Source organism: Scyliorhinus canicula, chromosome 16, assembly GCF_902713615.1.
Source record: "Scyliorhinus canicula chromosome 16, sScyCan1.1, whole genome shotgun sequence".
Lineage (NCBI taxonomy): Eukaryota > Metazoa > Chordata > Chondrichthyes > Carcharhiniformes > Scyliorhinidae > Scyliorhinus > Scyliorhinus canicula.
Genome location: NC_052161.1, coordinates 9,423,097 through 9,544,044, shown reverse-complemented (window position 1 = coordinate 9,544,044; position 120,948 = coordinate 9,423,097). Strand labels below are relative to the sequence as shown.

Genomic DNA, 120,948 nt, shown 5'->3' with positions numbered 1-120,948 from the left:
ATACAATTCACTGCACGTGACACCAAGAAACGGCTGAAGACACTGCAAAGACCCTGACAATATGGAGCTCCAGAACTAGGTGCACCCCTAGCCAAGCTGTTCCAGTACAACTACAAAAACTGACATCTCTCTGGCAATGTGGAATGTGTTGAATCTTTTTGGAACGTGTCCACAAAAAGCAGGTCAATTCCAACCCAGCTAATTACCGTTCCATCAATCATCAGCACACTGATTGGGGGGGGGGGGCTATGAAGCAGAAATACCCTGTTCACTGACGCTCATTTTGGGTTCTGCACGGCCAACTAACTCCGCACTTCGTTACAGCGTAGGGTCAAAAAATGGACAAAGAGCTGAAGGCCAGAGGTGAGGTGAGAGTGACTGCCCTTGATAGCGGGGTAGCATTTGACTGAGTATGGCAACGAGGAGCCTGAGCAAAACTGAAGTCAATGGGAATCAGGGGGGAAACTCTCCGCTGGTTGGAGTCATACCCAGCACAAAGGAAGTTGGAGTTGTCAGAAGTCAAACATGCTCAGCCCCAGGAGGGAGATAGAGAACCTAGTGGAGTGGTGCAGCGACAACAATCTCTCCCTCAATGCCAGCAAAACTAAAGAGCTGGTCATTGACTTCAGGAAGCAAAGTACTGTACACACCCCTGTCAGCATCAACTGGGTGGAGATAGTTAGCAGCTTCAAATTCCTGGGGGGTGCACATCTCCAAAAATCTGTCCTGGCCCACCCACGTTGCGCTACCACCAAGAAAACACAACAGCGCCTATACTTCCTCAGGAAACTAAGGAAATTTGGCATGTCCACATTAACTCTTACCAACTTTTACAGATGCACCATAGAAAGCATCCTATCGGGCTGCATCACAGCCTGGTATGGCAACTGCTCGGCTCAGGACCGCAAGGAACTTCAGAGAGTCGTGAATACCGCCCAGTCCATCACACGAACCTGCCTCCCATCCATTGACTCCATCTACACCTCCTGCTGCCTGGGGAAAGCAGGCAGCATAATCAAGGATCCCTCCCACCCGCTTACTCACTCTTCCAACTTCTTCCATCGGGCAGGAGATACAGAAGTCTGAGAACACGCACGAACAGGTTCAAAAACAGCTTCTTCCCCACTGCAACCAGACTCCGAAATGACCCTCTTATGGGCTGACCTCGTTAATACTACACCCCTGTAAGCTTCATCCGATGCCGGTGCTTATGTAGTTACATTGTATACCTTGTGTTGCCCTATTATGTATTTTCTTTTATTCCCATGTACTTAATGATCTATTGAGCTGCTTGCAGAAAAATACTATTCACTGTACCTCGGTACACGTGACAATAAACAAATCCAATCCAAGACACCACTGCAGGGGCTCCTCAGGTTAGTGTCCTTGGCCTCGTGATCTTCAGCTGCTTCATCAATTACCATGCCTTCATCGCAAGGTCAGAAATGGAGGATGTTCACTGCTGATTACACAATGTTCACTCCTCAGAACCTGAAGCAGTCCACGTCCATATGCAGCAAGATGTGGATAACATCCAGGCTTAGGCTGATATGTGGCAAGTAACATTTGCGTCACAAAAGTGCCAGGCAATGACCATCTCCAACAAGCGAGAATCCAACCATGCCCCTGGACATTCAATGGCATTACCATTGCTGAATCCCCCATTATGAACATCCTGGGGGGGTTGTCATTGACCAGAAACTGAACTGGAGTAACATATAAATATTGTGGCTACAAGAGCAGGTCAGAGATTGGGAATTGTGCAAAGAGTAACTCACCTCCTGACTCCCCAAAGCCTGTCCATCACCTACAAGACAGAGGCCAGGAGTATGATGGAATATTCTCCACTTGCCTGGATGAGTGCAGCTCCAACAACATTCAATAAGTTGACACCATCCAGGACAAAACAGCCTTGCTTGATTGGCACCTCATCATCCACTACCATCAACATTCACTCCCTCTACCACCGATGAACAGTAGCTGCAGTGTTTGTCAACTATAAGATGCACTGAAGCAACTCGCTAAGGCTCCTTCAACAGCACCTTCCAAAGCTGTGACCTCTACCACCTCGTAAGACACGGGCAGGAGATGCAAGGGAACACCACCATCTTCATGTTCCCTCCCCAAGCCACTCAACGTTGTGATTCGGAACTATAATCGCCATTCCTTCTCTGTCATCGAGTCAATATCCTGGAGCTCCCTCCCCAACAGCACTGTGCAGGTACCCATATCACAGAGACTGCAGCAGTTCAAGAAGGCAGGTCACCACCCACCTTCCCAAGGGAATTTAGAAAATTAAACAATGTATGAGATTTGGTCAAGATATTAAAAATCATAAGGGGTCTGGAGAGAGTGGATAGAGTGAAAATGTTCCTTTGTGAAGGGTTGGAGATACAGACGGCACAGATTTAAGATAATTAGCAAAAGAAACCCTTGCATCTCCTGACCTTGTCCCTGCCAGAGAAGGAACACTTTTCATGCAGGGTGTTGTTAGGATCTGGAATTCACTGCTTGAGTGTGGTAGAGGCAGATTCAATCAAAAAGGGAATGAAATTGTTATCTGTAAAAGTAAATATTTGCAGGGCTACAGCAACAAGGCAGGGGACAGGCTCTTCCGGAGAACTGGCACAGCTATGATGGGCCAAATGGCCTCTCTGTGTGTAATCTTTCTATGATTCCATCCTATTTCAGATTGACAGAGAATTGATTCTTGAAATGGATCTTCAATTCCCAAATTTCAAACAACAAAAACCTGTAATATTTACCTACAACCTACAAAAGTCTGAAAACATGCAACCAACAGATTCAAAAACAGCTTTTCCCCCTGCTGTTACCAGGCTCCTGAATGACCTTCTTATGGACTGAACTGATCTCTCTACGCATCTTCTCTCCTGTGTAAGCACTGTACTCCGTATGCTTCACCCGATGTCTACGTCTATGTACTTACATTGTGTATTTATCGTATGTCCTATGTTTTTTTTATGTATGGAATGAACTGTCCGGACTGGACACAGAACAATACTTTTCACCGTATCTCAGTACACGCGACAATAAATCTAAATCTAGTTAGGTTTGTCAAACACCACACAACTTTCTAATTAAAATATTTAGTTTTAATGTGTATTTATCGTATGTCCTATGTTTTTCATGAATGGAATGATCTGCCTGGACTGGAAGTAGAACAATACTTTTCACTGTACCTCGGTACACGTGACAATAAATCTAAACCTAGTTAAGTTTGTCAAACACCGCACAGCTTTCTAATTAAAAGATTTAGTTTTAATCAAGACTGAATTCTGACTGACAACTTTTAAAACATTTTTTCAAAAAGTCACAATGCCTGTTTTTTTCCCCCAGCGAACTAGGCACAAATTGGTTCCGACCTTCAAATAGTATTTTGCAGCTGCAAGTTCCTTAGTTTAATATTAAACTAAGTACCATTCTGATTAATGCATCCTGAATAGTGAAATTTTAAGTTACATATTTATAAACCATTGCAGATTATTTTATTTACAAATCAACCTATTTAAATAAAAACAGAATATGCTGAAAAAAGCTCAGCCGGTCTGGCAGCATCTGTAGAGAGAGAAACAGCTAACATTTCAAGTCCTCTTTTTCAGAACTGTCCCAGAGGGTGATCTTGTTTTTCTTTACCTATTTAAATATACATTAGACGCCAACCCCACAAATATGGGGCAGCGTTCAAACATCCCACAATCAAATGTTCATTTCTGGCATGGAACTGGAGTAGGAAGGCTCATTTAAAAAAAATATTGGAGCATACACATAATTAAAATCATGGTTTGTTGTTTTATACCAAAATTCATAGGTGGGTCAATTGAGATTTTGTATCTCGTTACAGATTAAATTCATCCTCTCCCTTCAGTTTATATACATCCCCAAAAGGTGAATTAAGGAATTGGTTTAGAAAGGGGTTGAAAGATTATGGGCAGGATTCTCCCATCCCGTGGCAGAGTGTCCACGCCATCATAAACACCATCGCGTTTTACGACGGCGTGAACGGGCCGCTGCCAGGAGTAATTCTGGCCCTACAGGGGGCCAGCAAGTCACTGGAGTAGTTTACGCTGCTCCAGCGGCCGATCCCGGCACGAACTGGGCACCACAGGATCCGCACATGCGCAGTGGTGCCAGCGCCAATGCGCGCATGCGCTCTGGCCTCCTCCAACGCGTCGGCCCCGACGCAACATGGCGCAGGAGTACAGGGGCCGGCGCGGAAGAAAAGAGGCCGGGGGACAGAGAGGCCGGCCAGCCGATCGGTGAGCCCCGATTGCGGGCCAGGCCGCATCGGCGGCCCCATCCCAGGATCAGACCTCCTTCCCCCCCCCCCCCCCCCCCACACAGGCCGCCACCCGACCCTTCCACGCAGAGTGCCCACCGGCTACGAGCAGGTGTGGACGGCGTCGGTGGGACTCAAGTGTTTTCGCTATGGCCGCTCGGCCCATCCCGGATCAAGGATTGGCAGGCTGGCGTAGAGCGGGCCGCGATCACTGCCGCGCCAAACACGCCAGCACCAATGGCGCCGATTCTCCGCTCTGCTTCAGGTACTTGCTTCAGGATATCTGTAGCTCAGGGGTGGGCAAACTACGGCCCACGGGCCGCATGCGGCCCGCCAAAGGTCTTTATGCGGCCCACCAAGATCAAGTCATAAAAAATTTTTTTTAAAATAAAATTAAAATTTTTTTATTTTTTTTTAATTTTAAGATTAATGGGGGGGGGGGCTGTTGGGTTACTGGTATAGGGTGGATATGTTGACTTGAGTAGGGTGATCATTGCTCGGCACAACATGTGTTTCATGTGAAGTTTCTACTTTAAAATATTAATTAATAAAAATTAATTGCTTTTTTTTCCTTTAAAAACCTTTTATTTTGGCTATTTTAAATATTAATTATTTTATAGAATAGAATAGAACAGTACAGTACAGAACAGGCCCTTCGGCCCTCGATGTTGTGCCGAGCAATGATCACCCTACTCAAACCCACATATCCACCCTATACCCGTAACCCAACAACCCCCCCCCCCCTTAACTTTACTTTTTAGGACACTACGGGCAATTTAGCATGGCCAATCCACCTAACCCGCACATCTTTGGACTGTGGGAGGAAACCGGAGCACCCGGAGGAAACCCACGCACACACGGGGAGGACGTGCAGACTCCGCACAGACAGTGAACCAGCCGGGAATCGAACCTGGGACCCTGGAGCTGTGAACCATTTATGCTAACCACCATGTTACCGTGCTGCCCTATTTTACTTAATATACTATGCGGCCCTTTAAAATTGTGAATTTCTGAATGTGGCCCTTGCACGGAAAAGTTTGCCCACCCCTGCTGTAGCTGCACAGACCAAGATGTGGCATAACAAGAACAGGGGCCAGACAGGAAATTTAAACACTCATATCTAAAACAGCCAGCATTCTGGTTTGTTTTCTGTTATATATTTCCAGGAATTCTACGTCACTTTCATCCAGTCATGTACTCACTTGCATTTTCTGCTTGTGATACAGACTGACCTCAACCACAGAGGGCAAGCTGTACTTTTTCCTTTTGAGTAGACTAGGGGATTTTCACTGTAACTTCATTGCAGTGTTAATGTAAGCCCACTTGTGACAATAAAGATGATTATTATTATACAACAATAATACCTTATACAGCACCTTCAACATAATTAATTATATCCAGGTGCCTCACAGGAGAAGTCCTCAAACAAAGTTTGACACATGGCATATTAAAGGAGAGGGAGAGATACAAAGAACGAGGAGGGGAATTCCAGAATTTGGAGCTTAATCAGATTAGGGCACAGTAACCAATGGTGGAGCAATTAAAATCAGGAATGTTCAAGCGGCGGGAATTGGAGTGAAAAGATCTCAAAGGGTTGCAGAGCTGGGTGAGGTTGCAAGAGATAGGAAGGGTCAAGGCCGAGGATGATTTAAAACAAGGATCTTTTACTAGCGTCACAAGCAGGGTTACATTAACACTGCAATGAAGTTACTGTGAAAATCCCCTAGTCGCCACACTCCGGCGCCTGTTCGGGTACACTGAGGGAGAATTCAGAATGTCCAATTCACCAAGCAAGCACGTCTTTCGGGACTTGTGGGAGGAAACCAGTGCACCCGGAGGAAACCCACCCAGACTCCCCACAGACAGTGACCCAAGCGGGAATCCAATCTGGGTCCCTGGCGCAGTGAAGCAACAGTGCTACCCACTGTGCTACCGTGCCATAGAGAACCTTAAATATTGAGGCATTGCTCATTACGCCTAGGCTGATTGGCAAATGGTATCACTGTTTTGATGAGCTTGAGCTCAAGCTCACACTCTCTCTCTCTCCCCCTCATTTCCTGTTACCCAGACCACCCCCCCCCCCTTTTCCTTTCCCCAATATTGCCATAGGAACACAAGCTGCATGTTCCCCTCCAGATCACACACCATCCTGACTTGGAACTATATCGCTCTTCCTTCGCTGTCGCTGGGTCAAAGTCTTGGAACTCCCTCCCTAACAGCACAGTGGGTGTACCTACACCACATGGACTGCAGCGGTTCCAGAAGGCAGCTCACCATCACCATCTCAAGGGGCAATTAGGGATGGGCAATAAATGCTGGTCTAGCCAGTGATGCGCACGTCCTGTGAACAAATCAAGAAAAAAAGAGGTTTCCTCTCTCGGCTTTTTTCCAATCATTACCTGGAGATCTCGGTTTACCATTATGTTTATTTTTCGCTCAGCTGTCTAGCCATTATGCTGCCCTCTCTTTCTAAATTAACCAACTCCTCTCATCACGTCACACACACTTGCACCTGCAGACCATAACTCCCCACTCTCTAACTTTCCGCTTGCTATTACATCTGCAACGGTGGATCTACTTATTTACCTTCACCATTTTCCCCAGTACAACATTGAAGGTTTCTCCCATTCTGATTGATCTCTCCTGGTATGAAAATGAAATGAAAATCACTTATTGTCACAAGTAGGCTTCAAATGAAGTGACTGTGAAAAGCCCCTAGTCGCCACATTCCGGCGCCTGTTCGGGGAGGCTGATACGGGAATTGAACCGTGCTGCTGGCCTGCCCTTGGTCTGCTTTCAAAGCCAGCTATTTAGCCCTGTGCTAAACCAGCCCCGCTGTGCTCCAGCACTCCAATCCAACGGCCACAAGCTTCAGTATAACAGATGAACAAATCAGTGTTGAGCAGCCATCCTCTGATTTGATGGACCAACTTCAAGCAACAACAGCTTTCCCTCTCCTCTGCCAAGACGAGCAGTACTCCTCAGTACTGAGCCTCACCCCAAAGAGCTAAGACAACACCTGCTCTACTGCCGACAGTCATCTTAAATCCCATCATCCTGCCACACCCCCCTCATCTGCAGGTACGAGGAGCTCATGGACATTTTGTCACGGAGATCGAACACCATCCACTGAGCTGCCTCAGCTGATGCTCAGTAAGAAGTCTTACAACACCAGGTTAAAGTCCAACAGGCTTGTGAAATCCTACCAACTGTCCTGGCTGGAGACAATTCACAACCTGGGATTATCCCTCTCTCCAGATGCTCCGTCTGGACCTGTAAAGACTTAATTACCTGCAAAGACTCGCATTCAAAGTATCGTCTTGCATCTTTGACTTTGTGTGTATATATATATATATATATATATATATGTATGTATGTTTCTGGAACCTACCGCTTCATTCACCTGAGGAAGGAGCTGCGCTCCGAAAGCTAGTGATTCAAAACAAACCTGTTGGACTTTAACCTGGTGTTGTAAGACTTCTTACTGAGCTCACCCCAGTCCAACACCGGCATCTCCACCTCTCAGCTGATGCTGGCCCGACACTCCCCCAATTTCCCACCAAGCCACACCTCATGCCAATCTCCCCCATGCCTTACACTAGACCCTGTTTGTTGATCGCCATCTCCCCTCATGACCTCTCCAGGCTGATGTGATGTAGGAAACCCAGCTCCGGCACCCAATCAACCTCCTTTCCTGACCCCGCCCATACGAACTGACATGGAACTGGGACTGCCCATCAATGGCAACTTCTTCCTTCCTTTCAGAACTGATGTCGCCCCACTCCTCAAATCTCACTTTTTTATACCAACTATTCACCCATCTCCAGCCTCCCTTTTCTCCACAAAACCCTTCATCATACAATCAAATCCTCCAAAATATGTTCCCACAACTCCATGTCTAAATCTTTTGATCAGATTTCTGCTCCTGTTACAGCCCTAAATCAAAGTTAGAAATGAGATATTTCATGACTCTAACCCTTCCTCATGGGAGAAATGTCAACTCTATCATTCCCTTCACTGCCGCTCCTCCAGTGTCCAGTTTAGAGATTGCCCTTGTTTGGTTTCATTCCTATCCATCCAAACATAGCTAAAAGATCTGCCTGTTCCCACACCATTACCTCTGGACTCCTTCCTTGACCCACTCCTCTTCCTCATATACCTGCTAACCCTTTGGCGACATCCCCACAGACATGGGGTGAGTTTCCATTGGTACAACAATAGGAACATTTCAGAACCAAGCCATTGAGCCCCTCGCACTTGCTCCCCTATTCAATTTGGTCAGGATGAGCTGCAACTTAACTCTGTTGTCCTGTCTTTGCTTCATACCTTTTAATATCCCATATAACAGAGCTCCATAAATTTCAATAACATCCAACTTCTTCATCTCTGAACAACTTTCCTCGACCCCTGGCCAACTGCTGCATAACATTGAATCTTTGAAGACCACAAATTTCTTCAGTATGATACAATGTTAGACATATAATTTACAGTGCAGAAGGAGGCCATTTGGCCCATCGAGTCTGCATCAGAAAGACCAACCCACCTCAGACCGCATCTCCACACAACCCAGTAACCCCACCGAACGTTTTTGAACACTACAGGCAATTTAGGATGGCCAAACCACCTGCACATTTTGGACTGTGGGAGGAAACTGGAGCACCCGGAGGAAACCCACGCCGACACGGGGGAGAACATGAAGACTCCTCACAGACAGTGACCCAGCGGGGAATTGAACCTAGGACCCTGGAGCTGTGAAGCAACTGTGCTAACCACTATGCTACCGTGCTGCCCATGTTGGTTGGGAGTGTGAGCTGAGGAGGAGGATGCAGTGATGCTTCAGTGTGATTTGGACAAGCTGAGAGAGTGGACAGATGCACAGCAGATGCAGTATAATGTGGATAAATGGGAGGTTATCCACTTTGATAGCAAAAACAGAAAGGCAGATAATTACCTGAATGGCTATAGATTGAAAGATGGGAACGTACAATGGTACCTGGGTGTCCTTGTGCACCAGTCACTGAAAGTAAGCATGCAGGGGCAGCAAATGGTATAGCAACCTTCATAGCGAGAGGATTCGAGTACAAGAGCAGGGATGTCTTGCTGCAATTATACAGGGCCTTAGTGAGACCACACCTAGAACAGTGAGAGAACTTTTGGTCTCCTTCTCTGAGGAAGGATGTTCTTGTTGTAGAGAGAGTGCAGCGAAGATTCACCACAGATTTCTGGGATGGCAGGACCAACATACGAGGCGAGATTGAGTTGTCAGGTTTATATGTGCTGGAGTTTAGAAGAATGAGGGGCGGGGGAGGGGTTCATCGAGACCCATAAAATGCTAACAGGACTAGATAGGGTAGATGCAGGAAGGATGTTCCCGATGGTTGGGGGGGGGGGGGGGGGGGGGGGGGGGGGGGTGGTCTGGAACCAGGGTCACAGTTTGAGGATACAGGGTAGACCATTTGGGACTGAGATGAGTGATGAGCCTGTGGAATTCTCTATCACAGAACGCAGTTGAGGCCAAAACATTGTATGTTTACAAGAAGGAGTTAGAGAGGGTAAAGGATATGGGGGTGGTGGGGTGGGGGGGGGGGGGGGGGGGGGTGCAGGAACACGTTACTCTGGTGGATGAACAGCCACGATCATAACGAATGGTGGAGCAGGCTCATAGGGCCACATGCCCTATTTCTGCTCCTATTTTCTCTGTTTCAATCATTGCAAAGAACAAGGTCATTATCTTAGGACCAAAAATCCCATAGTCCTACTGATCCAATGCCTCTTCCCGGCCAATGTCACAGTCTCAACCAGATAGTTAGCAGCCTTAACATTCGCCTTGACCCTGAACTGAACATCCACATTCTCCACCACAAAGATCACCTACTTCCAACGCTCCAATGTTACCCTCCAAACCACTTCGGAAACTCTCAGCAACTGCCTGCTCAGATTCCAACCTTCTGCTGCCTGACCTCCCATTATTGGAACATGGACATTGCTAGATTTAAATAAGATCCAAGATCTGTCAAGATTGCATTCTATGGTCCTGGCCATCGCATGTTACTACCAGAATGGAGCTGTTTACCAATCATAACAATTAATCTTGATCCCGCACCTCTCCACTTCCTCTATATTCTAACCCTTCTCACCATCTCTATCTTCCTTCCTCAATCAATCATTCCTCTCATCCATATCTTCCAGTCAGTATCCTAATGTCCTTCCCTCTTTTCAATCATCTTGATCTTCTCTCCTTTGCACTCATTAACTTAGAAGACCATAAGACACAGGAGCAGAAGTAGGCCATTCGGCCCATCAAGTCTGCGCCGCCATTCAACGAGATCATTCTGAACTGATATGATCCTCAATTCCACTTTCCCGCCTTATCGCCATAACCTTCAATTCCCTTACTGATAAGACAGGGTCCTCTTACATAGAACTTACAGTGCAGAAGGAGGCAATTCAGCCCATCAAGTCTGCACCGATCCACTTAAGCCCTCACTTCCACCCTATCCCCGTAACCCAATAACCCCTCCTAACCTTTTTTTTGGACACCAAGGGTAATTTAGCATGGTCAATCCACCTCACCTACACGTCTTTGGACTGTGGGAGGAAACCGGAGCACCCGCAGGAAACCCACGCAGACATGGGGAGAATGTTCAGACTCCGCACAGACAGTGACCCAGCAGGGAATCGAACCTGGGACCCTGGTGCTGTGAAGCCACAGTGCTAGCCACTTGTGCTATCGTACTGCCCTAACACTCAAATGCACAGCCTCTACAGCTCTTAATGGTAATGAAATCCTCAGATTCACTACCCTCAAGAGAAAAAATTCCTCCTCATCCCCGTCTTAAATCGTGACCCCTTACTCTGAGATTATGCGGTCAGATCCTAGACTCTCTCACAAGGGGAAACAACCTCTCAGCATTTACTCTGTCAGGCTCCCTGAGAATCCATTGCCTCAATAAGGATGCCTCTCCTTCAAAACTCCCAATAGAACTTGATCTCTTTTTCTCCTCTTCTTTTTCCCGTTATCTAATCTCGCTCACTACAATTTAAAAAAAAACCATGATCCACATCGATCCTCCTCTTCTTTCTCCTGTCACCATCCTGAATTGACTTCCACCTCGTTCATGCATTTTTTGTTTTATAAATTTAGAGTGCCCAATTCATTTTTTCCAATTAAGGGCCAATTTAGCGTGGCCAATCCACCTACCCTGCACATCTTTGGGTTGTGGGAGCGAAACCCACGCAGACACGGGGAGAATGTGCAAACTCCACACGGACAGTGACCCAGAGCCAGGGATCGAACCTGGGATCTTGGCGCCGTGAGGCAGCAGTGCTAACCCACTGCGCCACCGTGCTGCCCCTCGTTCATGCATAATTCTCATTGTGAACTGCTTCCTCTATCATGACCTCACATTTCTGTATCTTTTCTTACCTCCTTTTCTATGACAGCACTGATCTTTCTCTCTCTCGCTAGCCCCAACATTAATTATCCTGATCCATTTTTCGATCCCCTTTTCAGTGCTTCACCATCCATCTCATCCTTTTCAGCCCAGTGCTGACCCATCACTCTCTCTCTCGCCTTTTCCCTGACTCACCACTTAACTATTAATGTTTTGTATTATAATCAATGACTTAAGTTTGCTTTTTTCAGGGTCATCTACTCAAAACCAGCACCCAGACTAACTCTTTGTAAGTGGGCCTCTGCAACACATTGGTGTCCCGAATAAAACACAAGTCGGCAACATCTTATAATTTATGGAATTAGGACCTGTCAAATCATAGATCATGGAATTTACAGTGCAGAAGGGGGCCATTCGGCCCATCGAGTCTGCATGGGCACTTTGGAAAGGGCGTCCCTAATCCATGCCTCACTCTATTCCCGTAACCCAGTAACACCACCTTACCTTTTGGACATGAAGGGTCAATTTATCATGGCCAATCCACCTAACTTGCACATCTTTGGACTGTGAGAAGAAACCGGAGCACCTGGAGGAAACCCATGCACACATGGGGAGAACATGCAAACTCCACACAGTCACCCGAGGCTGGAATTGAACCCGGGACCCTGAAGCTGTGAGCCACCAGCGCTAACTGTGCCACCCATATGAAATGGTGGCATGCTGAAGAAGAAAAACTTTAAAATTCAAACTGAAATACATCTTGGGTGATGATAAAGGCCAAGAAAAAAGCATTCTGCCGTTTTGCAAAAGGGCCCTTGTCTTCTTAAGGGACCAGTATTTGTGCATGTCTGTGGAAAAGGACGAGATTCTCTGGCTTCTCCGCGTGTTTCTCGGCAGTGGGTGGGATCTTCTGGTTCCCTCTCACTGTCAATGGGATTTCCCATTGAATCCACCCCACGCTGCCGGGAAGCCAGCCGCGGGCCCGGAAGATCTCGCCCCAAGTGAATGATTTGCCAAGAGCCACAATATTGCCAGCGACTAACTTGAAGCAGCCGGATGCAACCTTCAGGCGAGGTAACCCCCCCCCCCCCCCCCACCATGAGGCTGGTCCACAGCATCCAGGGCATGCAGATATTGACAAAATGTTACAAATAAAAAAAAGTGTCCACTTCAGTCTATATTAAAAAAAAGAAGAGGTCCTCAGCTAAACATTGGGGGTCGGGTTACAAACAGTTAAATCCCAAACCGCGGAGTAATCTGGCAAAGAGACCAGTTCAGCACTTCCTTAGAAAGAGTTAAACACTTTTTGAATGGCCTTGGGCTGGGTGGGAAGATTGAAGATTCTCTGGAATAATTCACGGGACGGTTCCATCAGGGAGCATCCGCTTCCCTGGCAGGTTGGATAAAATGGCCTCCCGGATTTGTAGTTTGCAATTTGGACTATTGCACTTTGCAAAGAGGACCGGAAAACCGAGAACGAACCCCCCCCCCCCCCCCCCCGCAATCGAGAAGGCGGTGAGTGGCCCTTTAAAAGCACTCCCGACCCAATGAAGGAAACTGAGTCCTTTGCACCTTAAACCTAATCTCAAACCGATTTCCGCCTCCCAGCCAGCCCCAAGCACAAACATATCTGAAGCTGAATGTCAGCTCAAAATTTAAAATAAAAAATACACAGCAGTGAATTTGACACCTTTCGGGATTTATTTTGGTGTTTTACAGGGCTTTAAAAAAAAGAATAATTGAAGAGTTTCCTATTTGCAACATTAGACAAGTGTGGAGACGAGTCCAATTGCGATTACAGGGAGGCAAAGCCTGAAACGGAACGGGGAGGGGAACAAACCCAGAGCGTCCGGCAGCACCGAGCCTTTAACAGAGGGGCTGATTCTGGGGGTGGGGGGACTGGAGTGCACCAACAGCCCTTACTCATGTCTGCAACCTATATATAGCGCGGCAGATCAGTGAGATTGCAACAACAACAAACACACACAAGTGGCAACATTGTAGCGATCCAGCCCCTTCCCTGAAACTGATCAGCCCGAAACTGACACATTTCGACACAATTCACTTACTTCTTGTTGCAGATTCCTGGAAGTTCGCTGCACCTAGGTCCTGAAATCAAACCTCGGCCCCCCTTCCCATTCCCATTCCTCAGTTTTGCTGCTGGGTTTGTTTTGATTCCGTGAAGCTGATCATATGACCCAATCCACAAACCCTCCCCCTCCCCCATCCCCCTGTCACATGCTCACACTTGTCATCTGCAGCTTTAAAGCGAGAATGTTGGGTGCGATTCATGGCAGCTCCCGTCATACAATTTGGTGTGGGTGGGGGTGGGGGTGGGGGTGGGTGGGGGGGGGGGGTGGGGGGTGGGGGGGGGGGGGGGGGTTAAATAAACGCAAATATTCCCAATTCTTTCTTTTCCATAAACCTCTCCCCAAAGGGCATCACCACCCCCCCCCCCCCCCCCCGCCCGGGTGATCGCCGCTGTCACTGGGAGAAGGCGGGACTGATACACTTCACCCCCTCTAGAGGAGAAAGGGAAATAAATGTCCCCCCCCCCCCCAAAATGCGCACGAAGCGGACATTTATTGGAGGGAAAGTGGGAATTGGCCAGCCCTGTGCTCAGATGTCACCATGTCAGCGGTGACTCTGCAGGAGGCTCTCTGCATTCACAGTCACAGCTTTGTGGGGTCACGGTCCCCCCCCCCCCCCCCCCCAGAGATTCTGAACACCACCCTGGGAACTGGGACTGGGAACACTTGCCCCCTCCCCCGAGATTGGGAACACCCCCCTTCACCCCGAGACTGGGAACACCCCCCCCCCCCCCCCAGACAGGGAACACAATCCCCCCCCCCCCCCCACCAGGGACTGGGAACACTCCCCCCCCCCCCCCGCCCCGAGATTGGGAACACCCCCCCCCTTCACCCCGAGACTGGGAACACTTCCTCCCCCCCCCCCCCAGAGACTGGAAACACCCCCCCTCCCCCAGAGACAGGGAACACCCTCCCCCCTCCCAGAGACCGGGAACACCCCTCCCTTCCCTCGAGACTGGGAACACAACCCCCCGACACTAGGAACACCCCCCCCCCCCCCGAGACCAGGAACACCCTCCCCTCCCCCAGACTGGGAACACTCCCACCCCTCCGCTGAGACCAGGAACCCCCCCCCCCCCCGAGACCAGGAACACCCCCACCCCCCGAGACCAGGAACACCCCCCCCCCCGAGACCAGGAACACCGCCCCCCTCCCCCAGAGACTGGGAATACTTCCCCCCCCCACCCCAAGACTGGGAACACGCCTCCCCACCCCCGAGACTGGGAACACTTCTGCCACCCCCTCCCCCAGAGACTAGGAACACCCCCCCCCTCCCAGAGACTGGGAACACTCTTCCCCCCCCCCCCCCAGAGACTGGGAACACTCTCCCCCCAGAGACTGGGAACACTCTCCCCCCCCCCAGAGACTGGGAACACCCCCCCCCCCCCCAGAGACTGGGAACACTCTTTCCCCAGCCCCCCAGAGACTGGGAACACTCCCCCCCCCCCCACCCCCGAAACTGGGAACACTTCCGTCGCCCCCTCCCCCAGAGACTGGGAACATCCCCCCCCCCCCCCCCCCCGGAGACTGGGTACACTCTTTCCCCCTCCCCCAGAGACTGGGAACACTCTTCCCCCCCCCCCCCCCCCCCGAGACTGGGAACACTTCCGCCGCCCCCTCCTCCTTCCCCTCCGGGGATGAGAATGGGGAGGCGGAAGGGGAGGCAGGGGAATGGGGAGGGGGTGATGGGGAAGGGGGAAGGGAAGAGGGAGGTGGGAGAGGGGGAAGGAAAGGGGGAGGTGGGGGAGGGGGAAGGGAAGGGGGGCGGGGGAGGTGGGGGAGGGGGAAGGGAAGGGGGGCGGGGGAGGTGGGGGAGGGGGAAGGGAAGGGGGGGGGGGAGGGGGGAGGCAGTGAAAGGAAGGGGAGGGGAGGTGGGAAAGGGGAGGCAGGGAAGGGGTTGGGCGGGGGTGGAAGGGAAGGTGGGGGGTTTGGGGAGGGAAGGTGGGGGGTTTGGGGAGGAAGGGTGGGGGGTTTGGGGAGAAAGGGTGGGGGGGTTTGGGGAGGAAGGGTGGGGGGGGTTTGGGGGAGGAAGGGTGGGGGGGTTTGGGGCGGAAGGGTGGGGGGGTATGGGGAGGAAGGGTGGGGGGGTTTGGGGAGGAAGGGTGGGGGGGGGTTTGGGGAGGAAGGGTGGGGGGGGTTTGGGGAGGAAGGGTGGGGGGGGTTTGGGGAGGAAGGGTGGGGGGGGTTTGGGGAGGAAGGGGGGGGGGGGGGGTTTGGGGAGGAAGGGGGGGGGTTGGGGAGGAAGGGGGGGGGGGGGGGTTGGGGAGGAAGGGTGGGGGGTTTGGGGAGGAAGGGTGGGGGGGTTTGGGGAGGAAGGGTGGGGGGGGTTTGGGGAGGAAGGGTGGGGGGGGGTTTGGGGAGGAAGGGTGGGGGGGGTTATGGGGAGGAAGGGTGGGGGGGTTTGGGGAGGAAGGGTGGGGGGGGGGGTTTGGGGAGGAAGGGTGGGGGGGTTTGGGGAGGAAGGGTGGGGGGGTCTGGGGATGGGGAGGCAGGGTGGGGGGTTGGAGAGGCAGGGTGGGGGGTTGGGGAGGCAGGGTGGGGGTGATGGGGAGGCAGGGTGTGGGGATGGGGAGGCAGGGTGGGGGGGGGGTGGGGATGCAGGGTGGGGGGATGGGGAGGCAGGGTGGGGGGATGGGGAGGCAGGGTGGGGGGATGGGGAGGCAGGGTGGGGGGATGGGGAGGCAGGGTGTGGGGGATAGGGAGGCAGGGTGGGGGGTAGGGAGGCAGGATGGGGAGGCAGGGTGGGGGGATAGGGAGGCAGGGTGGGGGGATGGGGAGGCAGGGTGGGGGGGGATAGGGAGGCAGGGTGGGGGGGATGGGGAGGCAGGATGGGGAGGCAGGGTGTGGGGGATAGGGAGGCAGGGTGGGGGGGATGGGGAGGCAGGGTGGGGGGGATGGGGAGGCAGGATGGGGAGGCAGGGTGTGGGGGATAGGGAGGCAGGGTGGGGGGATGGGGAGGCAGGGTGGGGGGATGGGGAGGCAGGGTGGGGGGATGGGGAGGCAGGGTGGGGGGGATGGGGAGGCAGGGTGGGCGGGATGGGGAGGCAGGGGTGGGGGGGATGGGGAGGCAGGGTGGGGGGTTGGGGAGGCAGGGTGGGGGGATAGGGAGGCAGGGTGGGGGGTTGGGAAGGCAGGGTGGGGGGTTGGGGAGGCAGGGTGGGGGGTTGGGGAGGCAGGGTGGGGGGATGGGGGGGCAGGGTGGGGGGATAGGGAGGCAGGGTGGGGGGGGATGGGGAGGCAGGGTGGGGGGATAGGGAGGCAGGGTGGGGGGGATGGGGAGGCGGGGTGGGGGATAGGGAGGCAGGGTGGGGGGGATGGGGAGGCGGGGTGGGGGGGATGGGGAGGCGGGGTGGGGGGATGGGGAGGCGGGGGTGGGGGGATGGGGAGGCGGGGTGGGGGGGATGGGGAGGCTGGGTGGGGGGGTTGGGGAGGCAGGGTGGGGGGTGGGGAGGCAGGGTGGGGGGGATGGGGAGGCAGGGTGGGGGGGATGGGGAGGCAGGGTGGGGGGGATGGGGAGGCAGGGTGGGGGGGATAGGGAGGCAGGGTGGGGGGGTATGGGGAGGCAGGGTGGGGGGGATAGGGAGGCAGGGTGGGGGGATAGGGAGGCAGGGTGGGGGGATGGGGAGGCAGGGTGGGGGGGATGGGGAGGCAGGGTGGGGGGGATAGGGAGGCAGGGTGGGGGGATGGGGAGGCAGGGTGGGGGGATAGGGAGGCAGGGTGGGGGGTTGGGGAGGCAGGGTGGGGTGGAGGGGAGGCAGGGTGGAGGGGATAGGGAGGCAGGGTGGGGGGGATGGGGAGGCAGGGTGGGGGGTGGTGGGGAGGCAGGGTGGGGGGGATGGGGAGGCAGGGTTGGGGGGGATGGGGAGGCAGGGTGGGGGGTTGGGGAGGCAGGGTGGGGGGATGGGCAGGGTGGGGGGGATGGGGAGGCAGAGTGGGGGGGATGGGGAGGCAGGGTGGGGGGTGTAGGGAGGCAGGGTGGGGGGGGATGGGGAGGCAGGGTGGGGGGTGTAGGGAGGCAGGGTGGGGGGGATGGGGAGGCAGGGTGGGGGGGGATAGGGAGGCAGGGTGGGGGATGGGGAGGCAGGGTGGGGGATAGGGAGGCAGGGTGGGGGGTTGGGGAGGCAGGGTGGGGGGATGGGGAGGCAGGGTGGGGGGTTGGGGAGGCAGGGTGGGGGGGGATGGGGAGGCGGGGGGGGGGGGATGGGGAGGCGGGGTGGGGGGGGTGGGGAGGCAGGGTGGGGGGGGTTGGGGAGGCAGGGTGGGGGGATGGGGAGGCAGGGTGGGGGGTTGGGGAGGCAGGGTGGGGGGATGGGGAGGCAGGGTGGGGGATAGGGAGGCAGGGTGGGGGGGGGATGGGGAGGCAGGGTGGGGGGGATAGGGAGGCAGGGTGGGGGGTTGGGGAGGCAGGGTGGGGGATAGGGAGGCAGGGTGGGGGGGATGGGGAGGCAGGGTGGGTGGGGTGTGGGGTGGCAGGGTGGGGGGATAGGGAGGCAGGGTGGGGGGGATGGGGAGGCAGGGTGGGGGGGATGGGGAGGCAGGGTGGGGGGATAGGGAGGCAGTGTGGGGGGGATGGGGAGGCAGGGTGGGGGGATGGGGAGGCAGGGTGGGGGGGATGGGGAGGCAGGGTGGGGGATAGGGAGGCAGGGTGGGGGGGATGGGGAGGCAGGGTGGGTGGGGGGTGGGGTGGCAGGGTGGGGGGATAGGGAGGCAGGGTGGGGGGGATGGGGAGGCAGGGTGGGGGGGATGGGGAGGCAGGGTGTGGGGATAGGGAGGCAGGGTGGGGGGGATGGGGAGGCAGGGTGGGGGGATGGGGAGGCAGGGTGGGGGGGATGGGGAGGCAGGGTGGCGGGGATGGGGAGGCGGGTGGGGGGTTGGGGAGGCAGGGTGGGGGGGATAGGGAGGCAGGGTGGGGGATGGGGAGGCAGGGTGGGGGATAGGGAGGCTGGGTGGGGGGGATAGGGAGGCAGGGTGGGGGGTGATGGGGAGGCTGGGTGGGGGGGATGGGGAGGCAGGGTGGGGGGATAGGGAGGCAGGGTGGGGGGGATGGGGAGGCAGGGTGGGGGGGATGGGGAGGCTGGGTGGGGGGGATGGGGAGGCAGGGTGGGGGGATAGGGAGGCAGGGTGGGGTGGATGGGGAGGCAGGGTGGGGGATAGGGAGGCTGGGTGGGGGGGATGGGGAGGCAGGGTGGGGGGTGATGGGGAGGCAGGGTGAGGGGGTGGGGAGGCAGGGTGGGGGGGATAGGGAGGCAGGGTGGGGGGTTGGGGCGGCAGGGTGGGGGGGATAGGGAGGCAGGGTGGGGGGGATAGGGAGGCAGGGTGGGGGGGATGGGGAGGCAGGGTGGGGGGGATAGGGAGGCAGGGTGGGGGGTTGGGGAGGCAGGGTGGGGGGTGGGGAGGCAGGGTGGGGGGTTGGGGAGGCAGTGTGGGGTGTTGGGGAGGCAGGGTGGGGGATAGGGAGGCTGGGTGGGGGGGATGGGGAGGCAGGGTGGGGGGGGGATAGGGTGGCAGGGTGGGGGGGATAGGGAGGCAGGGTGGGGGGGATGGGGAGGCAGGGTGGGGGGATAGGGAGGCAGGGTGGGGGGTTGGGGAGGCAGGGTGGGGGGATGGGAGGCAGGGTGGGGGGTTGGGGAGGCATTGTGGGGTGTTGGGGAGGCAGGGTAGGGGATAGGGGGGCTGGGTGGGGGGGATGGGGTGGCAGGGTGGGGGGATCGCAGAGGGCTGTGGACCTTGAGCTGGAAAGTAGGATTAGGCTGGACAGCTCTTTTTCAGCTGCCACAATGGGCTGAATGGCCTCTTGTGTTGTAAATGTTTGCTGGATGAGAACTTTAACTGAGATGATGATCTGTGTTGCACTTGTGAAGCAACGTAATTTTAAAAAAGATGTATTTTATGCTGCCATTTTCGACGGTTTCGGAAGTAAACCTGCCCGGCAACAGGAAGTAATCTTTCGCTTAACCTCAGGATCAATACAAAGGGCTCCAACTGATCACATGATGTGATTGTTTATACCAAGTAAACCTCATGGGCTCCAAAGGATAGACTTGGGAACCAACACACATTGGCACTGGAGTGATGCATTGTGCTGTTTATTTCTTTACATCTTCCACCCGATACGGGAAATGGACCGGAGATTCACATGTCTTACTGCAGTGCATCTTCCGTACTTTGCACCTCATTCTCCAATGTGGCAAAATTCTTGCTTCCAAATAAAGGTTAAAAAAAACCCTACAGGTTTTTCCCCAGACCTTCCTCGAAAGGCATGAGCCAGGAATTCACAAAATCCAAGGGAATTTCCCTCAACAGTTAGCCTCAGAGTGTTCCCGTCAACATCACTTCTCCCTCAATAAGTTGAGCAGTGGCCTTGAAGGCACAGGCCAGGTTCAACGTGGCCCCATCTCAGCAACTAAACATGCCAACTGCATTTCAGAACCCTGACTGCCTGTGCGCAATGTCATTGCTCTTTCCAAGGGCCGGTGCTGACTTGGTGGGCCGAATGGCCTCCTGCACTGTAAATTCTACGATCCTATGGACGGTCACCTATTCATTTATCTATCTTAGAAATCCTCAATATATTTTATCACAGGCAAGTTTAGAATACTGCATCAAAGACGAATGAAAGACTTGCATTTCCATAGCGCCTTTTATGAATCCAGTGCATCCCAAAACCACTTTACAGCCAATCAAGCACCTTTGTAAGTAGAGGCACTCTTGTCATGTAGAAAATATGACAGCCAAGTTGTACATAAAAAGCTCCCACAATAGTGATGTGTTAATGGTCAGACATTCTGATTTCAGTGATTTTGTGATATTCAGTGATATTTTGATAAATATTGACCATAACACCAGGGAGACCCCCCTCCCACCCCTCCCCTGCTATTCTTCAAAACAGTGCCATAAGATCTTGTACGACCACCTGGAGAGAGCGGATAGTGCCTCGGTCTAACGGCTCACCCGAAAGCCAGCACCTCTGACAGTGCTACACTTGAGTGTCAGCCCAGGTTTAGGAAATTGCAGCATCCAATTTGCCTACATCAAGTTCCACAAGGGGGTCGGCCAGCTTAGCTGGCTACCTGGCAGGGACTGGTGCAGAATGATGTGCCAGCTGTGGTAGTTCTTGGAGAGCTACCTACTCGCCCTGCCCCATGTTTGATGTTTGGGCAGCACGGTAGCATTGTGGATAGCACAATGGCTTCCCAGCTCCAGGGTCCCAGGTTCGATTCCGGCTTGGGTCACTGTCTGTGCGGAGTCCGCACATCCTCCCCGTGTGTGCGTGGGTTTCCTCCGGGTGCTCCGGTTTCCTCCCACAGTCCAAAGATGTGCAGGTTAGGTGGATTGGCCATGATAAATTGCCCTTAGTGTCCAAAATTGCCCTTAGTGTTGGGTGGGGTTACTGTGTTATGGGGATAGGGTGGAGGTGTTGACCTTGGGTAGGGTGCTCTTTCCAAGAGCCGGTGCAGACTTGATGGGCCGAATGGCCTCCTTCTGCACTGTAAATTCTATGATCTATGAAATGAAATGAAAATCACTTATTGTCACAAGTAGGCTTCAAATGAAGTTACTGTGAAAAGCCCCTAGTCGCCACATTCCGGCGCCTGTTCGGGGAAGCTGGTATGGGAATTGAACCTTGGTCTTCTTTAAAAGCCAGCTATTTAGCTCAGTGTGCTAAACCAGTTCCTGGAGGGTGACCCTCAAGCTATAGAAGGTTCATTAGATTGATTCCAGGGATGAAGGACTTGCAAGTTCGGCCTATATTTGTTGCAGTTTAGAAGAATGAGAGGAGATCGAATTGAGTTACATAGTCGACAAAAAGAATAATCAACACGGGACGTTTCGACTCAGGGGTGGTAGATTGATAACAGATACGAGGAGGAATTACTTCATTCAAAGGGTCGTGAATCTGTGGAATTCTCTACCCCAGAGAGCAGTGGACACTGGAACACTGAAGAAATTTAAGGAGGAGATAGATAGTTTTTAATTAGTAGCAGGACGAAGGCTTATGGGGAGACGGCAGGAAGGTGGAGATGAAACCGAGAGGAGATCAGCCATGATGGTATTGAATGGCGGAGCAGGCTCGAAGGGCTGAATTGCCCTACTCCTGCGTCCGGTTCTAATGGTCTTTTGGAGCCACTTCTCTCACTCTCCCTAAAGGGAGAGTTGCCTGTGGTCCCTCTTGTAGATAATTGGGTACCCAGCTCCCACTAACAACAACGCGACTATGGGTCACCAGTCAAAGAAAGGCTAGAGATCGCCCAGGCTTTATAGAGGTGTTAGAACTGATGCAAGAAAACTCTTCACGCAACATTTGGTAAAGACTACGCTTGTGCCAGCAAAGCTGTGAGGCCGAGAGTTATTAAAAGGAACTGATACACGTTCGGTTTCAAAGGTGAAAGGACAGTGTACTCACCATGTCTTTGGTCAGTGTGAATAATGTGATAATAAAACTAGACAACATTCAGATCCTGTGAACAAGTGGTGCACAGCCAAACATTTAATTTATTTATAACATTTGCATCCACCGTTTCATTCCTGACTGTTTCTAGTATCACACCATTTTTTAAAAATCCCCTTTTCAGCTGGCCAGCCCCCATGACAAACATGGGTTGTTTTCACTTTCAATACAAGATGTCAGACAACAAATACACAAATGAATATTAAACTAACCAGCAAGTCACTGCCATTGAGGCCAATGGTGCACAGGAAAGTAGATTATGGGGTGTGCCCATCAACGCCCAAATTCAGAATGTAATTTGGCCCAAAGCCAGAGTGTGAACCAAGAATCCAATCTAACTTATGTTTTCGGTTTCAAAATAAATCCGCACTTCAAGTTTGAGTCCTTTGTGAAACCTACACCAAGGAGTCAGACAAGAGTAGGGAAATTTGATAATAGAACAAAGTTAAAGGCTTTGTATCTGAATGCATGAAGTATTCAGAACAAAATGAATGAGTTAACAGTGTTAATTGAGTCAAAGGGGTATGATTTGGTGGCAATTACTGAGACATGGTTACAAGGAGACCAGGTCTGGGAATTTAATATCCAAGGGTACTCAGTATTTCAAAAGGATAGACAGAAAGGGAAAGGAGATAGAACATAGAACAGTACAGCACAGAACAGGCCCTTCGGCCCTCGATGTTGTGCCGAGCCATGATTACCCTACTCAAACCCACGTAACCCAACAACCCCCCGCTTGACCTTACATTTAGGACACTACGGGCAATTTAGCATGGCCAATCCACCTAACCCGCACATCTTTGGACTGTGGGAGGAAACCGGAGCACCCGGAGGAAACCCACGCACACACGGGGAGGACATGCACAGACTCCACACAGACAGTGACCCAGCCGGGAATCGAACCTGGGACCCTGGAGCTGTGAAGCATTTATGCTAACCACCATGCTACCATGCTTGCCATGGTATTTGCCTTGCCATAGCTTTGCTGGTAAAGAAAGGGACCAGTGCTGTAGTGAGAAATAATATAGACATATATAGATATATATATAGGCATAATATAGAGATCAAGATGTGGAATCAGTCTGGGTAGAAATAAGAAATAGCAGAGGAAAAAAGTCCCTGGTAGGAGTAATCTATAGGTCCCCAAGAAGTAGTTCCACAGTGGGGCACAGTATAAACCAGGAAATATTGGAGGTTTGTAAGAAAGGTACAACACTAGTCGTAGGTAATTTAAAGATATAGACTGGATTAATCAAATTGGCAAGGGTAGCCTCGAGGGAGAATTTATTGAATGTATTTGAGATTGTTTCTTGGAGCAATATGCTGTGAAACCAACCAAGGTCCAGACTATTCTGGATTTTGTATTGTGTAATGAGGAGGGGTTAATTAATTACCTCATAGTTAATGATCCTCTAGGGAAGAGTGATCATAGCATAGGATTTCAAATTCAGTTGGAGAGCGAGAAACTGGAGTCCCACACTTGCAATTTGGAATTAAACAAAGGTCCTAGTGGACTGGGCAAGAAGACTAAAAGGTAGAACAGTTGATGATCAGCAGTTGTTTCAGGAGATATTTAATTCCTCTCAACTAAAATATATTTCAGAGAGGAAGAAAGATTGTAAGACGGGGAAAAACATCCATGGCTAAGCAAGGAAGTTAAAGATAGCATAAAGACAAAAACTAAGCCATACCATATTGCAAAGGCAGGCTGGAAGATTGGGAAGATCTTTAAAGATCAACAAAGGGTTACTAAAAAAGTTATAAAAAGAGCAAAAGGTAAGTTATGAAAGGAAACTAGCGCAAAGTATAAAAAAGGATAGCATAAGCTACTATTTTTAAAAAATATATTTTTATTAGCAAAAGCTTCTATAAACATATAAAATGGAAGAGAGTAGCTAAAGTAAATATTGGTCCCTTGGAGGATGAGACTGGGGAGTTAATAGTTGGGAACACAGAAATGACATGGACACTCAATCAATATTTTGCCTCCGTTATCATGGTGGAGGACACTAGTAATTTATTGTGTGCAGTTCTGTTCACCTCATTATAGGAAGGATGTGGAAGCATTGGAAAAGGTGCAAAGGAGATTTACCAGGATGCTGCCTGGTTTGCAGGATAGGTCTTATGAAGAAAGATTGAGGGAGCTTGGGCTTTTCTCTTTAGAGCGGAGGAGGATGAGAGGCGACTTAATAGAGGTGTATAAGATGATGAGGGGGATAGATAGAGTGGATGTTCAGAGACTATTTCCTCGGGTGGATGTAGCTGTTACAAGGGGGGAGATATAGGATATTCAGGGTGGGAGATATAGGAGGGATGTCCGAAGTAGTTTCTTTACTCAGAGAGTGGTTAGGATGTGGAATGGACTGCCTGCTGTGATAGTGGAGTCGGACACTTTAGGAACTTTCAAGCGGTTATTGGATAGGTACATGGAGCACCCAGAATGACAGGGAGTGGGATAGCTTGATCTTGGTTTCGGACAATGCTCGGCACAACATCGAGGGCCGAAGGGCCTGTTCTGTGCTGTACTGTTCTATGTTCTATGATCCCAATAGTAACAGATAATGCAGAGGTGATAGAAAGGTAGGAACTCAGAACAATCATGATGAATAGGGAAAAAGTGCTAAACAAACTATTGGGATTGAAGGCAGACAAGGCCCCAGGGCCTGATGGCCTATATCCTAGGGTCTTAAAGGAAGTGGCAGTGGAGATAGTGGATCCATTGGTTATAATATTCCAAAATTCCCTGGATGAGGGAAAGGGTCCAGCGGATTGGAAAAATGTTAATGCAAGGAGCCAAAAAGTAGGAAATTATAGACTATAAATTATAGTTAATTTAACATCTGTCGTTGGAAAATTGTTAGGATCGATTATTAAGGAATTAATAACAGGACATTTGGAAAGTCAAAATGCAATCCAATAGAGTCAGCATGGTTTCATGAAGGGCTCATCGTGTTTGACTAATTTGCTAAAGTTTTTCAAAGATGAAACAAGTAAAGCGGATAATGGGGATCCTGTAGATGTAGTATATCTGGACTTCCAGAAGGCATATAATAAGGTGTCGCACAAAAGGTTAATACACAGGGTAAGGTCACATGGGATTAGGTTTAATTTATTAGCTTGGATAGAAGACTGGCTAATCGACAGAAGGCAGAGAGTCAGGAAAAATGGGCCTTTTTCTGGTTGGCAGGATGCAACTAATGATGTGCCACAGGGTTTGGTCCTCAGGCCCCAACTATCTACAATATATATTCCTGACTTGGATTCAGGGATAGAAGGTATCACAGCCAAATCTGCAGATGACACTAAAATAGTTGGGGTAGTAAGTTGCAATGAGGAAAAATGAAATGTACAAATGGATATAGAGAGGTTAGGGGAGTGGGTTAAAATTTAGCAGATGGAGTTGAATGTGGATAAGTGTGAGGTTAAAGCAGGGAATTGTTGCTGCAACTGTACAAGGCATTGGTGAGACCACAACTGGAGTACTGTGTACATTTTGGTCCCCTTATTTGAGGACCAAATTTGAGCTGTTGCCTTGGAGGCAGTTCAGAGGAGGTTCACTGAATTGATTCCAGAAATGAAGGGTTTGTCGTATGAAGGGAGATTGAGCAGTTTAGGCCGAGTCACCCTCGAGTTTAGCAGAACGAGAGGAGGTCTAATTGAGGTTTCTAAGATAATAAAAGTAGATGTGGAGCAGATTCTTCATCTTGTGAGGCAATCTAGAATGAGAGGTCATAGTTTTAGGAGAAGGGGGAGCAGATTTAAAACAGAGATGAGGAGAAATTACTTCTCTCAAAGGGTCGTGAATCTGTGGAATTCACTACAGAGTGCGGTGGATGCCGGGAATTTGAGTAAATTTGAGGAGGAAATAGACAGATTTTTATTTAGTAATGGGTTGAAGGATTATGGAGGATGAGCTGGAAAATGGAGCCGAGGCCTAGGTGAGATCAGCAATGATTGTATTGAATGGCAGAGCGGGCTCGAGGGACTGAATTGCCTAATCCTGCTCCTAAGAACAAAGAACAATACAGCACAGGAACAGGCCCTTAGGCCCTACAAACCTGTACCAGTCATGTTACCACCCTCAGCACCTCCTAGTGCCGTATCTCTCTACACCCATCCTATCCACGTATTTGTCGAGATGCCTTTCGAACGCCGTAAATATATCTGCTTTCACTACCTCCCCAGGCAACGCGTTCCAGGCACTCACCATCCTCTGTGTAAAAAACCTGCCTCAGGCATCTCCTCTAAACTTTGCCCCACGGACCTTAACCCTATGCCCCCTGTGACTGACTCCTCCACCCAGGGAAAGAGTGCCTGCCCATCCACTCTATCCGTGCCCCTCATAATCTTGTAGACCTCTATCAGGTCACCCCTCAATCTCTGTCGTTCTAATGAAAACAGTCCGAGTCTATTCAGCCTTTCTGCATATCTAACATCCTTCTAGTTATTATATAATCCTTTACCTTCTACAAACCACTAGACAGGACTGTGGTGGTTTTGCCAACTCTTGTTGGGCACATTCCTGGAAGTTTCAGCACATAACCTTCAGCCTCCAACCACCCCGCCCCCGTACTCCTACCATTGGCCGCTTGGCACGTTCATTCTCACTCTGTCCTGCCTTCCCACACTGGGAGACACTCTGTCGCCCAATTGGATGTTTCCTGATATCCCGATCTCTCGGATCTCTTGTAACCATAAAGAAAAGTATTCAAAGAATTTATGTTGCAAACACAATTTTTTCGCACCCCTTTGATGTTTCTCCTGGGTCGCTATTGGCATTGTAACTGGAGATTAGTGTTTCATTCCTGGAGACTCCAAGACAATCCCAGAGGATTGGCAACCCCTACTAGGAAGGAGGAAATCAATGGAGCCACTTTATTCAGGGTTAGAGTTTTACAAAGGCATCTATAAAGTAGATGAATGTAACAAATATGGCAAGAAGATGGGAACCTATGCAAGGATTCAGAGCAGGGGGGGATCAGGAACAAAAGAAAAAGACAGCAAGGAGAATATGAAAAGTAAAGAGAAAATGCTGGAAAATCTCAGCAGGTCTTTGATGATCAGCCGTGATCATAATGAATGGCGGTGCAGTCCTGAAGGGTCGAATGTGTTCCTCCTGCTTCTATTTTCTATGTATGTTTCTGTGTATGTAAAACAGAAATGCACAAAGCGGTAATTATGAACTTTTCAACATTAAGGGGTCAAAATGAGACCATGCCAACCATCGTACTGACTGCCATTTGTGTCATGGTGCAACACTGAATGATTTGTTATCTTGTTGGTAACACCCTGTTGTCTAAACCAACTTATCTTTTGAGTAAACCAGTCATCACTCATTGCCACAGTCTCCTAATTGTCCTCAGTACTCTGTCTAGAATCACCTTGCAAGAGTTTGGCATCTCCAATGCCTTTAGGATGGCCTGGCACATGTTTTTTTTTAGGAATAATCTGGGCCCTTTAAACGCATCTGTTGAACTAGACAGTTATCTTAGGGAATAATAGAACCATAGAATAACACAGCACAGGGAGTGCATTCAGTCCATTGTATCTGTAGCAGCTTTTAGAAAGAGCTCTCCAAATTATTCCCGCTCACCCTCCCACCATAACCTTCCTTTTTGAATATTAACTTAGGATCTGCTTCCATCAAACGTTCAGACAATGTATTCCAGATTGTAACAGCTCGCTGCATAAATGCCCCTCATTTCATTCCCTGGTCCTTTTGGCAATTACCTTGAATTGTCTCTTCTGGTGACGGAACCTACGGCCGATGGTAACAGTTTTCGCCTTATTTATTCAATCAAAACCCGTCACGATTTTAAAACCTCAAATAAAAACTTTTGCCGAAGACAAAGACATTGAATACTATGGAAGGAAAGCTCAGGCACATCAGAACGAGGAGCAGTTAATAGTTAATAGTACCATAGTGGTTATATCCAGGGACCCGAGTTCAAATCTCATCTTGACAGCTGGGGGAATTTAAATTCCATTAATTAAATGTGGAATTGAAAAGTTAGTTTGTGACTCCCGGCCAGATGTAGTTGACTCCGAACTACTTTCTGAAATGGTCGAGCGGGTCACTCAAGTGTCAGGAAGATGGCGCACCATCACCTCCTCAAGGGCACGCCAGCCATTCCCAAGTCCTAGGAATAAAGGAGCAGAAGCCATTTGGCATCTCAACTCTGCTCAGCCATTCTACATGACTGACCTTCTACCCCAAAATCGCTTTCTTTCCCCACGCTCGGTTCCACCACTGTTCAGAAATATAGCGATCTCAGATTCGAATATGTCTCTGGATAGTTACCAATGGTAGAGCGGTGACAGTGTGAAGGCTGTTGACCCTGTTTTCCCCCCTCTCCTCTTTGAAGATGCTCCTCAAGATCTGCCTCCAGTTGGAAGTTCAGTCACCTGCCCTGATATCTCCATATGTGAAGCACCATGGGATGTTTTGCAGTGTTGAAGGTGCTATTTAAATACCGTGTTGCATCTTTTCGTCCGACGTCACTTCGTCCAACGACACTTCGTCCACGTCTTTTGGTCCAACGTCTTTTTGTCCGCACGTCTTTTGGTCCAACGTCTTTTTGTCCAATTATCCAATTACAAATTAACTCCATATAAAATCATTTAATTGATAAAATGCAAGTACAATACAGCAAGTGAATTTAATTGCTAAAATGCAAGTAATTGATAAAATGCAAGTTGAAAAATGCAGTTAAAAAATCTAAAAGTGCAGTTAAAATCTAATCTAATTCCCGAAATTACTTAAAATTGATGTAAATTGTAAGCGACATTCCTCAAGAAATCAATTTTTGTTGTAGAATCATATTCAACGACCAATCTTTTGAGGCGTTCAGTTATTTTCTTATATCGCGTACATGAAGTCGACTGATCTCCCCGAAGAATTTGAGCCTTTTTGCCTATTATGAACCCTTCCTCGTCCTTCAGAGTTTTGATTAACCTCCAAATATTCAAATGAGCTCCACCCACCGAACGCTTTATCGCAGAATGAAACCCCTCAGCAGCATTATTTGTTCTCGGTAGATCTTGTAGAACACGCTGATTAACATTCCATACAGCTGTCGGGAATGTAGGCGTTTCTCTCCTTCGTCTGGCACTACGTCCTCTCACAATGCCTATGTAAGTCAAGTCGAAGTAAACGATGAATTCAGCAGGTATTTCTTCATCGTCTATCAAATCTTCATAAGCCTCTTCGACGTCTTCAACGGGGAGGAAAGCTAATGCTGAAAAACATCGAATTTTAAGACAGAATTCAGAGTCTGTATTGTATTTTTCTTTGAGGCCTAAATCGGTAATTTTTCGAAACACAGATTGGCTCAAATGAAACAAACATGCCACGACAGATGAATTAAGGAATGATGAATTAATTGCTTTGTGAACTGCAACTTTGAAATCTGCCATGATATCAATCGGATCTGCATTAGGTTGCATAATTTTCAATTGGTCAAAGAATAATTCGTATGTCTGCTTTCTTTTATTCGGCAGTAATGCAAAGACCCGTGGAAAACTGCTTCCTTTAACTTGTACATGAATGCAGAACAGTTGAAACCACTGTTGTGGCACAATCTTGAATGTCCCATCGCATGCCCAATGACGATATGATGCTAAATCCTGAAGAGCATTTTCTGATGCGAATACTAGTAAGCGCTGTTGATCCTCGGCGCCCGAATCGTATCTCAGAAACTGTTCGCCATTGTCAAGTTTACAATATTTGTCAGGTATTTCAAAACCGTGTCTAGCTGCTGGATTAGCGGGAAATCCAGAATTTTTTTGTCGGCACCTTTGAATAGTCCTTGAGACGACGGGCAACCCAGGGAGTTGAGAGCAGGTATTTTCTGATAGCTGCGTAAACTTGGCCGCTAGTATGCTACGCGAACTTGCTGCTATGTTTTCCACTGCTTCATGCTTTATTTCTGCAACTGCTTTTCTAGCATTTAACGAATCAACATCAGCTGGATGAAGGTGCTCATTAGAGAAATAAATAATTTTCGGCTCATTGTTTTCCGTTACCGTGTGAATCCGCACTGAGCACAGCCTTCTTTTCTCACATCTCCAGTATTCTTTTCCTAGGTTTGGACTGCTCGAATGAAAATCGTAGATATAGTTATTTCCATCAGCTACCTTCCTTTTACTCTTCGTTGACACAATGAACTTTGCCATTTCGGGATGGGCGAATTAAGAAAGAGAACGATAATATCTATCCTTTAACGAGGCTCGTTAAATGAAAGAGAACGAAAATAACTATCCTTTAACGAGCCTCGTTAAAGGAAAGAGACCGGTAATAAAAATCCTTTATTGCATATTATACCATGCTATGTGCATTAGAGATTTCTATTTACAAAAAGTTAATGTGGGGAGTGGAGTGGAGTGCTACTAAGCAAGTTACAAAAAGTCAAGTTACAAAAAGTCTTTGACAAAAAAAATCATCGGACAAAAAGACGTTGGACCAAAAGACGTGCGGACAAAAAGACGTTGGACCAAAAGACGTGGACGAAGTGTCGTTGGACGAAATGACGTCGGACGAAAAGACATAGCACCTTTAAATACAAGTTGTTGCTCTTCCCTCCTGTTTATTTGAAAGGGTTGGAGCAACATGTCAGCCAGAGATAGGAATCAACAGGGATACACAATAGCATACTCTTATTTCTCTCTCCAATGAATGGTGCACAACAGTAGTGCATCTCGCCATAGCCATCCTTTTGAAACGTTGGCAACATTTGTCTTGTTCACTTAATGGTATTTTCTATACATTGAGACCAGGTGGAATCGGAACTTAATTGCTCTGTTTTATTATGCGGGGACTATTTCATACTGAGCACACTTGGCATTAAAGTGAGCCTCGCTCTTCACCTTCCCCCCCCACCCTCCCTAGCCAAACAAAGGTATTCAATTCAATTTATAGCAAGGAGTAACATAATATTATACAAAAGACAGCTCAAAAGTAATTAGCAAACAGAAAGCCATCAAATTCTATCGCACTCCAGCATCACTCTTGCTACTGGCTGCAGTTAAGATATATAAACTGCCTGACCTCTGACCTGCCACGTTTTGGTGACTGCAGTTTATTCTCAGTAACACGATGAAAGAAATGGGCCAGCTTTATGGGGGTGGTATTGGTAGTCACGATTCCAAACCCAGCACTTGAGCATCAAGGTTTTTAATAAGGACACGGGGGGTCCACACCGAGTAAAATAAAGAAACGTAGTTTATTTACACACAATATTTTCACTGCCCGGTAGATCCCTACTGGGTTCCTGTTTTGCTCGGTGCCTTACTGGTTAATCTTTTATACAGAGGTTAATTGCGATCCCCCCTCTCTAGGTACAAGATGGTGCTTGTACTCCGCAAGGACGATGGGAGAGATTCCCACTCCGTAGGCCCGTGCGGGCTATTAGTGTCTTTTCTCAATGGCCTTAAACTCATCCAATCCCTCACTCAATAGCTGCTCTCTGAACTACAGCAATAAACTCTACCTTAGTGAAAAAATAGTGCTGTATTGAGCTTCTGATTTGCCATTTAGAGATAAGATGCTGGAATATTCTGTGTCTCGTGTCTGGATATGTTTAGATTCATTGGTCGGAATGAAAATAATCCTGTGCTATTATTTGAAGACCATCAGGGAGTTTTCCTAGTGGCCTGACTGCAGTTCCTCCCTCAATCACCACAACAGGAACCTTGCTGAGTGCAAATTGTTTAATGCGCTTATCCGCATAGTATCAGTGACACTTCAACAAGTAACCAGATCAGCTTTGAAGCATTTTGAGATGTCCCAAGGATGTGACTGCTGCTATGCCATGGCAACGTTTTCTTTGGAAGTGGCTGGATAGATTCAGAATCATTCAAACAGACTGCAATAGTCTCTTCTGCTCTCCTTGCTGCCCTGGTTGCTGCTTTGATGACCAGATAATGTATCCTTTTGAGTTGGCAATGAATTAACTACATGTACCTCTTTCACCAACACGGAACAGGTACAAGATGATGCAGAATAGAAAAAGTTGGCCATCCTTTGGTGGAGGGTCAAACAGGGTCAGGAGAAATTACCGTAAAGTCTGTGAATTAACTGCGGACAATCTCGACCCTGATTTAAACCAGATGAAAACACAAAGTGTTGGAATCAGAACATTCCAAGAATGTTTGTGAGCATCTGGAAGAGCCAACAAAACTCATGGAATCTTTGACATCTACACAAGAGCTGGCTTTAATGTCTCATCTGAAAAATTGGCACCTCCAATTTGCGCAGCGCTCCCTCACTACTGCGCAAATCTCTGGAAAGGGGCTTAAGCCTCGAACTGGTTTATCGGGGATGGAAGCAAATGGGAACATTTTAAAAGAAAAAAGATGGGAAAAAACGTGTAAACAAAACAGAATTTCACAAATCCACTGGTACAACTTAAAGAGCTGGTGCTGTCTCTGCTGTGGTGCTGATTAAAGCTCGTAGAGCAGCTTGACTGACCCAGATCGGGAAAGATGAACCTTCACTTCCAGCTCCAGACTGAGTTGGGTCAGTCACCTGCATCGGGACAACTACCAGTGGCTCCAATATTATAGGTACGTGACGGGTCAGATAAAATTCCTGGCTCCCCGTCTCTGCCCAGTGACCCTTGTGGGAAATGGAACCATCCCACATGCCAACAGGAATTAACTGAATGTGACGGAGGAGCTCACCATTACTCGAGCCAAGGCTCTCACTCGAGGGAAAGCTATTTCAGCATGACTCTGGACAGTTATCAAGTGACCAGGAAATTTGCTGCCCAAAAAGATCTTCAGGAGAAAAATAAGCTAGGAAGCAAAGCAAAAAAAGTGCCTATTTAAAAAAAACCCCACACAAAACTGGATGAAAGTAGAAAAGTGAGAGTTTTAAAATATTCATTCAAGGGATGCAAGCTCCACCAACTAGGTCAGCATTTATTGCCACTCATGGGACACCAAAGAGTGGGAGAAGAGGGTGGGAATCAGCATAGCCAGAAAGCAGTAGTTAGAACAACACTAAATTTAGATTAAGATCACTGCAGACTGCTGGAGTGGCGGGGATATCAGTTCAGAGGTAGAAAAAAAAGGGGTCACATCATGGGTGATGTTACTCAACTAGTAATGAAGAGACCTGGACAAATGATCTGGAGACAAGAGTTCAAATCCCATTTTGGCGACTAGAGAACATAAATCAATCTGGAATTAGTATCAGTAACGTACAATTACCAGTTTGCCATATAGAACCCATTCGATTCACTGGCCTCAGTGGGACCGATGTAGTTAATATTAACAGCTCTCCGAAATGGCCCAGCAAGCCATTCACAGTTAAACAAAATTAAGAATGGGCAATAAATAAATGCTGGCCTTGCCACCGATGCCCAGAATCGATCACAGTGAGGTTGTACAGAGACGGAAGACAGTCTTGGGATAGGACATATTTTGATTTTATTGCACTGTCAAGTTTATTTTTTTTTCTTTAAAGGTTACAGCATCGGACATCAATTCTTACTTCTAATATACTCCGATATAATGCTCAACAAAATAAATACTCCCTTGCAGACTTTGTTACATAATTTATCACAGTACAACTTAAATACAGTATCACAGTACAGCTACACTTCACAATGAATGAGAATTATCATCATCTACGAAAAAATACATTGAGACCTCTTAATAGGAGCAGGTTCCTGCAAGATATTTCAATTACACAGAAATAAAAACAACTGCAAGCTGTTTCTGAGGATTGCAAACAATTGAGCTAAAATCTTCTCCCACCAAAATTGCTAAAACCTTGACCCTGGTGGCTCCTTGCCGAGGCAGCAATCGTCACTTTACTTTGTTTGATGGACTTGACTCAGAAACAAATGTCAGACGCTGATTGTAGAACTTCTAGAGAGGGGAATTTTTAAAAACAATTGCGACTTAAAGTCTTATTAGACATGAGGTTTGTGGGGAATGAAGATACAACAGGAAGTTCTGGAAATGTTCAGATGGCCAGTCAGCATCTGTGGAGAGTAGAGATCATGTTTCAGATACAAACCCTTCATTAGAACGAGAAAAGGGTACAGATAGAAAGCAGTTGAGCAAAGGGAAGGGAAAGGAAAGGAAAAGAGCGAGAGCGAGAGCGAGAGAGTGAGCAGTTGAGCGAAGGGAAAGGAAAGACAAGCAGAGAGAGCGATGCAGAGAGAGAGAGAGAGGGAGAGAGAGAGAAAGAGAGGCAGAGAGAGAGAGAGAGAGGCAGAGAGAGAGAGAGGCAGAGAGAGAGAGAGGCAGAGAGAGAGAGAGAGAGAGAGGCAGAGAGAGAGAGAGAGAGGCAGAGAGAGAGAGAGAGAGAGAGGCAGAGAGAGAGAGAGGCAGAGAGAGAGAGAGAGAGAGAGGCAGAGGGAGAGAGAGAGAGAGGTAGAGAGAGAGATGAGCACAGAGAGAGAGGAGAGAGCAGTTGAGCGAAGGGAAAAGAGAGACAGAGAGAGAGAGAGGCAGAGAGAGAGAGAGAGAGAGGCAGAGAGAGAAATGAGCAGAGAGAGAGAGAGAGAGAGAGAGAGAGAGAGAGAGGAGAAAGCAGTTGAGCGAAGGGAAAGGAAAGAGGCAGAGAGAAGCAGAGAGAGAAGCAGACAGAGAGAGAGAGAAGGAGACAGAGAGAGAGAGAGAGAGAGAGAGAGAAGCAGAGAGAGGGCGAGAGAGAAGCAGAGAGAGAGCGAGGGAAGCAGAGGGAGAGAGAGAGAGATTGAGAGAAGAAGAGGCAGAGAGAACAAGAGGCCGATGTCATGTTCTGGCTGAAGTTAATGATGAACAACAGAACATGTAGTTCAAAATATTTATACAACAAACTGCATGGTAAAATCATAGAATTTACAAGGCAGAAGGAGGCCATTCAGTCCATCGTGTTTGCACCAGCCCTTGGAAAGAGCACCCCACTTAAACTCACGCTTCCAATCTGTCCTTGTGACCCAGTAACCCCACCTAGCCTTTTGGACACTAAGGGCAATTTATCATGGCCAGTCCACCTAACCTGCACATCTTTGGACTGTGGGAGGAAACTGGAGAGAGAGATAGACAGAGAGAGGGAGGGACAGAGATACAAAGGCAGAAAATCAGAACGACTAATAATATTCTTCTCCCCATCTCCTCATGCAGTCTCCTACCTCTGACGTCCTTCAGTTCTATAACTACATGGGTGAAACTGTTTGACTAACTAGTGTCAGGTGTCCAGCTTTGCTCAGTGAGTAGGAGACTTAGGACCAGTGCAGAGAGCCCTCAGCGTAGAGAGCACACTGTTGTATAATGATGGCTGGTGTAATTACCTAGGCCTAATGGGAAAGGCATTATAAAAATAAATTCAGTAAGGATTTGGGCTAAACTTCTTTATCAAAAAAGAATGGAGAGAATATGGAATTTAGCTGACAGAAGGAGTAGCTGAGGTGACAGAAGGATATGTTATCAAGTCAGAAGGAGGTTTGTGGAGGACATAAATACTGGAATAGATCAGTTGGGTTTAATGAGCCCTGTCTGTGTTGTAGGTTCTATGTAAAAGGAGCTGTGACTCTTCCAAGATGCTCTATGCAAGACTTTGAATAGATTACCGGCGTTTCTTCTTTCATTGCATCTCACTTATCTGTTACAGAATAAAAAGCTCAATTTCTATAGTACCTAATCTTATATCTGGATGTTTCCCCATGTCCTCATTTACATAGAAAATTCAGCATGTCAACAGTCCCCTTATCTCAACTGCCCTTGTTTATTTTCCACGAGTCTCCTCCTATCCCATCTGCCTCAACTCAGCCTTTCGCAGACCTTTGTTCTCATGCAAGCCCACAAGATGTAGGAGCAGAAGTAGGCCATTCGGCCCATCGAGTCTGACCCACCATTCAATGAGATCATGACTGATCTGATAATCCTCAACTCCACTTTCCCCTACTTGAAGTATTGAAGCTATTGGTTTCAACCACTTCCTGTGGCATGTTGCTTTGCTCAGATGTTAGTGCATGATGCCTCAACATTGAACATTCAGTCCCTGCACCAATCAAATATGCTGCTTTGTTCATTTATCTACTGCGCTTTTGCTTTGCGATTCGAACATTGCTTGACTTTTTTCCTCGACAGGTGATTGGCTGCGCTGTCAAAGTGCTGAATTAAGGTTACAAGTCCTGCGAGGACAGGGGTTTGAATCCCACCACTGCCATCATTTAAGGTGTTATGGGCCAGGGTTTAGGGAACCCCAAAGTGTATCATGGAGTTCACCTGACCCACAACTTTTAATAGATTGTGGTATGGGGAGCACACGGCCCACTCTACAGGTGTGGTACAGCAGAAATGGAAAAGTATTTTTTTAAAGCAAAACAATGTTTATTCTATGAACTCAAGTTAACCTTTTTAAAACATACAGTGAACATCTCAGCAACCATTAATTCAAATGCAACCCCCAAAGACTACAACACTAAGTAAACCTTTAAGCTTTCCTTTTTAACATCCACACGACTTAAAAACAAAACCTTTATCAGAAGCACATCAGGTTAAAGTCACTACTGAAAACATTTATAATTCTGAATTCACCAAATGATCAAGAGATAGTCTTTTGATGGCAGAGAGAACAGCAGTACCCCTGCTCTGTCTGGCTTCAGCTCCAACACTGAAAAGGAAACTGAAACACACCCTGCAGCCTGCTTAAAAACGAAAGTAAAAAGCTGACGGACAGCCCAGCTCCAACCACTCTCTGACATCACTGCAGTAGTAAACACCCATTTCTTAAAGGTACTCTCACTACAGATATTTATATACACACCCATTTATAAACACCCATTTCTTAAAGGTACTCTCACATGGCAACGGTCACAACTGGAGTACCGTGCTCAGGTTTGAACACCAAACCTCAGGAAAGATACACTTGGATGGAACACAGAGCACATTCATCGAACAGAACGATACCTGGGACTCCCAGGGTTCCTTTGCGAGGAGTGATAAGACAACAAGGGAAGAATTTTACAGTGGTGGGATTTTAGCTTTGAAGTCAATGAAGTTTTGAATAGATCGGCACCGCAGCCAGTGGGGGGGCTGTAAAATCCCAACCTCGGGCTGCTTTTCCTGAAATTTGGTTAAGGGCCAACGTGATTTAAATGTTAAATTTTTGAGATATTGATGGGAACAGAATGTAGATACTATTGGTGTGTCTACAACTAGGAGGTATAACTTAAAAACATTAAGCCAGATATTTCAGGAGTTTGTCACTTTCCTGATGGAATGGCAATTGATTCCAATTCCGTTGTTCATTTTAAAACTGTAATTCATAGATTTTTGTTAACTTTAGTTTATTGAGATACATTACAAATGTAGATAGATGGATGGCACAGCCATGATTTCATTGAATGGTGCAACAGGCTGGAGTGGTAAAATGGCCTTCTCATCATTTTCTAACCAATCAGCGTATGAGGAAATTTCTCCTTATTCCGCTATTGAATTTATTAATAACTTTAGTAACTTGAGGAAGCCAGCAGTGGTAGAACAGAGAGATTTATTGAATGATGTACAATATTCTGCTCAAGACAGGAACTAGTTCCCACTCCAGTCGTTGCTGAGAGAGCCAACCACACCAGGCCTGTGTAGCCACCACCAGCAAGGTATCCATAAAGTTGAGAGTTGCAACCACTTCATCCGCCACGGTGAGGATGGGATACTTACCGGGAACAGAAGATGACAGAGTGTCGTGTAGCCATCTGGGATGGCCACTTCCAACTAGGTACAGAGCAACTCGCAAAGGCTGACGGGTACAATGGACAAGCCAAGAATCAGGCAGGCTCAGAGCCTGAAACACATATTTGTCAGCAAAGTCCAGACGGCATTAAAACTCCATCCCAGTAGCATGTTATTCAGGCCGATTAGCAGGTGATGGCCCGTCTCCTCCAAAACAAAGGACTGGTACTCCAGCAGCCGGTACAGTCCCAGACATTTTGGCGCCACTCCCTGTCCAAGGGAAACGCAAACAATGCCAATGACCTCTTGGGACACGCCCAGGCATCCAGATCCCCGCCCACTTATTGGCTAAGGAATCGAACGGAGCGATCAGGGATCACCCAATCAGGAAGGCCCAAATCGAAGGACCGCCCAAAAGAGCGCGACCCCCCCCCCCCCCCCCCCCCCCCCCAGCCCGAGTTAGCCATATGTTCGCTCCCTTTTGGTCTTGGTACCCCGGTCACGGCCATCGCCAATCGCAGCAACACCAGAAGCGAGTTAGAGTTCAACGCCCACCAGCAGGCGGATGAGCCCAGCTGAGCAGCAGTTACCACTTTGAACCCAAGAGATCCAGAATTGAACAGTGCCCACTGTTTCCTGACCTAAACCAGGTGTCTGAAGTTAAGTACAGGTTGTCTTAGTAATAGGTGTAGTTAACTAGTAGTGTTTATGTTGCATGATTGATTGTCTGTAAATAAAGTACCCTTGATCTTGAACTAACTAACTGGTGTTTGGCTCTTTGATTGATAGCCGGTTGAAACTTGTGGTGGTATCATTCGATACCTGGCGACTCTAAGCATTCGGACATAGACAATATAGAAAGACGGCAAATCTACTGATTGCCCTAATTGGAACAGAGCCACAGAAAAGACCTAATAGTAGAGATAAATCGACAGTCGGCATGGGCAATCTGTGTACCCGGGCAAGGTTGAAATTAATATTCGTACACGGCGAGAAGAGCCCAACATTGAATTCTGGCCAATGTGATGGGTGGGACCCCCTTATCCTCCCTAAAAGGGCCAATCGGTGGCTTGTGATCAGTCACAATAGAGAAATGCCACCCGTAAACATATTGGTGACATTTCTAGACTCCAAATATTAACGCCAAGCCCTCCTTCTCGATTTGAGCACAGTGCCCTTCTGCGCCCTCAGGGTCCTCAAAGCGAGAACAAAGGGCTTACCGTGCCATCGTGGGTCAGCACAGCCCCAATGCCGGAGGGGGAGACATTGCACGTCAGGATTAGCGGCTGAGCTGGATCATAGCGCGCGAGGAGCTGTGTGGATTACAGCCACTTTTTTACTCCAGCAAATGCTTTTGTCTTGCGAGGCACACCAGAATCACTCACGATCCTTCTTCAACACTATGTGGAGTGGAGCCAATAAAGTGGCAAGGTTTGCAATGAACTTCCCATAGTAATTTACCAGGCATCGGAACAACTGGAGTTCAGTGGCGTTCCTTGGGGTTGGGGCGCCTTTTACAGCCCAAACATGATCTTTCACCGGGCGTAGACCATCCCTGTCCACCCTATAACCCAAGTAGGCCACCTCTCTCTCGTGCAGAACACACACTTGCTCCTCTTTAGTTTGGCGCCTACTTGGGAAAACTATGGGAGTACTTCTTGCAGTTGGTCCATATGCCCCTTCTCCATGGTGCCCGTGATGAGTGCATTCCAGAACGGCCACCTTCGGCAGGCCCTGCAAAATATCCTCCTTTACCTGCTGGAAAATCACCGGGCCGATAAAACTCCAAATGGGAGATGGGTATATTCAAATAACCACCTATGGGTGTTTATGGTTGCAAATTTCCTGGACTCAGGATCTAGCTCCCGCTGTAAATAAGCGTGGCTCATGTCAAGCTTCATGAAAGTACATCCTCCAGTAAGTTTAGCATACAAATCCTCCACTCTAGGCATCAGGTACCAATCCAGGTGTGAAACTCTGTTCACCACGAGTTTACAATCTGCAGAGTTCGACAGCATTACCGGCACCACGGTTGTGGTCTATTCCACAAATTGTGCCGAGATTATGCCCCCCCCCCCCCCCCCCCCCCCGCCGATCCTACACGCACCGAAGCTCCACAGCAACTTTGGCAAGCAATGAATAGGGGACAGGCCTCGCACTAAAATACCGGGTCAGAGCATCAGGATCTACGTAATTGGGCCTTGGCCCCCATTATCCTGCCCAGACCCTCCTGGAACACTTTGGGGTATTCGCCCAGTACACCGTCCAGATTTCTGGCGGCCATCTGAAAAACCTGTTGCAAGTTGAAACAGAGGATTCACAACCAGACTCGCCCCAGCAAATTGGGCCATGGTCCCTGTACCACAACCAAGGGAAGACTGACCAACTGCTGCCTGTGCATTACTGGAGTCATGTCCCCACAAAGGCTCTCAGGTATAGGTTGTGCAATGTCAACCGCATGATCCCTGCGTGGTGTCGCCAAAATGTCTAATTTGTAACGTGACCCGGATTGTGCTACCTTAGGGACTGTGATGCAGTTCGGCTGCAATAAACAGTCCTCCTCATCCAGGGGGCCCCACATACAAGGCTGTGGTTCGCGGTGACCTCAGCAGTTGCCATGGGCGGGGTTCTCTGCATCAGAATTGGCAGCTCTGGCCATCGAGTTCCCCGATCATACATTTGGCAATGTGGCCAGCTCTCCCCATCATCCTCGGGAGAGGTATCCCGCCGGTCAGCGGTAGCTCCCGAGAGCCTGACCCAGCTGCGGAATTGCCCCTCGGGCTGCCCTTTCGGAGGTGATCTGGCCAGACTGGCAGTGACCACTGATGCAGCGGGAGTTCGAAACGGAGGGTGGGCCGAACTATAGACACCATAGTCCGTGGATCCCTACAGCTCCTGCATTCCATTCTCCACGTGGTCCTGTGACAACGAGAGCTCCATTTCAAATCCAAGGTTGGCTCCGCCATCAGCTTCCTCTGAGCGGCCGCGTTGTTTATGCCCCACGCTAACCCATCCCTCAACAATCCGGAGAGGGACGGTCCAAACTCACAACCCTCAGGGAGAGACAGACGCATTAGGCGGGTCAAGAAATCAGTAACCGATTCACTTGGAGACTGCATCGCCGTATTAAACCTATACCGCTGCATGATCACGGAAGCCGTAGAGTCATAATGTTAGCGACCAAAGTGGCCAGTTCATCAAACGGTTTGGAGATGAGTGCAGCCGAGTAAGTCCGACCCCAAAAGTCGGGGCTCCGCAGGCGGTCAGGAGGATGACGTCTGACCATCTTCCCCACAATCCCATTAGCCATGGAAGAAATACCAAATACGTTCAGCATCCTGGCTCCAGTCTTCCAGGCCGACATCGCAGGCCTCTAGCTTCCCGAATAACGGCATCCTGAACTGTTATGTCCCCATATTCCTGGATAGTAATCGACCTGGCGGCTAGGCGGTGCTACGGACAAGTCCAGAGAGTTTCCTTTTGTCCTCGTCGCCAGTTTAGTAACTTGAGGAAGCCAGCGGTAATAGATAAGAAATTTATTTTGACTATATACACAATATTCTGCTCAAGGCAGTAACTCGCTCCCACTCCAGCCCTTGCTGGGAGAACTAACCACAATCAATCCTGCTTTGGGGTGGCTTTTATGCAAATCTATGCAAAAAAATGGAACTGCACGGTAGCACAGTGGTTAGCACTGTTGCTTCAGAGCGCCGGGTCCCAGGTTCGATTCGCGGCTTGGGTCACTGTCTGTGTGGAGTGTGCACGTTCTCCCTGTCTGCGTGAGTTTCCTCCGGATGCTCCGGTTTCCTCCCACAAGTCCCGAAAGACGTGCCGTTAGGATAATTTAGACATTCTGAATTCTCTCTCTGTGTACCCGAACAGGCGCCGGAATGTGGCGACTAGGGGCTTTTCACAGTAACTTCATTGCAGTGTTAATGTAAGCCTACTTGTGACGATTAAAATGTTAACATAAAATCTGTAATGTGCTCCAGCTGGTGGCCTCTGCTTCCTATCTGGGAAGCCCGTACTCCACGAGCCCTAGGGAGAGATCAACAATGTTTTCCCTGTGCTCCTCGTGGGGGTTAGAACAGTTACCATCTTGTATTAATTGACCTAACTTTGGATTCTCTCACAAGTAATAACTTGCTCCATCAGATCACGTCCATGTCTCCTAAATTTCTAAAGAAGTCCTAACCTGTTCAGTCTTTCCCGATAAAAGCTAATTACTGCGGATGCTGGAATTTGAAACGAAAGAGAAAATGCTAGAAAATCTCTGCAGGTCTGGCAGCATCTGTAGGGATAGAAAAGAGCTAACATTTTGAGTCCGATGACTCTTTGTCAAACCTTTCCAGATACCATTTCTGTCAATCTTTAATGGCAATTTCTCCTCGGCTTTGATGTGCGAAGACCTGAATTGTGTAACGTATTCATCAGTGTGGGGGAATATCAATGGCTGGACTCCAACTAGTGGAAGTTTACTTGTTACACATCCCGTCTGTCAACCCCTTTTCCCTCACTGCCCATTTTGTAATAAAAGGAATGAAGCAGATCTTGGCTCTAAAAGGTAGCTTCTACCCCAACCCTCCCCCAGAACAAATCAATCTGAAGTGTAGAACACGTCCTGAATCATGTAGAGTCATAGCAAGGTCTACAGCACAGAAAAGGCCTTTCGGCCCATTGAGTCTGCGCGCCGGTCAAAAACAATCTAATTATTCTAATCCTATTTTCCAGCACTTGGCCCAGACCCTTGGCATTACAAGTGCACATCTAAATACTTCATAAATGTTAGGAGGGTCTCTACCTCCACCACCCTTTCAGGCAGCGAGTTCCAGACTCCAAAATCTTTCCTCACATCCCCTCTAAACCTCCTGCCTCATACCTTAAATCTACTGGTCAACGAGCTCTCCACCAAGGGGAAAAGCTTCTTACCGTCGGCTCTATCTAGGCCCCTCATACAATTCTTCCAATAATGATGTGCCTCTTCACACTGAGTCTTTATAGCGCCAGCAATATTGGGAATGCCAGAGAGAAAAAGTAACCTTGCACTGAAAGAGAAATAGCTGCACTGAATCAGGGAATCAGAACCTGGAGAGAGAGAGAGAGAGAGAGAGAGAGAGAGAGAGAGAGAGAGGGGGGGGGGGGGGGGGGGGGGGAATGAGAAAACAGAGAGGGATAGAGGGGGAAGAAGGAGAAAACCCTATTTTTTGCTTAATTTGTAGCCTGAGCTTGGACTCTGGGCAGAAGAGACAATTCAAATGTAGAAAATCATGCCTGTCCCTCATAGGGGCTCTCTGAGCTGGGACTACATGAGGCCAATCGAGAGTGGACAGGGTGGCCTTTTATTTTTGTCCCTTCTCTAGGCATGGATGCAAAAATTAATTCGTCACCCTGCCCTAGATTAATTACAATCCGAGCAGACCAGGGGTCAGAGCACTGATGCTGAGTCTGCAAGGCGCATACTGTAAGGAACCCTTGGGAGCATTGAGGTGCAGAATACTTTCTACTTGTAGTACTGCCTCCCTGACACTAAGTGGCAGTGCTTCCCCCCTTCCCAGGAGTGAGAAAGAGTACTCCAGCAGAATCAGCAACAGTGCAGCACAAACTCCATTTTTCAGTTTAATGGGGAGAAATATATGCAGATTATCTTAAACTGGACGCACTAAGTAATAAAATAGCACACCAAAAAGAGTAATAATGAGTAACAACAATTATTGCAGGGTCAATGAATGCTCCTCAGGACAAGCATGGGGCCCTTCTCATTGGCAGATGGCTACGTGTGGTATGGAACAGAAGGGTGTCAAGTTTGACCCCATTGATCCAGCAGTCAGGTTTCTCTTGATAGAGATAAGTGCTCAGGCAAGAGCAACTGAACTGAATGCCCACAAGATTGGGAAAGGGGCTGGTAAAAAACAGCAAAAGTCCCCACTGTGAGGGCGAAATGGGGTTTTGGGGCGAGGCCGTCCACAGTAAATGTTAGAGCTCAGAACCTGGTGTTGGCATTGGATAGTGGGCGAATACCAAACGTGCACCTTGTTCTTTAGTTTAGCAGAAAGGAAAATCAATTAAAAACAGGTGGGCTTCGAAGAGATGGAGGCTACAGTTGTCGTGGGGTGGGAGGTAAAGGGGGAAAAGATTGGCCATTTGTTCAAATGCTCCTTTCCTTTAATCATGCCCTCTATTGCATTTACGCCAATGCAAAGTGCTGAGAAACATCTTCATAACACCAGGCATCATTTCAAAGTGCTGGAGAACAAAGCTTTGCGATGATGCTTTTGTTGGTACATTGAGCCTGCGCTCATTCCTGCATACAGGTACACTGTAAAATAAAACTGCAGAGACTCTCTCTCTCTCTCATTCCCAAGGGTTTCCTCTTTCATTATCAGTAATGAAGCCCTGCCTACATCCACTAAAACATCGCACAGATCCTGCCTTTACCGTTGGGTAGGGGAAATCTGGGACTCATTCCTACAAAAGGCTGTGGACACGAGTCAATTAAAATTTTCAAGACTGATGGTGATAGATTTTTGGGGGGGCAAGAGCATCAATGCTTATAGAAAAAAGGCAGATACACAAATTTGAGGTACAAATCAGCCAAGATTTAATGATTCGTGGGACAAGCTCAAGAGGCTGAATGGACTCATCCTGTTTCTATAGTTATCCTTGCTCAATGTCCTGCATACTTTGGGACCAGCCCCTTCTATTGTAAGGACGGTATGGCTTCGCTCCATCAGGTAATCGAGGCTTGGGCTCACTCAAGAAGGAGACTTTTGGTAATCTTGTTGTCGATCAGAGCAGCACCCCTCCCAATTACAACTTGCATTTATGTAGCTCCTACAACAGAGCAAAACATCCCAAGATGCTTCACAAACAAATGTTGACATCAGGTCGCATGAGGAGATACTAGGACTAGTGACCAAAAGGCTGGTCAAAGAGGTTGGTTTTAAAAAGAGTCTTGAAAAGAGAGGGGATTCCAGAGTTTCAGGCTCAGACAGGTGAAGATACATAAATAATAATATTTATTATTTTCACAAGTAGGCTTACATTAACACTGCAATGAAGTTGCTATGAAAAGCTCCTAGTCGCCACATTGCGGCGCCTGTTTGGGTACACAGAGGAAGAATCCAGAATATCCAAATTACCTAACAGTACGTCTTTCGGGACTTGTGGGAGGAAACCGGAGCACCCAGAGGAAACCCACACAGACACGGGGAGAACGTGCAGGCAGTGACCCAAGCCAGGAATCGAACCTGGGACCCTGGCGCTGTGAAGCAACAGTGTTAACCACTGTGGTACCGTGCCAGCCATAGCACCAATGGTGGAGCAATGGAAATCAGAGTGCACGAGAGGCTAGAATCTCCTCCCCCCTTATTATGGTTGTGTAACTAACTTGGCTGTATTCAATTAACTCCATTTTTTCCAACAATTAAGGGACAATTTAGAGTGGCGAATCCACCTACCCTGCACATCTTTAGGTTGTGGGGGTGAGACCCATTCAGATATGGAGAGAATGTGCCAGTGACCCGGGGCCAGGATCGAACCCGGTTTCTCGATGCCGTGAGGCAGCAGTGCTAACCACTGCATCACCATGTTGCCCCTTATTTAATGGACTCCTATATCTTGACACACACAAGCATTTAACATGGTTACTAGGTGGTAAACAATACTGTGAATGGAACTCTTGTTGATCTTCCTTAGCATAGAGATAATGAAGCCAAATGCAAAATACCTCACGGGATCCACTAGCCCACGGGATCCACTAGCTCCCGGGACCCACTAGCTCCCGGGACCCACTAGCTCCCGGGACCCACTAGCTCCCGGGACCCACTAGCCCACGGGATCCACTAGCCCACGGGATCCACTAGCCCACGGGACCCACTAGCTCATGGGACCCACTAGCTCACGGGACCCACTAGCTCAGTTTAAAGCACCAAATCGAAGCTAAGGGAAGCCCCAACATCCACTTCCTTGCCCCCGCCACCCTCCTGCCCCATAACCACTCTTACCGTACCATGGATGGGTCCAATGCAGTTCTCCCTTATTCCCAGAAGTAGCGGAGATACCAGATTGTTTCGTTCTTGAGCTGAGGGCCAAAGAGAGGATTCATTTGAGCCAGGATGGCGATGAGCCAGCTAAAGGGAAGAAAGAAATGAGAATTTAAAATTGAGCAAAATGTCTTCACGGGAGGATGAACTAATGTCAAATCTCTTAGCTACCTAGTCCTGGTAACAAAGCATAGTAACCCCAATTTCTGATTGTCAAGCTTAGTTATATTGCTTCTATTCCATCTAGTAAAGTGTACCAAATTTGTTCTAATGCGGTCAAACCAGTTTCAATATGATATTCTTTAATACAAGAGATTAAACCTGGAGGGCAGTAAAGAAAACACCGACTGCAGACGGAATCCCATTTTAATAATTTAGTGATGTTATGCTGGGTCCAGGTATGGAAGCTGCAGCGAGGGTTCAATCTGCACTGTCGAGTAGCAAGAAGCCACCCACAATCCAGCTCCAGAGAGCATCGGATTCCTTTTTTTTTAATAAACAATTTTATTGAGGTAGTTTTTGGCTTTATAAACAGTTACAGACATCATCAGAAAGGAAGCAAAAAAGGCAAAAATGTGCAAACATCCACGTTCTTTCAATACTTCCACCGTAACATATTGCACAAGCCCGCTCCCCTCCCATCGGTACTACCCGCCATATTTTCAGAGCATCGGATTCCTGTGCTGCAGCTAGCTTGCTATCCAATCTGCAACTCGACTCAGATATGGAATAGTGCGTCTGCTGTTGTAACACGCTGCCCATTCACTAAGCCAAGGAGGAATCTGGAGCTAGTCTTTCCTTAACCGAGATCAAAAGGTCCCGACTCCTTTTTCCTTCTCCTGACACAGGTGAAAATCAGTTCTTATACATACTCAAAATAGTGCCCTAACTGTGCCCCAATTAGTAACAGCCGCTCCCATTTACAACTGGAGCGTGCACTTCATTATGATATGATTACAACTTTAACATCTCCTATGCACTACTTTATCAAATGCCATTTGGAAATCCAGGTATACTACATCAACTATTCCACCCTTATCTATTCTCTTTAAATTCTTCAAAAATTTCAGTAAGGTTGGGCTTGTACGACATTTCCCTGTTGAAATTCATGCTGACAGTCTTTGTTATATTTTTGATTTCTAGGTGTATTACTATGACATCTTTGACTATCGATTTCCTTAGTGTTCCAACCACTGACCTTAAGCTAACAGGTCTACAGATCCTTGGACTTGTTCCGATATTTTAAAGGGAGATAGGATAGCTTTGCAAGTCCTCTGGCACGATCCTTTACATAAATATATAGACCAGAGACTCTGCTATCAACTTCCTAGCTTCTTTTAAGCATGCACAGACACAATCCATAGCTTGGTACTTACAACAGGTAGCAACAAACAGCCGTGGTCACGATCATGGTTATTATTACACTACAAAATAAAGAGAAGGTTAGAATTAAAAATGAATAGGAGATGCCAACAATCTTAACAATCTGACAGACAACATAGCGAGAGAAAAACTGGCGGACTCAACCAGTTATAGGTCAAGGAGTGGGAAGTGTCATGTGAGAGTACCTTTAAGAAATGGGTGTGTGTATAACTATCTGTAGTGGGAGTACCTTTAAGAAATGGGTGTTTACTACTGGAGTGATGTCAGAGAGTGGGTGGAGCTGGGCTGTCTGTCAGCTTTTGCTGCAGGGTGTGTTTTAGTTTTGTTTTTTAAGTGTTGGAGCTGAAGCCAGACCGAGCAGGTGTACTGCTGTTCTCTCTGCCATCAAAAGACTATCTCTTGATCATTTGGTGAATTCAGAATTATAGATGTTCTCAGTAGTGAATGTAAACCTAGTGTGCTTCTGTTTAAAGGTTTTTTAAAAAAGTCTTCTGGATGTTAAAAGGACAGCTAACGGATTACTTAATATTCCTTGGGGGTTGTATTTGAATTAATGGTTGCTAAGATGTTCACTGTTTGTTTCAAAAAGGTTAACTTTAGTTCATAGAATAAACATTGTTTTGCTTTAAAAAATACTTTTCCATTTCTGCTGTACCACGCCTGTAGAGTGGGCCGTGTGCTCCCCATACCACAATCGAGTAAAGGTTGTGGGTCAGGTGAACTCCATGATACACTTTGGGGTTCTCTAAACCCTGGTCCATAACAGAAGGTACAATATACAGAAAAAGAAACACAATTTTTTCATTTAATTCATTCTTGGACTGTGGAAATTCCTAACTCTAATCACCTTTTGGAGAGCTTCACAAACTAATTCTGACTTCTTGAGCATCCCCGATTTTAATAATTTCACCATTCGTGGCCGTGCATTTAGACGGCAAAGCTCTGGAATTCCCTCTCCAAGCCTCTCGTACCTCCTTTAAGGTGCTCCTTAAAACCTACTTCCATGACCAGCCACAAGTCGGCCAGTGCCTTATTACACTCTTGTGAAGCACCTTGGGACGTTTCATCACTCTTTGCTTTATTACATTAAGCAGTGTGAAGACTGCTGTGGGAATGCTGACAATGTTTACACTTATTCCCTATTCCCCTGGGAGGTGGTAGTCGGCCATCTAGAGCTGTTGCAGTCTGCGTGGTGTAGGTACACACTGGGGAAGATGGTTGCGGTGTGTTCAGCTTTCTGACTCAGTAACAGCGAAGGAACGGCAACATATTTTCAAGTCAGGATGGTGCTGGTACTGCTGTTGTCGTCTTTCTAGGTTGTGGAGGTCGCAGGTTTGGATCCTGCAATCCAGAAAAATTCTCTGCCAAGTTAAATTCCATAAAAGTTGGAAATATTTTTTTTTAAACAGTACGAGATGCGGGCATTTGTTGCCCATTCTTAATTTCCTTTGAACTTAGTGGCCTGCTGGACCATTTCCGGGGGCAGTTAAGGGTCAACCACATTTGCTGTGGGTCAGGAGTTATACGTCGGCTGGATCAGGCAAAGATGGCAGATTTCCTTCCCTAAAAGACATTAGGTGAACTGGATGAGTTTTTAGTGACAATCGATGATAGTTGTCACAATCACCATCACTGAGACTAGCTTCATATTCCAGATTCATTGAAATTGAAATTCCAGGAGCTGCCATGGTGTGTTTTGGTTATGTATCAGAGTAACACCACTGGCTGGTGTAATGCAGTGGCATAACTGGAGCATTTCACTGGCTTTTGCAGAGTTCACCATTGTACCCTGTTTGAGCAGCATTGTGTAAATAAACCCCTTGCACCAAGTTATACGAACACGATGTGTGCCACCTCTGATTCGCTCCCTTTGCGGCTGCAACTAAGAATGTAACAAAAGAAAAACTGGCGACGAGATCTGGGCCATAAAATTTTTTTACCCTAACGATGAGATCTGGGCCATAAAAATGTACCTTAAAATCTGCTATAGAAATTGCAACATCTATGGAACTTGCTAACAGAGAAGCTTTGCTGATTGGAATTCGAGATAAAGTTCGTAAGAGACTGTGAGAAGCAGGTCCATCAAGAACCTACCATGTAATTGATGCACCAAGTGGGACATATGGCTGGAGATTGCTGGAGCAAGGAGAACAAATGCAAAGATTGTGATAAAAGTGGTCACATTGCCAGGGCATGTTGGTCACGCCAACCCTCATCAGCACATAAAGAGTTGCATCAAGAAAAATACGGCGAAGTCTACCGTTTACCATTTAGGTGATCTAACTGAAGACTCACCGAGTATCAGAGTGTCAAATCAGCTTAAGGAATTTAAGCTCACTGTTCTAGCAGTACAAGGAGACCAGTAACAATTTTGGGCCTGTCCAAAATTAAGTGGGACCACTATTAAGATAGAAGTGGATACTGGTGCTGCATCTCACTTATACCCAATCAAAATACCATCAGAAATTGAAGTATCTGCCATTGCGACCATCTAATGCGGTCTAGAGGTCATACACTTAGAGAATAGAAGCAAGAGGAGGCCATTCGGCCCTTCTAGCCTGCTCTGCCATTCATTACGATCATGGCTGATCATCAAGTTCAATACCCTGATCCTGCATTCCGCCCGTATCCCTTGATTCCTTTAGCCCCAGGAGCTAAATCTAATTCCTTCTTGAAATTACACAACATTTTGGCCTCAACTACTTTCTGTGGTAGTGAATTCCACTGAATCAGCAATCTCTGGGTGAAGAAATTTCTCGTCACCTCAATCCTAAAGTTGTACCCATTATTCTCAAACTATGACTCCGGGTTCTGGACTCCGGAACATTCTTTCTGAATCTACCCCATCCAGTCCTGTTAGAATTTTATAAGTTTCTATGAGATCCTCTCTCAATCTTCTAAACGCTAATGAATATAATCCTAACTGACTTAGTCTCTCCTCATATGACAGTCCCGCCACCCAGGATTCAGCTTGGTAAACCTTTGCTGCACTCCCTCCATAGCAAAAACATCCTTCCTCGGATAAGGACACCAAACCTGCACACAATACTCCAGGTGTGGCCTCACCAATGACCTATAAAACATCCCTACTCCTATATTCTAATCCTCTTCCTATGAAGACCAAAATACTATTTACCTCCTTTACAGCCTGCTGTACCCGTGTGCTTACTTTCAGTGACTGATGTACAAGGACACCAAGATCTCGCCGAGTATCCACCTCTCTCAATTCACACCCATTCAAATAATAATCTGCCTTCCTATTTTAGCTAGCAAAGCGGATAATCTCACATTTATCCACATTATGCTGCATCTGCCATGTGTACGCCTACTCACTCAGCATGGTCTATATCTGCTGAAGCACCTTGGCATCCTCCTCACAGCTCACCTTCCCACCCAACTTTGACCCATCTGCAAATTTGGAGATAATACATTTAGTTCCCTCGTCCAAATCATTAACATATAACGTGAATAGTTAGGGTTCTAGCGCAGATCCCTGCGGTATCCCACTATTCACTGCCCGCCAATCGGAAAAAGATCCATTTATTTCAACTTTTTTGCTTCCTGTCTGCTAACCAGCTTTCTATTCATCTCAAGACACTACCCGCAGTCCCATGCGCTTTAACTTTACATAGTAATCTGCTATGTGACGCCTTGTCAAAAGCCACCTGAAAGTCTAAATAAACCACATCCCCCAGTTCTCCCTGGTCAACTCTACTAGTTACATCTTCAAAAGAATTCTAGTAATTTGTCAAGCATGATTTCCCTTTTGTAAATCCGTTCTGACTTTGTCTGATTATATCAGTGCTTTCCAAATACTGTGCTATGAAATCTCTGATAACGGGCTCTAGGAACTTTCCCGCAACCGACGTTAGGCTCACTGGTCTATAGTTCCCTCTTTTCTCTCTACCGCTCTTTCTGAATAGCCAGATTATATTAACATAGAACATAGAACAGTACAGCACAGAACAGGCCCTTCGGCCCTCAACGTTGTGCCGAGCCATGATCACCCTACTCAACCCACGTATCCACCCTATACCCGTAACCCAACAACCCCCCCCCTTAACCTTACTTTTATTAGGACACTACAGGCAATTTAGCATGGCCAATCCACCTAATCCGCACATCTTTGGACTGTGGGAGGAAACCGGAGCACCCGGAGGAAACCCACGCACACAGGGGGAGGACGTGCAGACTCCACACAGATAGTGTCCCAGCCGGGAATCGAACCTGGGACCCTGGAGCTGTGAAGCATTTATGATTAGATACCCTCCAATCTGTGGGAACCATTCCAGAATTCAGAGAACTTTGGAAAATGACCAATGGATCTACTATTTCTCGGGCCATTTCCTTAAGTATTCTGGGATGAAGATTATTTGGCCCTGGAGATTTATTCACCTCCAATCCCATTAATTTTCCCCCCAAACCATTTATCCACTAATGCTAATTTCCTTCAGCTCCTCAATGAAACTTGTGTTTCTCAGAACTGCTGGTACATTATACCTGTCTTCCTCTGTGAAGACAGAACCAAAGTACGGATTTAATTCCGAGGAGGTCATGCTGCTGAAGGGGTTCATCGAGGTGACTGTGGAAGTTAACAAATAGGTGGAGTTGCCTCCTCACATTTTCCAAGGAAACTTTCCAGCATTGTTTGGGAGATCTTGGTTAAGGAAGATTAAGCTAAACTGGGCCGTGGTGAACCAACCAGTCGATTCTATGAACAATTGCCAACAACTTCTGAGAAAACATACAAAATTATTCGAGGAGTCACTTGGATCCATGACTGGAGCTGAATTGAAACTCAAAATAAAAGCAGACAGCGTGCCCAAGTCATTTCAAGCGCGCACCATAACTTATCCGATCCAACCTAAAAGTGGGAGAAGGCGAGAGGTTGCTGAAGACGGGGGTCATTGAGCCTGTAACCACCAGCAATTTGGCAACCCCAGTCTTGAAAAGGATTATTCAGTACGAATATGCGGGGATTTCAAAATGACCATCAACCCTGTTTTATGTGATCAATGCCCTCCACTACTTATCGAAGGAGGCCATTCAGCCCATCAAATCTGCACTGACCCTCTGAAATAGCACCCTACCGAGGCCCACTCTCCCCACAGCCCCACCTAACCTACACACGCTTGGTCACAAAGAGGCAATTTAGCACAGCCAATCCACCAACCTGCACATCTTTGGACTGTGGGAGGAAGCCCACACAGACATAAAGAGAGCATGCAAACTCCATACAATCACGCAAGACTTCAATTGAACCCAGGAACCTGGCGCTGTGAGGCATCAGTGCTAACCACTGTGCCACTGCCCAAGTAAAATATTTTTCCGAATTTTGTGAATAAAATACTTTTTTTTTCAAAAATACCATGAAAGTCACCTCTGCCTGGTGGCTGTAGATGAGCTTGGTACAGTCTCAGTCCCAGATCGACTGGATATACAGTACAAATACAGCTCTAATTCAAGCATGATATTAGAGACTGCACTACAAAGCCAGTGTGAATGGGGTAGAATAATGCAATAAAAATTGAGTACGAGGTGTGAAGTGGGAGTATATTGAATGTTAACATTGGCAGGTTCAGTACTTATGTTCACAAGACTAAGATTTGTTAAAAAGAACCCTTAATAATGTGGAGATGCCGGCGTTGGACTGGGGTGAGCACAGTAAGAAGTCCTACAACATCAGGTTAAAGTCCAACAGGTTTTGTTAGACTTTAGTTGTAAGACTTCTTGCTGTCCTTAATAATGTGGCACAGCTATGGAGAAACTCGTCAATTCTAATTCTGTGGCGATCTTGAATTGGCCATTTCTAGTGTCATTAAAGCTTCAGAGTCATAGAATCCCTTACGTACAGAAGGAGGCCATTCCGCCCATCGGACCTACACCGACCCTCTGAAAGAGCTCCCTACCAGTCCACTCCCCGCCCTATCCCTATAACCAACCCCACTTAACCTACATATCCTTGGACACTAAGGGGCAATTGACTATGGCCAATACACCCAACCTGCTTATCTTTGGACTGTGGGAAGAAAGCAGAGCACACTGAGCAATCCCACGCAGACACTGGGGAACACGCAAACGCCATACAGACAGTCACCCAAGGCTGGAAATGAACCCGGGTTCCTGGTGCTGTGAGGCAGCAGTGCTAGCCACTGTGCCACCGTGCTGTGGTGTAAAAAGGTTGCCTTGCTCTCATTAAAAACAGTTCCCATCAACATACATAAATTGACTTAAAAACTTAGAAAAACTCTACCCAGCTACATAAGTAATCAAAAACGGAGGTTGCACTGATTCACTAACTCAAGCGGGCCACATCATAAATTGTATCAATTTAAAATATCTTCAATCCCTATTTAAGACAGGGAATTTATAAAGTACCATTATAGTGCTGTCTGGAATCGATCTAGAGGCTACCCAATGCTAAATTTGTCAAGTTGTTAAAGAACAGAGTTGGAGCACCTCTGTAACGTGGATCCATAATCAAACATTTACTCCATAAATTGAATAAACACTTATCGACCCAGATTTCTGCAATAACATGCAAATAAATTCACAACCAACACCTGAACATCCAATACAGAGCAGCCAAAACTCAAATCTTCCTTCAATCAATGTAATATTAAAAAGAGTCACCACCTGAACAACAAAAACCATGGATCAGTGAGTAGCATGATCGGAGTCTGAAGGTTGTGGGTTTAAGTCCCACTCCATAACTTTAGCATACACCTCAAAAGTTTACGCTCCAGTGCAGTATCGACAGAGTGTGGCATTATCAGAGGTGCTATCTTTTGAACCAGCCATTAATTGGAGACCCTGACTGTCCTCTCAGGTGGATGCAATATTTTGATGAAGAGCGGGGGAGTTCTCCCCAGTGTCCTGGCAAATATTTATCCTTTAAAAACATCACAAAAAAAACTTGGCAGAGCGGCAAGGAAAGGGGGCAGAGGAGGAGGAGAAATAGAACTCCATTAACCGAGTTACTCTCATAAGAGGGTCATGAGAGTGCAGCACGGTGGCCTAGTGGTTAGCACAACCGCTTCACGGCACTGAGATCCCAGGTTCGATCCCGGCTCTGGGTCACTGTCCGTGTGGAGTTTGCACATTCTCCCCGTGTCTGCGTGGGTTTCACCCCCACAACACAAAAATGTGCAGAGTAGGTGGATTGGCGACGCTAAATTGCCCCTTAATTGGAAAAAATAATTGGGTAATCTAAATTTTAAAAAATAAATAAAAATAAGAGGGTCATGACAGGCTGAATAACCTCATAAAGGGCTAGCATGGATATGACAGGCTGAATAACCTCATACTGCACTGTAACCATTCTATAAATCAATGGTTACCTGGTCATTTATCACATTACTGCAAGTGGGAGCTTGCTGTGCACAAATGGGCTCCTATATTTCCTATTACAACAGTACTTGCACTTCAAAACACACTTCACTGATTGAAAAGTGCTTTCAGACATCTTGAGGCGCGGGAAGGCACTCTGTAAATGTAAGTTACTCTTTATATTTTAACAGAACAAAAAATGCCCCAAGTCGTCTCACAGAAGCGTAAGCAAACAAAATGCGACACCGAGCGACACACTGCCACTGCTGCCTCACAGCACCAGGGACCCAGGTTCAATTCCAGCCTTAGGTCACCGTTTGCACATTCTTTCCACCAGGTGTTCCGGTTTCCTCCCACAGTCCAAAATTGTGCAGGTTAGGTGTATTAGACATGTTAAATTGCCCCTTAGTGTCCAAGGTTTGCCTAAATTGCCCAAAGGTGAGGTGGGGTTAAGGGGTTAAAGTGATAAGGGGGCGGAGGGAGGGGGAATAGGGTGCTCTTTCAGAGAACCGGTGTTGACCCGATGGGCCAAATGGCCTCCTTCTGCACTGTTGGGATTCTATGAGAAGCAGCTAATGGGGCAGATGGCTGGGTCAAAGAGGTGGGATCGATGGGGCATCTTAGAAGGGGACAGAGTGGGAGAGGGAGAATTACCCACAAGTTAGAAGAAAAATAACAACTGGGATAGAAACATCAAACATTATGAAAAAAAGGCTGATTAATTCAATGACAACATTATAAGAAAACATTATAACACCTCCATTTACATTTTAAGATCCTCCTTCCCCCACAGGGCGAAGGAACATTGAGGAGAACAATCTTTAGGCTTGCAATACATTTGGAGGCAGTGAGATGTGGACGAGCTGGGCATCGCTGTAAACCCCTCGCCCTCCCTTCGAAAGCGTTCGCCATCAGCCAGACACACACTGCGTGGGCACGTACCCTCTGTTGGGCCCCTTGGGAACAAACCAGGGCAGGGCAAAGCCCATCAGTCCCCAGAAGATGGTGAAGCACACCATGGGGATGGTCACCGAGTGGCTGGTCATCCTGGCCTTGTGCGAAGCCCGGTCCTTGCACTGCTGCCCGGCGGCACCTCCACCTCCTCTTCCTACCTGCCCAATCCACCAATCACCACGCTCAGCCACAAGCCCGCCTCCTCTTTGTGCCCTGATTGGTCCACGATGACGCAACCAACTTCCGATTGGTCAAAACCCTTGTCCATCAACCCCCAGCTCCCAATGCCGCCCCCTGATTGGTCCTTTATTCAGCTTTGGCCCTGAGTTCCCGGCGTTGCCCCCCCCCCCCCCCCATCCCCCCATCCCATTCGCCTCCATCGTCCTGACTAGGCTGCAGAAACATGTTGCCATTCTGTAGCCAGCTTCAACTGCTGAGGGAAACAATGGGGTCGGGAGGACGTCACGGGGGTGGGGCTTCCTCCACGCAGGCTGGTTTGTGATTGGTCCATCCTGGCGGCTCTGCGGTTCCTATTGGCCGAGGCAGCTGCCAGTCATCAGGAGGCGGGACCTGAGCTTGTTTGCTACATTCCGGGTGGTATCGATCCGTTCGCAGCAAACTGCAACCCGCACCCAGCGGCAGGTACTCATTCACACACCCCAACCTGGGGCTCAACTACCATTCTTCCATTTTAATCATTCAAACATTTGGACTTTTGAAATGTAAGATTACTTACCCATTAGCGTATTTAAAAGGGAATTGGATAAATATCTGAAGGGGAAAAACAAACAAGAGAGAATTGCAGAATAGTTTTTTCATCCTTCAATGTATGATCATCGTCAGGGGTTTTGCCAGGGTTCTGATGAGTAAGGGCAGCACAGTGGTTAGCACAGTTGCTTCACAGCTCCAGGGTCCCAGGTTCGATTCCTGGCTTGGGTCACTGTCTGTGTGGAGTCTGCACGTTCTCCCCGTGTCTGCGTGGGTTTCCTCCGGGTGCTCTGGTTTCCTCCCACAGATGTGCAGGTTAGGTGAATTACCCTTAGTGTAAGGGCCGGTGCAGACACAATGGGCCAAATGGTCTCCTTCTGCACTGTAAATTCTATAAAGATGCCATAGTCCCAGGTGACCATAGGCTGCTTTCCTCTTTGAGGGGTAAGGTGGTGGTGGTTTAACCTGAGGGTCACCATACCTCAGGCGAGGGTCAAAGTTGAGAAGGCGGGAATAACCTCAGACAGTGCGGGAATTGAACCCGCGCTGCTGGACTCGCTCCACATCACAAACCAGCTGCCAGCCAACTGAGCTTCCTGATGGGTACATAGTTGACTACTAAGACCCATCTGTCCCCAGAAGGTTCTGCTGCAAATGGGACAAGGAAACCACAGGTGATTGAGTTTGGACAAGTTGCTGGCTCAGGATTTCCCCTCCCGACCTTTTCTCCCTCCCTCAAATATGTGCTTGCTTTGGAAGGAGACCACATCGATTTTTAGTTGGTTGCGGCAGGTACAGAGATGCAGGCCGAGCGTCCCCCATGGACTTAAAATTGATATCAAAACTTTCTACGTGAAGTCCTTGTAGCACTTCCTTTGACAGCCGTGAGTGAGAGCACACCTCAGACTCAAGCTGTCCATAGAAAATTCACTTTCCTGAGCAGGTATCATGGTTACAGCACAGAAAGAGGCCATTTGGCCCATCCAGCCCATGCCAGCCCTCTAAAAGAGCAATTTAGCCAACCCCACTCCCTAGCCCTTTTCTCAATCGACCTGTATTTTTCCCCTTCAGGTGCTTATCCAGTTCTGTCACTACACTTACAGGCAATGCATTCCAGTTTGTAACCATGTGTCGCATAAAACATATTTTCCTCCTATCACCTGAGGTTCTTTTGCCAATCACTTTAAATCTGTGCATTTTAGATCTCAACTATGCTGCCAATGGGAACTGGTTCTTTCTACCCACTCTGTTCAGATCCTCCCCAATGATTTCAGTTTTTAGATTTAATTGGATTGCTCCACCTAAGAGCTAGCAAAGATATGAAGGGCTGAATGGCCTCCTGTGCTGTAATTTTTCTATGGCAGCAGGGATGAGCGGATTCCGTCACGTGGAGAGATGAGAGAAGCTGGAATTGTTTTCATCAGCAAAGAGAAGGTTGAATAGAGGTGTTTAAAGTTATAAGGGTTGCTGTTAGAGTAAATAGGGAACAAGCATTTGCGCTGGCAGGAGGGTTGATGACCAGAGGGCCCAGATTTAAGGTAAGTGGCAAAAAAGGAAGCCAGTGGGAAGAAGAGGGGTGGAGTGGGACTAACTCAATAAGTCTTTCAAAGGGCTGGCACAGCACATTGCATGGGCCCAGTATATTCCTTCTATGCTGTTGGATTCTACCTTCTGACACAATACACAGTCTAATATTCAGAGTAAGGTACATAGAAATGCTTGATGGGGACAAGGAGCCAACATTTGTTTAAAGCTGCAATCATTTGCATAGCACCTTTAAACATATTAAAACACACCAAGTTCACAGGAAAATTTAAGCAAAATAAGTGACATTGAGCCACATAAGGAGATATTTGATCAGTTGAATTAAAGCTTTCAGAAGGCGTTTGATAAGGTCGCGCACCAAAGATGAGATCACAGGAGATTGGGGGTAGAGTACTAGGTTGGATTGAGGATTAGCTGGTTGACAGAATGCAGAGGGTCGGGATAAATGGGCCTTTCTCTGGCAGGCAAACAGTAACTAGCGGGGTGCTGCAGGGCTCAGTCCACGGACCTCAACTCTTTACAATTTATATAAATGATCTGCGAGCAGCGATAGAGCGTAACATAGCACAATTTGCGGATGATACTAAAATAGGTGTGAAAGCAGGCAGTGAAGAGGAGATAAAGATTTTACAGACGGATATAGATAGCCGAGGAGATTCGGCCGAAATTTGGGAAATGAAGTTTAATGTAGAAAAGTCCAATTTGGCCGAAAAATAGAAGGAAATAGAAAGGGGAGGAACTACTTCTCGCAAAGGGTGGCAAATTTGTGGAACTCGCTGCCCCACAGTGCGGAGGAATCTGAGTCACTGAATGGTTTCAAGAAGGAGATAGATATATTTCTGATAAAAAACGGATCAAAAGGAAATGGGCAATAGGTGGGGAGGTGGATTTGAGACCAGGAAGTGATCTGATTGAATGGCGGAGTAGGCTTGAAGGACTGAATTGCCTACTCCTGCTCCCGATGCCTATGTTCCTATGTTGATCAATGAGATAGGTTTTTAAGGAGGAACAAGAGGTGTAGAGGCCTGTGGAGGCATCTTTCTGAGCCATGGCAACTTTCTGAGCCTAGATGGTGGAGTGATTAGAATCAAAGATGCTACAGGGAAGGGTCCAGAATTAGTGGACTCAGAGGGTCTCAGAGGGTTGTCGCGCTGGAGGAGGATTACAGAGGCCATGAAGGGAAATGTAATGGTGACAGTTGGGGGGAATAGGGCTTGATGAAGAGGCACATACCGTCCAAAAAACAAAAAATCCTTCTCTGTTGTACCTTGAACTGGTGAAATTCCTTTCTCAGAGTTACAGAGCCAATGGGCAGAATGGACATGGCAAGCCCTTAATCCATCTATCTCCTTGCTTGCTCCAAAAAAAAACCCACAATTGAAACGTGCTGTTGACAGCTGGCGAGGACCTGTGTTGAATTCTCTGTGTATTGCAGGATACAGCGTGGGAGGGTCACTTTCCCGTGGTCTGCCCTTGGGCGGAGTTACATCGCGTATTGGATTGTGGTTGCGGTGGAAGCCAACGGTGAGCAGGAGCTCTGGTGAAGAGTCCAATTTATTATGGCAGTCGCTTCAATCCGGTGCAGGATTCCCAAAGTTCTGTCCCACAGCCCGATCCGCAGGAGCTGGAGTTCAGAGACACTCCGACCGCAGTACGACGCTGTGATTATTGGGGGAGGTAATGGACAAAAGTTGCGAAATTTCAAGTGTCAACCCCGCGACACACACACACACACACACCAAGACAAAGTTTATTTAACTTAAAGAAAAAGGGCATTGACACACTGCCGAATATTTATCATCACATTAAAAACAGGATTAGACCGATACCTTTGTGGTTTGCATGTTAGAATTGATTGGTGTTTGTAACAAGTGCTCACATTCATCTTGTTTTGAGAATCATAGAATCCTGACAGTGCAGAAAGACCACTCGGCCCATCGAGTCTGCACCGACCTTTCGAATGAGCGTTCTGCCCATTTACAAGTATCCTAACTCTGTAATCCCATACCCTAACCTGCACATCCCCGGGAACTAACGGGCAATTTATCATGGCCAATCCACCTAACCCACACATTTTTGGATTGTGGGAGGAAACCGGAGCACCCGGAGGAAACCCACGCAGACACAGGGAGAATGTGCAGACTCCACACAGACAGTCACCCAAGGCAGGAATTGAACCCTCCCTGGTGCAGTGAGGCAGCACTGCTAATCACTGTGACACCGTGCCGCCCTATGACTCTGATGAATTAAAGTGTTCCTATTTCTTTCAGTTGTGCATCGCATCATTGCACGTGGAATACACTGAATAACTTAGCAATCAATCATAGCCATTGTATTGGTCGGGAGACTGCACTCCCCTCCTCTCTCCCCACTCTCTCCCATCTCCCCACTCTCTTCCCTTGCCCAGCATTCACCTCAGGCTTCTCTGCCCTGTTACCCACTCCCCTTCCAACTTCCCCTCCAGCCCCTTCACCCTACCCCTCCCTCCTGCTCCAGGGGAAGCTGCTCCTCTCTCCCATTCCTTCTCACTCACCTACCAGACTCCCACCCTCCTTCAACTCCACTTGACAACCCGATCTCCACATCCCTTAATTCCCTGAGTATTCACCAATCTGTTTTGAATGTATATGCCTAGTTCTAGGCTGTCGAGCTGGGGGATGCATCCTCTCAGTATCCACTGTGTCAGGTTATTTCATAATCTGATACATTGCAACAAGAGTGTCTTTAATTGTTCGAAATTCCAATGAAGACAGGTCCATTGTGCCCAACCTCTCCTTGTAGGACATCCTTCTCAACACAGGAATCAATCTGCTAAATCTTCCTTGTACCTCTTTCTTCAGCCACAGATGAAAACCAAACACAACACTCGAGGTGTAGTCCCACACAAAACCCTACAATCCCAGCAAGACAACCTAATTACTAAACCTATTGAGCTCCCTGGGTAGGAAAGTAATACAGTAAACACTTTTGCAATTGTTGTACTAAACTATGGTTTTATATGTATATAGATTTTTAAATATATATTTTAATTGTTATGATCTTTGTAGAGACTGATAATTTAAAACAAAAGAGATGTGTTTCCCAGCGAACATCAGAAATAACTGAGCCAAAATCTCTCATATTGAAACAAACTAAAATTAATATTGATCAACTTTTGCTTAACAGGTAACTAAAACACTAAATGAAAGAAAAGCTTGTGCTTTAACTAATGCAACAGGCATATGTCTTACAACCCTTATGTTGTCCACTATACTTCTAACAGATATGTAATAATAATCTTTATTGTCACAAGTAGGCTTACATTAACAGTGCAATGAAGTTACTGTGAAAAGCCCCTAGTCGCCTAGAATTCAGAATGCCCAATTCACCTAACATGCACATCTTTCGATTGGGAGGAAACCAGAGTACCTGGAGGAAACCCACACAGACACGGGGAGAACGTGCAGACTCCACATAGACAGTGACCCAAGCCGAGAATCAAAGGTTGGCCCCAATGCTAACCACTGTGCTCCGTACCGCCCACACTAGAGGAACACCAGAGGATAACAACTAGAGGAACAAGTCCACCATAAATAATTTCTCCCAAGCAGGCTCATTTCTCCCTGCCACACTAGATCAAAACTTCTAGTGTCCTTCAAAAATCGTTCACTCAGATCTGATTTTTTTTTAAACCAGTAAGGCCCATCTCAATAACTCCTTGCAAATTAAATCTCCAAAAGTCCTATTTATTCTGTTCACTTCCTTTTAAATAGAAAACTAACTTTCACAAACATCCTGCTTGGTTGTTAAGTCAAAATAATCTTCCTGTTTCTCCACATCAGTATTTGCATTGCCTCTCACGCTGTTTCAAAAAGCAGCTGTCCCCTCTCTGAATTACTGTGCAAAGGTGTGAAAATTGTCACTTGATATTGCGATAGATTTTTGAGTTGCTTCCCCGATGGCAACAAAGATCATGTAGGCAGGTCTCCAAACTGGGGTGCTTATAGAATTATCAATGCTACCTTGAATTAAAGGGTACATTTTAAAACATAACCATCTTGTAAAGTCCAGCTTCATAACAACACAACACTCCTCAGTATGTACTGTCAAAAGTTCTGTTTCCTAGGTTAGCTGTTAAAGATTTTGTGGGAATAGTCATTTGGTTGTCCAGAACTTGAGTATTGCTGAAAATGAGACGTACTGGGCGCAATTCCATCCCCGTGCCGGGCAGGAGAACCGGTGCAACCGTGCTGCGCTGCCCCGATGCTGGCGCGCGATTCTCCGAGGTGTGGAGAATCGGCGCCATTTGCGCCGGCGTGTTTGGCGCGGCACTGGTTGAGGGCCGCTGTATGTGGCGGGGCCGCCGATTCGGGCCGAGTGGCCGCGCGGAAAAGCAGAGTCCCGCCGGCGCCATCCACACCTGGTCGCTGCCGGCGGGAACTCTGCGCGAAGGGTCGGGGGGGGCGGCCTGTGGGGGGGGGGGGGGCTCCATCCCCGGGAGGGGCCTCCGATGGAATCTGGCCCACGATCGGGGCCCACCGATTGGCGGGCCGGCCTCTTCCGCCCCCCCCGGGCCTAGAACCCCTGCGCAATGTTGCGTCGGGGCCGGAGCGTTCACTAAGGGCATCGCGCATGCGCGGGTTGGCGCGTCGCCACTGCGCATGTGCAGGTTGGTGCCGCCCTCAGTGCGCGCCAGGAAGTAAGGTTGGTGCAGCGTGAACCGCCCCAGCGCTGTGCTGGCCCCCTGTGGGGCCAGAATCACTACTGCCTGTGCCCGTTTTGCGTCGTCGTGAAACGTGACGGCATTCACGACGGCGCGGATTCTCTCGCGCGATCGGAGAATCGCGCCCACTGTTGTTAGGATGTTGGACATCCTCAACATTTGTTAGGATACCAGATAAGAACACCAAACTTTTTTTTTTAATTTGTAAAACTGTGAATGTAGGACACTTCACCCCAGGAGTAATAACTCTGACCAATAGGTATATTTTATGTTAAAACACATTTTAATTTAAACACAGAATTAACCACATTAACATCAAAGAGAACATCTTTACAATTATCAGATAATTAATAAATAAAATGAAAAATTTGAACTTATTATTTATACCTGCTAGTAACCCCAATTAAGCAATCCAATGCAGTTCAAGTGCCACTTATAAATAAATGTTAACAAAGCAGGTTTACTTGCTCAGCTGTGCACAGATCTTTTCAAGATCCTTTCAAGAGCAGATTCAGTACACTTTGCTCAACCTAGCAGAATTTGGCAAAACAGCTGTTCAACTTATAAGTCCTATATCAAACAGCAAAACTACAGACAGACCTGGCTCCTCCCATTAATTACATCATCTGTATCCCACTAAGTTCCATGACCTGCTTATCTAGAACTAAACACCACACCTCCATAAATCATCTACGCTGTAGGGAATCTCAAGAAATCATAACACTATTTCATTAGCCCTTTATCTGTAACCAGGTGAGCGGTTGGAATCAATTATGACCTCACCTTTTATGATTCCTTTATTACTGTTTGAGCAGACACACAGTCTGGATACCTTAACCAAGGTTCTTCAATAATGTTACTGTGACAAATATATACCTTAACCCTGGCTTTTAATAGCAATACTGCACTAAATATAAAATATATAACAATTTCTACATTCATCACACTGTCATGGTAGCATAGTGGTTAGCACAAATGCTTCACAGCTCCAGGGTCCCAGATTTGATTCTCGGCTTGGGTCACTGTCTTTGTGGAGTCTGCACGTTCTCCCCGTCTGTGCTCCGGTTTCCTCCCACAGTCCAAAGATGTGCAGGTTAGGTGGATTGTCCATGCTAAATTGCCCTTAGGGTCCAAATTGCCCTTAGTGTGAGGTGGGGCTACTGGGTTATGGGGATAAGATGGAGGTATGGGCTTGGGTAGGGTGCTCTTTCCAAGAGCCGGTGCAGACTCGATGGGCCGAATGGCCTCCTTCTGCATTGTAAACTCGATGAAAAAAAAAGCATTCCACCTTGCACACATTGGGACAGATTCATATGAATATCAATTGTAAAGGCAGCAACAATTTATACTGCCTGAGAAGAGAGTGAGGATTGGTTAGAAAGTGGACTCTGATTGGCAGGGACGTTGCCATGGAGAATGCCCCAAGGACCAGTTAACTGACAATCTTTTGTTTAAATTCAAACCAAGTAGGTTGACTCTGATTGGTCGAGGCATTGCCATGGGGAATGAACCAGCAAATGGCTGTTCCCCCAAGCTTTTATTTAGCTGAAAAAGGTGCAATGCGTGGACATGCTCCTTCTGTCTGCAAAGGACAGGACCCTGTGTGAATATATGTTGCTTCTAGCACGCTGCAAATGTGACTGATCATCACAAAACTGGTTGTCAGTGTAATGTTAGCATCATCGGAATTGTTTAGCAAGTGCTGTCCAGTTGCGCAATCACATTGAACGGTGGACACCATGTTTTGAGTTTTGCAAGCATTGGTTGGTTGTGTGTGGTCAGTACTTTGTCAGTCGCTAGCAGCCAAAGGAACATGCTGTTTGATACAACTGCTAATCGTTGGGACATATCATACCAGCATCACACTGGCACTGAAATTTATATCCTAAATTACTCATTTGTGTGATAGGCAGAATGTCTTTTTGACTCGATGGCAGCAATTTAAGATGATCAGTTGTGTTTGCAGTGTAGCTGACTCCCTCCTCCTCCTCTCCCCCCCCCCCCCCCCCCCCCCCCCCTTTCCCTCCCTCCTCCTGTCCTCATGTATCCTTCTTCCATTTGGTATCAGTTTTCTGTCTGGTTATGTTCGTGTGAAGACCTAGGCATGTTTTCCTATGATAAAGGCGCTATATAAATGTAAGTGGTTAATTTATAACATATGACGTGCTGAAACAAATGACCCGACTCACGTTATGTATAATATTATCTGTATCCAAACAATAAGAAAATGAACATCTTTCTCTTTATTTCCCCAGGCCACAATGGACTAATAGCTGTATGTACATCTTTATGTCTTTTTGGTGATGTTTTATTGGGTGTCACACTGAGGTGCCAGCCCTGCCTGTATTTGGGAAAGTATCGCCCATTGATGACCCTTAGACTTGGCCAGGCACAGCCCAGACTGACAGTCGCTGATTGGCCATGCTGTAAACTTTGACCAAATGGGGAAAAGCCTTGGCCTGAACCTCCAGGAGGAAGTCTCTATCCATGTGGCAACGTCTCTGGATAGGCAGAATGAGCAAGACTGGCCTCCTGACTCCTTGATGGTCATCTCCCAGTGTTTGAAGAGACAGTGGACAGTCATAGAACATAGAACATACAGTGCAGAAGGAGGCCATTCGGCCCATCGAGTCTGCACCGATCCACTTAAGCCCTTGCTTCCACACTATCCTTGTATCCCAAAATCTCCTCCTAATCTTTTTGCACTCTAAGGGCAATTTAGCATGGCCAATCCACCTAACCTAACCTGAGTCTTGGGCAGACTCAGTCTCAGGCAGAGAGAGAGAGAGAGAGACCAGGAACAGGGAGGCATCTGAGGGTGAATAAGGACATTTTATACTTGCAAAAAAAATAGGATCAGTGGGATATAAAATCTCAAATAATGAAAGGAAGTGGAACTTCGAAGATAGTTTGAGATGGGGAAGACACCTCTCAGTTCATTGATCTAGACTCTACAACCCCTGCCATTGTAGCTTTTTGATGATTCCTGATTCTGACCTCTGCTGTTCTATTCTGGGAATGTGTTCCAAGAATTGATCAAACTTTGCGTGAAGATGACCTTCTTGATATGAGTCCAAAGTCTGCATCCCAGTCCTATTGTCACGGTCAGTAAGTTGGCACGAAAGTCTCTTGTTTGCTGCAACAATGAAACTGCAGACAAAAAAAGGCTGAAAAGACACATCACCAGAAAGAGTAAAGACAGATTTATCTTTTCCGTGCTGACCTCCTGAGACCCACTTTGTCCGAACCCACTTTGAGTGGAATTCCCAGAAGAAACTTTAACCCGTCTTCTCCCCTTCCAGAGGCTGACTGATGGTGTGTATTTCCAGAACTTTCCCTGTTTATGCAGGATTTATGAGTGAACGGTTTTGCTGAGTCTAAGCGTTGTGTTTTATGAGGTCAAGATTCAGATGCATCAAACCTTTCTAATTGCGCTGTGGAGGAGCATGCCACATGGTTGCACCCGAGAAATCCTGCTTGATTCAAAGTTCAACTCGTCACTGTTCCCATCTCCTTGTCATAAAAACAGCAACTCTCAGAGCTTCTTAAAGCGAGAGGAGAGGTTACTGTTCTGGGTGAAGCTTTCAATCGTAGGAATTCAAACAGATGTCCGCACATCAAAGATCCCCATCCCACACACTTGCGTCAAGACTTTTAAAAGAAACCTCAAACTAATCTCCTTTTTATATTTTCTCTTGTCTCTCCATGACCCTAGATCCCCCATCCTGGCAAATCAATGCTGGTTTTATTGTGGTGTCTAAAATTGTATATTGTACTTTACCTGGCCACACAATTTTATAAAAGGACCATTACCGATTTAGCGATCTATGCTTGTTTATAAAACCTGAAAGTTGATTTGTTTTTTTGATAAACAATTTCAATGAGGTATTTTTTGGCATTGTAGACAGTAAAATTACAAAACGTGAAAACAGAAGGATTGTACAATAAACAAAGTACACAATGCAATTGCCCTAACCTGCCCTACCCAGATCTGCCTAATTGACCCCCGATACTACATTCCCTTAACCCTCAACCCCCCCCCCCCCCCCGTGCCCTCCCCCCTGCTGACGATTAATTATCCGCAAAGAAGTCAATGAATGGGCAGCACGGTAGCATGGTGGAATTCATTCCCCCTCGTTAACCCAAACTTGTCCTCCAACCCCTGCAAGCCAGGGAAGCTCCCATCCAAGAACAAATCTCCCATCCGCTCAATCCCCGCCCTCCGCCATACCCGGAACCCCCCCCCCCCCCCCGTCTTGAGCATCACCCTCTTCACTCACGGGGACTTACCCACCCATATAAAGCCCAAAATGATCTTGCTGACCCTCTTAAAAAAGGAACGTGGAATGAAAATGGGGAGACACTGGAACACGAATAAGAACCTCGGGAGGACCGTCATTTTAACTGTCTGAACTCTCCCAGCTAACAACAGCGGGAGCGCATCCCACCTCCGGAACTCCCCTCGCATTTGATCTACCAGCTGGGACAGGTTCAGCTTGTGCAGCCGACCCCAATCCCGCGCCACTTGTATTCCCAGGTACCTGAAACTGTCCCCAACTAACCGGAACAGCAGCTCCCTCAGCCGGTCCCCCTGGCCCCTCTCCTGGACTACAAACATTTCACTTTTTGTCATATTCAATTTATACCCCGAAAACCGGCCGAATTCCCCCAGGGTCACCATGATTCTGTCCATCCCCGTCATCGGGTCCAATACGTCTAAAAGCAGATCATCTGCATACAATGAAACCCTATGCTCCACCCCCCCCCCCCCCCCCCCCTCGAACCTGCCCCTTCCAACCTCCTGAAGCCCACAGAGCAATTGCCAGCGGCTCTATAGCTAGCGCAAACAGCAGTGGGGAGATGGGGCACCCCTGTCTCGTCCCACGGTGCAGTCTGAAATAGTCGGAAGTCGTCCTGTTTGTCCTCACACTCACCTCCGGGGCCTGATATAACAGCCTGACCCAGTCGATGAAACCCACCCCAAATCCAAACCATCCCAGCACCTCTCATAAGTAGTCCCACTCTACCCGGTCAAATGCCTTCTCCGCGTCCATAGCCACCACTACCTCCACCTCCTTTCCCTTCGGGGGCATCATGATCACATTGAGCAATCTTCTTTTATTCGCCCCCAGTTGCCTACCTTTAACGAACCCTGTTTGGTCCTCCCTAATAACACTCGGCACACAATCCTCAATCCTAGTGGCCAAAAGCTTTGCCAGCAGTTTGGCATCCACGTTAAGAAGGGAGATCGGCCTACAAGACCCACACGACTCCGGGTTCTTGTCCCGTTTTAAAATCAAAGAGATGGTAGCCTGTGGCATCGTCTGGGGAAGCACCCCTCTGACCCTTGCCTCATTAAAAACCTCGACCAGCAGCGGCCCCAATATCCCGGAGAACTTTTTATAAAATTCTACTGGGTACCCATCCGGCCCTGGGGCCTTACCTGACTGCATGGCCTTTAAGCCCTCTAATATCTCCTTGACTCTGATCGGGGCGCCCAGCCCTTCTACTAGCTCCCTGCCCACTTTTGGGAATGTCAGGCCGTCTAAGAAGCATCTCATCCCCTCCGGCCCCGCGGGGGGCTCCGAGCTATAGAGTTTGCTATAAAAGTCCTTGAAAGCTCTGTTCACACCCGCCGCATCCCCTATCAAGTTACCGCCTCCATTCACCACTTTCCCTATTGCCCTAGCTGCCTCCCTCTTTCTGAGCTGCTGAGCCAGCATCCTGCTGGCTTTCTCTCCATGCTTATATATCACACCCCTCGCCTTTCTGAGCTGCCGAGCCAGCATCCTGCTGGCTTTCTCCCCATGCTCATATATCACACCCCTCGCCTTTCTGAGCTGCTCTACTGCCTTACCTGTGGACACCACCCCAAACTCTGCCTGCAGCCTCCTCCGTCCCCTCCAGAGCTCTGTACTCAGGGTCCCCGTGTACCTCCTGTCAATCTGCAGGATCTCCGCTAACAGTCGGTCTGTTTCTGCCCTGTCCGTCTTGTCCCTGTGAGTCCAGATTGAAATCAGCTCCCCTCTCACCACTGCCTTGTGCGCCTCCCTTGGGCTGGGGGCAGGTCCAGGAAAGGGGATGACTGACCAGCAAGGGGGGGGGGGGGGGGGGCGCGGCCCATTTAGCCCTCTAACGTTCCACGTAACCAGCTTAGTTGGGGGGCACCGCGCCCCCCCCCCCCCCCTTGCTGGTCAGCCATCCCCTTTCCTGGGCCTGCCCCCAGCCCCTGCCCCGCGCCTCTGTAGCCCCGCCTCCTGGCAGCGCCCGTTCCCAACCTCTTCTCCACTTCTAAAATCAAATCCCTCCCTCGTCAGCCAAGCAACCCCCCCCCAGCAACAACACTCTGTAACCTAACCCCATCCCTAATCTGATTGTATACACACCCCCCACTGCGCCCCCCCCAGACTAGATCACCCAGCTAGCCTAGCGGCCCGTGGCTCCGGCGCCAGCATGTCTCCCACCTATTGTTGCCTACCTGCCCTCCCCCCGCCCCTCGAAACCATCGCCCTCATCAACCCAGCCCTGACGGCCGCCCCCCTTAAATCAGCTCCCCTCTCACCACCGCTGCTGAGACTTCCCCCGTATCGTTGACCTGCAGATAGTTTTGTATACACTTCCTCACCCTCGCTCACCCCTTCATCCGCCAGCAGTCCCACATCCAGCCTCCACTGCGGGCGCTGGAAGCTCTCTTCACTCACCTGAAGCTCAACCCAATGGTCGGAAATGGTGATTGCCGAATACTGCGCATCCACCACCCGTCAGTAGATCCCTACTCAGTATAAAAAAATCGATCTGGGAGTAGACCCTAAGAACGTGCGAGAAGAAGGAAAACTCCTTCCCTATCGGCCTACCAAACCTCCATGGATCGGGCCCCCCCCCATCTGCTCCGTGAACTCCCTCAGCTCTTTTCCCATTGCCGACAGTCTGCCTGGTTTTGAGACGACCGGTCCAGGCCTGGATCCATCACTGTATTGAAATCCTCTCCCATAAATAACCAGCTTGTGGGAATCCAGGTCGGGTATCTTCCCCAGCACCCTCTTTATGAAATCCGCATCATCCCAGTTTGGTGCATATATGTTGACCAAGGCCACCTTCCTCCCTCCCAGCCTACCGCTAACCATAATGTAGCGACCTCCCCCGTCCGAAACAATACTCCCCACCTCAAACTGCACCCGCTTGTTCACCAGAATCGCGACTCCCCTGGTCTTAGCGTTTAGCCCTGAGTGGAATACCTGACTAACCCAACTCTTCCTCAACCTGATCTGGTCCGCTACCTTCAGGTGCGTCTCCTGCAACATTATCACGTCCGCCTTTAAAGCCCTAAGATGCGCAAACACTTTAGCCCTCTTCACCGGCCCATTTAGCCCTCTAACGTTCCACGTAACCAGCTTAGTTGGGGGGCACCGCGCCCCCCCCCCCCCCCCTTGCTGGTCAGCCATCCCCTTTCCTGGGCCTGCCCCCAGCCCCTGCCCCGCGCCTCTGTAGCCCCGCCTCCTGGCAGCGCCCATCCACAACCTCTTCTCCACTTCTAAAATCAAATCCCTCCCTCGTCAGCCAAGCAACCCACCCCCCCCCCCCCAGCAACAACACTCTGTAACCTAACCCCATCCCTAATCTGATTGTATACATACCCCCCACTGCACCCCCCCAGACTAGATCACCCAGCTAGCCTAGCGGCCCGTGGCTCCGGCGCCAGCATGTCTCCCACCTATTGTTGCCTACCTGCCCTCCCCCCGCCTCTTGAAACCATCGCCCTCGTCAACCCAGCCCCGACGGCCGCCCCCTTTAAGAAACACGCCACCCAAAGTCAGTATAAAGAAAAACAAAGCCAAACTCTCGCCATAATACAAATCAATGTAATAATACAAAGTCAAAAATCCCCACCACATCCCCCTCACAACACAGAAAACCCACCGAGATCGAATAATTTTTTTAACTGCTTTCCCCTTCTTAAACAAAACACAATTATCGAAGAGAAAAGCCAAGAACGAAAACAAACAGACGAATAAATCAGTGTAAACAGCATTTGAAACGAGCAGGAAAAACAGTTTCTCAAACTTAGAGCAGAATGTTCTCAAGTTGGCACCAGTCCTTCCCTCCTGGCAAACTCCATAGCGTCCTCAGGCGACTCACGGTAATTATGTTGGTCCTCATACGTAACCCAAAGTCGCGCCGGATACAGCAGACCGAACTTAACCTGCTTCTTGAACAGGATCGACTTGACTTGATTAAAGCCTGCCCTCCTCTTGGCCACCTCCACGCTTAGATCTTGGTACACCCGCAAAATGCTGTTGTCCCACTTACAGCTCCGCGTGCGTTTGGCCTATTGGAGAATACGCTCTTTATCCAGGTACCTATGGAACCTGACCACCATCGCCCGAGGGGGGGGTCTCCCTGCCGCGGCTTCCTCACCAGCCCTCTGTACGCCCGATCCACCTCCAACGGTCGGGGGAAAGCCCCATCTCCCAGCAGCTTCTGGAACATGTTCGCCACAAACTCTCCAGGATCCGCCCCCTCCGGGAGGCCGACAATCGTTAGGTTCGGCATGTTCTCCAAATCCTCTACCTGTTCCAGCAGACTTTTTTGCCGGTCCCTCAGCATCTCCATCTCCACTGCCGCCTGGTGTTCCTCTTGTTCAGCTAGCGCCTTCTCCAGTTTCTGGATCGTCCGGCCCTGGGCATCCAGCCTCTGCTCCATCCTCTCCACCGTTTCCTTAATGGGTCTAGACATTCCCGTTTCTGTCTGGCGAAGCCTTCCCGGATGACCTGCATCAGCTCCTCCGTTGATGGTTGGGCCGAAGCCCCAGGGGTCTGGACACCGGCCATCTTGTCCCCTGCTGCAGCCAACACCCAGCTCGAGCCTGACTTTTGTTTCTTCCCTTTCGATCTCTTTGGGCTGTGTTCCATAAACCAATATATACACACCGAACACTTGTTCACTGTTTCTTCAAATCCAGCGCTTAAAAGCGCAAACAAAGTCGGGGGGAAAGGTCCGAATGTCTAGCCAGAGCGGGAGCCACCAAGTGTGTGACCTACTCCCTCATGGTCGCCACTGGAAGTCCCTTGATTTGTTATTATGTCTTTATCGCCCTGTGCTCAAACCTTCAATGAAATTTCTATCTGAACCCCTCCATTGAGTTTTTAATTAATTCATTCATATACTGTGTGTGTAGCTGGCTGGTCCGGTATTGGTGCCCATCCCTAACTGCCCCTGAACCGAGTGCCTTGCTCGGCCATTTCAGAGGACATTCAAGAGTCAACTACTTTAGGGTGGACCTGGGCCACTTGCAGGCCAGATTCCTTCCCGAAAGGACATTCGCCAATCAGACGGGTTTTTACAATAACCAGCAACCGTTTCATGGTCACCTTGAGGCCTTTCGTTCGAGAATTTTTTTATTGGATTCAAATTTCACCATCTGTTGTGGTGGGATTGGAACCGTGGTCTTCAGAGCCCGACTCTGGGTCTCTGGATTACTATTCAGCGACAGTATCACAACACCACCGTCGGGATCTTCCAGTCCCACTGATGTCGATGGCCATTTGCATTGCTCGCTGGCCGTGCCACGGTTGGGGGGGCGCGGTGGGGTGGGGGGGGGGGGGCGGAGGGGGTCGCCTTCTGCAGGACTACAAGATCCTGCCAGTTGAATTGGGCAGTTAATCCTGGCCATACTGGGTGACTTGCTTCCACAACAAAAATGAGTTCTCAGGTGATTGAGGAGTCCAATGCGTGACCTACGGTGTCTGTCAGCGGTGGGGCTGACGGTGGTTAGAGGAGTGGGTGGGTGGGGTGCCCTGGTGGCCACGCGCTGCGTTCACCGTTAACACTTGGCTTCCGCTTGTCCTCGCCGATGGACCTCAGGGTGTTCAGCTCCTTCTCACTTGCTTTTCCTCCGCTTCGGGCAGTCCTGGGCCAGGGATTCCCAGGTGTCGGAGAGAATGTTGCACTTTTTCAAGGAGGCTTTGAAGGTGTCCTTGGAGAGTTTCTCTGCCCTCCTGGGCCTTGCTGTGTCGAAGCTCTGTGTGGAGGGTTTGTTTCGGGAGTCCCGTGTCAGGCACGCGGGTGATGTGGCCCATCCCGAGGAGCTGCTTCAATGATGTGGATGTTGGCCTTGGCAAGAACACTGATGTTGGTTGGCGTCTTTCTCCTGCCAATGGATTTGCAGGACCTTGCGGAGGTTGCGCTGATAACACGTCTCCAGGGTTTTGAGGTGCCTGCTGTACATACCCTACGTCTCTGAGTCAGATAGGGGGGGGGGGGGGGTATTGCTACTGCGCTGTAGACCATGAGCTTGGTGCTAGGTCTGAGGTCCTGCTGTTCAAACAAACACTCTCTTCCTCAGGCAGCCGAAGATGTTGCTGTTTATCCTTGTTGACATTCGGCTCCTAAGTTAAACAAAGTGGTCCATGGTATCCGAGGTGGTCAGTGCTGTGTGGCGGAGCAGGTTGCTAGATGACCTTTGCCTTATGGATGTTTAGTGTAAGGCCCATGCCCTCTTACACCTTGATAATCGTGTTGATGATGACCCAGAGCCTGGTCTCCAGTGTGCGCAGATGCAAGCATCGTCTGCAAGCTGTAGTTCAATGACAGAGGATGGAATGACCCTAGATCTGGCCTGTAGGTGGTGGAGGTTGAACAGATTCACATTTCATCTGTAGTTTAGCTCCACTCCAGTGAGGAGCTTGCTGAGGGTGAGATGGAGAATTACAGCAAGGAAGATTGAGATGGTTGTGATGACACAGCCTTGCTTGACCCCAATCCGGACGTGAATTGGGTTTGTGGTGGATCCATTGGTCAGGATCACGGTCTACATGTCACCGTGGAGCAGGCACAGGATGGTGACAAACTTTTGGGGGCAGCCAAAATGGAGGAGGCCGCTCCATAATGCCTTGTGGTTCACAGTGTCGAAGGCCTTTGTAAGGTCAAAAAAGGCAATATACAAGGGTTCATGTTCCCTGCATTTCACTTGTGATTGCCGTGCAGTGAAGATCGTGTCCGCTGTCCCCCTTAGCGAGCGGAATCTGCATTGTGACAGTGAGAGGAGCTCTTCAGCCACAAGGAGCAGGCGAATAAGGAGGACTCCTGCATTGACCTTCCCAGCGGCCAACAGCAGGGAAATTCCTCTGTAGTTACTGCAGTCAGACTTGTCACCTTTCATGATATGTCTCTGAGATCTCCTGGCATCCTCCTTCCTGATAAGGGAAGTGAGGCCATTAATCCACATCAGTTTTGCTTCTTCACCATGTTTTGGTGCTTTGGCGGAGATTCCACCAGCTCTTAATGCCCCAATGTTCTTTAGCCGTGGGATGGCCTTTCCTACCTCGTGTTGGGGTTGTGTTGAGATGGGGGGGGGGGGGGGGGGGGGGGGAAGTAGCTTGCTGCCGGACGGATTCGAGGACACTCTGGTAATGAGGGCGTCAAAGTGCTCTTTCCAACAGGCGTTGATGGCCTCCCTATTCTTGATGAACACCGCTCAGTTCCTGGCCAGCAGTGGGATGGGGCCTTGATGCTTGGGCTGTCTTGAATGCGCTAAAGAAACCATGCGCGTCATGGTTGTCAACTAACTGCTGGATCTCCCGCGCTTTCTCCACCCACCATCTGTTCTTTAGGTCACAGGTTTTATTCAGACATCTGCAAAGCTGCTTTCTTACTCTTGAGGGGGGAGGGGCGTCGCTGTTTCACGTTTAGAAAAGTAGGGATTAATGGGTCCTTTTCAAATTGGCAGGCAGTAACTAGTGGGGTACCACAGGGATCGGTGCTGGGACCCCAGCCATTCACAATATATATTAATGATTTGGATGAGGGAACAAAATGTAACATCTCAAAGTTTGCAGATGATACCAAGTTAGGTGGGAGGGTGAATTGTGACGAGTATGCAGGGATCCTACAGCATGATCTGGACAGGTTGGGCGAGTGGGCAAATCAATGGCAGATGCAGTATAATTTGGATAAGTGTGAGGTTATTCACTTTGGAAGCAAAAACAGGAAGGTAGATTACTACCTGAATGGTTGTAAATTGGGAGAGGGGAGTGTGCAGTGGGACCTGAGTGTCCTTGTGCACCATTCGCTGAAGGTAAGCATGCAGGTGCAGCAGGCGGTAAAGAAGGCTAATGGTATGTTGGCCTTCATTACGAGAGGTTTTGAGTATCGAAGCAGGGATGTGTTGCTGCAATTGTACAGGGCCTTGGTGAGGCCACACCTGGAGTATTGTGTGCATTTATGGTCTCCTTCTCTGAGGAAGGATGTTCTTGCTCTCGAGGGAGCGCAGCGAAGGTTTACCAGACTGATTCCAGGGATGGTGGGACTGTCATATGATGAGAGATTGACTAGTTTGGGATTGTTCTCGCTGGAGTTCAGAAGAATAAGGGGGGATCTCATAGAGACTTATAAAATTCTAACAGGACTAGAAAGGGTAGATGCAGGGAAGATGTAATGATCGGTCTGTCCAGAACCAGGGGTCACAGCCTGAGGATTCAGGGTAAACCATTTCGGACAGAGATAAGGAGTCACTTCTTCACACAAAGAGTGGTGAGCCTGTGGAATTCATTGCCACAGGAAGTAGTTGATGCTAAAACTTTGAATATATTCAAGAGGCGGCTGGATATAGCACTTGAGGAGAATGGGATCAAAGGCTATGGGGAGAAAGCAGGATTAGGCTATTGAGTTGGATGATCAGCCATGATCGTGATGAATGGCAGAGCAGGCTCGAAGGGCCAAAAGGCCTCCTCCTGCTCCTACCTTCTATGTATCTATGTACCTCTCTCCCTGGGATTCACAAAGTGGCCTCAGGAGGGCCGCACTGGCCTGTGGGTCCCTGCTGCCCCTCTTGCACTCCCTCACTAATTTGATGTCCGTGCAATATTTTTAAAGAATGTTTTAAAAAGCATGTCTTCAAATTTGATCTTGGGGACTGGAAGCCCGAAGGCTTGGAAGTTTTGACTGTTGCCTTGTCTCTCGCAGGCCGCGTACCTCCAGAGGTCTGGAGTCAACACTGCCGTGTTAGAGAAGCGTCATGTGATTGGTGGGGCCGCTGTCACGGAGGAACTCATTCCAGGTAGGAGCAGACGCAGTCAGGCCAGGTACAAGAGGTTCCTCGGGTTTCAGTAAGAATATCTGTCGAGCCTTGCAGACTGCACTCCAGCCGAGAAAACATTGAGCCAAGGCTTCTCTGCTCCCAGACCTCTGCCCTCTGCCATCTAGATGGACAAGGGAAGCAGGTACACAGGGGACACCACCACCTGAATGCACCCCCCCAGTCACAAAACATCCTGACTTAGAAATATCTCACCTCAACCTCACAGCCAGTCGGTCAAAATCCTGAAATTCTCATCCTAACAATGTTGTGGAGAAACCTTTTCACGTACAGACTTGCCACATTCATCAAAGACTTGCATTTATATAGTGCCTTTCATAATCAACAGATGTCCCAAAGCATTTTTCGGCAGATTAAGTAGTTGTGAAGTTGTTGTAATGTAGGAAAGGTGGCAGGCAATTTGTCCCACAAACATCAAGGACCAGAGAATCTGTTTTTATTTGTATTGGTCGTTGAGAGTTAGATAGCAGCAGGGCACCGGGATAACTCCCTTCCTCATCTTTGCAACGCTGCTGTCTATCCTTATAGATCCATCTGAGAGGGAACATCTGAAGACAGGGGGCTGGATTCTCCGAATGTCAGGCTAGGTCTGGAGGGTTTGTGGCATTTTACCCCCAAAAAATCGACCCCATCCCAGCACTGATCGTCCGACCGGTGAGGGTGTTGCAGCCACGCCATATAAAATGGCCACTGGCTCCCACGATAAAAATGTCAGGAGAATGGCCGGGTCCGTGGCCACGCTTGCGCACGGTGCCTACCTGCAGCGGTCACGACGTACAACATGGCTCTGGCCGTGAGCGGGCCTGACCTGCCAGATAGTGCCCCCCGGACATCCCCTGGCCACCCCCCTGGAAACCCCCCACCAGTCCCCCCCAGCCCTCGCCGAAGCCCCCCCCCCTCCCAGCCAGGAGCACGGCTCCCGCCCGTCTGTGGTCGCAGCCGCCACATAAGGTTCCTGACAGCTGACACCACACGTCCCCTGGGCTGTTAGTAACTCAGCCCATTGGGGGCGGAGCATCAGGGGAGGGCCTTCAGGTGACGTCCTGAGGACGTCCCAAAGGCGTACGGCATGCTCCTCAATGACGGCGTTTCGGATGTACTCATTCCATGTACTCATCCTTACCACTGAGCACTGGGAGATTCCTGAATGCAGAATGTGGTACCTCCCTCCCTGGGGGCTCTTTGCTACCTGGCCAATTGAGATACAAAATGGTTTTGCTCTTTTATTTCCCCCATCCTTTTCTTGCCTTCAGTTCATCTCCCTGCAGAAGTCCTCCAGGACATTTGCTAAGTGACCATTTTACACGTGTGGGACTAGCCAGCGATCACCGGCAGGTTATTCAGTTGCCAAGCCTGATGTCTGGGGGCTGGGGATGGGATAGAAAAATGAGCCAATGCCACTGACTCAAGATCAGGGTTTGAGATTGTCCAGTGTTTTCTGTTTAATACTCTCCTGCAGGGCAGAATGGAATGATGTCACTAATTATACTTCAACCAGATCACTGAAACTGGTCATGATCACACTGCTGCTTTTAGGAACTTATGCATAAATTAATTGTTGTGTTTTCTATTTAACAGCAATGACCGCACTTTAACAATTCTTTATTGGCTATGAAACTATTTGGGACCCCCTGAAGTTTAAAAGGTGCTATATAAATGCAGCTTCATTCTTTCCATGAAGTCCATAATTGCACATTGAAATAAAAACAGAAGATTGCGAATGCGAGATAAAACACCAAGCCCAGCAGCTGCAGAGAAACGGAGTTAACGTTTTGACTTAACATTGTGTTCGGCAACCTCAGACCATGAACTCTCTCCTCCATCTCGACTCCTTTTTTAAATCCGGTTTTTTTCTCCCAACTCCCTCTTCCCACCTCTCCACCCCCGCCCCCGAACCATCCCCACAGATGCTGCCAGACCTGCTGTGTTTCCCCCCGCCCCCTGGCATTTTCCTCTTTCCGTATGTAATTGCACGCATCTCCATCAGAGGGAGCTCTTCATAGCCAGGTCAGTGCACAGGAATGCTGGGAGCTGAAATCCAGAATTGTAGCAGATAGCTTTTAACAACTGACCTAGTTTGGGGAAATGTGATTGAGTAACAGACAAGTCAGACTAGTAAAGTAACCAGCAAATTAATATGTTCCAAAAGTCCAGCTACCTGCCGATGGAATGGATCTCTCAAAGCGCTGTTCATCCGATTAATCATCAGGTTAAGGGGCTGGTTTAGCTCACTCGGCTAAACTGCTGGCTTTTAAAGCAGACCAAGCAGGCCAGCAGCACGGTTCGATTCCCGTACCAGCCTCCCCGGACAGGCGCCGGAATGTGGCGACTAGGGGCTTTTCACAGTAACTTCATTGAAGCCTACTCGTGACAATAAGCGATTTTCATTTTCATTTCATCCAATGAATTGATCCCACTGAATATGCGCGTGGAATTGAAGGCAAATTATTGACCCTATTGGGAAATTTGCTGAGTGGCAGGATACAGAAAATAGGGGACATGGGCAGGGCGTAACTGGTGGTGTTCTACAGAAATTGTGCTAGAAACTCATTAACGACTTAAACGATGGGGCAGAAAATATGTTAGCCATTTATTGCAAGAGTGTTTGGAATTGACAGCAATAAGTCCTGTCGCAATTATACAGGACTTGCTGAGGCTACACCTGGAGAACGGTGTGCAGTTTTGGTCTGAGGCTGAGGAGCTTGGCTGTTTAGGACTGACTGGCAGATCAGGTTCGAGGGGCCCCTATAGGCTACACCTGCCTCTATTTGTTATGGTCCCAACTTCATATAATCAGCTTTGCCCCCATAACCTTGGGTTAAGAAAAATCTTATCAATCTCAGATTTAAAATTAACAATTGCCGCTAAATGTAAATAAGAAAAAGATATTTGGCGTGATCCACCCTCCAAACGGGGACGTGGCACGGCCAGTAGATGCCTGGAGATCTGAATCCCGGCCATTGTTCGCGGGATCACTATTTGTAAAATCACTCGCCCGATCTACCGAGGTCCTGGGATCTCCCTTTGCCTCGGAGACCCTAGATGAGCGGCGTTTAATACTGGTCCCCACAAATGGAACGGCACTTGTGGGGGGGGGGGGGGGGGGGTGTCCCAAGGGATTGGAGGCCCCCAGGTGATTGACCTCGGGGTAGGGTAGAATCTGGCTGTGCCACCTGGGTGCCAGGCTGGTGTTTTGCCCATGCTGGGGATCGGGCCCTATCCGTGTGAGGTGGGGCGTGGGGGCCCCCGATGACTCCCTTATATGTGAGTTTGGGCTTTCGGAGGCTGTCGGGGGATGGGGAACGGGGGGTCAAGAGATCGGGATGGCATTTAAAAACCCCGATCGTCTCCTGCACGGAGGAGTTCTGGTGAGCGGAGCTCCTCAGTACAGGAAATGGGATTAAGCGTGGCCTTGGCGAGCGTCCCCACTGAGGCCGGATGGCTACAAAGTCCCGTTAGGTAGCGCGGTCTCTCTTGGTGCTGTGAGTGCCGGGAAACACCTGGCTAAACGCGCTCGACACGGGACCCTGCCGCAATTCGGTTAGATCGCACCCATCTGCCCTTTGAGGGCCAATTTGTGCAGCCAAGGTCTGGAGTTTGGGTTATGTTATTTGGAAGGATTAGGTATTTTTAAGTTCAGTGATATTTAAATACAGGAACCATTTTGTTCAGGTTAGGCGGGGCATGTCGTGCTGCACTCGCGTAGCCTGAATTGAGAGCCCCTTTTGAAATCTATGCTGCTTGTGTAGCTGAAGCTGTGCCTTTTAATGCTGCGGGTTTAATGCTGCTTGTGTAGCTGAAGCTGTGCCTTTTAATGCTGCAGGTTTAATGCTGCAGGTTTTATGCTGCAGGTTCTATGCTGCTTGTGTAGCTGAAGCTGTGCCTTTTAATGCTGCAGGTTTAATGCTGCTTGTGTAGCTGAAGCTGTGCCTTTTAATGCTGCAGGTTTTAAGTTTTCACGAGCCTCTTACGTGCTCAGTTTGCTGAGACCTCAGATCTGCAAAGAGTTGGAGCTGAAGGTGAGGCAACTTTCACTTTTAAAACTATCATTTAAATTAATATAAAGTTTTAATAATTGCTCGATGGGGAATGGCATAATCTGGAGCCGTTGTACAGACGCCGATCAGTTGCTGATCTATGTCCAGTCGGTTGATCGCAGCCAAAGTCCACACAGTTGGGGCCCGAGGATTAGCATTTTAGTCTAGGCACCTCTTAGATGGAAACGGGCGTGAAGGGCCGGCCGCTCGGCCCATCGGGCTCGGAGAATCGCCGTTCGCCGTGAAAAACAGCGAGCGGCCATTTTTCCGAGCCGGGGGGGGGGGGGGGGGGGGGGGGGGGGGGGTGGGGGTGATCGCTGGGGGCGCCAGGGGGCGTAACAAATGTCGGTAGGCCCTCCCACGATTCTCCCACACCATGTGGGGAGCGGAGAATTCCGCCCAATGACTTTGTCTGATAACGCTCTGGTGAAGTGGATTACGATGGACAACTACAGCAAAGGTGCGATGGAAATGCAAGTTGGAAATATCGAACTGAAAAACGTATTTAATATGTTGGCTGTTCCTGCAACCTCACCACCCTGAGCTCCTTTTCCCAAAGCCTGTCGTCCTGTACGCATTTCCTTTTGCATTTGTTTCACAGAATGGGACAATCTGGCCCATCGCATCTGTGCAAACTCTTTTAACGAGCTATCGATTCCCCCTTTACTGTTTCTCCTTCGTCTGCAAATGCTTCTGCTTCAAGCATTGATCCAATTACTTCTTGAAAGTTACGGTCGAATCTGTATCCACCACCTATTCCCGACCCTAACTTCACTATGTTGAAGGCGGGAGAGTCTCCAAGGGCCGTCCTGACCCTGTGGGCCAATAGCACCATCACTCTTCCCTTTCCGTACCCTGACCATATCACTATATTCTTCACTTATCCCCCTTTTCAAAAAATCCCACAATAATGTCTTCATTAAACCTGTTGAATTGGGCCATTAATTTATTGTTTATATTATTTTCCTGTGACAGAAACACGGACTAAAGATATACCTACGGAACCCATCTTCCTTCACACCCATGTTGGAAGATGGGGTTGGAGGGAAACCACCTCGGTCCCTCCTGTTGGGCAATAACATGGAAGAAACCCAAAAACAAATTGCACAGTTCTCAGTGAAAGATGCACAGGTAACTGAAAATGACTGGAGATTTATTTGACCTCTGTCTCACCTTTTTTTCACCGTTTCTTTACCTTTTGCAAGTCATTCCCCCACAAAAGGGCTCGAGAGGGTTGTCAACCCCTTTAGAATTGTCCTGGAGTTTCCAAGAATTGGAATATGGGGTGGGATTCTCCGGCCTCCCAGCTGTCAATGAGAATTCCCATGTGCTGCCGGTGGGACATCACAGAATTCCTACAGTGCGGAAGGAGGCCATTCGGCCCATCTGGTCTGCACCGACCCTCTGAAAGAGCACCCTACCCAGGCCCACTGACCCGCCATATTCCCCTTCCCCCAGCTAACCTGCGCATCCATGGACACTCGGGGGCAATTTAGCATGGCCAATCCACCTAACCTGCACATTTCTGGACTGTGGGAGGAAAGCGGAGCAGCCGGAGGAAACCCACGCAGACACGGGGAGGAAGTGCAAACTCCGCACAGACAGTCACCCAAGGCCGGAATCGAACCCGGGTCCCTGGAGCTGTGAGGCAGCAGTGCTAACCACTGTGCCACCCACGCCGCCCCATCCCTCAACCAACAACTGAAATATACGATATGGTCATGATCACATTGCTGTTTGTGCTCAAAATGGCTGCCATGTGTCTTGCGCTAAAGAAGTATTTGGTTGAGACCATGAAAGATGCTTTATAAATAAAAAATTGTTCTTTCTTTTGAACTACCAAGTCCCTCCACACTCGTCTTTTATTTCCTCAACCACTTCCTATGACCAGTGGTCATCTGGGCAGCTGAGAATGAGATGGCCAAATGCATTTTTGGACACAATGGCTCCTGCGCTGTGCGGTCATAAAGAAGAAGGCTGGAGGATGTCTTATGCAGGACAGTAGGCCAGGGTTGAGTAGTGGACCTGTGAAGGTGGGCAGATACCATGGATTCAGTTTGATAATCCTCAGGGAGCAAGGGGAGTGTTTATGCGCAGTTTCTCCACAGGAGGTTCAATGCTGTTGAAATGATCTGAATGGCCTTGTTCCGGGCTTTCTGTAATCCAAGTGCGATTGTGCTTTACTTGCCAGGCCTACGCTGAGTATGAGGCCTTCATCAATCGCATGGCCACGGCTGTTGACCCTCTTCTGGATGCAGTACCTGTGGATATTCCATCACTAACCAGTAGCTCCCTGAGGGAGAGGATACGATCGTTACGTACCGTGAAACCCCTCTTAAAGACAGGTAAACGGGAAAAGCTGCATTTGCACAGCATCCTTCACAGCCCTGAGCGATCCCAACATGCTTTGCGGCTGGTGGATTACTTTTTGAAGTGTAGTCACTCCTCACACCAATGACTGGACCAAACAGTTAAGTTGCTTTTGGTCTTGGTTTGAGTGTGAAAGCAGAAAATAAATCACAATTCTGAACATTAATTTTTGTGATCTCGACCGCAGAAGAGATGGGGCTTTAAAAGATGGCCGCCACCTCCATTTCATGACACTCGCTCAGGTAGGGCCCTCAGCAGAGGGCTGGAACCCCAAGAGACCTTGCCCCATGACGAAATCCTTCTCACATGCTGAACACAATGTCAGGACTTGAGTTAGCAGCACAACAAAGACTCATTCGATTGATTCCTGGGTTGAAAGGATAATACTATGAGGGACGATCGAGTAGAACGGGCCTTTACTCTCTGGAGTTTAGAAGAATGAGAGAGGACCTCATTGAAACATCTAGGTTTCTGAGTGGTCTTGACAGGGTGGGTCCTGAGAGGCTTTTTGCCCCCAGAGGGCTGTGACTGCTCAGTCACTGAGTATATTCGAGGCTGAGATCGGCAGAACGCTCGGGGAATCGAGGGATCAGGATTCTGGGCAAGGTAGTGGGGCTGATGTTGAAGATCAGTCATGATCTTACTATATGCAGTCAGGTGGGCGCAAGGGGCCGAATGGCCAACTCCTGGTTCCCATGTTCATATATAATTATTGATTTCACTTCTTATCTTCACAGGTTTGAAGCTGGGGAAATACATCCCACAGTTCTACGAATTACTGACCGCCCCGCTATCAAAAGTGAGTTAACATTCTCTTGTGAAATTGCTGCTTTGAGGTTACACCACGCACTGAGTCTGGGGTTCGTTTCCCCACTGCCACCCATTCTGTGCTTGGGGAGAAAGATTCTCATAGCTGTTTGGACAAGGCACAAGAAGAGATGACAGTGGCCAACCGTAAGGTGGACCCCACCATCCTGGGGTCACGATGGACAGTGATCAGGGGAAGGAACTTTGGGCTGCTCCTCTCACGAAGCAACAGTGCAAACTGTACAGATGGGTTCTTGACTCTGAGCAAAGGGATAACCTGCCCTGCCACACCTGGAGTATTGTGTTCAGTTTTGGTCTCCTTACCTGAGAAAGGACGTACTGGCGCTGGAGGGTGTGCAGAGGAGATTCACTAGGTTAATCCCAGAGTTGAAGAGGTTGGATTACGAGGAGAGGTTGAGTAGACTGGGACTGTACTCATTGGAATTTAGAAGGATGAGGGGGGATCTTATAGAAACATATAAAATTATGAAGGGAATAGATATGATAGATGCAGGCAGGTTGTTTCCACTGACGGGTGAAAGCAGAACTAGGGGGCATAGCCTCAAAATAAGGGGAAGTAGATTTAGGACTGAGTTTAGGAGGAACTTCTTCACTCAAAGGGTTGTGAATCTATGGAATTCCTTGCCCAGTGAAGCAGTTGAGGCACCTTCATTACATGTTTTTAAGATAAAGATAGATCATTTTTTGAAGAATAAAGGGATTAAGGGTTATGGTGTTCGGGCTGGAAAGTGGAGCTGAGTCCACAAAAGATCAGCCATGATCTCATTGAATAGCGGAGCAGGCTCGAGGGGCCAGATGGCCGACTCCTGCTCCTAGTTCTTATGTTCTTATGTTCTTATACTCACCCGCAATCATTACCTCTGAGAGCATTAGCTGTTGGGAAGCAGGGAGGAGGTGGAGCGGGAGGGTACCTTGGTATAAAGATTTTAACAAATCAAATTAAAATGTTATTTTTGGGGGCTGTTGATGCACGCTAGCCCCTGCAGATCCATCGGTCACGGAAGGCCTCAAGCCTGTCAGTGGACACTGCGTTTTCCCACTCCAAATACCACCTGGCCATGAACGTAGCCGTGGAAGCGAGGCAGACAGTCATGCTGGGCAACCACCTCGACTGCCCGCTGTCAGGGTCTGTTAAAGGTCACCTTGGCCAGGGACAGCAGCAGGCTAGCGAGGAGCTCCTTCCCCCTCCTTGTCCTCCTCCACATTGGGTGGCTAAAGATCAGGAGCATGGAGTGAAAGGCAGCCAAAATGTAAGGAACAATTCCTTTCGAAAATTAAAAAGAGGGTGTAATCTCCCACTGTCTGTGTGTGCAATACGGGTTCCTCAAGGCCACATATTTATTATTATCACAAGTAGGCTCGCGTTAACACTGCAATGAAGTTACTGTGAAAATCCCCTAGTTGCCACATTCCGCCGCCTGTTCGGGTACACGGAGAGAGAATTCTAAATGTCCAATTCGTCTAATAAGCACGTCCTTGAGACTTGTGGGAGGAAATCGGAGCACCCGGAGGAGACAGGGGGAGAACGTGCAGACTTCGGACAGACAGACCTATGCAGGAATCGAACATTGGACCCTGGCGCTGTGAAGCAACAGTGCTAGCCACTGTGTTAGCGTGCAGCCCATATGCTCTTTTATGCCTATAAGCTCTTTTAGCAAAACAATAAATCAATAAAATAATAGACAGGGGTGACAGACTCTGATGGGCCACTGTAACAAAAACAAACTTGAGAAGAAACATACAAAATAAAATCAAAATGGAGTTCCCGCGGCAATGACGCACTCTAGCCCACCAGTCGAGGAAGGCCCCAAGTGAGCAAGTAGCGGGCGCCTGCTTCCTCCCCTGGGGTGCCCGGCTACCAACGTAGTGATGGAAGAGGGGGCAGACTGTTCGGCTGACCACCCCCTCAATCGTCCGCTAACTGGACCTATTAATGGCCACCTTGTTCAGACCTAGGAACAATGAGGCCCTCCTCTCTGCCTGCGCCCCCCCCCCCCCCCCCCTCCGAACAAGGCGGGCAAAGAGCAGGAGAGTGAGGCGCACGTGCAGTCAATACCGAAGAAGCAATTCCCTGAGGAAATTAAAAAGAGTGGGTGCAATCTCGCACAATCTAGTTTCACATGGAGTAGGGACTGCTCAAGGCTGCAGTGTCCCAGTCTTAATTTCTTTGGAATAAAACAATCATCCACAAATTAAACAAAAGTCACGGGGGTGACAGCCCCTGGTGGGGGTCTGTAACCAGAATAAAACGTCAAATGGAAACTTAACTAATTAACTAAAAATATCATTCCGTGGTTGGGAGCGGAGGAGGCGATCTTGCACCCCATCCCTCATGGGACCCACCGGTCATGGTGTCTCAGTTTATATGTGCCCAAAGCACTTAATTAAGCAATACCATTCGCCTGTATATCTAACAATATCATGAACATACTTGGCTGGATTCTCCGTTCTGGAGACTAAGTGCTCCATCCAGCGGAATCTCACGACTGGTCTCCGCTGGGAGTTGAAGTGTTGGATGATGTAGGCTTGCGTGGTGAACATATACCACTGACACTGAGGAAGGTTCAACTCTATTTTATTAACTAACTATTAACTAATCGACGTACGAGAACTGCGGGTTTAAACGATGCTAGTTTAAACTAGAGACCTAAGCCTGTCCGAACCAGTTGATTCTCTCAGCACGTGGTGTGAGTCCGTGCTAGACTTGATGAGTTCTTGTTCCACTGAGAGGCAGCACCCAGAATGAGCGGGATCCGTGGTGCTCTCTGCCTTTATAGTGTGTGTATTCTAACTGGTGATTGGCTGCGGTGTTTGTGCATGTTGATTGGTCCCTGTGTGTGTCCATCAGTGTGTATCTGCACCATGATATACTGGTGTATATTATGACAGGATTGGTGCCTAGTTGCTATTCCCTCTCCTTTATCAAGCTAATGTATGGATGGAGGAGAGCTCGCTGCATTCCTTCGGAATCCCGGTATCGGGCTATCATTTTGAGCAGATGGCCCGAGCCTGATGTTCCGCTGGCAACCCCCCCCCCCTCCCCCTTACTGCCAATCCTGTCCCACCCCGCTGACAAGTAGGGGCCCACCACCACAGGAATAACGGATCACCCCCCCCCCCCACAGCTCAGTCACATGAGGGTGACCTGAACACCCCTCCCCCCCCCCCCATGACATCCCCTAGTTTCACCATCCAATCTCCCCAACAGAGACCCCCAACAGTGACCACCCATCAGAGACCATCCGGAACCCTTCAACGTATGCCACTCCATTAGAGACCCTCATGAGACAATCTATCACAGACACCCCCTCCCATCAGAGGCCCCCATTAGTCACCCCTGCCTGAAAGCTGAAGAGCAGTCCTGGCAGTAGGGTGAAAAATCGCTGCATTTTCACTTACCCCTCCCTAACATCTGCAGCCTCAGACATAAGTGGTTAAAGCAGCAGCTGTTACAAGTGTCAGAGGCTTCCTCCAAGGCTAAGTCACGTCAGAGGGCTTCAAATCCCTTGACAGCCTTTGAAATGCTCATTTTCCAATCACTTCCACGCGGCGATACATTGCTTTAGCCAGTGATTGACAGTTTTATTACTCCAAAGACAGGTCCTTGGTGGATTTTGTTGATATATTTTTCCCATCACGCTTGAATGCATTTCAAGTGCCTTGCTTTGATGCTAACCACAATGCTTTTAACACTCTTGCTATGATTGAGAGTTCCTCACTATATTAAATGCAGTTGAGTGCTTTCACCCTCTTTCACAGCAGAAAGCACTTGTTGGGGTCTCTGTTGGGGTCTCTGATGGAGGGGTCTGATGGGGGTCTCTAATAGGGCCATCTGATCTGGGGGTAGGGGTGTCAGTAAGGGGTAGTGTCAGGTGGGGTGGCAGGATTTACTTTGTGGTAGGGGGAGGGTCCTCCCGATGGACTTTGGGAGGCACCTCAGTTATGCACTGAACTCCTTAACCCACCACTGTGTCAGGGCCATGCCTGGGAAAACCTTCACCAAATCTCCCCGGGAGAATTTTGCGCTGTGGGGGTTAGTGCACAGAGGTTAGGTGGGAAGGCTTGGAGACTCGAGCTTTCAGCTCCTTAATCACAGTGAAATGGATGCAAATCACTGATTTGCATCTTCCCACCGGCGCGGGGCATGTATGTCACTGCTGCCGGCAACAGGAGACTGGAGGGGTGCCAATCCCGCTGTTCGGCTGGCGCTCTATTCTTCGCCCCTGACCGACCTCCCCCCATGCCCCAGGCCTCCCATCAGAGGCCCCCAACAGAGACCCCCTTCAGTGCTTTCTGCTGTGAAAAAGAGGAAATGAAAGCACTTAGCTGCTTTTGATGTAGCGAGGAGAATCCACTCCGTTGTTAACACTCCACTCCGATTTTAAAATTCCTCCTGTGTGAATCAGCACCTTTGGGAAGTGGAATGGAAGAAAGTAACAAAGTCCGTCAGTATTAAATGTCTCACAGGAAATGAATGTCAGAAGAGGCAGTTCCCGGCTTAGCTAATGATATTTGTGCTTTGCCAACTCATGGTCCATGTTTCATTTTTGGCAGATTCTAAATCACTGGTTTGAATCGGAACCGCTGAAGGCCACTCTCGCCACGGATGGAGTTATCGGTGCAATGATAAGTCCACAAGCTGCAGGGAGCGGGTAGGAGACCTTTGCTTATTTGTTGCAAATGAATTTGACTTAAATTCGCGCATCGAACAATTCGATCTGAGAACAGGAGGAAGCTTCTGACCTCTTCTGCCATTCAATTAGACCATCGCTTTCTGTATCAGAACGCCACGATCTAACTTGCTCCAAATCCTTTGATTCTCTTACCTAACAAAAAAGTATTTTAATCTATTCATTCTTTTAATTTCAATTAACCCACCAGCGCCCAAATCCCTAAACATCTTAGAACATAGAACATAGAACATTACAGCGCAGTACGGGCCCTTCGGCCCTCGATGTTGCGCCGACCTGTGAAACCATCTGAAGCCGATCTGACCTACACTATTCCATTTTCATCCATATGTCTATCCAGTGACCACTTAAATGCCCTTAAAGTTGGCGAGTCTACTACTGTTGCAGGCAGGGCGTTCCACACCCCTACTACTCTCTGAGTAAAGAAACTGCCTCTGACATCTGTCCTATATCTACCACCCCTCAATTTAAAGCTATGTTCCCTCGTGTTGGTCATCACCATCCGAGGAAAAAGATTCTCACTGTCCACCCTATCTAACCCTCTGACTATCTTATATGTCTCTATTAAGTCACCTCTCAGCCTTCTCCTCTCCTCTTGCACAGTTGCCACATCAGATTCGCAAACCTTGCTTCCTGGTGGCATAATATTCAGTCACAATACCAGCTGCAGGTCGCCCTCCAAGCCACACATCATCCTGACTTGAAATATATCACTGGCGCTGGCTCAAAATCTGCAACACTCTCCCTAACTGCACCATAGGTGTACCTACGTCACATGTACTGCAGCGGTTCAAGAAGGCAGCTCCCCACCACCTTCTCGAGGGGGCGATTAGGGATGGGAAGTATGTGTTGACCTGGTCAGCACCACTCGCATTCCAGGAACAAATACAAAAAAAAACACTTTGTGACAATATTGATAATTGCAAATTGCTACGTCAACATTTTCTATCCTGTGTTATGATGTCAACTGTCACGATGCAGATGCAGGTGCTAGCCATTAGGTGGCAGAATGTGTCAGGATTCTGAAGGCTCTCCCAGCTACATATATGTATATGGAATAAAATTATATTTGTCAAATTGAGCACCAATTAACCAGTCATATGTTAAGAAGTCCATGAACTGTTCTCTTCTCTCTTGTTCACCTTAGGTATGTGCTGCTTCATCATGTGATGGGGGAGCTGGAGGGGATTAAGGGGGCTTGGGGTTATGTGGAAGGTGGAATGGGCGCACTTTGCAAAACTATCGCCAGTGCCGCCACAGACCATGGAGCCTCTATCTTTACAGAAAAGGTGAGTGTTCCAACTACTGGTCTGACTATTTCATTTCCATTTCCAGAGAGGTTTTGACAGGGTAAATAAGGAGAAACTGTTTCCACTGGCAGAAGAGTCTTTTTTTTTTAAAATAATTTTTATTGAAATTTTTCGATACAAACATTTACCTCTACTACATTTTAAATTATAACACAACAAATCCCCCCTGGAAAATCCTCCCCACGCCCTCCCCCGCGCGCACCCCCCCCCCCCCCCCCCCCCCCCGCGCTACCAGTCTAGCAACCAAACCGTTTTTCCCTTTCTGCCGATGGCCTCGGGCAGTCATTGCCCACGACCCCCCGCTGACGTGCTCCCTTCGTTGCTATCCCCCCCCCCTCCCTTCCCCCCCCCTTTCTCCCCGGGTTGCTGCTGTTTCGGCCTCCAGTTCCTATCTCTGATCCAGAAAGTCAAGGAAGGGCTGCCACCGCCGGAAGAACCCCTGTACCGACCCTCTCAGGGCGAATTTGATTCTTTCCAATTGGATGAAGCTTGCCATGTCGTTTAACCAGGTGTTAACACTTGGTGGCCTTGTGTCCCTCCACTGAATCAAGATCCTTCTCCGAGCTACCAAGGACGCAAAGGCCAATATTCCGGCCTCCCCTGCCTCCTGTACTCCTGGCTCCACCCCAACCCCAAAAATCGCTAGCCCCCACCCTGGTTTGACCCTGGTTCCCACCACTCTCGATACCGTCCCCCGCCACCCCCTCCCAGAACTCTTCCAGTGCCGGGCACATCCAGAACATATGTACATGGTTCGCAGGGCTTCCCGAACACCTAACACACCTGTCCTCACCCCCGAAGAACCGACTCATCCTAGTCCCCGTCATATGGGCTCTGTGCAGCACCTTAAATTGGATGAGGCCCAACCTTGCGCACGACGACGACGAATTGACCCTCTCTAAGGCATCCGCCCATGTCCCATCTTCTATCTGCTCTCCCAGCTCCGCTTCCCACTTGTCTTTCAGCTCCTCTATCGATACCTCCTCCACCTCCTGCATTATTTTGTAGATGTCCGAGACCTTCCCTTCTCCGACCCAGACCCCTGACAGCACCCTATCACTCACCCCTCTATCGGGAAGCAAGGGAAATCCTTCCACCTGTCGTCTGGCAAATGCCTTCACCTGCAGGTATCTAAACGTGTTCCCCGGGGGGAGCTCAAATTTCTCCTCCAGCTCTCCCAGGCTCGCAAACCTCCCCTCTATGAACATGTCCCTCAGTTGCCTGATGCCCGCCCTGTGCCAGCTCTGGAATCCCCCGCCAGTGTTCCCCGGGACAAATCTGTGGTTCCCTCTCAGTGGCGCCGCCATCAGACCCCCCACTTCCCCCCTGTGTCGCCTCCACTTTTTCAGGGTGGCCGCCACTACCGGACTCGTGGTATACCTTGTGGGGGGGAGCGGCCATGGTGCTGTTACTAGCGCCCCCAGGCTTGTATTGCCGCAGGACGCCCTCTCCATACGTTTCCAAACTGCCCCCTCCCCCTCCATCACCCACTTGCGCACCATCGATGCGTTCGCCGCCCAGTAGTATCCGGAAAGATTGGGTAGCGCTAATCCTCCCCTGTCCCTACTCCGTTCCAAGAAAATCCTTCTCACTCTAGGGGTGCCATGTGCCCACACATAGCCCATAATGCTGCTAGTTACCTTCTTGAAGAAGGCCCTGGGGAGAAAGATGGGCAAGCACTGAAACAGAAACAAGAACCTCGGGAGGACCGTCATTTTGACTGACTGCACCCTCCCTGCTAGCGACAGCGGTACCATGTCCCACCTCTTGAACTCCTCCTCCATCTGCTCCACCAGCCTTGAAAAGTTCAGCTTGTGGAGGGTCCCCCAGTTCCTTGCCACCTGCACCCCCAAGTACCTGAAGCTCTTTACTGCTCTCTTAAAGGGGAGCCGCCCAATTCCCTCCCCTGATCTCCCGGGTGTATCACAAAGACCTCACTTTTACCCATATTTAATTTATATCCCGAAAAGTCCCCAAACTCCGCTAGTATTTCCATTACCTCCGGCATTCCCCCTTCCGGGTCCGCCACATATAACAACAAATCATCCGCATAGAGTGATACCCGATGTTCCTCCCCTCCCCTTGTCAGTCCTCTCCACCCCCCTGAACCCCTCAGTGCCATCGCCAACGGTTCGATCGCTAATGCAAATAGTAAGGGGGATAGGGGGCATCCCTGCCTGGTACCCTCGATGGAGCCCAAAATACTCTGACCTCCTCCCGTTTGTAACCACACTCGCCATCGGGGCCGAATACAGCAGCTTCACCCACTTGATAAATCCCTCCCCAAACCCAAAACCGTTCCAGCGTCTCCCACAGGTATTCCCACTCCACCCTATCGAATGCCTTCTCCGCATCCAGTGCTACCACTATCTCAGCCTCCCCCTCCACTGCTGGCATCATAATCACATTCAACAGTCTCCGGACATTTGTGTTAAGTTGTCGTCCCTTTACGAACCCCGTCTGGTCCTCATGGATTACCCCTGGCACACAATCCTCTATTCTGGTTGCCAGGACCTTTGCCAACAGTTTGGCATCTACATTCAAGAGGGAGATAGGCCTGTAGGACCCGCACTGTACAGGGTCTTTGTCCCGCTTCAGGATCAAGGAGATCAGGGCCTGTGACATTGTCGGGGGCAGAACCCCCCCCTCTCGCGCCTCATTGAAGGCTCGCACCAGCACTGGACCCACCAAGTCCACATACTTCTTATAAAATTCCACCGGGAACCCATCCGGCCCCGGCGCCTTCCCCGCCTGCATCTGGCCTATCCCTTTAACTAGCTCCTGCAGCTCTATCGGCGCCCCCAGCCCCTCCACCCGTTCCTCCTGGACCTTTGGGAACCTCAATCTATCGAGGAAGTTCTCCATTCCCCCCCTCCTCCTGGGCGGCTCAGACCGGTACAATTCCCTGTAGAAATCCCTGAAGACCCCGTTCACCTCTTGCCCCTTCTGCACTACGTTCCCTCCCTTCTCTCTCACTCCCCCAATCTCTCTGGCTGCATCTCGCTTGCGCAGCTGGTGTGCTAGCATCCTGCTCGCCTTTTCCCCGTACTCATAGACCGCGCCCTGTGCCCTTCTCCATTGCGTCTCCGCCTTCCTAGTGGTCAGTAGGTCAAACTGGGCCTGTAAACTGCGCCGCTCCCCTCAACAGCCCCTCCTCTGGTGTCTCCGCATATCTCCTGTCCACTTCTATAAGTTCCCCCACCAGTCTCTCCCTCTCCTGCCTCTCCTTCCTTTCTCTGTGTGCCCTTATGGAGATCAGCTCTCCTCTGATCACTGCTTTCAGGGCCTCCCAGACTACCCCCACCTTCACCTCGCCCGTGTCGTTCGTGCCCAGATATCTCTCAATGCCCTTCCGGACCCTTCCGCACACCTCATCGTCCGCCAGCAGCCCCACATCCAGGCGCCACAACGGGCGCTGGTCCCGTGCTTCCCCCAGTTCTACCTCTACCCAGTGTGGTGCATGGTCCGAAATCGCAATGGCTGAGTACTCCGTGTCCTGCACTCTCGAAATCAGCCCCCTGCTCAGTACAAAAAAGTCTATTCTGGAGTACACCCTGTGGACGTGGGAGAAAAAAGAATACTCCCTCGCCCTTGGCCTGCCAAATCTCCAAGGGTCTACCCCCCCCATCTGCTCCATGAACCCCCTTAGCACCTCTGCCGCTGCCGGCCTCCTATTCGTCCTGGAACTCGATCTGTCCAGCCCAGGGTCGAGCACTGTATTGAAGTCCCCCCCCATGATCAGGCCCCCTGCCTCCAGACCCGGAATGAGGCCCAACAGGCGCCTCATAAAACCCGCGTCATCCCAATTCGGGGCATACACATTCACCAGCACCACATTCTCTCCCTGCAGCCTACCCTTCACCATCACGTACCTACCCTCCTTATCTGCTACTACCTGCGCCGCCACGAACGACACCCTCTTTCCCACCAAAATCGCCACCCCCCCGGTTCTTTGCGTCCAAGCCTGAGTGGAACACCTGTCCCACCCACCCCCTTCTCAGGCGTACCTGGTCTACTACTCTCAAGTGAGTCTCCTGCAACATTGCCACATCCGCCTGCAGTCCCTTTAGGTGTGAAAAAACCCTTGCTCTCTTGACCGGCCCATTCAGCCCCCTCACGTTCCAAGTAATCAACCGGGTCGCGGAGCGACCTGTCCCTTTCCCCTGTCTATTAGCCATGTCCTGTCCCCTGTTCGCCCCGGGTCGACCCTCCCCTTCTGACCCATTCCCCATGGCGATGGCCCCCCCCCCTCTCTCCTCCCGTTCTTCCCTTCCCGTCCTCGGCCTTTCCAGCAGCAACCCGGTATCCCCCCCTAACCCCCCCTCCCCCCCCCCCCCCCCCCCCCCCTGGCTAGGACCCCTCCTAGCCGCGGTGTATCCACCCTCGTACTCCCGAGAGTCAGCTGATTTTCGCTGACCCGGCTGCCCCTGCCACACTCCGACTCCTCCCGGTGTGGGGGGGGAGGGGCCTCCCCCCCCCCTTGCCATCCCTCTCTGACCCCGCTTCAGCGCGGGAAAAGCCGCCATTGCTGGCCACACCCCACTCTTCTCTCCTCCCCCTTCCTCCGTCCCGCGCGCGGGAAACAGGGGAAAGCCCGCGCTTTCGCCCGGCCACACCCTACCCCGCCATCTTCAATTCCACCCCCGTCCCCATCCAAGCCCATAAAAAAGCCCCCTTAAAACGAGAGGAAGAAAAAAGAGAAAAAGAAAACCCGCATAACCAACTTGCTCCCCCCGTCCCGCCTCCCCAACTTAACAATATAACAATATAAATAACAAATCTCAAATAAATACATAAATACATAACTATGCCTGCATAACTAAATAACTACCCAATAATAACGTATTTAACCATCACCCTCCATCGAACAGAACAGTAACCATAACCCTTAAAGAACAGATCAAAAAACAGTAAAAAAGCCCCCCCTACAACAACAATAATTAAGGGAAGTTGGCAACGGGAAGAGACACACAAAAAGGAACAAAGAAACCCCCCATAACACAAGTTTCAAAGAAACCAAACAATCCATCAACTTTAACCAAGTTCCGACCTGGCCTAAGAAAGACATGGGCCACTTGATCCGTCAAGGGTACTCGGGCGGCCTCGACCGCCGGCGTTCCCAAGTTCTAGTTCAGGTCCAGCTTTTCCTCCCGAACAAAAGTCCATGCCTCCTCTGGGGTCTCAAAGTAATGGTGCTGGTCCTTGTAGGTGACCCACAAGCGCGCTGGCTGCAGCATTCCGAACTTGATCCTCTTTGCGTGCAGCACCGCCTTCGTCCGGTTAAACCGGGCCCGCCGCTTTGCCACCTCCGCACTCCAGTCCTGATATATCCGCACCATCGAATTCTCCCATTTGCTGCTTTTCTCCCTCTTGGCCCACCTCAGCACTTTCTCCCGATCACAGAAACGCTGGAATCGCACCAGCACCGCCCTCGGGGCTCGTTCGCCCTAGGCCGCCTAGCCATGACCCGATATGCTTCTTCCAGCTCCAGAGGCGATGGACCGGCCCCCTCTCCCATCAGGGAGCTCAGCATCTCCGCTACATATTTCGGGAGATCAGGCCCCTCCAGGCCTTCTGCTAGGCCCAGGATCCTCAAGTTCTTCCGCCTCATTCGAGTGTCCAGCTCCTCAAAGCGGCTCTGCCATTTCAGGTGGAGTGCCTCGTGCACCTCCACCTTTCCCACGAGGACCGTGGCCTCCTCCTCCCTTGCAGTCATCTCCTGCTGCAGCTCTCTTATCGACGCCTCTTGGGTCGCCTGGGCCCCCATCAGCCTTGTGGTCGTCGCGTTCATAGACTCTAAGAGTTCCACTTTCAGCTCCGTAAAACACCGGAGGAGAGCGGCCTGCTGCTCCTCCGCCCATTTTCTCCAATCTTCTAGTGCGCCACCGGCCGCCATTTTGGTCCTCTTCCCCCGCTTTTTTCGGGGAGCTGCTGCCGCTTTTTTTGTCGCCCCACTCCGAGTACCGACCATAAAGTTGGTCTCACTCTCCTCAGGGAGCCTTCCCCCACCGGGATTCGTCTTTACAGTACCGTCGGGGCCCTCCAATCGGCCCTTAAACACCTTTGTCGCAGGAGCTGCCAAATGTGCGACTTAGCTGGTCATAGCCGCAACCGGAAGTCGGCAGAAGAGTCTTTAACCAGAGGATATAGATTTAGGTTATTCATGTCGGCCCCGGCTTCTCAACCTTGCCCCTCGCCTGAGATGTGGTGGTCCTCGGGTTAAATCACCACCAATCAGCTCTCCCCCCTCAAAGGGGAAAGCAGCCTATGGTCATCTGGGTCTATGGTGACTTAACCTTTACAGATTTAGGATAATTGGTAATAGAATCAAGGTGCTGCTGAGGAGATTTTTTTTAACACATGTACTTGTAAATTTAAACACAATTACTGTTTTATTAATAACAAGAATTGTAATGAAATATGCAGCAAGTACAATGGTTAACTATTACCTAATTCCTAATTCCCCGCTTTAATTTGCCACCCCCCCCCCCCCCCCCACCCGCCATCTTCTACACACACACGGCAGACAACTACAGAGGGGAAGAAAGGGGTTAAAAAAGTAAGTGAAAGGGAGAAAGAATCCCTTTTTCAGATGGTTGTTGCCAGCACCGTACTCCTCTTCAAACTCTACTTTCGGTCCATGGCTTTACTGTGGATTCATTCAGGGCCTCTGTAGTTTCAGGAATATGGCACAGCCTTCTGGAGAGAGAGAGAGAGAGGGTACTTATGACCTGACAGAAACTGCTTGAGTGGGTTATGGAAGCATGTTCAATCGTAACTTTGTACGGGTCCTTCCTGTTTATTCCATTATTTCTCCTTTTTTTTATTTTGCCGTTATCATTTTTGATCCATGGGTGATTAATGGACATGTATCATTAAGTCAAGCAGCAGAGAGGAGTCAGGAATTCAGAGGTTACAGTCTCTGCTAGCTTGAACAGGAGCTTCAGACTTTTCAGAGAGAGAGAGAGAGAGGTGTGGTGGTACTCGATTGGATTGATTGGCTGGGGGCCAGTGAATTGGCCCAAAAGGCCATACCCTGCCCAGTAACAGGTGGTGATTGGATTCTGTCCCAGTGAAATGATATTCAGAGTCCCAAGGAGCTCAGTTTGACTCCTGGAAGCACAGGGAAAAGGACTCTCTCATTCTCTCTCTCTCTCTCTCTCTCTCTCTCTCCTCTCTCTCTCTCTCTCTCTCTCCCTCTTTTTCACTCTCTCTCTCTCTCTTTCTCTCTCTCCGTGTTTTCGCCAGAAAGTCTGTGAGTGCTGTATATCTGGAACTACAAAGAACCTGCATGAATGAATCTACAGGAAAACCACTACAGGCTGCAAACAAAGACCAGGACCCTCTCTCTCTCTCTCTCCAGAAGGCTGTGAATGCCACATTCTTGAAACTACAGAGACCTGAATGAATCCGCAGTAAAGCCATGGACTGAAAGTAGAGTTTGAAGAGGAGTAAGGTGCTCGCAACAACCATCTGAAACAGAGTTTCTTTCTCCCTTTCACTTATGTTTTTTTTTACCCCTTTCGTCCCCTTTGTAGTTGTCTGTCTGTGTGTGTATGTGTGTGTAGAAGATGGCGGGTGGGGGGTTGGCGAATTAAAGCAGGGAATTAAGAATTAGGTAATAGTTATCCAGTTGTATTTGCTGCATATTTCATTACAATTCTTGTTGTTAATAAAACAGTAAATTGTGTTTAAATTTACAAACCTGGGAACTGTAATTACTGGGCAGCCAAGGGCAATAGACTTTGGGCATTTTTCTAAGAATTATTGGTTAATGCAATTGTGCTGTGACCCCAGGTCACGGGCTGGAATTGACCACACACTAGCCCAGGATGTCGCAACAACTTTCAAAAGGGAATTGGATGGACGGTTCTTTCAAAGGGCTGGCAAAGCCACAATGGACTGAATGGCCACCTGTACAGTATTTGTGGAGCATAATTGTGGAGAATTAAACCCCTTTTTACTTTTTCACCTGCGGCTGGCATTCTAAGCAAGCATTATAGTGTAGATAGACACAGGGTTAAAGCTTCGTCCAGTCTATTTCACAAATATGCCTTAACCATCCAGTTTCGGGTAGAATTTTATTTGACACAGTGAGTGCTTATGATCTGAAATATACTGCCTGAGAACGTAGTGGGAGCAGATTCAATCGTAACTTTCACAAGGGAATTATACAAGTAATTCATCACCAGTGCATCATCTCTATTCTCATGGCGTCACAGAGCAATTTACTGCCAAGTTTTCAGTATTTTGAGAATATGAGATTTGATAATATTTACGCTTTTGACATCCTCAGTGTAAATTAATTCATTCCTCTCTGTGCTGAGCAGCCAGTGAACTCCATTCTAGTGGACGGTAACGGGACAGCACAGGGAGTTGTGTTGCAAGATGGAACTGAGATAAGAAGCAAAGTGGTTTTATCCAATGCTACTGCGCATGTGACCTTCCTCAAGCTGACACCAGAGGTGAGGTTGGATTATATCTCTTTATCCATCCCTTTTTCTCTCCCATCCCTCCATTGAAGTCCAGGGTTAGGTGCAGCCTTGTCAGTCTTGCCCCTCGCCTGAGGTTTGTGGTGATCCTCAAGTTAAATCACCCAGCAGTCAGCTCGCCCCCACCTCAAAGGGGAAATCAGCCTGTGGTCATCTGGGACTCTGGCGACGTGACTTACTTAGAGGCAGAACCAGACGACCTCACTCAAATAGCCATTCGTTAGACAGTGAACACCAGTGGTCAGCTCAATGATGTGGAACCCGGCATCTCGGTCTTATCCAGCCACCATCCATGCCATCCTTCCAATATTGATCAATGGAGCCCCCCTCCAGGCCACACTCACCTCATTCATGGCTTGGTACGTGTATTGTCAATATTTCACTGTCACCCTCGCTGTGGGAGCACCTTAACCACACGGACGGCAGCGGTTCAAGAGGGCTTGAGCACGTTGTCAAGGCAACTGTGGATGGGCAATAAATGGCAGCTCTGCAAGTGACACTTGCCGTGAACGGGAAAAATAAACAGGAGCGACAGCCCTGGCTGAGTTTCCTCTTTTGAACACAAAAGCATTAAAGCTAGTTGTCGCATGTAACTTCTGCCATTAACTAGTCGCATATGTGCCATGCAAAGGCCAGGAAATGACCATCTGTCTGTCCACAAGATATCTGCTTGGCTCTCAGCAAGTCGGGTCGGAGTGGAAACTGCAGCAGGTGCAGAGTTGTAGAGTATAACAGAGGCTGTGGGAGGTGGAGAGGACGCTGAATTGTATCACACAACCGCAATGATAACCTCTCTCAATGTTTAGTTGCCACTTAATTTACAACAGCACAATCTGATTCGTAAACAGTGACAGAGCTAAACTTACACTGTTACCCTGCACTGAATCTGCACTTTGTGGGGTTCGTGCTTACTCATAACCTCAGGATTCATGAACAGGTAACAGTCAACAACTCCGGCTTCCCTCCAATACACTCATTTATTTGTTTCCTAAAATTCTGGTTTGCACAAGTACCCCGCTATCAACAGCCTAGAGATTACCATTGGCGAGGAACTGAACTAGACCAGCTATAGAAATACTATGGCTACAACAGCAGGTAGGAAGCAGGGATTAATGCAGAGGGTAACTCACCTCCTGACTCTGCAAAACCTGTCCACCATCGACGAGGCACAAGTCAGGAGTGTGACAAGCGAATGTCAGCAGAAAGTTCAATGATGGGGAGTCGAACATCTCGGCCTTATTTTTTTTCAGTTCATTCAGGGGATTTAATAATAATAATAATCTTTATTATTGTCACAAGTAGGCTTACATTAACACTGCAATGAAGTTACTGTGAAGATCCACTAGTCCCCGCACTCCGACGCCTGTTCGGGTACACGGAGGGAGAATTCAGAATGTCCAATTCACCTAACAAGCACTTCATCGCTGGCTCTGGGAATACTCTCCAAATGCCTGGATGAGTGCAGCTCCAAGAAGGTCGGTACATCCAGGACAAACCAGCCTGCTTGGTCAGCATCCCATAAGGGCTAGGAGCAGGAGTAGGCCACTCGGCCCCTGGAGCCTGCTCCGCCATGCGATAAGATCACGGCTGATCCTTTTGTGGACTCAGCTCCACTTACCCTCCCGCTCACTGTAACCCTTTTACTGTTCAAAAATCTTTGCCTTAAAAACATTCAACGAGGTAGCCTCAACTGCTTCACTGGGCAGGGAACTCCACAGATTCCCAACCTTGAATGTTCCCTGCTCCATTACCAATGCACAGTGGCAGCAGTGTGTACCATATACAGGCTGCACTGCAGCAACACATCAAGCACTCTTCAACAGCACCTTTTAAACTTTTGACCGGTACTTTCTAAAAGGACAAGGACAGCAGATGCATGGGAAGTCCTGCAGGTTCCCCTCCAAGCCAATCACCATCCTGACTTCGGAATATATCACCGTTCCTCCATTGCTGCCGGGTCAGAATCCTGGAACTCCCTCCCTAACGCATCGTGGGGGTACCTACGACACATGGACTGTCGCGGTTCGAGTAGGCAGCTCAAGGTCAATTAGCGATGGGAAACAAATGCTGCCCTAGTCATCCCATGGCTCATCCCATGGCTCATCCCATGGCTCATCCCATGGCTCATCCCATGAAAGAATGAGAATAGTTTGGCCGGGATTAGCGAGGTAGTGATGGAGGGTCATAGCTTGGACCGTGCTGATCTTCAGGGCTCAGTTCCACACTAAAGCATCCAGTCTACTAAACATGGATGAATCTGGGGGTTGATTTTAGTTAGAGGTGGGATTGTTGCATTGGGGATGGGTCGGGTGGGTGGGAATGTTCAAGATGAAGGGCGGCACGGTAGCACAGTGGTTAGCACTGTTGCTTCACAGCTACAGGCTCCCAGGTTTGATTCTTGGCTTGGGTCACTGTCTGTGCGGAGTCTGGACATTCCACGTCTGCGTGGGTTTCCTCCGGGTGCTCCGGTTTCCTCCCACAGTCCAAAGATGTGCAGGTTAGGGTGGAATGGCCATGATAAATTACCCCTTAGTGTCCAAAAAGGTTAGATGGAGTTACTGGGTTACGGGGATAGGGTGGAGGTGTGGGCTTAGATAGGGTGATCTTTCCATGGGTTGGTGCAGACTCGATGGGCCGAATGGCCTCCTTCTGCACTGTAAATTCTATGAATTATGATCCACGAATGGTAAACTCCAAGACCAGCAACTTAACGAGACTCAGAGAGGTTTTAGTTCGGGCTCTCACTGTAATGGAGAAAGTTGGTTTCAAGCCAAGCTGACTATGGTGGCAGACTGGCAGGCAGGGTTTCTGGCAGCCGAAGGTTGTAGCTGTGGCCCTGATGGAACAACCCCTGGAAATAAGATCGTTTGTAAGATTAGGGTGGGACAAACTCAGGGCAATTACGCTTCCTCCTCCTCCTCCTCACCTACATGGAAACAGTAACACATTTTAAACTTGGGGCGTTTTCTGGGCTTGGAATCAAGAACATATATCCTTGTGAGAAGGACATCACTGCTTCACCACACAGGGCTTGAGTGAATATAGCAGTCAGGCCACGAGGGCATACTTAAAGGAGAGGCCTGTTGGCTTCGGCAAGTCATATTGCTGAGTACGATTTAAAATCAGTCGGCCAGATCAGAATGAGAATCGATTGGGTAAAACTATTTCATTTTAAACACCCCTCTCATCTCCAGTTACGCCTGCCAGGTTCCCAGAGTTCAGATTAAACCCTCTGACTCTTAGATAAGTGTGTTATCACTGAGCCAAGCCTGATACTATTCCACCTGAATGGCACACCGATAATGGATATCGGGCAGTTTGTATAGGGGCAATCTGCATCGTCAGCTTCATCTCCTGGCTGCAAGTTGGAACATCTACCCAGGCGTCTCTCTTGTCTTGAGCGCAAACTCTGGGCTGGCGCTCCTGTTTGCAGTTCTGAAGGATCCCCATCTGCCCTCTCCAGCGGTCATGAGTGATCCCATATGGCACAAAGAGGAGCAGGAGTGTTTTCTCTGGTGCCCTGGCCAATATTTATATGTCAACCCATATCATAGGAAAACTAGGTTGGAATTGTTCGCTGGAGCAGAGAATCCCACTGATGGTGAACGGTGTAGCGCCTCCGGGAAACACGCAGCTGGGCGGCCAGAGAATCTCGCCACTACCATCAGGTCATTATTACCGCGGGAACCGACATTCCAACACTGACAATATGGCGCAATGGCGTGACAGGCACTATGTAACCGCTCGTCTTTAATTTGAAATTGGTTTCTGTCTGTTCCAGCGTTCACTGTCCAAAGAATTTATTAAGGAAGTTTCGTCCATCGATTACACTTCTCCTGTCACGAAGATCAATGGTATGCGGACTCTTTGGAAGCAGGCTTGGGTGAAGTGAGCAGCGGGTGACGGAGTGACTTGTTCCCAGGAGGGCTGGTCTGATTGTTGTCCCCGACAGAGTCGATGGAAGGTGCTTGTTGGAGACCCCGGGAATAATCAGCCCCGTGCCCTCAGAGAATTCAGGAGAGGACAGTTCCCCGTTTCCACTCTCCGTGTGAAAAGGGTCTTCCTGATTTCACTGCCGAGTAACCCCAGCTCCAATTCCAAGATTTTGCCTCTTTCATTTCCCCACTGGAGGAAACAGCTTTTCTTATCAAATTCTTTTGGCATTTCAAACACCTCAATTGGACGTCCCCTAAACCCCAGGGTAATAGGGGTCATTTATGGAAGTTGTCTGCAGAATTTAACCCTTTAACCCCTCCCAGTATTGATTGGGGTTCACCCCATTACTTTGACCTGGAGTTGTCCCTTGGACCCAGCGGTAAAGTACAATCTCCTGGCTCAAGCCAATGGCCCGAGTCGCCAGTTCCCACCAATTGATAACGATGGTCAGAATGCAAAATGGGGACAATAGCAACAAATACAACTTTCATTTATGTAGCACCTTTAACGTAGTAAAAGATCCCTCCACAGGAGTGTTGGGAAACAAAATTTGTCACTTAACCCACACCAGAAAACACTGGGGCCACTGACCAAAGACTTTGTCAGAGGTGAGTTTGACAGAGCGTCAAAGAGAGAGAGAGGACAGAGAGAGAGGTCAGAGAGAGAGAGGACAGAGAGAGAGAGAGGACAGAGAGAGAGAGGACAGAGAGAGAGAGGACAGAGAGAGAGAGGACAGAGAGAGAGAGGACAGAGAGAGAGAGGACAGAGAGAGAGAGAGAGGACAGAGAGAGAGAGGACAGAGAGAGAGAGGACAAAGAGAGAGATGACAGAGAGAGAGGACAGAGAGAGAGAGGACAGAGAGAGAGAGGACAGAGAGAGAGAGGACAGAGAGAGAGAGGACAGAGAGAGAGGACAGAGAGAGAGAGAGGACTGAGAGAGAGGACAGAGAGAGAGAGGACAGAGAGCGAGAGGACAGAGAGAGAGAGGACAGAGAGAGAGAGGACAGAGAGAGAGAGGACAGAGAGAGAGAGGACAGAGAGAGAGGACAGAGAGAGAGAGGACAGAGAGAGAGAGGACAGAGAGAGAGAGGACAGAGAGAGGACAGACAGAGAGAGGACAAAGAGAGAGATGACAGAGAGAGAGAGAGGACAGAGAGAGAGAGAGGACAGAGAGAGAGAGGACAGAGAGAGAGAGAGAGAGGACAGAGAGAGAGAGGACAGAGAGAGAGAGGACAGAGAGAGAGAGGACAGAGAGAGAGAGGACAGAGAGAGAGAGGACAGAGAGAGAGAGAGAGGACAGAGAGAGAGAGGACAGAGAGAGAGAGGACAAAGAGAGAGATGACAGAGAGAGAGGACAGAGAGAGAGAGGACAGAGAGAGAGAGGACAGAGAGAGAGAGGACAGAGAGAGAGAGGACAGAGAGAGAGGACAGAGAGAGAGAGAGGACTGAGAGAGAGGACAGAGAGAGAGAGGACAGAGAGCGAGAGGACAGAGAGAGAGAGGACAGAGAGAGAGAGGACAGAGAGAGAGAGGACACAGAGAGAGAGGACAGAGAGAGAGGACAGAGAGAGAGAGAGGACAGAGAGAGAGAGGACAGAGAGAGAGAGGACAGAGAGAGAGAGGACAGAGAGAGAGAGGACAGAGAGAGGACAGACAGAGAGAGGACAAAGAGAGAGATGACAGAGAGAGAGAGAGGACAGAGAGAGAGAGAGGACAGAGAGAGAGAGGACAGAGAGAGAGAGAGAGAGGACAGAGAGAGAGAGGACAGAGAGAGAGAGGACAGAGAGAGAGAGAGGACAGAGAGAGAGAGGACAGAGAGAGAGAGAGGACAGAGAGAGAGAGGACAGAGAGAGAGAGAGGGGACAGAGAGAGAGAGGACAGAGAGAGAGAGGTGGAGAGGTTTAGGGTAGAAATTCCAGAGTTTAGGTCCTGGGCACCTGGAGGCCAGGTCACCAGCGGTGGAGCGATTAAAATCAGGGATGCGCAAGAGTCCAGAATTGGAGGAGCTCAGAGATTTTGGAGTGTTCCGAGGACAGAGGAGGCTATAGAAATAGGGGCGTGAACAAGGATGTAGAAGCATTTGAAAACAAAAAAGAGAGTTGTAAAACTGAGGAGTTGCCAGGCCAGGGGGCAATGTAGGCCGGAATAACTACACCTGCCTGCTACCTCTGAAAAGAAAGTGGCCTGGATCAAAAATATTAATACTGTTTCTGTTTTGATATTACCAGTTGCTGTGGATCGCTTACCGAACTTCCTGGCTGTACCAAGTAACGATGGAATATCATCTTCCCGGCTTATAGCTGGGACCATTCATTTGAATTGTGAGGACATGGCCTTTATAAAAGAGGCTTACGAGGAAGCCTGCCAAGGGATTCCATCCACCAGGTACGTTTGGAAGAATTGGCTGTGCTGGTTGTAAATGATATATAGAGTCGAGGAGTTCTCCCACTGTCCTGGTGAACACTGATCTCTCAAACATCACCACAAAAAAAACAGCTCAACTGCTCCTTTATCTTGATGCGCTTTGTGAAACCCGTGGCAGGTCCAAATTGGCTGCTTTATTTCCCTACAAAACAACAGCGACTGCTCTTCAGACGTGTGTTGCGGCCCAGCTAGATTGTAGTCCGCTACAGCCCATAACTTGGCCTAACGTGGGGCCATCCTGAAACCCCAAATCTTCATTCTGCAAATGCAGCCAAAGACCCCCTCCCCCGACCCCAGCGCCCCTTCCCCTTCCCCGCCCCGAGTTGATTGATTTTACAGAGCGCCTGATTCATTCATTTATTTTGGAGTTGGAGGGCTGGAAACTGTAAGATGTGCACATAATGTCGGCCGGGATTAAGCCTGAGCACAAGGCCCCAGCGTGGTCCCACTTATAATGCAGGTCTGAGACAGGGATTGCTTGGGCCGTTTTATAGTGGGCCCCCCCAGTGTGCTTCATTGGCTGCGAAATACTTTAGAACATCCTGAAAGAAAAATAAAATGCTTTTTCTTTCTCACTCTCGGCCTCTCTTTCTCTCATACTTGTTTTTAGTTACTCACCTTTTTGTTGCTTTTTTGTTTCATTCTTGTGGTAAACCACTGTTGCACCTCTATTAGCCGATGTATGGTAGGACTGTACTACAGGCACGTCGGTAGTCCCTGCCTGCTGGCTCCGCCCAGTAGGCGGAGTATAAATGTGTGTGTCCTCCATGCTGCAGCCATTTCGCCAGCTGCTGTGGGAGGCCACACATCTTAGAGCAATAAAGCCTCAGTTGTATCCAACTCAAGTCTTTGTGCAATTGATCATGCATCAATTTATTGCTCTAAGATTTTCAAAAGATGGACCTCCGTATCAAGCCGGATCGCTTGCAGCTGGATCCGCAATCAAGCAACGGCAAAAAGGACTTTCAGCACTGGCTAGCTTGTTTCGAGGCGTACATCAACTCGGCACCAAGCCCTGTCTCAGAGGCTCAGAAAATACAGATCCTGTACTCAAGGTTGAGCTCCAACGTCTTTCCGCTGATCCAGGACGCGCCAAACTACGCTGAAGCCATGGCGCTTCTCAAAGAAAATTACGCTCAGAAGACGAACACTCTCTTCGCCAGGCACGTACTCGCCACTCGCTCTCAACTCCTTCTGGCGGTCCCTAATCCCACTAGTCTGGGACTGTGACTGTCAGGCCGTTATAGCCACGGAACATTCAAACCTCCTTTTGCGGGATTCGTTTGTTACGGGGATTGGGTCGGACCTCATTCGCCAGCGACTGTTCGAAGGGGCCACGCTTGATCCCGCAGAGACAAAGAAGCTAGCGCTCTCTATGACGGTCACCTCGCGCAATGTTCAGGTCGACACCCCCAGCCGCGCGGCCCACCCCTCCTACGCATCGTGGACCCTACAGACAGCTGCTCCAGCGGGGGCCCTACCAGCCAATGCACCTGCGCCACGTGCCAGCCAGCGAACCCCGGGGGTCCCCAGTGTTACTCTTGCAGTCAGCAGAAACACCCCCGCCAACGCTGCCCGGCCCGCGCTGCCCTTTGTAAGGCTTGCGGTAAGAAGGGGCACTTGCCCGCGGTGAGCCATGCCCTTGCATTCGCCGCTATCGCCCCCACCCCCCTTGTTTACGGACAATGGGCATCGCCATCATCACCTCCCCGGATCACGCGCGGCCAGTGGGCGCCGCCATCTTCTCCCCCTCAGACCACACGTGGCCAGTGGGCGGTGCCATCTTCTCCCCCTCAGACCAAGCGTGGCCAGTGGGCGCCGCCACCTTCCCCTCTGTGTAACACGTGCGGCCCATGGGCGCCGCCATTTTGTCCTCAAGATCTTCAGGCACCGCCATCTTGTCTCCCCCGTGGCACATGGGCACCCCCAGCGTTTCAGGGTCTGTGCCCCCCGGGCACCCCATCATCCGACACCAGCGACGACCGACCATGACTCGTCTCAGTGACCATCGACCAGTCTTGTCCGCACAACCTGGTCATCGCATCGACCAGCGTTAAAATCAACGGTCACGTGACCTCTTGCCTGCTGGACTCCGGGAGCACAGAAAGCTTCATCCACCCGGATATGGTAAGGCGCTGCTCCCTCGCGGTACACCCCGCCAACCAAAGAATCTTCCATTCCGTGGCGATCCGGGGGTACTGTACGGTCACACTCACGGCCCAGGGCATAGAATTCAGCGGCTTCCGCCTCTACGTCCTCCCTAACCTCTGCGCTGCCCTACTACTCGGCCTGGACTTCCAGTGCAACCTCCAGAGCCTAACCCTGAAATTCAGTGGGTCCCTACCACCCCTTATTGTGTGCGGCCTTGCGACCCTAAAGGTCGATCCGCCTTCCCTCTTCGCAAATCTAAACTCGGAGTGCAAACCCGTCGCCACCAGGAGCAGACGGTACAGCACCCAGGACAGGACCTTCATCAGGTCCAGCGGCTGCTTCGGGAAGGCATCATCGAGGCCAGCAACAGTCCCTGGAGAGCCCAATTGGTAGTAGTTTAAAACTGGGGAGAAACAGAATGGTCGTGGACTACAGCCAGACCATCAATCGGTACACGCAGCTCGACGCGTACCCCCCCCCCCCCCCCCCCCCCCCCCCACCCCCTACGCATATCTGATATGGTCAATCAGATTGTGCAGTACTGGGTCTTCTCAACGGTAAACCTCAAATCCGCCTACCACCAGCTCCCCATTCGTAAATCGGACCGCCCATACACTGCCTTCGAGGCAGACGGTCGCCTCTATCACTTCCTCAGGGTTCCTTTCGGCGTCACCAACGGGGTCTCGATCTTCCAAAGGGAGATGGACCGAATGGTCGAGCGGTATGGTTTGTGGGCCACATTTCCGTACCTAGACAAAATCACCATCTGCGGCTATGATCAGCAGGACCACGATTCCAACTTTTCCAAATTTCTCCACACCGCCACTCTCCTAAACCTCACCGACAACAAGGAGAAGTGCGTGTTTAGCACGACCCGCTTAGCCATCCTCGGCTATGTGATGACAATGGAGTTCTGGGGCCCAATCCCGACAGCATGTGCCCCCTCATGGAGCTCCCCCTCCCCCACTGCCCCAGGGCCCTCAAACGCTGCCTGGGGTTCTTTTCGTACTACGCCCAGTGGGTCCCAAACTATGCGGACAAGGCCCGCCCACTCATACAGTCCACCCATTTTCTCGTGACGGCCGAGGCACAACAGGCCTTCGCCCATATCAGAGCCGATATCACCAAAGCCGCAATGCATGCTGTAGACGAGATGCTGCCCTTTCAAATAGAGAGCGACGCATCAGACGTCGCCCTAGCCGCCACCCTCAATCAGGCACGCAGACCCGTGGCATTCTTTTCCCGCATTCTTCATGCCTCAGAAATTCAGCACTCATCCATCGAAAAAGAGCCCCAAGCTATCGTTGAAGCTGTGCGGCTTTGGAGGCATTACCTGGCCGGCAGCAGATTCACTCTCCCCACTGACCAACCGTCGGTAGCCTTCATGTTCAATAACACACAGCGTGGCAAGATCAAGAATGATACGATCTTGCGGTGGAGAATCGAGCTCTCCACCGACAATTACGAGATTTTGTATCGCCCCGGCAAGCTCAACGAGCCCCCAGACGCCCTATCCCGAGGTACATGTGCCAGCACACAAGGAGACCGACTCCGGGCCCTACACGACAGCCTTTGCCACCCAGGAGTCACACGGTTGTACCACTTCATAAAGGCCCGCAATCTGCCCTACTCCGTCGAGGAAGTCAGGGCCATCACCAGGGACTGCCAGGTCTGTGCGGAGTGCAAACACACTTCTACCGGCCGGACCGTGCGTGTCTGGTGAAGGCCTCCCACCCCTTTGAACGCCTCAGCGTGGATTTCAAAGGGCCCCTCCCCTCCACCGACCGGAACACGTATTTTCTCAGTGTGGTCGATGAGTACTCCAGATTCCGCTTCGCCATCCCATGCCCCGACATGACATCTGCCACCGTCATCAAAGCCCTCAATACAATCTTTGCTCTGTTCGGCTTCCCCGCCTACATCCACAGTGACAGGCGATCCTCATTCATGAGCGATGAGCTGCGTCAGTTCCTGCTCAGCAGGGGTATCGCCTCCAGCAGGACGGCCAGCTACAACCCCCGGGGAAACGGACAGGTAGAGAGGGAGAATGGGACGGTATGGAGGGCTGTCCAACTGGCCCTGTGGTCCAGGAACCTCCCGGCCTCCCGCTGGCAGGAGGTCCTCCCTGATGCACTACACTCCATTCGGTCACTCCTATGCACAGCCACTAACAACACACCCCATGAACGTCTTTTTGCCTTCCCAGGAAGTCCACATCCGGGGTGTTCCTCCCGACTTGGCTTGCAGCTCCAGTTTCTAGCTTAATAAAATAGTGTTGTAATATTTCAAGTATTGGTAGCCTGTATGTGTTACTGCTGAGGTAAACGCCACAGATCCTGAGTACCCAACACATCACGAACATCAGACCAGCATCGGCATCGCCGCCAGCACTACGTCGCTCCCAGTGGCACATCAAGGCCCCCGACCAGTTAAACCTCTAACTGGTCCACTGGACTTCAAAAGACATTTTTTCTCTCTCAAATATTGTAAATGTAAAACCCTTTTGTTGTATATAGTTCTCCACCACCCCGCCGGACTCAATTTTAACAGGGGGTGAATGTGGTAAACTACTGTTGCACCTCTATTAGGTGATGTATGGTAGGACCTGTACTAGAGGTACGTTGGTAATGCCTGCCTGCTGGCTCCGCCCAGTAGGTGGAGTATAAACGTGTGTGTCCTCCATGCTGTAGCCATTTCGCCAGCTGCTGTGGGAGGCCACACATCTTAGAGCAATAAAGCCTCAGTTGTATCCAACTCAAGTATTTGTGCAATTGATCGTGCATCAGTTCTCTCTGCATTTTCCATCAATGATATTCTGTCCACATTGTCTATTTACTTTTGATTTCATTATCTCCCATCCAGAGCCCCCAGCTCTGGGGTTCAGTGCACTGCAGAAAACCGCTTGTATTTGCAACATATTAGAGCCCTTCAGAAGGTGCGTTCATCATTAATGTGAATTAATTTCTCCTTTGCCGTCTTCCAATAAGACCAATGCTGGAGTTATGTATCCCCTCGATCCTCGACCCCACCATCGCTCCACCAGGCTGCCATGTCATCTCTATCTTCACCCAGTACACCCCGTACCATCTACAAGGAGGAAAAGAATGGGACGACCTGGAGAGGAATCGCTACGCTGATAGAGGTAGACAACGCTGTAAAATAGAGTGCCTTATGGCCACTTAGAAGAGGTGGGCTTGCTAAGGGCTCTTTAAAAGGTTTATTCAAGATACGCCACTGAGGGGGTTTGGCAGTGTATTTTATATGCTTTGCATTACTCCCTGTCCAGAACTTGGACACAAATTGACACTGGATCACATAAGGAGATGTTAGGATGTTCAGTCCCTGATAATAACAATAATAACCTTTACTGTCGCAAGTACATTCACACTGCATTGAAGTGCACTTCAATTCTGAAGTGACTGTGAAAATTCCCCAGTCGCCACACTCTGGCGCCTGTTCGGGTACAGAAAGGGAGAGTTCAGAATGTCCAATCCACCTAACCTGCAAGTCTTTGGACTGTGGGAGGAAACCGGAGCACCCGGAGGAAATCCACGCAGACACGGGGAGAACGTGCAGACTCCGCACAGGCAGTGACCCAAGTCGGGGATCGAACCTGGGACCCTGGCACTGTGAAGCCACAGTGCCTCACCAGCCTGTGGTGTAGCTGAACTCATTGAATAGGGAGTTGACAGGGTGAAAGCTGACTAGGCGATGGTACTTTACGACCACTGCTTCTGGGGAAGGTGCCAGACATTTCCGTCCTTCTGACACCTCCTTTTTGTATTCCAAATGGATATTGAATTAGGTTCTTCAGAACCTTGAACAACATCCTGTTTATGGCAGAAAAAAAACAGAGTTCACCTCAGCACAAAAGGAGGCCATTCAGCCATTTGTTTCTATGCTGGCCCTTTGCTCGAGCAAATCCAAACCGAATCCCACACCCTTGCCATAGTTCCTGTGACCTCTTATACGTCTAATCTTTACCTGCCTTTCCCTTAAAAGATGCAATGTGTTTTACCTTAACTGTTTGCTGTGGCTAATTGTCCTATACTCCGACAATAATGTGTCTCAATCTCTCCAAACCTCTCTCTTCACTCTCTTGGCCACATTCTGAAATTAACGACTCGTTACTGACTTCCCACCTATCAGCTCTGTCCTTGCCAAAGCCCACTGGCAACTCTCATCCTTGTTTGCCATTGCCTCCTGAATGTGGACCACTCCTCTCTGCTGAAAATCGCTTATTGTCACGAGTAGGCTTCAATGAAGTTACTGTCAAAAGCCCCTAGTCACCACATTCCGGCGCCTGTCCGGGGAGGCTGGTACGGGAATCGAACCTTGCTGCTGGCCTGCTTGGTCTGCTTTAACAGTCAGCAATTTAGCCCAGTGAGCTAAACCAGTGTTTTCTCATCCTCCCTGAAGCCTGCGTCTAATTTCCAACCTCATTTTTCCATTGCGTTTGCGTGAGCTCAGAGTCAGGCAGTGCAGAATGGGGATGAGAAAAATATCAGCCATGATTGAATGGCAGAGCAGGCTCGATGGGCCGAGTGGCTCCTATGTCTTACGGAGATCTGTGAGCTGAATGTTCAGTACTGAGATGGTTAATGAAATGTTCGAAATGGCTGTGTGTGTGCATCGAGGTTAGTTATGACCTTTGTTTTGATGCATTGTTATTATTTGTAAGCTCCTGGGCAATGTAACATTTCTCAGGACAGTTAATGATGGGATTTTGTTCTGGGTCAATGGTGTTCACATTTTCTGCTACAGGTTGAGGCTGACACCATTTCTAGCCATAAAGGCTACCCAATGACATTTCTTGGTGCATTACATATGCACCAAAAAGGTTCAACCCACGATCTGCGCTGGGTTACAAAACCTCAGCCACAATGGCAGTTCAGCTGCAAAAGTAGACTTCAATGCACCACAGACTGGGAATAATTAACCAGGTTTTATCTGAATGGAAGGTGGTCCCTGATGGAAAACACATGAGTCTGACAATCATTGAGGACAGAATTAGGTTCAACCACGATACCTTCCACAGTCAAAATTGTCCACTCACATCCAGAAATGGGAGATTTGAATACGCCACTAGGGGGCGCTTGCAAGAGTGAGCACCTTTCAGAGAGGAGAAAAGGATAAATGTGAGAAGTCTGATTCTCTTTCCTCTAAAGTATAAATGATAATCTGTCTGCCCTTACTGCCCTCAGTGTTCGATTGCATTGAGCAATATGCTCCAGGTTTCAAGGCCTCCGTGATTGGACGTGATATCTTGACACCACCAGACCTGGAGAAAGTGTTTGGTTTAACTGGAGGGGTTAGTATTAGCGCGGTAACAGAAGTTGATTGAACTTAACAACCGGTACATTGAAAAGGACGAAGTGACTCATTACCCTTGGACAGTTTTCACTTCCTGCGGTATTGCACTCGTTAAGAAGTTTGGGAAAAATCATTCTCTTCACTCTTTCCTCATCATTCAAACCTTTAAGATTGGAGATCACCCAATTTCTAATCTCACTCCCACTGCCAGGGTTTTAATGTCCCCCTGGTGTCTCATTGCCTGGATTGAACTCTACTCTGTACTCGAGGCATACCCTGACCAGATTGTACAGTTGTGACTTGCATTCCACCGTTTCGGCTGTACGGTTCAACATTCTACTGGCTTCATTGAAACAAATTTCATTGAAATTATTTCGCTCGGGCACCTCAGCAGGTAAATCCGTCCATCCCGTCTCTCACCTCTTCCTTTGCTCTTGGCCATACACCAGAGGAAACTGAAACTCCAAAGTCACCTTCTGCCTGAGTTTGGCCATTGACCCCTCAAAAGAAGATTGAAACATCTTGGAGATATTTTTGCTTTGTTTCTCAGTGGGTAATGATGTCCCATTTGGAGTAAATGGCTGGGAGGGGGGGGGGGGGGGGCTTGAATTGATGTTAGTGAAAGCCATTTAATAATAATAATATTTATTATTGTCAGAAGTAGGCTTACATTAACAGTGTAATTAAGTGGCTGTGAAAATCCCCTAGTCGCCACATTCCAGCGCCTGTTCGGCTACACAGAGGGAGAATTCAGAATGTCCAAATTACCCAACAGCACGTCTTTCGGGACTTGTGAAAAATGAAAATCGCTTATTGTCACGAGTAGGCTTCAATGAAGTTACTGTGAAAAGCTCCTAGTCGCCACATTCCGGCGCCTGTCCGGGGAGGCTGGTACGGGAATCGAACCGTGCTGCTGGCCTGCTTGGTCTGCTTTAAATGCCAGCGATTTAGCCCAGTGAGCTAAACCAGTGGGAGGAAACCGGAGCACCCGGAGGAAACCCACGCAGACACGGGGAGAACGTGCAGACTCCGCACAAACAGTGACCCAAGCTGGGAATCGAACCTAGGACCCTGGCGCTGTGAAGCAACAGTGCTAACCACTGTGCCGCCATGTATCCACCCTATTTAATATAACTGCACACAGTCTCAGCTTTACGATGTTTGAATTCGGACAACATTTATCAATATTAACAACGTTTATAAATTGACACCCCATTTTGACTTTATCATGTTGGTCTCGACTTGACAACAGCATGTTCCTACAGGCGCATTGACATCCTGCACCACCTGTCTGTAAAACTGAACAGGTTAAACTGTCTTTATCAGGTCGGAAACAGTGTGTTTTATTCTGTTAATTTGTTTTGGCACAACTGTTGTGATTTCAATGCATTTATACGCTTATGTTGTATTTAATATGAGCTCAGACTCGCAGAGGTTCAAGGTTAAGCAGGCAACAGCAGGTGTTGAGATCAATGCTAACAATTTAAACTGAAACAAAGGGATGGTTGTCACAGTCACCCCAGCCTCAATGATTAGGCCCTGGCTTCTGTGGTTAAGTCTTATTTGGAGTATTGTGTCCAATCCTGGTCACCATCTCTAAGGGAGGATCTTAAGGCCATCGGGGAGATGCTGAGGATATTTGCAAGGGATATGCATAAAACCAACAAACATAAGAGTTCCATCCTGTAACATGCCGCTTATTGCATTACACTTTTACATCACTCCCAAAAGGCAGTGCTGACAAATGGATAGCTATTTATAATTTGTGATATTTTCATGCAGAATATTTTCCATGGAGCAATGTCACTTGACCAACTGTACATGACACGACCTGTGCCCTCGTATTCGAACTATAGATCACCTGTCAAAGGCCTGTACCTGTGTGGAAGTGGAGCTCATCCAGGTAATTAGCTAATTAATGGCAGTTTTAAAAATAATGAACTCTGGACTTACCCACGGACTCAAAGGGTTTGCACAGTGAGCAGCCAAATATGCTGGAAGCCCTCCAGAGGCTAGGCAGTGGTGGAGGGCTGGGCGGAGGGAGGGAAGAGGTGAGGGAAGGTGCAAGGGACATATGATGGCACTGCTATCGCTAAATCCCCCACTATCAACATGCTGGGGTTTACCATTGCTATGGCGCAGCAGATTGTAAGCGCCAACCTGCCCAAATCCCAAAGGGAAACTTGAACAAGCTGCCACAACAATTTGCACTTTGTATATTATGAGGAGTTCTCTGAAGACAAGATAAATAACAATGGGACCAATTGTGATGATTTTTAAAGATATTCTGAAGCAAACGCTGAGACATTGGGGGCAAATTCTCTGTTGCACTGCATCCGGTGCAAGTCACCCTTTGTTGGGAAAATACAGGGAGAACCCTGAAACGGGATTTGCACCGGGTTCCAAACAGTGCATGAGGGACCTCCCAGCAAACCGCGCCTGGGCAACTTGGAGCAGATGGTATTCCCATGTGCTCGCTGCCATTACCCTGTTTGATGCTGAACACTGCAGGTTTGGAAGGTGCTGTGAAAACAGGATCAGGGTCAGCAATGATGCCTTGCATGTTGAATGGGCTGTGTGTTAACAACTGATTGGTGACTGTCCTCTATTTCTTTCATCAGGCGGTGGAGTGATGGGGTCAGCGGGGCGTAATGCTGCAAACGTCGTCATAACTGACTTGAAACGGTCTTAGCAAACCCTCGTGCGAGGACCCTGGCTTTGAGCGCACCTCAGAGAATATGCTCATGCACTCTGACTGCTCGGTGTTTGGAATGATAATTAGCTCATAAAACACTTGATTAAATTAATATCCGTTCAAAGAATCATAGAATAGTAATAGCAGAAATCAGGCCATTTGGTCCATTGAGGCCTGTCCTGGCTCTTTTGAAGAATGATTCAGTTAGTCCCCACATCCACACTCTTTCCCGATATTCCTGCAATATTTGTTTTCTTAGAGTATTTATCCAATTCCACTTTGAAGGCTACTACTGAATCTCTATTCATCACCTTATCAGGCAGTGCATTCCAGATTCCATTCACTCACTCTGCAAAACTTGCTATGTTGCTTGATTTTTAAATAAAGTTAAGAACTCCTTCTAATTGCCACATTGGTTAAATGTTATCATCTGTGAATGAAGAATGTAAATCCAAAGACAACAGAGAAAATGACCTTTTGGGGCTTTTCTAATGTGTCATTAAAAGCTGTGATTAAAAAGGTGCTGGGGTGGTGGGAGGATCGGGAACCTGGATACGGATGAAGTCAAAATCATGCAGGGGGTCTGGACTGAGGGCACTAGCGACGGCATCGCTTCTGTTCGCACCCGTGAAATATTCGGCAATCCGGTGGTTCAATGGTGACAATTTCGGCAACATTTTAAATTGGGGATGCCATCAAAACTGGCTCCGACCTGCGCATGAATCATGGGCGAAATTCTCCGACCCCACACAGGGTCGGAGAATCGCCTCGGGCCCACCGAGAATCCCTCTCCAGCCATGTCCAGAATTCTCCCACCCGCCAGAAGTCGGCGTGCCGCCAATCCCGCCGCCCGCCTCGGAGAATGGCGGGGGCCGGCGGGATGGCAATGGGTCACGTCGGCGTTAATCAAAGTAGGTATTTAACGGCGTCAACTAGTGCTGATGGTTGACGCCGTTCAGCGTGGAGGTGGGTGACAGGCCGGGGAGAGAGAGAACTGACAAACTGCGAGTGCCAATTGGGTTGGGGGGGGGGGGGAGAGAGAGAGAGAGAACTGACAGAGAGAGAGAGAACTGACAAAGAGAGAGAGAACTGACAAAGAAAGAGAGAACTGACAAACTGCGAGTGCCGGTGGGTTGGGGGTCGGGGGGGGGGGGGGGGGGGGGGGGGGGGGCGAAGAGAGAGAGAACTGACAAAGAGAGAGAGAACTGACAAACTGCGAGTGCCGGTGGGTTGGGGGTCGGTGGGGGGGGGGGGGGGGGGGGGGGGGCGAAGAGAGAGAGAACTGACAAAGAGAGAGAGAACTGACAAACTGCGAGTGGGGGGGGGGGGCTCTTTATGTGATGTCTCGCCGGGCGGCATTGATGAAGTCGCCTGACGTCAACTGACGCGCCACTTCCGCAGCGGGTGAAACCGACGTGTATAGCGTAACGCTGCTGCTGGCCCACTCGGGCCCGGAGAATACCCGATGTTTTGCGGGGCCCGACGCCGGAGTCACCAGCGGCGTTTTTGGCCACCGGTCCCGGGCATTGCGACAGACATCGGAGAATTTCGCCCCATGAGTGGGGTTCTCCGGTGCGCCAGGTGCCTTTTCCTGGGTGGTGCGCCCTTTGCCGGCAGCGGATTCTCTGTTCCACCTGCCAATGCGAATTCCCACTGTGCCCACCCCACGCCGCCGGGAAGCCCGTAGGCGTGCTGCCGACGCTGCCGGCGAATCCTGTCGGAGGAGAATCCCGCTGTTGTTTGAACATGCCAGGTTGGATGCCACGTTGGGTGGGGTGGGAAGTGAAGGGGTTGGAAGGAATGGAGGATCTGTTCTTGGGAGGGAAGGTTTGCGAGGTTGTCGGAGAAATTTGGGCTCTGGAATTAGTTGAGTTAAAGACTATTTGCCGAGTGTTGTATGTTTAAAATGGCAACAAAAATCAACTGCCCATTGATATTTTATCCATTTGAGTTTTAACCTATGTTCCTTTGTTGTAAAACTATATTTTGAAAGTTGCATCCTGGTCTATATATGATTACCTCTTAATGTCAACAAAGATTTACACGACACAGGATTGCCAGCTATTGATGCAGTCTCTTTGAGATATGTGAATTAATGCTTAAAGTTCTACTGCCATTTGTTCTCAAAGTATTGGGAAAAAACTGGGTTGTAAGTTACATTTTAGGACTGGGGATGTTGTCAGTTGGAAAAAGCATCAAAGTTACTTTGATGTTCAGTTCATTAAAGGGGACCAGGTGATGCTGTCGTCAGTGCGAAGGTAGTGTATCATTGACAGTAACCCTAACCTGATCATCATGTCAGTACCTTTCGTGGTCTGAGACTGTCAGGTACAGGCCTTCGACAGTGAAACCAACTCGAGGAATATTCTCACAATGGGAGATTGGCAGAATCAAATGTTGTTGTTCTGGACTCTATGGCCCAGATTTTCACCGTGACTGAGGGTCTCACTGTTGTTGCAAAAACCAGAAATGGCTGAAAATGCCCAGTCCTTCCCCTGAACCTGACATTTCCCGTGATTACGGGGGTGGGGCTGGAGTCGGGTCAGGATTCGGACATGCGGGATTCACGGGGGCAACTGGCCATTTCAATCAGCTGCTCAAGTGGGATTTTGGAAGAACTGGAGTGTGGAATCTTGAATTGTGCGGATCGGAACAGGGTAAGAGGAGGTCTCAATTTGGTGGATTCTTATGTATAGCCAGGGGTAGCCCTTTGGATAGAGTTCCAGGAAACCTGAGGGAGAGACAAGGTACGCTCTGCAATTGTTAAAAGTGAACATAATTCTACAATTTTTAAAAATGCACATACTGTACTCATTCGAACTGACAAGATGCAAAAAGAAGTGTACAGTTGTTAAATCTGTCAAAGCTGCCCAGGAGGTTTCCAACCTGGCATGGAACTGTCCAATGATACTCGGTAAGTTGGCATGGAGGAGGTAGGGGCAAAGGGTGGTTGGTTGGAGGCATGGGTTGGCATGATTTGATATTGAGATCGGAAGCATGAGGGCACTGGGATGGGTAGAGGGGCATTAAGTTGGCATAGGTGTGTGAGGGGCCATGGGTGGAGGGGGTGGGGCATGGATTGGCATAGGTTGGCATGGATAGGGCACAGGAAGTACGTGAGGGGAATGATGGCTTGAAGGATGCCGTTTTTTTTATTTCTATTTTTTATTTATTTAAACACAGTGCCAGGACACAGAGACAGTTATGCCCCACCTGTCTCCGTTCTTGGCAGCCTCTGCACTTATAAGAATAATCTTTATTGTCACAAGTAGGCTTACATTGCAATGAAGTTACTGTGAAAATCCCCTCTTCGTCACATTCTGGCGCCTGTTCGGGTACACAGAGGGAGAATTCAGAATGTCCAATTCACCTAACTGCATGTCTTTTGGGACCTGTGGGATGAAACCGGAGCTCCCGGAGGAAACCCACGCAGACACGGGGCGAACGTGCAGACTCCGTACAGACAGTGACCCAAGCCGGGAATTGAGCCTGGGACCTGGGACCCTGGTGCTGTAAAGCCACAGTGCTAACCACTGTGCTACCGTGCTGCCTTCTTGTCCCGGGGTGCCCGGCCTGACATGTTTTCCACCTGCTCCCCCAACCAAAGTCTGCTCTGCAGGTAGGTGGGTATTTCTAAAGGTTGTGTTCACCAGGAAATCTTCCCACTCTGCGAATCCGGCACAGGGATGGAAATCTGGGAGTACGTGCTTGTTAGGCGAAATCGACGTTCTGAATTCTCCCTCTGTGTACCCGAACAGGCGCTGAGGTGTGGCGACCAGGGGCTTTTCACAGTAACTTCATTGTAATGTTAACGTAAGCCTACTTGTGACACTATTAAAGATTATTATTACACAGGACAGGTGCTGGAGCAAGCAAAATATCTTCTCAGCTGAACATAAGGAGTTCATGAAAGAAAAACAGAAAATGCTGGAAAAATTTAGCAGGTCTGTTGAATGGCACGCAACTCTCCTGGGGCACCTGGGTCTCTGGTTGACCTGCAGTCTGCAGTCTCGCCTGGGCCAGAGACCACATGCCCTGTAACAACCCGGTTCGCCCTCAGTGGATTCCGGGAAGATCTCCCATCAGGATAACTCGGCCTTCGGCCAAAGCGTCAGGCCTTTACATGTGCTTGGTCCACGGCAGGGCAGCAGTCCAGGGAAGGGACTCGCGTCGGGAGTGGGCGCGTCCCAAGGCGTTTATTTCCATGCCTTGTATTTCCTGCATCCCTCATTCTGCTCTTTCTCGGGTCAGCAGAGAATGGCTTCCTGTAGATTCAGGGAAGGTTCGGCCAATGGTTTATTTTGTATGGCTGCATTGTTAATATATCAAGCTAAACGACCTCGCAGCATTTCTTGCAGGGAAGTGCCATATTCACACAACTTGGCAACCTTCCACAACCTTGACAAATACTTGGTCAATGACTCACCCGGGGTCCTATTAAAACAATACCATTGTACAAAAATAGGTGGAGTTGGTTAAAGTTTTGCCCATTAGAGCTATTAGTTGGTTGAAGGTTTGTGTGCCGGGCACCGCTGGGTACATAAGGTTTCGTATCCTATGGGCAGCATGGTAGCATAGTGGTTAGCACGGTGGCTTCACAGTGCCAGGGTCCCAGGTTCGATTCCCGACTTGGGTCACTGCCTGTGTGGAGTCTGGACTTTCTCCACGTGTCTGCGTGGGATTCCTCCGGTGCTCCGGTTTCCTCCCACAAGTCCCGAAAGACGTTCTATTAGGTAATTTGGACAATCTGAATTCTCCCTCTGTGTACCCAAACAGGCGCCGGAGTGCGGCGACTAGGGGTTTTCACAGTAACTAATGCATGCCTACTTGTGACAATAAAGATTATTGTTATTAACTTTAAAGAGTCTCAAATATAAAAATACTGAGAAATCCACATCAGTAGAGGCTCTGTCTGTTGATAGAATGTGCACACTCTCCCTGTTAAGGACACATTCCAATTCCCAAAATCCAGGGAACTTGGATACAGTTTTATAAGTGTCAATGTTTGTGCACAGGGGTGTGCTGCTAGATGATCACTGCAGAGAACTAGTGTCCTCTCTGTTGGATGCAAGCAACCTACCCATTTAGCTATTGCTTGCAGGGTTCCCGGGAGATGAGAAAGACGTATCCCAACTTCCATCGAGAGCCCGAACCCAGTGGGAAATGGAACCAGACGTACCCATTAATCACTCGCAGCATCCTGGAATACCATGAACCTGCCTGATGTATTTTCAGACTACCGAGAGTTGAATCTGTCACAGTCAATGATGTGTTACCTGGGAAGTGAGTCCCATTGACACCTTACTTCCTTTCCCTTGAAGAAAGGGCATGGTCACTGGGGTTACAAAACCTGCTGATGTTATGTGCACGCGTGTTCCAACCTGAAACACTGGTTTGGGTGGGTTTTTTTTGTATATCAGTGAGGAACATCTATGGAAACAGCAAGAACTCAAACCTCTCTTTGATTAAACAACAATAAAAATACTTATTGAAGTAGAGGAAAGAACTCTACAAAGAATAATGTTATATTTTGGCACATTAAAATCGGCATTTAGTCCCTCAAAGACTGGGATCACAAAAGTATCTATTTTCCCCATAGTCCTAAACTCTACTGAGACACCTCCATTTCCCAAACAACAACCATAAATCTATCAGTCAAATCTAGCCAGTGACTGCCACTCTGTACCACCTAAGTGACCAGTTCTGTGAAGAAAACAATCTTTTGCACCAACTGGCCTTCAGCAATTCATCTCTAGCTGAGCTGTTTCCTGAGTTTGGCTGCTCCTCGCTTGCTGTTGCTTCTCCAACACCTCATCTATGACTAGCCTGCTTCCTGGCTCAAAGCACTCTGCTGAATGTATCAATTAGAAAAGAACACCCGCTTCCCTATTCTTTCCGGTTCTTTTCTTTCTCTTAGTTGCTGCCCAGACATGGTTTACAAAATACATGGCAGTTTGATTTTACCTGTGCTAAAACAAATACATTCATTTTAATAGCATCTTACCATTTTATGACACTGGTTAGTTATAGCATCTGTTAAATGGATGAATGCTTTGTTTGAAGATATTTTTCATCTTCAAGTAAATTAATTGCACAGCCATACACAATATTCATCTATTTCTAAGAGCTTGGTTTTAATAATTATCGTGAAACAACTGCAACACAAATGCCACAGCAGGCCTCAATAAGTAGCCAACACTAATATGCAATGTTGCGGCTCCCTTTCTACCAGGACTTTCAATAAGATCGCAGGAATAAGGGGCGGGATTCTCCTTTCCGGGGACTAAGCCCCCACACCAGTAGGAAAACCATCGCGAACCACTCCGGCGTCAACAGGCTAGGTGGACGCCGGAGGGATTGGTACAGCTCCAATCGGCGCCGAAGGGACTGCACGAGTTCGTGCATGCGCCAAAGAGCCGGCGTGTTTTGGCGCATGCACGGAGGGTACTCTTTTCCCAGGGGCCGGCGCGGAAGGAAGGAGTGCTCCCATGGCATGGGCCCGCCCGCAGATCGGTGGGCCCCGATCGTGGGCCAGGCCACCCCCGCAGGGTCAGATCCCCCCGCGCACCCCTCCCCCGAGGACCGCACCAACTGACTTACTTGCCAGGTCCCGCCGGTATGTGAGCTGAGTGATTCACGCCGGCGGGACTGGCCAAAAGAGGACGGCCGCTCGGGGCCTGCAGAATTGCCACGGGGCAGCTGCCAACGGCCCCCGACTGGCGTGGTGTGAACACCGCCCTCGTCCGAAAAACAGCGGCGGAGAATACAGCAGCGTTGGGGCGGCGGTGCAGGATCTGCGCCGCCCCCCAGGGATTCTCCGACCCGGCCGGGGGGGTTGGAGAATCCCGCTGGATGAGTTTGATTTGTCTTACTTCTGTAAATCTCAGAAAATGATCAGAGCTTAGAAGAGCTCAAACTGATTACTGACCTAAATAAATATTCGACATTAACAACGAACTTGGTTAGCTGTGTGCAAATTGATTGCTGCCTTTCCTGCATTGCAATAACTACTCTTCAAAAAGTACTTCCTCGGTTATAAAGTGCTTTG

The 120,948-nt window shown here is 49.1% G+C and overlaps 3 protein-coding genes across 9 annotated transcripts in view; 1 reads left to right on the top strand and 2 right to left on the bottom strand.

The window, feature by feature from the left end:
• Window positions 1-13,886, bottom strand: part of LOC119979737 (CREB3 regulatory factor-like) — a 131,225-nt gene extending 117,339 nt beyond the window's left edge. For all 4 annotated transcript variants that reach the window (XM_038822326.1, XM_038822324.1, XM_038822328.1 and 1 more), the window contains exon 1: window positions 13,761-13,886. The gene's annotated coding sequence lies outside the window, so the exon portion shown is untranslated. The remainder of the gene's footprint in view (window positions 1-13,760) is intronic.
• A 19,751-nt stretch (window positions 13,887-33,637) lies between these two features.
• Window positions 33,638-55,825, bottom strand: LOC119979693 (V-type proton ATPase subunit e 2-like). 2 transcript variants are annotated; one of them, XM_038822238.1, is made up of 4 exons: window positions 55,596-55,825; window positions 47,318-47,365; window positions 45,903-46,028; window positions 33,638-34,220 (listed from the first exon to the last, which is right to left on the bottom strand). In XM_038822238.1, exons 1-3 carry the CDS (start codon window positions 55,697-55,699, stop codon window positions 45,935-45,937), a joined length of 246 nt encoding a protein of 81 aa, XP_038678166.1. In that variant the 5' UTR covers window positions 55,700-55,825; the 3' UTR covers window positions 33,638-34,220; window positions 45,903-45,934. The 2 variants fall into 2 exon arrangements, with proteins under 2 accessions (XP_038678166.1, XP_038678165.1); XM_038822237.1 differs by having other exon boundaries at window positions 33,644-34,220; window positions 45,908-46,028.
• A 195-nt stretch (window positions 55,826-56,020) lies between these two features.
• Window positions 56,021-114,310, top strand: pyroxd2 (pyridine nucleotide-disulphide oxidoreductase domain 2). Of its 3 annotated transcripts, none has more exons than XM_038822157.1 (17): window positions 56,025-56,249; window positions 59,296-59,537; window positions 64,818-64,837; window positions 75,523-75,616; window positions 79,601-79,674; window positions 80,668-80,823; window positions 81,884-82,037; window positions 82,800-82,861; window positions 87,445-87,542; window positions 88,729-88,870; window positions 97,222-97,356; window positions 101,165-101,237; window positions 103,546-103,702; window positions 108,880-109,034; window positions 111,097-111,203; window positions 112,988-113,108; window positions 113,827-114,310. In XM_038822157.1, exons 2-17 carry the CDS (start codon window positions 59,420-59,422, stop codon window positions 113,895-113,897), a joined length of 1,737 nt encoding a protein of 578 aa, XP_038678085.1. In that variant the 5' UTR covers window positions 56,025-56,249; window positions 59,296-59,419; the 3' UTR covers window positions 113,898-114,310. The 3 variants fall into 3 exon arrangements, with proteins under 3 accessions (XP_038678087.1, XP_038678085.1, XP_038678086.1); XM_038822158.1 differs by having other exon boundaries at window positions 56,206-56,329; XM_038822159.1 differs by lacking the exon at window positions 80,668-80,823 and having other exon boundaries at window positions 56,021-56,249.
• The last annotated feature ends 6,638 nt before the right edge of the window (window positions 114,311-120,948 follow it).

Bases quoted from the DNA above. Each gene is read 5' to 3' on its own strand.
- LOC119979693 (XM_038822238.1), bottom strand. From the start codon at position 55,699: ATGACCAGCCACTCGGTGACCATCCCCATGGTGTGCTTCACCATCTTC. The intron at 47,366-55,595 runs GTACGTGCCCAC...TTTATTTTGTAG, and splicing joins CCCAAGGGGCCCAACAGAGG to TGTAATAATAACCATGATCG. The intron at 46,029-47,317 runs GTAAGTACCAAG...TCTTCCCTTTAG, and splicing joins GCTGTTTGTTGCTACCTGTT to CTGGCTCATCGCCATCCTGG.
- pyroxd2 (XM_038822157.1), top strand. From the start codon at position 59,420: ATGGCAGTCGCTTCAATCCGGTGCAGGATTCCCAAAGTTCTGTCCCAC. The intron at 80,824-81,883 runs GTAACTGAAAAT...TTTACTTGCCAG, and splicing joins TCTCAGTGAAAGATGCACAG to GCCTACGCTGAGTATGAGGC. The intron at 97,357-101,164 runs GTGAGGTTGGAT...TGTCTGTTCCAG, and splicing joins TCCTCAAGCTGACACCAGAG to CGTTCACTGTCCAAAGAATT.